This window comes from Phalacrocorax aristotelis, chromosome 3, assembly GCF_949628215.1.
Source record: "Phalacrocorax aristotelis chromosome 3, bGulAri2.1, whole genome shotgun sequence".
In the NCBI taxonomy this organism is placed as follows: Eukaryota; Metazoa; Chordata; class Aves; order Suliformes; family Phalacrocoracidae; genus Phalacrocorax; species Phalacrocorax aristotelis.
The window spans coordinates 63,482,466-63,588,369 of record NC_134278.1 but is presented as its reverse complement, the minus strand read 5'-3'; the positions used below and the strand labels follow the sequence as shown (position 1 = coordinate 63,588,369).

General features: G+C 38.9%; 2 protein-coding genes across 5 annotated transcripts in view; both read left to right on the top strand.

Annotated features, from left to right (window-relative positions):
• The first annotated feature begins 31,491 nt into the window (after window positions 1-31,491).
• Window positions 31,492-97,546, top strand: HBS1L (HBS1 like translational GTPase). Of its 4 annotated transcripts, XM_075087688.1 has the most exons (19): window positions 31,545-31,681; window positions 35,140-35,205; window positions 37,150-37,287; window positions 40,012-40,206; window positions 50,379-50,511; window positions 67,841-67,949; window positions 79,051-79,307; window positions 79,774-79,939; window positions 82,168-82,285; window positions 84,914-85,060; window positions 85,726-85,800; window positions 86,587-86,704; window positions 86,892-86,960; window positions 90,216-90,320; window positions 92,212-92,302; window positions 93,943-94,051; window positions 94,658-94,758; window positions 95,679-95,823; window positions 96,891-97,546. In XM_075087688.1, the coding sequence occupies exons 5-19, from the start codon at window positions 50,466-50,468 to the stop codon at window positions 96,900-96,902; spliced, it is 1,668 nt and encodes a 555-aa protein (XP_074943789.1). In that variant the 5' UTR covers window positions 31,545-31,681; window positions 35,140-35,205; window positions 37,150-37,287; window positions 40,012-40,206; window positions 50,379-50,465; the 3' UTR covers window positions 96,903-97,546. The 4 variants fall into 4 exon arrangements, with proteins under 4 accessions (XP_074943787.1, XP_074943788.1, XP_074943789.1 ...); XM_075087686.1 differs by lacking the exon at window positions 50,379-50,511 and having other exon boundaries at window positions 31,492-31,681; XM_075087689.1 differs by lacking the exons at window positions 31,545-31,681; window positions 35,140-35,205; window positions 37,150-37,287; ... (1 more) ...; window positions 50,379-50,511; window positions 67,841-67,949 and adding an exon at window positions 73,047-73,114.
• Window positions 97,547-101,560: 4,014 nt separating this feature from the next.
• ALDH8A1 (aldehyde dehydrogenase 8 family member A1) overlaps window positions 101,561-105,904 on the top strand; it is a 10,712-nt gene continuing 6,368 nt past the window's right edge. Inside the window, exons 1-2 of the mRNA XM_075087685.1 lie at window positions 101,561-101,776; window positions 105,849-105,904. The exon at window positions 105,849-105,904 is cut by the window's right edge and continues 92 nt beyond it. Coding sequence (XP_074943786.1) covers window positions 101,636-101,776; window positions 105,849-105,904 — 197 coding nt within the window. The 5' untranslated portion in view covers window positions 101,561-101,635. The remainder of the gene's footprint in view (window positions 101,777-105,848) is intronic.

Sequence of the window (105,904 nt, the reverse complement as noted above, 5' to 3'; positions counted from 1 at the left end):
TGTAACTAGAAAATGTGAACTGTTGAAGAGCTTATTATAAATGCAGAGAAAAGTATTCCATTAATTTTAACTTATTTTCATTATTATTGCTTTTCATTGTTTTTTACACCCTGTAAATAATTACAAGTGAATATTTGACTAAAGTGAGCTAAACAAGTTAGACAAGCCTTGAGAAAAAAAATCTGTTAATTATTTTTGATAAATTTCCATCTTTTTAGATTTTTACTGTGATGAAAGATATAATTAAAGATTTTTTACCAAAGGCCTGATCCAAAGCTTGTGAAAGGTAACAGGTTCTATCATAGTTTCATCAAAACTAATTAGCAAGGCTCCTGCATGAGAAGGAGCAATATTCTGAGCATGGTAACTTGCCTGAGTTTTGCAAATTCAAGCTTTATGTTTTGAAATTAAAATTCCTGTTCATGCAAGTACAGCCTGTAAAAAGTAATGAAAGGAAAGTTGGGTGGAAATCTTGAAATGCTGGTTCAATTAACTTAAAATTTTTTCACGTGAATGTACTGATTTTTGTAAAGATATTGCAAGAAATTACCAAAATGGTCTATCATTCCAATTTTCATATTCTATACATTGATGTAATAAATTTACAGGGCATTCTATGCTTAATACTTTAGCTTTTCCTATCGTGGCATTAGCCAAAACTCAAGGCCTCAAATAAATATTGTGACTGAATCAAAACAGATATTCACAGCATATTTCATTCTGAAAAAATAAATCTAATATTTAATCTTTCCTGCTGATTTGGGATGAAACAAAGTGTTGGCATCTTAGAGTCTCGCAGAGGGTGACAGCTGTAAGTTGCACATGGGTGGCCTACTTTCTTCAGCCATGCGCGTGGCTTGTCAGCCAGTTGTCTTGCTGAAGTTGCTAAGAACTTCATTTTCTTTTGAATAAATACATATCTTTTTTAGCTTTTCCTTTTACCTCACCACTTCCCACAGCCACCTCTCATTTCCTACTGCTGCAACCATCCCTGATAGACACTGTGGGCTCTGTGAAGGTTGTTACATACCATGTGGATTTTTCTTTTGTGAAAAAAGTGTCTCTTTTTCAGTAAGAAATGTCTCATGGCAATGCCCCTTAAGAGTCTATCTCTCTGTGATCAAAATACGTTCCTGTTATGTGAATTTAAGCTGATTCTGACCAGCCAGCAGGAAGGAGAAAAGAGGAAGGACGCTGGTGCGGTTATGGTGTTAGCCAGAGCCTCTGGGGATGAAGGTGCATTTCCCTGCTCTGCCACAAATGGCTGTGGTGGCCTCAGGCAAATTACTTAAAGTACTATACAGGTCCCTAAAATGTTACTTAGGCAGCAAAATAATACTTAAAAAAACACGGTCCTGAAACCACTGCTGGTCGTGGCCTGGAATTCATCAGTCCCCTAAGCTTTTGTTTCTCTCTGCCCAAGTGAGAAATGCTTTGGTGTGGACATGACTGAACAGCTCTGTGCCTGGCTCATGCCTGAGCTTGCCTGGCCAAAAAGCCTTGGAGCGTCTCCACCTACCTCCCACTGGGGACGGGGCCTGGCTGGCAGGCTCACCTGCTGCCAGCCCACCCGGCTGGCTCCCAGGTGAGGGCACAGTCAGTGTCTTCACTGTAGATTATGGTTGCACCTTTGAAGTGAATCTCCCGATCATCCTGCCCCACTTGCTCTGTGTCCGGGGAGCGCGCAGGCTGAATGTTCCCTCAGGTGGAAGTAAGCTGGGAGTGCATGGCAGGGGCGCACCTAGTGCACTCCAGTGCTCATCGGCTTTCAGTACCTGGTGCCAGACTACAGATATTTGCAATTAAAACCTCCCGAAACACTCAGCAGGTGGACATGGAGTCTGCAACATCAACCATGTCATGCAGTGAATCCATGCCTGTTGAGCTGCTTTACTTGCTAATGTAGACGCAGAGTGGGAATTAAGTTCAGCTGTGTCCCTTTTGTACCAAACCTTCAATTGCTCTGTAGTTCAGGTCCCCACCCAGGAATGAGGATGTCAGTGCCCTTCTACCCATCCTATGCGTAGATACTTGGTTTCACCCTGAGGTTGTAAGTCAGGTATTATCTTGCCTGAGTAAAGATTTCATGAAAAGAGAGAAAAAAAAATCTCTTACAAAGATAAATGGTAGGCCAAATTCTGTGTTTAGTTAAATAATGATGATCTTGGAATTTTCTTCCTCTACTTCAACATTTACAAAAAAAGTCAGAAAACCTGTTCATCTGCCTCAATTTCCTTTACTAAAAGGCAGGCAAATACTGTTCTGTGTTTTCCAACAAGATGGCTGGGGAAGGATGGGGGCTCAACAATCTGTTTTCAGTGTCTTATGGACTTCTACATTTCCCTGGTTTTTCTTAAGCGAACTCTTCTCTAGACCTGCTTTATCACAGATGTATTTAACTGATGTACATTTGACCTCCTTTCTCACCTCTGTTTGCACTCTGCCACTGTCAGGTGGTTAGTCTAACTTCTCCAAAACTGTTTTTCTGTCTATACTGTTAAAATCTTTTATTTTCATATCCTGACTCTCCTGGTGGTAACTTAAAAAAAAAAAAAGCAGCCTTTCTTTTATTAGGAAAAGGGATGCATTTCAAGCCATGCTAATTAATCCTCAATAAAATCTTGAGGAAGACAAGACAACTGGAGTTTCTAAGCCCTGTTAGCCGCTGAGGGGGAGCTAAGGATTTTGACAGAGCTGTAAATCTAAAAAAAAGGTTAAGATGTTTTGAGTTTTTATATCTTATGCAATAAGTCTTTGAGGGAGATGAAAACTGAGGTAAAAGTCTGGCGTCAGAATACGTGAATGGCTGGTATCCAAGTGACACTGATTTTCCAGATATGTTTTTAGCTCCAGAACGTCCAAAGAAACTCAAAAAAGCTAGGTACGCTTTCTAAATACCAGTCAAAATGATTATAGTAGGTTCCTCGGGCACTCCTTGACTAGCTGAGGGAGGTTAAAGATTTGTTTTTTTCCTTGGTTTCAGGATTCTAGTGTAGGCCATGAATGAACTGGATTAAAACCAGCCTTCACTTTTTTTCCTTCTCTTTTTTAGAGAAGACAAGGTCTGTATACCAAGTAGCTAGCCAGGTGCATAGAAAAGCAATATATAGTTTCAGTATGAAAATGACCACCTCTCTGCCTCAGAACCCTGTAGCATATGCATTATACTACACAATCTGGTATATGTTGTGATTGCCGCTTCCAGAGACGTGAGAGTCACGCAAGCTGACCATGTCCTTCAGTCAGTTTTGGAACCCTTGGTTGCCTTTTCTGAATTGAGCACTGGCTCACTCAAAATCCTTGAACAGGTCACTTGGGGAAATCTTTTCTAAAAAGTCCCCCACATTTTGGGTTCTTCTTTTTTTAGATAGCCTAATTTAGACACCTGCTGGTAAGTGTTTAAAGCCAGACAACCGTAAACAGAGGCATGCAAAGTCAGTGAATACTTTTGAGCCCTTTCAGCCTTACCTCTGTATGGCTGATTAACTTCTGGTGTGATTTGGGAGGCCCAGAAAAGTTACATCAGGGCTAAATTGTGAAATTTAAGTTTGTATATATACAATACATTGAGTTTTTTGTTTGTTTGTTTGTTTGTTTGTTTTTTCAGAAAAGCTGATCAAGATCTTCAAACTGTAAGGCCTAAAGGTAAGTCCTCAATCTACTTGTCTATTGGTCTATAAAATACGGCCTGCTTTGATGAGGTTTTGTGTCTCTTGACCAAAGATGAAAAAGATGTGTATTTGTTAGCTTCTGTAACTTTAGGCACTTAGGTTTAAGACTGACCTGAACCATTCACTTCAGACTGGTATTAGCAACAAGAGGTCCTGAACTGCAACTTAGTTCAAAAATACTAAGGAAGATAGGATGAGGAGAAAGCACATTTGGTGGTCACCTTTTTACTGCTAAGCTTATCTCTGCCACAGGGAATTAAAAGAAAAATCAAGAAACAAAACATTGAAAACAGAGAAATCCACAAGAAAAAAAGAATCTGACTCATGAAAGGGATGCCCTTACTTTCCCTGTTGGTAAAAATGAATCATTTCTGTGTGTGAGAGCTAAGTGAAAAAAAGATCAACTGTAAATATTGCTTTCTTTTTCCTCCCTTTTATCCTGTTCTTGCACCTACAGGCTGTGGTTGCTATGAAAAATAAATGACATTTTCTGAAGTGATATCCACAGAGGCAGAGTCCCCACAACACTCAGCCAGCTAACCTGGAAGTTAATCTGAGGTTCCCTTATTTCGTTCAGTTGTCCACGCTTTGGGCCAAACAGCGTGAGACTAATTTTTAAAGTTCAGCTGATCTGCCCTTGTACTTAAAGCCAGTATCCTGCTGTTCGGGAAACTCTTGTACTCAGCTAAGATGTAGAGGTGGTGTTTTGCCTGAGCAGGCTTTTGAGCCTTTGATACAGAAACTTTGTGCTTGCCATTTTAGTTCGCTATGTTTGATCACACCTTCTTGTGCCTTGGTGCCTGTGAATAAGCCTAGTCTTTTCTCTGTGCAGTCTGTGATAGTAAAATAAAGAGATGGAGAACTAAAGGTGATTTGACTCTGAAGTTAACAAAACGTATAGGTATGATTCAGTTACTGAAGGAAATCCTGCCCCTCAGTTTGAATTCAGTGGTTGTTGGCCTATGATATAAAGGCCTAAGTATGTGATATGTACCAATGTTCAGTAAAAACAGAAGCAAACCCAACTCTATTGATTAATAGATTTTTTTTAATAAAAGATGCCATATAAACTAGAAATTTTTATATATTTTTCTAAGAGACTGCTATAAAACTCAAAAATACTCCCAAATAAAATAGCACTAGTTCATTCACCTAATACAGACTGACATAATAACGTTTGAACAGTTGGGGCCAGATCCGCAACCCCTTATAAATCAGGCAAACTTACTTTTTCCAAGTGGACCTAGAGCCGCTTTTCCCTCACTGAGCATCTGGACTACTGTTTTAAAATTACCCAAGTGTAAATTAATGACAGAAGTGTGGAGCCATCCCCAAAAGACTTGCCACTAAAGTAAAAAAAAGTGTAATTGCCAGATTATTGTCCAACCTGCTCTTGAAATACTTCAGTCACTCTGCTAGGGAAGTGAGTAAAGTCTCCCAGAATCTGTCCAAAAGACTTGTATCACCCATCTGCATACCAATACTACTTGTATTAACTGAAGTGGTCTTTGAGTCAGATCCATAGATCCGTTTACCAACTTCACAATACAGTATGCCTTTTCAAAACTCCCCACCACAAGCAATAACCTTCAATCTCTTATTTAACAGGAGAAACAGCATAGCTCCCGGGGTTTGCAAGAGTGTTGAGAGCAGAATACATTTAGCATGAAATATGGATGTGACAAGGATACTTTTGGGGGCCCATGGTATCAGCACAGATAGGGAGGGCACCATCAGAAATCTACCCAGCACAGAAAATGACACTATTTGCTTTTTTTCCTACTCATGTGATATTGTTGTCTCTCATCCAGTTTGTGAGGCACTCCGGTTGTCGGCCTGCCACACTTCACAGCTAGATTCTCCTTCTGTGTTGTGTCATTCTGCTCCTGTGCAGTGTTGTGCAGGTTTCTGCTTTGACTTTCAGTGTGCTAAATTTTGACCATTCTTCCCATTTAAAATGGTGAGTGCAAATTGCGATACTTTTCACCAAAGTATTTGTGGCTGCCCACAAGTTTTGAAAGTATGATTTCTATTGTACTGTGGAAGTCATTATGGAAACATTAAATATAACTGGATTCAGAAGACCCAAGGCAGAACTGCACCCGCTTGAGATACTTCCTTTATTTGGTGGGGAATCACTGATAAGTAGATTTGAAACTAATTTTTTCAGCCAACCTTATCTACCTGATGGTGACTCTATCAGGATTCTGCTTCCGAGAACGCCACGTGGACAATAACAAAGCTTTACTGCAGTTGAAATACAGCCTATCTTCTGCTTCTTCCTTCTGTGCTGTTACCTATCAGATAAATAAACTAGTTTGGTTCTTGACATACCCTTGTTGCCTGTTTTTATCACTTTACTATCTTTAAGGCACTTGATATGGATTGTTCAGTAATTCATTCCAGAATTTTTATACACAGATTAGTTTATGATGTTCGGCATCTTCACATCTTCCTTTCTCCCTCTTTAGAAAGGTTCCTGCCCTTTCTTGTTTTCTGTAGCCTCCTTTGTCCTCCCCAGGTTCCCAGAGGCAATCACTATCATTTGGGAAAGTATCTTGGTTAGTTCCAAAATCAGCTAGGCAATAAAATCAGCTAGTTTGACTACTTCCAAGTTTTGCTAGTTTTGTCTAGAGTGATTTTCATTTAGCTCTTCCAGCTAGAACATAACTCACTTACCTAAATATGCTCTTTAACCTGATTTTTCTGTGCTCTGTCTGGTACTCTTCTGCCCTTGTTAAAAATATATTTTCTTCCAAGTGGCTGACTGTAATTTATCTTTCATGTTTGTGTGTGTGCCAAGCCATGCTTGCTTTCTTCCTACACTATGCAATGGATCCATACATTGTTTTCCTCTTCTTTCTAATACTTTCATAGCTACTTTTTTTCTTGCCTTTTACGCCTCATGATAATTTAAATCTGTTTTCCATCTGAGGTTTTCTGATTTTTCCCCACTTGATCATGCTTGGAAATAAGCTTATAAAATAATATGCCTTTCAAAAGTGTTTGCTCTAGCAGTGGAAATCCTAACCTGAAGGCCAGGAAATACAAGTTTAAGTACTACTTAACTTGCAAAATAAAGTTTCAAAAGCAATGAGAATTAAAGAGAATGGAAAACATACTGCAATCATTGTTAAAAAAAAAAGTGACCTCTTCATCTCACTGAAAGCTGAACGCCAGTAGTTGTTTGTTATATGGCATTACGAACTAACTCAAAGATATTGGATAAAATACTTCTATTTTTAGCCTTTGTCTTCTAAGATAAGGAAATAATAGAAAAAATAGTGACTGATGTTTTTAGGAAAATAGTGTTAAGATTACAATAGAAAAATACATACATTTTTTTCTATAGAAGATTATATTGTAGGATTGACATAGGAATACCATAGATGTATCATGAGATAGGTTGTGCTGATCATGTAACTGACCTACAATGTTTGAAAAGTATCATATGTGCTTCACAAATAGCTTCTATGAATACTTATTGTCCCTTGTATGTTCACACACCTTTCTCTCCTCTGTTTAGAAGCCTAGCCTTTTCTAAAGAGGCTGTGTTTTCTTTTAAAAGCTGCTGTGATATGCCTTTGAGCATGTTTCATTTGCTGTTTTGACTGGCTTGACTTCTCACTTCAACAATGCAGCTGAATTACAAGTCTTGCATTAATTTTAATTCATCCTTTTGATAACAGTGATAATAAAGAAGTCAGTCTTATCAGGGGTGAGGATCAAGGAGGATTAAGAAGCTGAAGCATGTGGGATAGAATAGAGCATGAATCAGGTCTGCCAGATGGAAAATGAAAAGATGAAGAGAGAGGAGTAGGGGGTGGCTCATAAAATAGAGGAGGAGGATGAAATTGGGCAGCAAAGTGTTACTGTGAAACTTCAGGCTTTGTGGAAATTCACAAGCTATCATCCTTGCCTTCAAACATCCCAGCCTTTTCTTGGAGGCACCATGAGTACAGGCACTGCAGTCCTAGTATTGATTACAATAGAAAAAGGTGGCTAACATCGTTACTGTACTGCGTGAAATTGGGAGCAGGTCACATATGAGATCATGCGATATGAGTCTGTGCTGGGGTTTGAATTGCTAAGTACTCCAGGATGCCTAGAGTAAAAAGGAGAGGAGGTTCAGACACTGGCTGCCTCATGACCTAGCTCCAAGCTGTTTCCCACCCATTCCACAGGGCAGCGGTGGGGCAGCTGAAGGAAAAGATGCTTCACCTCTCATCACCACATCCTCCCCCAGGATCCCTTTGCCTGTTCTCTGGAGATATGTTCTGAGCTTCTTGCCCATGGCCACATGTGGATTATTTTAAGCAGCCTGAAGGAGTAGGAGGATTTGCTGCAATAGATGGGTATCATAAAAGGGAGGTCAAAGACTAGCTATGAATTTCTGGATGCTGTTGTGGCCACATTAACCTGAAACAGAGAACTAAGTTATCAGTATGTTAAAATTCATATGGGAATTTTCAGAACTCTAAAGGGCAGTTAGTGCCTAGTTCCCAATGAGGGCTAGACACCTGACTCTCAGCTGTGTCTCCCTCCTGAATCACTTGTAGGGTTGACAGAAAATTAAATTAGGGAAGAGGTAGACTAAGGAGTGTTGCAGGGGTGAGTAGGAATAAAAAGGGGGAGGACAGGAACAGCAAAACTTACCCATGTCTTGGGCTTAAAGGAGTAGTACATTGACAGGGATCCGCAATCAGCAATGGGAAGTATGGGAGGCAGGAAAACACTTCCGCATGCATCTGTGGATAGAAGTAATTTTTTAAAACAAAAGAGTACTTCATGTAATTGCAGGTTTTATGCATTAAAATCCGTTGTTGTTTTATAGAGCATTTGCAGTGTGGCTGGTCAATTTTTGGATATATATAGATATCCTTTGGGGTCCAGACAGCTTTTCTCTGACTTCTAGTGTTGTGTTTAAAATAGCACGATGGCTGTTACTATAACACAGCTTTATCATGTGCACTATTTAAATGTGCCAAAATAAATGGGGATATAAAGGAAAGAGAGGGACGGTGGCTGACTGAGTAATGTTCAAACTGTCAAATTCCTTATGAACAAATTAGCTGATCCTAATCTAGTTGACATTGGGAATCCATCCAGGATTTTTTTTTATATAAGATGACTTTTTATTGGAACCGAAACAACTGTTTCCTTGGCTCTGACTACATCCTTCCTCACCACAGAGTGCTTGGTATGGCTAGCAGAGAGAAGTCTTATTACTTGTCTTACGCATCCTGCCTGTGCATCAATTCAAAGAGTTTGGGGAAGGGGATAAGGAAAACTCCTTCACTAAAGGCAGCCTGGAAAGGAAGGCCTACAGTAGGCTGATGTAGGTGTGAGAATGTTAAAGTGTTGCTAGAAGGCTCAGCCAGAGCTGGGCCATTCCCCCATACAACACCAGGCAGGATTTTGTCGTGATCTTTCTGAAATGGGGCCTTTCCATTCCTATCTTCGTGGAATAATTATGTGCTCATATTTTGTCCTCCTTGAACCTGTTAGAATTGAACCCCTGACAACAAATGCATAGAAGATAACTTCTGATGTGAAAGACTTCTGTTGTTGAGTTGTGTGGGTGAGCTGTGCCAGTTTTCAGTCGTAATGGGAAATCTCTCGGTGTGCATATGATGTGCTTAAATGTGGTGCTTGGGAGAGCTCTTCAGAAGTCTATTTTTCAACTTTTGTTCCAGTTCCAGCGGGCTGGTTCACCAGCTCAGCTTTCTGGTTGAAGAATGAACAATTTGTTCCTCCAAATACCTTTGGGTTATAGATTAAAAGCAAGGTTTGGCTAAGTATCAGTGGATGGTTGCTGGATGCTAGGGAACTAAAAGGCCACAACCAAAGGGAAGAAGGAATCTCACGTCTTCTGTTCAGAAACAAAGACAGAGAAAAAAGAAAACCCTTGAAAGGGGAAAATTAAGAGTTACAGCAACCACATATTAGAGCTAATTGCCCGGACAGTTTACGAAATTTGATTTCAGTGTGGGGGGAACTTAATTTGCTCTTGGCAACAGGGTAGAATGCTTAATTCAACTTAACAAAAATACGTTTTTTGAAAGAGGAAACAAGACTGACAGAATTTTGGCATGTCAACAAAAGGCAAGAATACAAAAAGAAAAGGATTAGTGAAAATGAAGATCAAGAAAGGATCAAAAATATATTGGCTAGAGTCCAGGAAACATTTGTTACATTTTATAAGCAACACTATTCTTCCCAAGTGTGTAGAACAGAGGAACTAGCTGATCTTTACCTAAAGCGATATTGGCCACCCTGTGTGCTAAGGAACAGATGTCCCCATAGGAATCAGAAAAGTGTTGATCTCCGTACTGTAACTGAAATGGCATAAACTGCCAGGTCCACATGCATTAAAAACAAATAGAAAATTCAGTCAGAGCTTGCACAACTATATCAATTTATAAGTAAACAATAATGCCTAATACATTAAATATGACACAATAAACCAGTTTTACGTTTAGTAAAAGCTTTTCTTTCTTCCTCTATTTCTTAAAAGACAAGGACTTGAGCCACTCCATAAAATGACCAGACAGCAGGCTTAAGAGAAGGAGAATATTTTTTCCATGTGATGCCCAAATGTATTGGGGCAAATCCAGTGCCATAAGATAGCAAGAAGGCCAAAATATATAATAATTAAAAGAGATCAGTCAAATCAGCATAGGATGGGTCCATCAGGAGGTTTCAGACTGAGAGACCCCTAAACTGCTGATTATTGACTGTTGATACATACCAGTATCACTCAATACTTGGCCTTGTTTCTTATATCCTCCTCTTAGCTTTTTTGCTAGTGGCCAACGTAGATGTTGAATACTGAGCTAGCTCAGTCTTAGGTCTGACCCAGTATGAATATTTTTACAGTCTACTCTTGCATTCCTATGACCTGATTGTATTTCTGCCATAATTTTCTAACAAACAACTTAGGAAAAGTTTACTCTTAGCTGTGATTCCCAGCTGAGACTTGGTAATTAAATATATAAGCATTGCTTTACGAAGTCAAACAGATGAGCTCAAACCAGGCTTAGAGTGGTTTAGTCAGCAGTTATCCTCTTTGATATTGCACTGAAGTGCACCAGGAGTGTTCTCATGGACAGCAATGATACAAGCAATAAATAACCCAAGACCAGTTTATTTTTTTACCATGTGGTTGCAAATCACTGATGTATGCCTTGGAGTAGAATAAAAATTCAGAGCAGAATTACTGTAAGAATTATCTGACTATTACTGTTTCCCATCCAAAATTTTCATATTAACTATGTGTAATAAGATGCAGAATGAACAGACTGAAGAAATTCTTCCTGCAGTCTAAATAATTTATTTTATTCAAATAATTTATCTGCAAAGCAGATTAAACCTGAATGTCTTTCCAAAACTATTCAAAGCTATTCCAAAACTGTATAATGTCAATTTTCAAAAGTGTTGCCTGCAAAATTTGCCTGGATATCTTGAGACTGCTGGACATTTTTTTTACCATGCCTAAATTCAGATCAAATGAGGAAAGAAAAGGTTCAGGACAGAATATGGTGGGAACTGTCAAGAGGACTAGTAATGAGAGCACCAAGGCTTTCACTGCTAAACTCTGTCCACATGGGCACTGCTGAATGTGTCAAATTACTTTGATTTAGCTAGACTCAAACAACCCACAACTGTCTCTTTCTGATATGGAAAAACATTTTTTTTTTCAGTTTATATTATGTCATTTGGAAAGGGATTCATGCTTGACTGGGACAAACATTCTCTACCTGACAGAACATCCACAGAGCTATTTTTATCTGAGCAATGATACTGATGTAAGCAAGTGATTAAATATTCCTGCATAAGTAAGGAACGAGTCACTACTCAGAGGCCATGTTAGTAACCAAGAGACATAATCTGGTGGTATTCCAGTGATTTACTAGCATGAGCTCTGTTCCCTTGTCCAGTTCCTGGGAGATGACCACCACCACCAGAATTACAAGAAATTTACAGTCTGTAATGGAGCAGTGAAGGTCTTGATGTCCCGCACTAGAAATGGCCTTCAAAGATACAGGGAGCGAGAAATGTAAGCAATCTTAACTTACTACAGCCCACTAATATGGCTGTTTAGAGGCTTAAAAAGAAGAAAACTAAATTGCAGTCTTTTGATATGAAAAGCTGCCCAGGCCATTTGTTTGCAAAAAGAAAATTTTTTGGAAACAGCTAGAGATTGTTATCAGAGTTTTAAAAAATGGCAGTGAATCATCAGAAGTCACTTGCAGTGACTCACACTGTGGTTGGAGTTTTCATATGTCAAGCAGGTATTTTTCTCAAAGAATACCTTCTGGTGTTTCTTATTTATTTTCTGTTATTCAGGATATTACTTTGTATTTAGTTTTCTACAGCAGTGCATACTATGAGAACATACGGTTCAGTCTGTCAGACTAGCTAATCATGCAACGCTATGTTCTGCACTCCTTTCAGTTCAGCTATTACAAGCTTTGAATAGTCGAAACAAAGAAAGCTGAACTCACCTTTGGATTACAGTGTTTTGAGAGAGAAATCTATGTGTAGGTACCCAAGGTACCTGAGGGCTATAGGATGGGTTGTGTGGGCTTCTTCCCTTCCCAGGCCCTGAGCACTGCTTCCCTGCTTCATGCAACCTGGACCTAATCCAATGCCCACTGAAGCCCACTTATGTTTGACTTCACTGAGCTTTGGATCTGGATTCTCATAGAGAGTGTAGCAGCAATATTGTTTGTTGACATTAACACCTATAACATTGCCAGGATGATTTTAGCTGTTTGCTGGAGCAATGCTAAAACTCTTAAGCGGAAGGATGCAGTTGCGCTCCAGACTTCCTTCTTAGCTCCTGCCTTATTAGCCACCTGTGTAATGGCAGTTCTTAGAGGTTCAACAGCAGTTAGGCGGGTAGGATTTCATTTTCCTGTAATGCATGATTTAGTGTGGTACCATGCTACTTCCTTCAGGATATAAGCCTAAAACCACTCCACCCCATTTTCAATAACACCTGTTAATTATTCAGTAGATTTTTAAAATTTTGACTGTACTCGGTCTCTGGGGAAGAGTCTTGCTGCTGATTTTAAAGATGATTTTCCATTTGGCTTGGTTTTTAATCTTCTTTTCTGTATTGTACATGACATGCTTATCTTTGAAACTTTTCATTATTTTAACTATTAGTGCAGAATTGTACTTAATACATGTGATCTATCAAGGTTATTCCTCATACCTGCAGTCACATCTGGAAGATGTGAACTTATATAATAAAAGGGCCAGAGAGTTACTCTAAACATTTCTTTAGAAATTAAAATATTTTAAAAGGCATTTTTTAAAAGTTGCTGTAGATATTTTTAAAGAAATTCATTACTGGTTAATTTTAAGGTAATGACTTCATTTTAGAGTACTTTGTTGCTCTTTGTTGATCTGTGGATAAAGATTCTTCACTAGTACAATACAGTCTTTTATGCAGAGGGCCTGATCCTTTATGCAGGTTCAATTTAAAATCAATTAGACTAAAGCTGTAATGCAGTTTTGCCAGTAGTTGCCCCCACACTTCTCCCTCCTGGCACTGTTGGAGTGAAATCCAAGGGTTTGCCATAGGTGGAATAAGTATGTCTTGGGGAAGAGCTCCCGGGGCACCACAGCGTCTCTGCTGGGTAGAGCGGCCAGGGGCTCCTGCTATTGTGCAGCAGTGACCAAGCTGATTTCCCACTGCCCTTGTTAATGCTAATCTTGTTTACAGACATTTTTGCCCTTTTGTCTGACTCACCAAGCCTTGCACAGGGTGGCACGTGGCTGGACTTGAGGAAGCAGTCATTTTGATTCTCCTCTTCTGGCATATTAGAATAAAGGAGGCATGTATGAAACTGTGTGGTCTATGGATGTGTTATCTCTTTTCTGTTGTTTGACAGACTTTTGATCCCCTGCAGACTCATATAAAAAAGAGTTGGCAGAGAAGCCACGATGGACCATGTGCCTCACCGGTGATAGCAATGAAAAAACAATGTCTTGGACTGAAAGTTTGTTTCAGCCTTTGTTTCAGAAGATACCTTTCATTATCAGTCTTTGCTTTGAAACATATATTCTTACAATTAATTCTGTTCAGTTTTGGTGTTGTACTAATTTTGAAAGTCTTACTTTGGTAAATATATATACACACAGTATATTAAAATACTTCTGGCACAGTTATTCTTTTTTAGTTGGACTTGAGATTTTTGTCAGTGGTCTGGAGAAAATTGATAATGCTACTCAAACTGAAATGAAAATAAAATTTTCTGGGTGCCTGTATTACAAGTGCTGTAATTGTACATTGTATTTGTATATGCAAGTAAGCATTTGAATGTTTAGAATTGATGCATAAACATATCAACATATTCCTTAGCTATTTTGTACACATATTTAATTGCACTTAAAGATGCATTTGGGATACTTCTTCATACATATGCATATTGAATAGCCTACTGCATGCAGAATATTTCTGATTGTAGAGAGGTTTTATATGTGTAATAAATGGTTCCATAAGCAAAGGAATTGCTGGCTTCCTACAGATTTGAATCCTTTGCCCCTTAACCATCTCCACCGCAACAGCCCCTGCTCAACAATAATTCCTTCAACACCTCCAGTGAGAAGGAGGTGTTGATATTGTGGCTGACCTGGAGATACTGATGATCCTGGTGGCCAGTTACTATGTGCAGGTTCATTGGCCAACGAGGCAAGTGTTTTTTGTAACTGCTGAGTTCTCCTTCCTTTTGCTCTACTGCAGTATTAATGTGGGGTGGTATTCCACCTAGGAGCTGAACTCCAAGAAACACTTAGGATTATAGTTATTGTTGAGATACCTGTCACACTTTGAAATTTCTGAAACTGGCCAGTGAAATCAGAAGGTATGGGGCAGGAGACATACAAAGGAAGAGCTAGAACCCTGGACAGATAGCACAATCAAATCCTCATTTCCTTAGGAAATGAAGCTAAAAAATAAAATTTATGACATTTGACTTACAGTATCTACACTAAATTTTCAACAACTCTAGGACTCAGTTTGCCCAGAAGCTTTGGTTGTCCTGGAACCTACGTCCTGAAACTAAATTTTCACTGAAAAGCAACAACTAACCCAACAAAGTGTTGCATGGCTTTACTGTTGCAAGCAAAACCTTCCAAATAAAATGCAGTAAATAAAGGTTTTTTCTTCTTAGTCCTCGAGAAAGTCTGATGTAATCGAGTAGGGAAATCTTATAATCACAAGAAGATATGGGCTATAAATACATTGTTCTTGCATAGTGTTTCATATGGTCTAGCTAGAATGACCTATAATTCTCTTGGCTTGCGTTCTTTTTACCTTCAAAATAATTTTCAAAACTTTTGGTGCTTTTGTATCTCCTTGGCCTAACTTTAGTCTTTCTTTTCTTTTTTTTTTCCTTGCTTCTAGTATTCAAGGTCTCTTAGCACCTGTTGACTGTCTCATTTCCCACACTTTGTGTCATCATGTGATAACACCAGCTGAAGGGCTTCTTCTAAAACAACAACCACAAATGCAGACTGTGGTTTTGAGAAAGGCACATCTTGCAGAGGGTGACATCCAACACTATCATGATGCCACCTGCATCTATGTTTGAAGTCGTCTCAAAAGTAACGTGAATCATGTCTGACTTTGTATGAGTATCAGAGGTCCAGTGTAAGACCTTGAAAAGAAAATTATCTGGCTTTAAAGAAGTTAGTTACTAGCTAGCAAAAAGGTACACATTTTCAGCATTGAAGTCGATTACCTCCATTAAGGTAATTTGAGGCCCTAGCCATACCCTTATATGCCATGACCCCTACTCCTTAGTTCTTTCCCAAAAACTACAGCCCCAAACTCTGTACCACATTCCCATCCTACCTTGGGACCCCAGTAGCAGATGTATCCACAGAAGGTGTTTTTGCTTGGAGCTGCCCCTCATTCAAGTACTGTGAACATCTTCTTTCCTAAGACTTCATTCCTTGCCTTCAGACATACTGAGGGAAGAATGAAATAACATCTGCCAACCTAAGAAGAAAAGTCACCACCATTGTGACAGAATTATGATTGGGCAGCAACAGTCAACAACTCCCTCCTTCCTCCCCAAACAGCCAGATAAATCTAGGATGGTATCGGTAGGTGTCTCTCAATTTCAAGTACCTCAGCTTGAAGGGTTGGGTCTTATCACAACATTACTTTTACTAGAGGATATGACACTTTTTTTGAAAGAAAGGTACTGCCAAAAAGACCCCCAAACCATGAGAAATACTGACAAAAACCAAAAGATGCTCAGATGACTGAATACAAACTTCAAATGTCTATTATTCCCCCTACATGAATGAGAACAAGGGATGGTCCCCTCTGCTCACCTGAACCTGTGGAGAAAATTCAATGCCAAAAAAATTAACACTATACTCAATTTCATACTGAAATGTCATCTACATAGTAAATCTTGCTTCCCTACCCCTACCCGCCCAGTCCAGAAATAAAGTTGATTTTAAGACAGCTTCAGAAGACAACCATATGGAGTTGTGACCAGTTCGTCTCCTTCAGAAACATGCATCTTCCTGTAAATGCTCAAGATTTTCAATTCTCAAAATGATACTTTGTCATGTTATTACATTTACCATGATCTCATGATTGTACGTACCAAAGCTGTGACTGTTCCGTCACACATTGTTTTCATCTGGAGTAAAACCAACCTATTATCAGTAAGGATGGACAACACCTGTCCATTTCCTCAGCACGTAGTCAGCTCAGCTAGCTGTTAGCCTGCTTTTAAGGATAGTTACCACATCACATATATACTTGGGGGAACAAAAAGGAAGGAAAATATGCAAGAACTGGGATGCAGGATGAAACTCTTAAAACACACATCTCAGAGATACTGAGGCCCCCAGACCATGGTAGGGTGTACTAGATAAGTTTATTAGATACACAGTAGTCAAGCCAAATAGAAGGGAGGAGTGAAGGGATTATGTACACAGGCAGTGTTGCATAAACGACAGAGAATTGCAGATGGAGAAACCTAGGAGAATGACTGCAAGCTTAGATAAAGGTCACTGAACTTTTCTTACACTTGCAAATCAAACAAGGTCAGGTCTCATAGTTATGCACCCTTCTGGAGTTGCTGATACTTTTACAGTTTTAGCACACTTTCAAGCACTACTACCCTGGAAAATGTGTGGGTGTCGCTAAGTGGACAGCCTGTTACATTAACTTTTGCCATTAGGAGGCCTGGATAAAATGAATCTGTTTGGGATGGGATGTTGGGGATTTTTGAACCTGGATTCAAGCCATGTCATACGTCTTCTGGGCAAAAGCACAATCTCCAATCTGTTTTACTTAGAAGTATAAATGTAGCCCGAAAGACCTGTTGTAGAAAGGGAGGCAAAGTGCACTTCTCTTCTTGATTTATAATCTGTAAAATGATCAGTATTCCTGGACAAGACAGAAAATAAAGTTTGTTGGAAAGGAACAATAAACTTGCAAAGAAACCATGTAGACGTAAGTTTAATTCATGTGAAGATGACAGCTGCCTCAAGGTTACAGGTAGTTCCATTATTACTGAATGTGAGAGACAAGTACAAAATCAGCAGAAGCCTGTGTGGGTTGTCAATGAATATAAAGTATTGTCTCCCAGCTCTCACTGGTGTTACCAGGAAAAGCCTCACAGTCTTCATCAGCTGTTGAATGTAGCATAATGAAGTGCAATATGTCTGGTTAAACAAATCAGACGTATTATTCTTGATAGATTACTTTTTGTGTTTTGCACACAGATGAGAGGTGTCATTCCTCTTTTTGTAAATGTTTTCTTGCTTTTGTGGAGAACACTGTTTCATTTTGTGATTTTTTTGAGGGGAGATGTTTTGATTTTTCAGAACCAGGTAGGTTGTGAGAGCAGAGATGGAAATACTGAAATCACCTCATTTTTGTTTCTTAGTGGGAGGCCCGCAGGGAAGAGCAAAAAACAAGTTTCCTCAGCCCAGACAAGTTTAGCAAGATAGTGTGAGGTGAGGGCTGAAACATATTCTCTGATCATCTGCAGGCCGTGTATTGGATGAGCATAGAGCCCTTATTGTTGATGGTGTACAAATTACCCAGGAACTGTCACACTAAAATTGCATAACCAACCACTCAGTGTTCAGTAGAACAACTTTACACTAATGAATGGGGACAGTCTTTGAGAAATATTGTTATGTGAATTCTCATGTCCATTAATCAAACAGAAAAAAAAAGTTTCTTGCATACAGCTGATTTTTTTTTTAATTGATGATGGTTTAGCTCTAATCCTTTATAAGAAGGGACTGTCTTAAATCATAGAATCATAGAATCATTAAGGTCAGAAAAGACCTCTAGGATCATCAAGTCCAACTGTCAACCCAACACCACCATGTCTCCTAAACCATGTCCTGAAGTGCCATGTCTACACCTTTTTTGAACACCTCCAGGGATGCTGACTCAATCACTTCCCTGGGCAGCCTGTTCCAATGCTTGACCACTCTTTCAGTAAAGAAATTTTCGCTAATATCCAATCTAAATCTCCCCTGGCGCAACCTGAGGCTATTTCCTCTTGTCCTATTGCTAGTTACTTGGGAGAAGAGACCAACACCCACCTCACTGCAATCTCCTTTCAGGTAGTTGTGGAGAGTGATAAGGTCTCCCCTCAGCCTCCTCTTCTCCAGCCTAAACAACCCCAGCTCCCTCAGCCTCTCTGCATAAGACTTGTTCTCCAAACCCTTCATCAGCTTTGTTGCCCTCCTCTGGACATGCTCCAGCACCTTGATGTCCTTGTACTGAGGGGCCCAAAACTGAATACATTATTCAAGGTGCGGCCTCACCAGTGCCGAGTACAGGGGCACGATCACTTCCCTCCTCCTGCTGGCCACACAATTCCTGATACAAGCCAGGATGCTGTTGGCCTTCTTGGCCACCTGGGCACACCGCTGGCTCATGTTCAGCTGGCTGTTGACCAACACCCCCAGGTCCTTTTCTGACAGGCACCTCTCTAGCCACTCTTCCCCAAGATTATAGCGGGGGTTGTTGTGACCCAAGTGCAGGACCCGGCACTTGGCCTTGTTGAATCTTATACAATTGGCCTCAGCCCACTGATCCAGCCTGTCCAGATCCCTCTGCAGAGCTTTCCTACCCTCGAGCAGATCAACACTCCCGCCCAACTTGGTGTCATCTGCAAACTTACTGAGGACGCACTCAATCACTTCGTCCAGATCATTGGTAAAGATATTAAACAAGACTGGCCCCAATACTGAGCCCTGGGGAACACCACTTGTGACCAGCTGCTAACTGGATTTGACTCCATTCACCACAACTCTCTGGCCATCCAGCCAGTTTTTTACCCAGCGAAGAGTACACCTAAGACAAGAGCCACCAGCTTCTCTAGGAGGATGCTGTAGGAGTCAGTATGAAAGGCTTTACTAAAGTTGAGGTAGACAACACCCACAGCCTTTCCCTCATCCACTAGGTGGGTCACCTTGTCATAGAAGGAGATCAGGTTGGTTATGCAGGACCTGCCTTTCATGAAGCCATGCTAACTGGGCCTGACCCCCTGGTTGTCCTGCACATACCTGGTGAGCTCATGCAAGATGAACCGCTCTATAACCTTCACTGGTACCGAGGTCAGTCTGACAGGCCTGTAGTTCCCCGGATCCTCCTTCCAGCCCTTCTTGTAGATGGGTGTTACACTGGCAAGCCTCCAGTTGTCTGGGACCTCCCCTGTTAACCAGGACTGCTGATAAATGATGGAGAGTGGCTTGGTGAGCTCCTCTGCCAGCTCCCTCAGTACTCTCAGGTGGTTCCCATCTGGCCCCATAGACTTGTGAGTGTCCAGATGACGCAGCAGGGCATAAACTGTTTCATCCTGGATTATGGGTGTTTATTCTGCTCTCTGTCCCTGCCTTCCAGCTCAGGTGGCTGAATATCCTGGGGATAACTGGTCTGACTATTAAAGACTGAGGCAAAAAAGGCATTAAGTACCTCAGCCTTTTCCTCATCCTCGGTGGCAACGTTCCTCACCGCATCCAATAAAGGATGGAGATTCTCTTTGGTTCTCTTTTTGTTGCTAATGTCTTTGTAAAAACATTTTTTGTTATCTCTTACAACAGTGGCCAGACTGAGTTCTAGCTGGGCATGATTGCAGCATTAAAGCTGTCTGCAGATCACCCATGTCCATCCCCCTGCTTTACAGACAGACAGACACCTGAAGGCCAGGGTCTGACCCTTGCTTCTTCCCATGATCCCATCTGACTCTCCTGCCAGTGAGTCACAGCAACATTGTTGTTCTACCTGCAACCTCCTCACCACAACCTCCTCACCACTTGAAAGGCTGGGTGCTGGCTTCATTTCCCGGTTTTCCGGGCTGTTTAGTTCACGAGAGGCTGCTGAACTACAAACAAGTAACATGGAACTGGGGCTCACCACAGTTGTTAGGGGTGAAGACAAGGTCACTGACAAGCAGCAGGAAATCACCAGCTGAAGGCACAGACTCTGTTAATATAAGAGCTCTGCAACATTTGGGAATGTACCGGTAGCTGGTTATACTCAAAGAGAATGGATAGGGGGGTGGATGGATGGATGGTGGATGATGGATGGATGGATGGTGGATGATGGATGATGGATGATGGATGATGGGTGGATGGATGATGGATGATGGATGGATGGATGGATGGACAACGCGTTCCCCAGCGCAAGCACAGCATTTCGGCTTCCATTGCCACTCATGCCTTCCCAGCCCTTGCAGAGGAACCCTAACTCCTACTGGCAGAAAGCCTAATAAAGACTAATTATAAACTAATATTTGCACACTGACAATTGAGAACTATATTTTGAAGCACACGCTTACTTTTCTCTACTCATCTGCTGAGCTGTGGTTATACAAGTCTTTCCGTACTTTGTTTTTTATAAGACATTTATCCCTCAGGTTAAGAAGAGAAGCAGAGTAAATAGTAAACAGCAGTGTACGCACTGCATACAATCGGTAGAAATGATTGATTTTTAGGTAATGAGTTAATCAGTTGCCTTTTAAAAGGTGATTATTTAAAGATTTGGAACCTTTATTATTACAAATGTCCTTTTCCTTGAAGATTCAGTCATGGGGAAAATGGGTACAGAAGAATCCATTATTCCCTCCTTCCCTGGGGCTGCAATTATAATGTTAGGCCAGATAGTACCTTTTACCTGCCTGCTTCCTGTTATTTTTGGAATGATCTTAAACAGGGTGAAAGTGCTTATTCAGGGTGTGGGCATAGGCAGGTTTTATTTCACCTCTCTGAATATGAACTCTATATTGAGCCAGTATTTTACATGACAAGCTAAGGACTGAAATAGATTGAATTCTATGTGAATCTTACAATAATGTCAAATAAATTTGGAAGAGACCCTGAAACAACAAGAATACACATCCTGTGGGGATCTGGAGGAGATGTTGCATTATCATTCTCAGCAATTGCTGTACACCATGTGGCAGTGCTTGCAAACAGCACTTTTTTTCACTTTCTTGCCCTCACAAAGTATTTACTGTTCACACAGTTAAGTGTGTTAAGTCTGTACTAGGCTCAGACTATAAATAACCACATTGCTTATAACTTGAACAGATTGTTTGTTTGAGCATTCTCATGGAATAAACGTACTACATCAAAGCAACACATTCATCCATTCACCAGCTAGAACAGCATAACTTTCTCCTCAATGTTGCTGATGTGAAGAGATAACTTTAAACTATATTGAAAGTCTCTCTGAGTTTTACTTTTTGCTACTGATATAAAGTGCTGAAAGAGACAACTTCAGCGTCCAATCAGACAGGATACCATAACGACTAGCAATCTGGGTAAAACTAAATGTAGACCTAGTTTTACAGATTTTGCCCTTACTGAACGAAATACATGCAACCATTTTGACTTCCCCCAATTATTTTCCTTTCTGCATGTATACACCTTTCTCATGGCTACATTTTTGCCCTTCATTCTCATTTCTTTCATTTTCCCCTGGTTATTTTCAACACGAAAACATCCCCAAAAGATTTCAAGAGCTCATTTTGTGCCTTGGAAACTCAGAACCAGTGTGACTAATTAAGGCTTCTTTAACTAACGTGGGTAAGTAGTAGTTTTCTGCTATTTCACACGTAGCTTGGGATCCTTCCCAGAATGAGCACTCGATGTAAAAGACAGGAAAATCGGATCCTCTGGGTCCATACCTGAACAGAATTTTCTTTGAAAAGATACAGTAATTGCTTCCAGGTTATGAAGTGGAAGTTTTAAATCCTGCAAATTTAATGTGCAGCCACATTAGAGGTGTCTACGGATTCAAGAAATTATTCTCATTTGAAAACTTTTAATTCATTTCAGGAACCTCCAGAAGTCATATAATTCCTTCAAATGCAAACCAGCTGTAAGATTACAACTGGACTTTCAATACATTGACAGTCTTTTGGTTGGTCATAAATACATATATGTTTATATCCATATTTGAGATACCAATGTTTTATTGCTATTACTTTTGTGTGCCAATCCTGGAGAAGAACAATGCTGTACTCAGTCAGGTAAAACTATAGAATAAATAAAGATGATCCTTTTCCCAAAGAGCTTATAACCCGAGACAAGCATTTTTTCTGGTTGGGGAATAGTTACATTTCAACATACAAGAAGTTTTTTTAAAAAATTCAAGTCAATGGATCATGAAAAAACTCTTCCTCTTCTTTTTAAGAGGTGATCATTTTTTCTTGATATGCACTCAAAGATAATGTGTCAGGTCTGCTTTAAAATACTGGAAAGCATTATGTCTTTATTCCAAGGTGAAGGAAGTTTCGTACAAGCACACAGTATTTGCTAAGTCCGTTATATTTTTGTAAACTGGCAGGCTCCCTCAGCAGCCAGGGAAAAAAATCCGGTACCCAAGCCTCTTTAAGGTCCTTCCCTCAGGCACAGTTTATTATCTAAAATGCAAACTTTACCAAGCAGCACAACACAAGGTTATTTCCCCTGACTAAAGCTACCCCCAAGGGCCGCTACAGCCAGGAGACAACAGATCCCGCTGAGTTTCTTGGTCCTTAGCAGGACTCACTTGATGCCTTCCCTTTTAGTCAAATAATGGCTCAGGACTGGCTGGTTCCAGTGCTCCTCTCCCACCTCCTCAGGTTCAAAGAGGCAGCCTTGGTTACTCGCCTCCTTTTTGCTATGTTTCACTTTTTTTTACTCAATCTTGTGTTTTCACAGATAACATCCATTGACATTTTCTCACTGCCTGAGAACATAGATAAGAAATTTTCTATACCTATTATTATCTTTTGCTGCTCAGCTCATGGTTTCTTTAGCAGTAATAGGGTGTCTCTAAAACAATGTACTCCTCTGGAACTCGATGTACAATTTTGCTGTTTTGTTCTACCAAAATCCTCTCCTCAATATGTTTTGTTGGTCTCGTTAGTGTCAAATTAATTAATGAAAGGAAATGCAATTATCTCTATTGACTTTCATGGGGTTTGGACCTGGCCCCAAATTAATTTCTATAAAAAGATGACCAGTACCTTTTCATTGGAGAGTATTAATAGAATTCTGCTGTAGCATTTATTGAGAATGAAATGTGGATTTCCACATGAGCACATCTGAATTAAAATGAAGTAGGAATATTTTTTGTTTCTGTTGCAAATAATGCTCTTACTGATCCTACTTGTAATATTTCCAATCATTCTAAACTTTAACAAAGGTAAGTTACCAATACAGAGTGCTGGCATTGCATTGTAGCTGTAAATTATGATCTCAAATTTATGAAATCCAGCAAAGCACTGATGCATCTGTCTAATGTTCTGCCAGAATAAGGTTTCTGAATGGCAAGTAGATACCAAAATTTATTGCTATGGGGTTAAATTCATTCCCGATTAAATTTCATTGAAGTCATTTTTACATGCCTTGCCAAAAAAATTATACTGACTTAATTCATCCACACTTACTACTGGTGAGTATCAATTATTGAACACTGAATAGAAGCCATTTTGTTAAATCCTGAATATCCTACCATCGACTTAATTAATGTGTATAGACTGTGACTATTCCTATTAAATACTCCAGACTCCAGGAACAGCTTCTGCCAAATAAAACAGGCTGCTCCACAAACAGCAAAGGGATGAAACCTGGATTCTTCTGCACTGTATCCGTTGTGCTCCAACTACCCTTCGCAGAAGCGACCAGAGCTGTCTATATCTCTGTGACACCATCATCGTGCCCATACTGTGGCTAATGTGAAACTCTGTATACACACAGAACATGTAACAGACCAATTTTAGATGTTTTTCTATCTAAGGGAGCACTAATTTGAATCCCTCTCTTGTATCTTGCCACTCAATTTTATGAAGATTGTAGGAAAACTGATTTTCCAAAAGCCTTGCTTCTGTAGATTTTTGCAAAACCCCCCACCCCGATTACTGACATAGAAGGAAAATTAACTTAATTCTTGATTTCCATGAGTGCAAAGCAAAGAGAGGCTTTGCTGCAGGGATCCACTCCACTGAAAGATGATGTACTTGTCACCCTAAGTCAGATGTGTTAGACTCTTCAGAGGTTGTCTGCAGGAATGATTGGTGCAAGGTACACCTGATTCAATATGAAGCCTTCTGGGAAATTACTTTATCCATAGCAGAGGGACAGAAAGAACCATTTCTTGCCATTGTGTCCATGCATGATTTGGGAAAAATGACTTAAATGCTAAATGAATGTGGCTTACACTGCAACATCATTGTGTCTTCCAGGGAATTCATTGCATGGTTACAAATATAAAAAATAGATGGACTTCAGTGCAAAGATGAAAGTTCACCACACCTCCAATCAGCAACAAAATCACATAAAGCAATTATAATTTTAAGCATGTTAAGCAAAATTTTATGTAGTTAACCTGTCCTCAGAGACAGCTTAGATAGCGAGACAATTCTCTCTTCAGAATGGGATACTTGGAGGTAGCATACTGTTTAAACAGAACAGCTACAGCGGTTAAGCTTTTGACACCAGTATTAAAATGTTGATTCATAAGGCCTGAGCCATGTTTGCTTTTATAAACAGTGCAGATACGAAAATTGGGGAGATGACTAAGATCTCTCCAGTTAAACTGAAATCCTGCCATCACCCACGAGGTAGCTACTGCAGCACCCTAAGACCAAAAGCTTACATGTTCCTTTTCGTAACATACGGTGTACAGACTAGGGAACTTTGAACTGGTACTGGTTTTTTTAATTGGTGTTTCTCCTTTACACTTTGTGGCTAAAGTTTTCCTATTATCAAGGTCTTGCATATTTTCAGCACCCACCCAACTCTGTGGTATTATATGTATTTTTTAAAGGTCTGAGTGACAAGTACATTGATATAAGTGAATCATCATTTTGCAGGCATAAAATTTTATCAGATTGGTTTTCAAGTAGATTTATGCATTTAAGACAGTGCATCTGCCATACAAGATTAGCTCATGGAAGATAGGACACTCTAATAGTGAGTGATAGAATTTTATACTTCAAACATGTGAAGCAAACTAGATAGTAAATGAGCATCTTGTTAAGTAGTTCCTGGTTATCAGATAAAGTAAACAAAACCGAACTAAAAGGATATTATTGTGCAAGATTAGGCCAAGTTTCCATTCCCTGCTAGTGTCACTGCTTTTTGCTCCAGGACTACATTTGACTCTAGGATACACAAAATATAACCAGATGACAAAGCCAGAAAGGCAAAATAAAAGAACATCTGAAGTGCATTATTTCCTGTGATTGCAGGATGAATTAGCAATACCTGCAGTACATGAGAACTGATTGAGAGATAAAGAGGGACTTGAAAATTTAATGAAGAATTACCCTTTTGAAGTTACATTTTTCTTGGGGAAGAAAACAAAGGCTTTAGTCAAAGACCAAAGCATAGTATCAATCTGAATGAAGCCACACTTCTTATTCATCCCATGACGCTCCCTGTCACACTTAATAATACCATATATCTCTTTTCAGCCTGACATATCCCGATTTTACAGATTCAGTTCTGAGTCTCATATGCAAAAGAATGTGATTCAGGAAAACCCTGCAGGCAGCAGATTTCCAAGAGAAGCGAGTACAGAGGGTTTCCCTGACTCAGGGGCCATGGTGTCCCTGCCATTAAGATGCCTGCAGTTTGCCCCTTCTGCATCACCTAAAGGTAACCAAACCTGGGGCTGCCTACGGACCGCAGACAGCTGGACAGTCCTGCACTACAGGCGTGTGGCAGTGCTCCGCGCTCCGTGTCACAGAGGGCAGGAGGCTGCGCACACCACCAGGAAGGCTGTACTCAAAATGAGCCTAAGGAACTCCTTGTAGCTGCGAATTCTCTTTCAGGCTACCCCACGACTTGCACTGACCCCAGGTGTGAGTCTGCACTTCAAAGAAAATGGATATGTGTCCACTGAGTTTGCCACAGCCTCATTTAATACATGAATATCAAATGGTAATTCTTCTGGATGTCTTCCGGAAGTCGGTATTCATTCTTCTGCTGGAAGTGTTTGTTGCGTTTTCCATGTGTCAGACAATTCTCCCCCTGCCCCCTGCTAGGACAGCTTTTTTTTTTTAATGTCAGTAACCAGAAAGGACAAAAAATAAGTCTCTGAGAGACTAGCACATGCAGTTTTCTTGACAACATGATCTGTTCTGCCCAGCATGTATAGTTGGGTTTGCCAAAGTCAGATCCCAAAAATTTAAAAGTGCGGAACACAGAAACCAAAATCAGAGTAATGTCTTCCCAACAACCCAACTATAATTATGCCTCCCCCAAGCATACATCTGCCAGCATGTCTTTTTAATTTAAGGTCTATACAAAGAGATCAGTAGTGGAATGTCCTGGTCAGATTTTATCACATATTACTTTATCTAGAAAAGCGAGGGACTTTTCAAACTGCATTTGCCCAGCTTTGATTTGCACCTGTGGACGCTTGTGTAACGTTTCTTTAAAGATATTTTCCAGTATCTCAATTCTTTATTTCTACTGAGGCAACAGAAAAAGATCCTGCTGGTGTTACTGGAAGCTTGACTGCATCCCTGTGTACAATAAATATACCTCACCACAGACATATTGGTGAAGACGCAGTACACGGTAGTAGCCAGGGCCCATGACAAGCTTTTCAAAGTGCTTGATGTGCACAACCATATACAACAGAATGCTGCCACTACGTATGCATGTGAGTCACTATAATATGCTTTAGCGCAGACACATGCATCACATTCAGCCCAGTCATAATGACAGCCTTCTGGTTTGGCTCTTCCTTATGTCTGTACCTCCCATTAATTTATCCTGTCAGCCACCTGTAACAAAAGTAGATTGAATCACTAACATAAAGATCTCCATGCCTTGCAGAACTTCTATATAGATTTTAAATATTTACTGCGATCATGTTTAAGTATTCTGGTCATCCACACAAGTATTTGGCCGTGATCATTTCTTCCAGCATTGAATTTTACAGCCTAATTCTGTACTGAATGAAAATTGTTTACTTTTATCACTTTAAAATTTGCCTTCTTTCAGTCTCAAGGAATTTCAGTTTTTAATACGAGGGAAAAAACAATGACTGTTTCTGAGCCATTCCCTAGTATATACTTTGGTCACATCCCATTTTATACATCTCCTCTGTAAGAAAAATTCTTTATCCTTTTAATCTTTCTTCATGTAAGAGATTTCCCATGTCCTGATGATTCTCATCACTTACCTCGCTCTGTATCAACAACATACCTCATAGACCAACCAGAAGGGAATGCCCCTCTCTGTTGTAATCATATCTTATTTTTTCATTTGCATGTAAAAACGATTGATCAGGGATTTTCAATGAGTGCTTCACAGTGACTATATCCACCATGCTCTTGGCAACTGTGCTTGAATTTGAGCTCCCCACAGCTGTGTGGTTCAAGGTGGTTCCCCTCCTTGCAGACAGAACTTCCCTTTCTGGGCCGATGTTGGGTCATTGTAGATGAGAAGCAGCCTGAGAGCCAGCAGGGAGGCAGCAGGATGACAGGGGAATTTGGGATTGAGCACAAAGTCTTTCAGGAAGTATAGATATAGCTAAAGTCACTGAAATATTTTATTCCTTATTGTAACAGTAAGTTTACATACGTGTGAGCAACACGAATGTGGTGGGTTTTAGGTGTGTTAGGTTTACGGTTGGACTCGAGAATCTTAAAGGTCCTTTCCAACCTAAATGATTCTGTGATTCTATGTTAAACCATCCAAATAGGCAACTTCTCCAGATCAAATTGCCATTACATTACCATTTGCCATCGGTTGCCATCTGACTTAGCTAGATCTTATTGAAATTGCATAAGGTCTTGACTGTCATAAATCAGTAACTCACATGTGAAACCTGTTGTTCTGCAGACTGATCCATTCTCAAAGAAATAATGAATATATTAACAAGCTCATTCATATTGTGGAAAATTGGAGACACTTGCTATTTACCATATGTACAAAATGATCATTTATTAATACTCTCTGCTTTCTGACTCCTAAATCAGCTTCTGCTCTAGATGGTGTAATTTTAAACAAAAAGACACGTGTATTTATTGGCTGCAGTTCTTTTGATCTAGTCACATAATTTATCAGCTGGAAAAGTGCTTAGTGACATTGTTAATATCTATACTTTAAAACTTAACACCCACACTGCATACTGTGGTATAACATCTGGAATTATGCTGGATTTTTCCCAGAGCAGGTCTTGCTTAACTTTGGTTTAAAAGGAAACAACATTGAAATAGACTGAATGTTTTTTAACTAAGAACTTTAAAGCTAGTAAAAAGCTGGATAACTTCACCTTAAGAAGAACTAACATAATTTGAAAGACTTTCTGCTTAGCTAAAAGAAATTATTAAATATTTCATTAATGGATTCTTACTGTTAAAAAAAAAATTAGTAGTGCTGGGGCTGGGAGTGCCCAGGAGACTGCTGAGAAAACCAGGATGACCAGTAGTGCTGCCACCTGGACTGAGACTGGTGGTCTTTGTTCACTTCTTAATGCACTTCTTAATTAAAGTAATATATAAACTCAGTGGGCAGGAAGGAAGTGAACACTCACAGCTTTTACCAGAAGTGACCTGGTTAGTCATTCCTCAGTCAGAGCTGCTGGAGCCAGGCTGACTAGGTTCTCTGATGGTGCTTTAATTGCTGCTAAAGGAATAATGTTTAGTTACAGGCTGCTTTGCTATCACATGAATACCTTTCACGAACCTTGCATTCACTTACAAATAGCACTAACTAAAGTATAGCTAGGGCATGAAGACTAAAGCTTATTATTTCTTGAACACCCTTTCCCCAAAACATTTACATACGTCTTAGAGTTAATGAAAGGCAAGGAATGATCACAGTGTATTTATGACTCTCTTAAGATACTGCTGTGATATGAAATGGTTGTGCCTCTGTAGGAAATTGTTGTTCCTGCTTTTTTTTTTTCCTCAGGTCTTCCTATGACATAACCTACTGCACTTTAAATGAAGAAAAATAGCAGCCTTCCAAGTTCACTCTTAATGTCATGGAAAGACTACATAGTGTATCACCTCCTACACCAGGCTTAGATCATCTTTATATTTTTACAACTATTTTTTTGTTCTTTTAAATACTAATTTTGAAATCTTGAAAACAATGTTACATTTGACTATGAAGCAAATGAAACGTGGGTCATATCTGTGAAGGCCACAGTCACTGAAAATCAAAAGCAATAACATAATAACTGTGAACATAAAATTCAAACATGAAAAAAATTATTATTTGATAAGCAGCCGGAGTAAAAAGCATGAATAGGGAGGATAAAAGAAACATCTTTGCAATAGGATGGTCAGGTGTGAAATGAGAAATGTCTGCTTGAAAGAAAAAAAAAGGCTACATTTACATTATTAATATTTACTAGAGCTTTTAGCATTTGAAAATGGGCTCTAAGTAATTTTGGAGGCTGGAAAGAGTCCCGTTGCCAAAGTAAACCTGTTGGAGGCAGACTGGCAGGATGCTGTGAGGGTTGTAGTGCTACAGTGTGTTGTTACTTCGCTAAGGGGTCAGATAACACATGCTTGAATCAGGTTTTAGAAGTGTATCACCCTGGCCATGTAATATTAAACCATAACGTAAAATAGCAGTTCTCACTTTTGTATATTTGACCCATATCAAAAGACTGGGAGAGGTAAGGATCAATATAGCTTCCATCAAACCTCTGCTCTGAAGAACAGTTGGGTCACTGAAGGTCAACAGGACACCAGCATTAATTAGAAATCTTTGTTTCCAATTCTATTTTAATGTTAGCACCATAAGAAAGATATTATATAGATCCTAAGTTTGTGCAGCTGCATGTGCTACTCTGTACGAATTAGTCAGAAATATGCAAATAAGAAAACAATCTGCACATTTGCATACAATTTGAATATGAATACAGGCTTTGGCTTATGTTTTACACACCCTGCCTCCGGCAGTGACCAGGAAGCATGTGGAGTCACAGATATTGAGAGATTTGGCATGTGGGCCAGGGTGAGACAATGGTTAGGTGGCAGTTACAAAACAAAGTTTGTAGGGATATTGTGGCTGCGCGGTGGGATATCAGAGGACACCTGGGGCATGCAGGTGGCTGGAGGAGGCTGGATTTCTGGTGTTGTCAAGACCAGATAAAAAGATGGTAAATAAAGTATTAAAAGGTCTTGAAGATGGCAACACCTGGCTTGAGAAATATTAATGGGATCATCTGAGCATGGAGATGAATGCAGGTATCTAGGGAACAGCTGGGCTGGAGGATGGAGAAGCAGCTGAGTCTGTCAGAGCTGGAGCTCAGCAGGGAGCACTGGTAGGGTCTGTGAACTGCGATGTCTTTTCCATCTCCCTCTGCCACTGAAGCTTATAGTCTTCTCTGCTTGCCCTTCACCCTCTGACCCAGCAAGAGGCATAGCTGTAGGGATGTTCCTTGATCATCTGATCCCTTGGCACCACAACAGCGCATGCAGGCTGAAACTCATTTTTAGCTAGTGCCTACAGTAGTGTGCCAAGGAAGTCAAATCAAGACCTCCATCGAGCCCAACGCTGTGACATTTTGCTGCTTAACACTGCCAATAGCAATGCTAGTTAATACAGTTTGTGTTTACCTACAGCCAGCTCGTTTAATCCTGGCCACTACTCAGTCACTAGGTCATAATGGCTACTGGTCACCAACAAGCCAGGCCAATTTCAGCTGTTTCAGATTCAGAATTGAAAAACTTGTAGTTAATTTCAAGGCCTTTCAAAGTCTGCTCCTGTGGTGGTACATGAACACAGAAATGGTATTTTGAGAGCATGTTTAAATGAGCATACCCTTCAGCAGAACTTAGGTTTGAAGTGTGACTAAAGATGTAGCAACGCGGGCTACACTTCGAATGCCAAGGCTGCACCCGACTGCAAGATCAGACTCATGGCAGCACCGGCAACGGGGTGGCCGGGTGCCGACACTCTCCGTGTCGGCTGCAGCACAGCAAGGACGGCGGCGTGCCCCTGCCGCGGGGCAGGCGAGGTGTCCCTCAATAACCGGGCGCTGCCCTGCCCTGCCCTGCCCTGCCCTGCGCGGGGCTGACACGCCGCCACCGGAGGCTGCGGGCAAAGAGCTCCCGCCGCACGCCGCCGCGACGGCCATCCCCTCACGCATACCGGTCCCCTCACGTCCCCTGAGGGAGGCGGGGGACGCGGGGCGGGGCGAGGGGCTGAGCCCGCCGCTGACGTAAGCAACGGCCCCGCGCAGGGGCGGGGCGCGAGGGTCTGAGGGCACCGCCCTCCTTCGCCCCGGGCCACCGGCTGATCGGGAAGCGGCCGGGCGAGGCGTAATACGCCGCGCATGCGTGATAGCGCGAGGAGGGCGGAAGGGAGCGCAGCGCGCCTGCGCGGGGGGATTCCGCCAGGCCCGCCGGACTCCAACATGGCGCCCTAGGTCCGCCGCGCTGTCGCTACCGCGGGCGAGGGAAGGAGCGGGGCGGCCGCCACCGCCGCCATCATGTCCCGGCACAGGAACGTCCGAGGCTATAACTACGACGAAGGTAGTGGCGAGCAGGAGCCGGCGGCAGAACTGCGGGGGCAGTCCCGGACGCCGCCTCAGCCACCGGTCCCTTCGCGCCTCCACCCCCCCCTTCCCCGTCCCCCCGGCGGGCCCTTCCGCCCCGCGGCAGTGTCGGCCGGCGTGAGGGTGTGCCCGGGCCCCTAGGGACGTAGGGGAGGGCGCGGGGGGCTGTCGGGGGCGGTGGGAGGGGAGGAGTAGCCCCCTCCCCCCGCGGGGGTTGGACGAGGCTCTGTGCGAGGCCTCGCCCCGCCCCCTTCTCCCCCCACCAGGCCCCGGCCGTTTCCCGCCGCTCGCACGTGGCCGCGCTGCCCTCCAGGGCCGCTGCTGCTGCTGTTGTTGTTGCCGCCGCCTCCTCCTCCTCCTCCTCCTCCTCCTCCTCCTCCTCCTCCTCCTCCTCCTCCTCCGCCGCCGCCGCCTCCTCCTCCTCCTCCTCCGCCGCCTCCTGGCTCTCCCGGCAGTTCTCACATGGGGAAAGCGCGGCTCTGGCGCGCAGGCCGAGCTGCAGCAGGGTTTTCCTGCGTTTCCTTAAGCGGCCGAGGCTGACCGCTTTTCAGGCGGGTGGGAGTGACTTGAAAACCAGCCTCAATACACTTGAACCGGCCGTTCTTTTGTTTAGTCTTGTAAAGCTTAAAAGTTTGCGTCCTAGCCTAACTCTAGTCTAACTCTAGCAAATTCGCTGGTGTTCAGCCCATAAGTGGCAACAACTGTTCCTCGTAAAAGAAATTTATTTCTTGAAGATGGAGTTGAATGTCTAATGAAGAACCTGTTTTCCTGACATCTTTCAGTCATATTTTATTTAAGTTTGTGTGGAATGAACAAGCTCTTGTGTAAGAACTTGGCTCGTGCCCACAGTACTGTAGCTTTCTTTGTGCCCTGTCCCATTAACTTAGGCAAACTGTAAATTGCACCCTTTTTTCTCAGAGGTTTTGTTTGCGTTGGCTTGGGCTGTGGAAAATGGACATGCTTCCAGTTGATAGTGGTATTTTAAAGAACCTTTTGGTATGGGAGCAGCTATTTTGTTGCCTCACTTTGTGAGATGATGTAAGAAAATTGCAAGAAATACTTATGCCTGCCTCTGGTCTTTTGCTGTTGAATGAACAGATGCAATGTGTGTATGTATTATAATAGCACAAATTGGTTTTTTCCACCATGATCATGGAATTTTGGGGGAAATCATGTAAATCCATGTGAGCCATGACATTTGTGTGGCGTACCTTGCAGGTTTTACTAGTGCACATTTACCTAATACAGGCAAAATCTTAGACTGGATTGGGGATTTTACTGCTCGATTCTTTCATCCTCTAGAGATTTTCTTAATCACAGATAGGTTGAAATGTTGATTTCAACTGAACCTCTGTCATCTGTGAAGTTGGGTGGCCAATCCGTAGAATTCATTTCAGTGTTTATACAGTCATTAGAATCTCTTTTAATGAGGTTGCTGAGATACATAGTAATTTGCCATAGGCATATGAGGGTTAAGTTGCTATTGCTGTTTGAAACTTCACTGTTGCATTGCACTTCAGGTCTGTTTAGAAGTGTGTATATATGTGATCTTTATACTTACACTGTATTCTGCTTTTGTAGTTGCATACAATCATTTCTGTCCCAGATGAAGCACACTTTTGTGTCTTTTTTTATTTAATATAATGCCATGTGTTCTTTTTATGTCACGAATCTCTGGCTCACTTATTTGTCTTTTTTCTAAACTAAATATTTGCAGCGTTCTTTGGTCTTATTTCACAGGAAGACTTCTGAGGCCTTAGATCTTGTGGCCTTTATTTGACCATATTCTCTTTCTGCTCTCTCCTTTTTGAAGTATTGTGATCAGAACTGAGTGTGATATTCCAGCTGAGAGTATATTGGTGATACGTCTGTTGATACTGTGGAATGCTTCTACTCTGTTCTCTGTAATTTCTGTCATTTTTTAATAGTTATTTGTATGGTCAATGCAAGTTGAGCCATTTTCACTGAGCTGTCTTTCTGAGTCTAGGAATTAAACCAGTATGGGATATACGAGCGATTCCGATAGTACACACTGATAAGGCTTACCTTGATTTCACTTACTACTAACTGTGAACGTTAACCATTCAGACAAGTCATCTTCGAGTTCTTGATGCTGTCCAAGTATTGGCCAAACTATAAAAAGTGTTCTTACTTTGAAAAAAAAAGTATAGTTCTTCTGTAGACTTCTTATAGCTTAATAGGTCCTAGCATGGAGCCACTAGACAGAGTGGTTTTTTCAACATGGTCAGAAAATAGATAACAACATGCTCTTTTTTTTTCAAGACAAACAATCAAAACAAGCCTATAATATGTTTTCTTTATCTCATGACACTTAATTTCCAAAGCAGATTCCTGGGTTTTTCACTAAACTTTTCATACACTTGTGCCAGCCATTTTAGGTACTGCTTTTGGTTGGCTTTTTTTTTTTAAATCACAGTGAATTATAGAGTTAAGTGTACTTGGAGATAAATGAACTTTTCATGGCCCAAATTCTGAGCCTTTCATAGATGGACACAGTGTTTGTAATGTTCTGGTTCTGTGGTCTGTAAGTTGATATCAGAGTGCAGTTTTTTTTTTTATTAGCTGTTAGCTACTTTTTTCTCTCACTCTTTTAAAACAACAAACTATACAGGGTATTTGTGAACCTGCCAAGTGTATGCAATAACAACTTAGAAGTAGTTCATTACTTTTTTTTCATGTATTTCATTATTACTTAGTGAAAATTACAAATTTATTTCCCGAATGTACATAATACTGGGATTTTTTTTGCAGAAGGGTATAATGTACTTTCTCTTTTTGTTTCCTGACAACTGATTTCTGATACCTTTTTTTTTTTAAAGGGCTATGTATATAGCTATATTTAAGTGACTGTATAAGATTCTTGCTTTTTTGGCTGAAACAATTTTGCATATTCAAAGGGAATTGTGAATTGTCTGTTTTGCCTTGCTGAACCTGAGTTCAAAGGTAGATGGCCATGAGGATAGACCAGAGAAAAAAGCTGAGAAGTAGATAGGTACGGAGTAGAAATGCTTATCCTGAGTTGTTGGAGTAGAGATTGTAATTGAACTGTCTGTGGTTAAGACTATTGAGAGGTGAAGAAGAAATGTCAAGAGAGGTGTCATGGGTAAAGATTTGTGGAACTGTAGAAAGTTGGGTTTGGACTGTGGGGACAGCCTTCCAAAAGAGATACTGAAGGAGGAGGTGTGAGGCATGGCAGCTGCTGAAAATTTTTAGCTTTCTTAGTGAATAGAGTATTAAGTGTTAAAGTTCTATTGTAACTTAGAATTTCTTACCTAGGTAAATAAACAGTACTTAACTGTACTTCTGGAATGCTGGAGATGCTAATTTCTTAAAACCTTGTGTACAAACTACCCTTTGAATTATAATAAGTATTTAGAAATTGTGCAGACTAATGTTACTGTTTCTGCTTCATAGATTTTGAAGATGATGATGTGTATGGCCAATCAGTAGAAGATGATTATTGCATTTCTCCTTCAACAGGTCAGTTCGGATAATTATATATAAGCATTGTCCTTTGATTCCTATTCTGATATTTATTTCTACAATAAAACAGTATTTAAAAGCTAGTCAAACTTTTGACAACTGCCATAATAGGTCATAGCCCTGTTAAAGTCAGTTAGGTAGCGTTAGGCATTGTTGTACTTTCGGACAGTAGACAACTGGGCACATCTCGGTGTACAAGTATATTTTCTGGGGTGGTCAGAATGTACTTGATAATGTGGAAATCTGATTTATGGGAATGTGTTGGTAGTCTTGAAACATTTGGTATCCTTTAAAATTGTTGGTAGGATCAAGCTGCGCTTAACAGTTGTGATTCCATACCTCGTAGTTGATGTCTTTTACACAACTTTAAGTAAATGTGGGGTGAAGAGTCTTATTGTGGGATGCAGCACTGGTCCTCACTGGCTTCTGTTCTCTTGCAAGATTATATAGAGCTAATAAACCTTTGGGCATTTGTAATGTTGCAAAGTAGGAACAAAAATAGCGATGCTGTGTGATCAGATAAGGCATAATTGGAGTGGCTCAGTCCAGCTGAATTCAACCGGACTGTAGAACCATTAGGTTGTGTTCTCCAGTCAAATCTCTGGCAAGATTATCAGTTCAGTGCTTCCTGGGATTTGCTGGCAGTGTTTCAAGCACTGAGTAAGCCCTGAAAAGAGTATGGCTGATGTTGATGGGAAGCTGTGCTACTGCAGGTAACTAGGCTGGATCTAAATCCCCTGTGACTTTGATGTAGTCTGTGACCTCTGGCCACAGGTACTTGAGCTAATTAGGTCTTTAAAAATCTGTTCCTCTGTCATCCTATTGATTTTAGATAAGCAAATCTAGGTGCATATTTTATTTGTAGTCACATGCCCTGATTTAAATTCAGATTGTCTTGCATTCAGTTTCTAAGTTTAATTGCTAGAATTTTTCAGACCTTTTCTAAGAATTAAAGTAGCCTTGTATTATGTGATGAAAATGTACAATGTGTGTAGTTTTTAATCAAGTATAAACTGTTAAATTGCAAAACTAATTCTCGTTTGTGCGCAGTAATTTTCCTAAGAATTCTTTTTACATAAGCTTCATTTATAAAATAATCTGATCTAGATTGTATAGCAAGTCTTAATAGTTGCTTCAGTTATGGTGATTGAATATGGAATGGTATGCATTTGCAAAACAGGTGCTAAGGCTATACTACTTAATTTCTGGATAGACATATAGTTTCAGTATGTATTTCAGAGCTAGGGAGAATATAATGTAAGAAAATTTGTTTACATTATACTTTGTACATTTCGGAGAGTATGTAATGACTGGGGCTCATGTTCAACAAGAATTTTTATCTGTGTGCCTTAACGTGTTGCTAAATCAGTAGAATTATGCATTTGCTTGAAGTTTTGTGTGAATGTACATTTCAACTTATGGGCTGTATTTCTAATGAAATTCCAAGGAGAGAAGAATGTGTTCAACTCCATTAAATGGTTACCAGTCGTTTGATGGTGCCGTACTGTAAAAGCAATGTTATTTTCATGCTAATTTTTTTTATTGATAACTGAGGTTAAAAAAAAAAACAGTAGAGTAAGGTTCTGTAGACATTGGGGCATAGATGGTAATTTGGTGTAGAAAATACTATTTTTCAAATATTCTAATATTCTTTTATTTGAATACTGGACTTTGCAGAATTATTGATTTACATGAATACAGGATTGCCCAGCCTGTTTTTTCACTGTGATGATGACGTATTTATAATCTAGCATGACCTGCTGTATGCTCTGTACAGTCTTTAGGTAGTAGTCATTATGGAGTAGCGTCCCATCCCTCCCTCCGAAACCACTGCAACAGGTCACCTTCCTAACTTTTTTCCCCTTTAGATATGTTTTGTTCTTAAAGGAGGAAAAAAGATTCAACTTTTTTCTTTAATACTTTGTTTTTTACCTAATGCAGCAGCTCAGTTTATCTACTCCAGACGAGACAAACCAGCAACATGTGCTGAGCCATTAGAAGAAGAATATGGCTATGAAGGTACAGATGATACTGCTGAATATTTTACATCCAATCATCAGTTGACTGAAGTTGATAGAGGTAATTATAGAAAATAAATATTTCTCAGGACAATCTCTTTTTATGAATTAAGGGCTTACTAAAATAGTCTTAAATTAATGTTGTTACTTGACTGACACTATTCACAATTTTGTAACCTTGTTATAGAACAACACCGTTCATGAGCGTAGCCTCAGTGGGGATTCTTCAAGTTTGTAACTATCTTTTGTGTACTACTTGTAACTTGGTTACATACATTCAAATGTGTTCCTAGTTTCTTGTTAGAAATAATGAGATTTGATACAAAATCCAGACACAAGAACAGCCGTACTGGCTCAGGCCAACCATCCATGTAGCTCAAGGTCTTGACTCCGCAAATAGACGCTTAGGGAAGAGTATTCGAAACAGAGTATTTGTAGAATGGTCTTTTGCTTGTATTGCATTCCAACTTAGCAGTATTTGAGAGATTTTCAGTGTCACACATTTCCTTGAGGCAGCAGCCAATATCTTTAGATACCTGTATCCTCTGTAATATTTTCTTACCCTGTTTTGAATTTATTAGACTTTGGTTTACGTTCAGTCCTGTAGTTGTGAATTCCACATTACAAGCTGAGTTCTGAGCTGGGTGGTTGGGGAAAAAATACTTGCTTTTGTTTTTTACACTTGCTGCCTGATAGTTTCATTATATGCTTTGTGGAAAAAAAAATCACAAGTCTCTTCCCTAACTATTATGAGTTAACTTAGTTTTTAATGTTTTGGAAATAATCAGGGTTATTTTTTAAAATGTTGATAAGCTCAGAGTAAAGTGCGGTGAATTAAATAGACAATAAAATGCACGAATGAAATTTGATATTTAAAGCAAGTTGCAGGAAATTCAGAAACAATAGGTAGTATAGAAACAGCTAGATTCCACATCAAGTAAATTGGTAGAAGCTATGGTAATGCATAGGCATATAGGTAAATATGATAAATTGGGGTGTAATATACATGATTTACAGCAGGAAATAGTGCTGTAGAGGGCACTTTGAAAGAATCAGCAGTATGTTGGTACAGGTGATAGAGACAGTACGGTACCCTGGCTTTTCAGAATGCTTTTGATGGACTCAATCAGTTAATACTGGAACAAGAAGGGAAGTCATATTCTGGACTAAAAAAAGATGGGAAAGAAACCTAGAAATAAACATTTCTACTGTGAAAACAGCAGTGATCCCATAGGCCCTATTATGTGTGGTATAGCGTGCAGTGTTGGCTCAAGGAGTTGGAACTCTTTGAGCAAGTCCAGCGGAGAGCTACGAAGATGATCAGGGGACTGGAGCATCTCCCATATGGGGAAAGGCTGAGAGACCTGGGTTTGTTCAGCCTGGGGAAGAGAAGAGATTTCATAAATAACGTGTAAATATCTAAAGGGTGGGTGTCAGGATGATGGGACTAGGATCTTTTCAGTAGTGCGCAATGACAGGACAGGGGGCAATGGGCACAAGTTGGAACATTGGAAGTTCCTCCTCAATATGAGTAAAAGCTGCTTTACTGTGAGGGTGACAGAGCAGTGGAACAGGCTGCCTAGGGAGGTTGTGGAGTCTCCTTCCCTGGAGACGTTAAAACCTGCCTGGATGTGTTTCTGTGCCCCCTGTTCTAGGTGTGCCTGCTCAAGCAGGGGGTTGGACAAGATGATCTCCAAAGGTCCCTTCCAACCCCTACCGTTCTGTGATTAATGCAAAATTATTGATTGTAATCAATCTGGTTGCAAAGAGTTTGGCAATATTGTCCTTGTTGAGCGTTGGATAATAAAATGGCCAGCGAGCACATTGTGCAGGGCTCTGTCAACATTTGTTTTGCAGCGCAAGTGTTTGGGGAACATTGGCTTGATCACAGATCAAGGGTGCTGATTTAAGTAACCTTGAGGAAATTAGAATTCTGTGTTGTTGAATTCCCTTAGCAAAGTTCTTTAAACATCAGTCTTTGAGGAGGTGTTCAAATAAGGAATCTGTAGTCATCTTCCTGTTGTTCAGTTCTTGTATTCTAAACGCTGAACTGGCAGAAACTGTGATATTTAGGAAGATTTTATTCTGTTCTCTTGTGTTTTTGTGTCTGATTACCACACTACTTGCAGTGCATGGCAGCCTGGTGAATTTTCAGCCTGTTGTTCTGAGCCAGGTGAAGACTTAAGAAACCTACCTTAGTCAAGGCTTATACTAGTTGCAGAAATATGCTCTAAAGAAAATTGATTTTATCAGCCAAAAAATGTATTGCAGTTTTAGGAAAGGTAAAGATCACAGGTAGTTTCAAACCTGGCATGTTGATCCAATTTTCAGTTGATAGGGCCTGAGGCCCCCGAAAATGCTGTTTTACTTTGGGTGTTAATTATAGCATCTGCAAAGACTTAAAATGTGCTGTTCAATGGGATTCTGTGTTGACTTACTAAATTACTTTGGATAGTTTTAAGGTGATTATTTGTATTTCTTCTCATCAGTGAAGATACTTAATTTTACAACATCGAAGTATTTCAATATTGAGACTTTATAAACTAATAAGTAGTAGTCAGTGATACGTTCCTTATAGAAATATCTGAAATTGGTCAAATACTTGCAGGGTCTAGGGACAAAGTTTATCATGGCAATAGCTGAGATTGAAATTAATTTCTAAAGGTTTTATCTCTTACTATGATTTTTTTCCCGTTTTTGTTAATCAGATGTGTGGTGCTAGTGGTCAGGCCGCTTAAGATATTTTTTTTTTGTGCAGCTTATAACAGTAATGTATCTCTTTTAGCCCGTCTTAATTCATGCCTTGATCAAATGAGAGAAGTTTTGGCAGAGTCTGTACCAGAGCAAACAATGGTGCAAGCAGTACTGGATAGTAAATTTGATGTACAGAAGGCTTTGGATCTTGTCCTTTCACAAGGCAGTAAGCAAAATGTGAAGACCAAGAATGAGGATGCTGTGATTGTAGGAAAGACGACAAAAGGTATACTTCTATTTAATTGTTTACATTCAAGATGATTCATTTCTATGCACAGTTTAATTTTGGCTTTACAAGCTGTGAAGATGCTTGTTATTTTATTAGTCATTTATTAGAAAAATAAAAAAGGCCAACTTACTCTTCTATTTCTGGGTTCTAAAAACATTTAAAGGAAACAGTAACTTTTCTTGAGCTAGAAGTCAAAATAAAACCGTAGCGTCAGCTTAAATTCAAACTGCAACCATCTGCAGTTCAAATTTCTGATTTCTAATATGTGACTTAGTTGAATGAATACATGTTCTAAAAGTTGGACAATCTTTAAGTTTTATGCACTTCCGTTATTTGTTTGGGGAACTGACATCATCTCTCTCCAATACCTCCCTTTTATTGGTAGTGCCTATACAGTAACTTCCTTATTTTATGCTTAAATCTTTGTAATCTTTATGGGCATTCTTTGCTGATTCTTAAAGTTTCTTAGGTATTTCAGTAGATACCCATAAATTAACTGTAGAACATTGCATGTCTTTGGATAACACTTAGTAATTAAATGCCTTTTCATGTTTCTTCTTGATTTTTTTTGTTGCTGCTGTCTACTCTAAAAAAAATCGGATATTCCGTTGTGACTGCACTTCCACCTGAAAATTACTGGCTATTGTAAGGTAAGGAGACTTACTTTGTTGTCCAGAAATGTGTATTGATACAGACAGTAGCTCTTGTGCAGTAGAAAATGTTGCTGACAACACCAACAAAGCTGGGTTTGGAAACTTGACAGCTAAAAGTGGTTCAGCTTGTTACTCTTTAATTACAAATGACAAAATGCTCCTTAATGCTGAAAAATCCAATAGACCTACATCTGAAAGGAAAGGATTGAAATCCTCTTCGCTTGTTCTGTCATCTTCTTTCAGTGATGATTTGGGTAAAGGATCGTTTTGTGAACCTGTCAATAAACAGGCAGAGAATCAACTACCAGAAGGTTCTAATGCAGTAAGTTCAATTCCTGGCAGTGAAGATGCTTACTTTAGCATAGGAAGTAACCCGTCTGGAAATTCTTCCTATAAGAAGTTGGAATGCAAAGAAATACAGGACTTGAAATCCTTGGTGATTCAGAATGTGGTTTGTGATTCTCTGAGTCCTGAAGACAGCATTCCTCTTGTTTCCTCAAATACTTCTGATTGTAAAAGTAATGCAAATTTTTACAGCCCTCCGTGTTTAACAAGTGCTTTAGGAAAACTAGCTCTTGATAACAAAGTCAGTCATACTGTAAGTAGAAAGAATGAACTTCTTGAAAACTTTTCTTCACTTCTGCAAAATAGAAAACAGCAAAGCCCCTCTTCAGACATGGCTGCTTTGCCAGTGTTAAGGTCTGGAAGTACATCGTTGGCTGACTTACTTCAGGAGCACCAGGAAAGCAGTGCTAGCCACTGTTATTCTCTGGCTGATCTTTATACCCAGTCAACAGCAAGTCTCACTAATAAGAAATTGGGAACCTCACCATTATCACAACTAGTAAGTCAACCCCAAACTTCCTGTGGAATGCCAGAACTAACAGGATCTTTGTCCTCTCTAGCCCTGTCTAAAGCTCCTCCACTAAAGGAAGTTGAGAATTTATCACTCTCGGATCTAATAGCAGAGACTATTGAAGTAGATAAAACTCAACAAACGACAGACTTCCCCATGCTCAATGTAGCTGAATTGAGGCCCCCTAAAAGAACCAACATTGATTTAAGTGTCCTTGTAAAAAATGCAGATGTATCTGCAGAACAAAATGTGGTAGGACAGTCAAATATCTTAAGTGCTGAAACTAAACTTTTAAAAGAAAAACAAGGAAAATGTTCTAGTTCTGCCAAAACAAATAAAAAACTCAAAAAAGGACTTACTCCTAAGAGGCAGGATTTGTCCCTTTCATGGATGAAGGCGCTGCGTGCAAGACCTTCAGCTTTTGCTTTAACTTTATGTCTCCGTTATCCTCCAAAAGGTTATAAGCGGCGCACAGTTGGTATGCATAAAGCTTTCCTATACAGTAGACAAGTACAAGATGTAAAACCCAAGGAAACTGGTCCGATAATAGCCATAACACCATTTGACTTCAAATCAGCATCTCCTGATGATATTGTGAAAGCTAACCAAAAAAGAGCTTTTACAAGAGAGTAGTGCAAAAAAAAAAAACCCCAGAAAAACAAACCTCCAACAACAATAAAACCTCGCAAAACTCAACCCAGTGTTTATATTTTGGTCTACTAAAAAAAAAACAACCCCAAACTAATTATACAGGTCCTATTTATAATCCAGAATTGATTTTTTTTTAAATTATTTTTTTAATTGACATATTACAGTTCTCACTGTTTGGTAACAAATTTGTATATGAACTTTCAAGCTGTTGCACTGAATATCTTTATTTTTGCCTCATTTTCACTGATTTAACATTCTTAACTTTTGCAAAGTCTTGAACTTTAGTATATAGATACCGCATGTACAGAATTCTATAAACAGCATTAGACTTCTTGAAACATCTCTCTAGGTGTTGAAGATACTATTGGGAAGAACACTGTTTATTTTGTAAAGTAATTTAGTTTTGCTATGTGGTGCATAGCTTGGGGAGCGGGAACCTCGGTTTATATTACGACTGTTTTATTAAATGTTTTTGAAGTTAGATTTTCTGATAAGATATGTTATTAAGGTGCCAGTCTTGTAATTGGTACTTCCAGTTAATGTTACTATTCTCTTCTATCTTTATACCTATTACAATATGACAACAGAAATACCTTTAGTTTTTGAAAGCCTCGCTAACCTCCGGTTTTGACAGTTTTAATTGACATGTATGTTTTTGATAGGACCAAATTTGTAGGGGAGCAAGCAATTAAAGTTGTGTGGCCTCCTGCTCACTCTTTAATCAGCTGTCATAATGTGATATTCAGAATTTTAAAACAGCTATTTTGTAGGTATATACATGTTGCACGTATTTCATGAGAAGTTCCATTAGGATTTTGTGGTTTATTTTAAAGTCTTTCAGAAAAGTATTGGAATAACAATTCTTTTAACTTCAGCATGAGAGTCTTTGCTCAATGGAAAAAATTTCAGGCAAAGCTTAAGTGCTGTTTCTGTCTGCCTCTCGTCTGTTTTGAAGAAAGCTTCCTTTAGTAATGGAAATATATTCTCTTCTACTGTTTGCACCAATTGCTGTTACTTTTGAATCTTTATATGGAAGATCAGAATCAGGACATTCTGGACTTATTTTTTTAGCCAATAATTACCAGATTCTGGTGCCCCTGTTAGTCAAATTAGTAACTGCTTGTATGTTTCAACTTTCCCTCTGGTACACATTGCTACTTTTAATATATTTCCAGTGTCAGTGTTTTAGATCCTGAAGAGCAATAAGTGCAATAAAGGTATTGTTGCAACTAGAAAAATACATTTGTTCATATAGTGCCATACACTTATTCATGCTAAACTTGGCAGCTAGTATGGAACAGTAGATATAATTTTCAGCTAGTTTTAATTTAATTTTTGTTGAGCATGTTGCATCAAAAAGATGACAAAAATTTAAGGTTTATTCCTGACTTCAGGTTGCACTACAATTTTGTTTCAAAATAAAAATAAAACATGTTCCAGTGCTCTCAGGTACAAATTTTATGTTCTGTATATTTTGCTTGTTTGTCTAGTTGATGCTGTTGTTATTTAGGTGATGAACAGTGTGACCTCTGATCTCTTGAATGAAATTAATGTTTCTTACCCTTACTATAATAAAAGTTTTATATAATGACAGTGCTGCAGTGTTTGTGTTCTAGCTGACATGCTAATCTAGCCATCTGTATCTGTACCTATTTTGAGTGCCTTAAAGCGTTGAAGTGTGAATAATACAATCCAGTGTACATACTGTGATCTGATAAGCTCATGAGCAGCAGCGCAATTGATTTATTTCCTCAGAAGACTTTCTATAGAAGTCTTGCTGATACTGCCTGTACAGTGGTTGTTTTATTATTTTATGTCTTAATAGCAAATTCTGCTTTTTGAACAATGTGAAATGCTCTTCAGTGATCAGTTCCTCTGTAGTTAGTCTAGATATTAACTTCCTACTGCTTAAAAGTCCAAGTCTGTTTTCCTACTGAGGCAAAATGTCCTATTTGGAGAGTATGTAATTAAAGTTCAGTTTTTCCAAAATCGTGTGTAGAGAAATTCTAGTTTTTAGAAGCAAAATATTGGTACAAAGTTTGGCATCATCATGCCTGGTGTATTGTTAGATGGTTTTGCTTTTTTAGGTACGAAATACTCTTGAGGCACTACTTAATGTAGGTAGAGATTTCCAATACGTACATTTTTAAAAAATTTTCATTGAACAGCTTTGTTTTCCCTCTAAATCTTTTCCTTTTTTTCTTGTTGAACTTCTCTTTGGTTTTGCTCTGTTTTCTCATTCCCCTGGCTGCTCTTCTTTGCATAAAACTTACTAGAATTTTAATATTTATAGAGCCTGAACTGGGCATACACTTAGATCTGTGTCCTGTGGATCCGTTGGAGAGTATGTACAAGTAGTAGGTGGCAATGTGTAGTAGCTGGAGCTCAGTTTTGCCATAGGCTTCATGCAGATTAACCTTTGAACAAGTGGCTGAAGCCAAAGCGCACCAGCATTACATGTTTGTCGCGAATCTTACTGTGGGATTGATACCTTAGGAAACAACTTTGCCTCTTGTGAGGTAGCTGGATTTTCATATATAAATACTTCTTCATTTGCATTTGTCTCTGTGTTGTTAGTGATATTGAAGCAATACATGCTGTTCAGCGTGTAGGGAGTAGGGGGATTTCTCTTCAGTTTGCAATCCTGAATCCTGAAGTGAGCCTTGAATTAGTACCAACCTGCAGGCTGAACACTGCAGAGGTGCTTCAGTGGTGGATAAACCTGAATTCAAATTAATTTTCAGCACAGATTATTTATTTCCATGCTTGGAAAAATTTACAGTTTTTATAAAGAAAAGGTAATGTGTTACTATATTTGATTTTTAAATGAAACAGGTATTTTAATTAGTTCCTTAATTATTCCTTAAGTTCCTCACTGAGAACCAGGTTTGTGTCATTAGTGACAGCTTTAATTGTCTTAGAATACTGCATGATATTATGATATAAGGTATTTTTTTGTGTAAGAATTCTGTGTTTGGCCTTTGCACTGAAGTGTTTCTCCCTAATGAATATTAGAATTCTTGTTAACTGAATCTATTTTATGCTTAACACAGTGAGCTTATTGATGCATGTATAAAACCTTTTCCCCCCATTTTGCAGCTAGTGTGTATTTTTGTCTAGTATGGGTTGTGTTACTTGTTTTGGAATTCACATATTAACATTGCAAAGTACTTGTGTCTGTGTTTGCATATGGAGATAAAAAAGAATATTACACTACATAGATATACAGTCTGAATACCAGAAGTAGTATACTCCTAAGGTTTTTTGTACATTAGATTTTTTTGTACATAATTTTTAAGTGGTTGATGAATATTTTTATTATAAAATTGCCTTGTGGATATTGCTTTATGTATCTAAATAAAATGCGTATTCTTAAAGCACTGACTTAATTACAATGTCTTGTTAACTTACCTGATAGAAAGAGAGTTGTGATTGAATGTCCTATAATGATTGTATCTCTTGTGGAAGCAGGCTCCAGTTATTGTCTAGGTTTGCGTGGGCATTCTTCTTTCCATGGAAGATTCCTCTGGAGAAAGTAAGGCAAAACCTGGCGTCTGCTAGTGTGTCTGCACATACCATATTGAGGCTCCCATTTGCTGTTGGTTGGAAAGGGGTTTGTATAGTTTCTTTTTAGATCATTTTGATGGCATTTTTAAACCTTATTTGGATCTTAACAAAGAAAGTATATCAGTGAAATAAAAAAAAAAAGCAATTGTCTATAGTTAGTTCTCAAGTTGTTACACTAGAAATTAGAGGTGCTACAGTTGATTTCTTAAAATGTCTCAATACCAGTTCCATTTTTCTCTTTTATGTTTCCTTTTTCTAGCTGATCTCTGTCTGACCTTGTTTTGGGAAACCAGGGCAAAGTGAAAGTCAAAGTATGAGAAGGGTTGGAAAATAACAACCCCCATTGGGATATCAGAAATGATTGATGCTTTGTACCCTTCGGGTTGTGATTTAATGTAATTATATTTAGCTGTTTTTTTAACTACAACAGAAAACACTTGTTTTGAGAAAAGTATAGCCTGTTAGGAGCATAAACTTCAGATTTAAAAAAAGCCATAGGATTAAAACCTCACATACCTGTTTTTTACTTCAGAAATAGCTGTATGAGTAATTACTCATCCAATTGTTCAGACAATTCTCAGGATCTTAAGCTTAGAGGCAGCAAGCTGCTTGAATTTCTGGAACTATTGCGCAGCAATATTTCAAAATCTTGCTTCTAAGAGACTAAGTGGTGCAGTGAGGTAGTCCTTGCAATTTTGTATTTTGTCCTATTTCCTCTAATTGTGCCATTCAAGTACATTTTTTCAGTAATCAATTTCTGCAAATCTACACTTACGCAAAAAGTTAAAGGGCAACTACTACTGCAGAAACGAGTAGCTATACAAAATATCTGTATGAAGATAGGATATAGGTTGTCTTTATAAAATGTATGTAGTTTATTACAGTACCTTTACACCAGGGCGGTAGTTTAGGGTTATACACACAATCATTCTTCACCCAGAGGATGGTGGAGCACTGGAACAGGCTCCTCAGGGAGGTAGTCATGGCGCCAAGCCTGACGCTATTCAAGAAGCATTTGGACAAATCCCTCAGACACATGGTGTGAATTTTGGGGTTGTCCTGTGCAGGGACGGGAGTTGGACTCAGTGATCCTTGTGGGTCCCTTCCAACTCAGGACATTCTATGATTCATATCTCTTTCAAATCTGAAATGCTCAACTCTTCAAAGATAATAAAGCATTTTTTTATTAAATGTTGATTATGAATTGTGGTTGGGAGGAAAAAAAAAGCAAACATTTCATCACACTGTAATTCCTGAAGTAAAAATAAACTTCTGAAAGTGCTGAACGGGGATGCTTTTCTGCTTTTTTGTTTCTTTGGAAACTGAGTTGAATTTTTAAGGATAATTTATGTCCTTTTGTTTGTGTGAAGTGTAGACAGCTGATAAACTCTTAAGTAGCTTTTATGTTCAGTTCACTATGTCTAAACGGCTTTTTAGATGATGAGGAAATGTCATTAGTATACACAGAAGCATAGATAACTTGGACTAATGATTTTGGCATACAGGATTTTCTGTGGGGGAAGTAAGAGAAACTTCTTTTGTGAAACTGGTGTGTTTAGTCTGCACTAGAAAACAATGTGCTGAAACAAAACTCAAAGCCAGTAGTGATTTATTTATTTATTTATTGAAGCAAGCTCTTTTGGTCTTCCCAAAATTGCTGTCTTAATGTAGTTCAGTGGGAATGGGTCTCTATTTTAGTTTTGCTCCTTTATGCAGACTGTTTGTTGAAGTATAGATCTTTAACAAAAGTAAAAGCTAATTTCAGTTTGTGATTTTTAGGTGATAGTTGAGATTAACCATCCTTATGAAATGGTTCATGGGTTTCTGGTGTCTGTGTCATCATGGAAGTGTTCTTTATCTGGTTTGTGGACACGTTACACTGCATGTCAGTGGTTTGTTGGTCAAATAATTGATTTGGATGCTTAGTGTTGGTAGGATTTCTTTAGAAAATGACCTCTCTACCACTTTCTGGTAATAAAATGACCAGAAGCTGACTGGAACCCATAAAATGGTTGTAGACTGCAGAGATTAAAAAGATACATTTGAAAGCACTCATGAACGATGTGTTAAGAATTACAGACTTTGAAGACAGTGAAAATTGTCTTACTCTTTCTATAATAAGAATATGGAGATTTTAGAGAAGAGTTGCCTGTGAAGTATTTACTCATTATCATGTCAATGTATGGAGGGTAATAGCTGATGACGATGGATTTTATTTTAATATTTCCATTGGCTGTTTTGAGTCTTTCTGTCCATAAAAATCAAAGAATGAAATCTTAATCTAAAGTTCTTTTTAATTGTTGACATATGTTCTTGACATATGTAGCGTTTCTCAAACGTCCTTTGCTTCATCTCAGCAGTGGGTATTAGCGATGTTCAGAGAGTGTAATTTGAAATGCACTATTTTAAGAAGTTTGCTTTCCCTATAGTCAAGAAAGAATTTTCATTTGATGAAATTTAACTGATATTTATGGGTTCTCTGAGAAACCTCTCTTAAAGTTCAAATTTCTAAAAAATGTTTATGTAAAAATGGTACCTGTTTAGTCAAAAGGATCTGCGTTCTGTGCATATTCATTTCATTTCTGCATGCTTTTTCTGGCTAAACTACATTTTCATTTCTTTTTGCCCATGTTGGTATTGCAGAACAAATACAGATACTGTTGAGCGAGCTAGATTCTGTTCAATTTCAGGCACCATTAACGGAATTGTTAACCACTTTATGACACGAAGATTTTTGGTTGTAGTGATGTATGAGCAAGAAGGAGGTTAGATGCCTGTAAATGTGCAGTCCTTGCAGGAAATTAAAACTACTGTGAACTGAGCATGTTTAGTTTGATTGTTGTTGCGGTAGCAAGGAATCTAGTCTTTTTTTAATGAAGCCATTCTCATAGTTGAGCTATCTTTGTGGGGGCACTGGCTATTTTGTTTATGGTAATTTCTCAGGAATAGCACCAAGAACAGGGCCTTTATAGAACTATATAAATATTTAATAAGAAACAAGCTTCACAGTAAATAGTCAAAATTGAAAGTAAGGCACAGGAAGTTGAAAAGCCTTACTCATGATATGCTGGATAATCTAGGAATGGAACACAGGTCTCCAGCTCAAGTCTAGTTTTCTAAATATTGGACTCTACTGCTTTGCTTGCAGCTGTTAATAGAGAAGCAGTCATTTCATCACTGGCATTTATTTTTGATTTATGATTTTTATTAATACTGCATGTATTCAGGTTTTTGACGTAGCTATTAAGACAGTGTGGGCAGTTTCAAGAATACAAGCCACAAGTAAAATTAGTAGGTGCTTAGCTTGCATTTTGTTAACGTTTGTATTTGTTTCATAGAACTCTTTTTTTGCCTCTCCAGAAATCTCACAAACATTAGCACAGTGTGACTTAATGTAAGCAGCTTTTTATTTTCACTCAGTTCAATGCAGCAAGGTTTGGTTTTGGTTCAGAATGATGGGTATTTCTGAGTCCATGGACAAATACTTATTTGTCTTCTGTCTTTTTATGCTACAGATGGACACTGTGATAGGAGTTGCTTCCTAGTGCAAAGTGTTGGAATGCAGATTGTGCTTTAACAGATAACCACAAAGCAGAAGTAATAAAAGTTAATTAAATGAAAGAACAAACTGATACTTTTGGATTTTATTTATAGGGAGATTTCCAATGAAATCCTGGAGGAGCAAACGTTCTGAATGGTGATGTACAGTATATTTTCATTAGCTTCGAGTCCCTCGGGTTTTACTTCCGTTTATCATACTAGCCTCTGATGCGTTGATTTTGCACATTTGAAAATCCATTATTTATACCCAGGTAGCTCAGAAGGAGTTTTTGTCCCCAACTTCAATTGGATGTGCTGCCTTTTCTGAAACATGGCAGTTCTCAAATGCCTGCTATAGTGATGAGAGCCCACTGCTCTTAATGATACTCGGGTACGGCATGTATTCAGTCTGTGACAAAGAGAATGTGTTCTTTACTGAATGGAAATGTTTGAAATCTGACATGGCTGATGGTATATCTTAAATCATGGAAAGTAATGAGAATTTAAGACTTCCGTGTTTTGTGTAAGAAAAATATATACACAGACTTCGAGAAGTTACTGAATCTTGACACTGTGTGGGTTTTAGAAAGGAAGTGGCTTATTTCAGGGAAAAATGTGTCACCAGCAATGAAAAGCTTTTTAAAATCCTTTGAGATACCTTTTTGAGATTCTCCTCATACATACTGTACACCTACACTGGAAAAAGTGACACTCCAGGCTTTTTCTGAGTTTTCTTTTATGGTCCTTGAACACTAGTTTGGTTTACTTTTTTTCAGACGAAGTGTAAACCAATACAAAGTCAATCACTTTCATAGTTGACTGTATCGTGTATGAAAGTTGGGTGTTCTGCTTGGAAGCTAAGAGAGCTTAGATAAAACTAAAAATGATTGTGTCCTTTTTAGAACTTTGGGATTCCAGAAGAACCAGAGATCCTGGAGAAACTGTAGCTCCACTTGTTCTTACAGTGGCCTTCTCAGTCCCTGCAGGTCATGGTAAAGATCAGTCATCAGTTGGTTTTCTCTGTGTCTTTAGAAGGTAAAGTGAAGAATTTACTAAGTTCTCAGATGTGATTGCTGGAGTGCCAAGAAAGTATGCTTGGAGTCACTTTTTTAAAAATCCTGTTAAGTTTTAAAGATGAATGAATGCTGCTGTAGTGCTATTGTATATCAATTTAAACATTGTTAAGTCCTACCTGAAGCTTCGTACGCTGGAGCACTCACACACTTGAGTGCTCAAAGCAAGGCTGTTGACAAGCCTGAGACAGTAGTATTTCACAGTTGTAAACCAATGCATTTCAGCTTTAGAAGCTAGTAAGACATTGAAACATTAGAAGTATAGGCATATCAAATCCAAAATTATGGGAGCAAAAGAAGAAGTTCAAAATATATCAGTTACTGATGAAAATGAGCTTGAATGCTAATAGGAAACACATGTAAAAATTCAGAAATTAAGCTAAAAGATAAAAGCCAGCAAGGTGTAAAAATGTAAGCTTAAAGCACAAAATTACTTTACAATGTCTGTTTATGTGTCTTTCACTACAAATACTGTTGTTCCTTAATCATAGAATGTCCTGAGTTGGAAAGGACCCACAAGGTTCATCAAGTCCAACTCCTGTCTCTGCGCAGGACAACCCCAAATTTACTCTTATGTGTCTAGTCCAACTCCTTCCCTGTAAAATTTGTGTTAACAATACCTACTTTATCTCTGTACTGTCTTCTGGATCTGTTTCTGCAGTATCATACTTTTTTAATTCTGTGTGATTCACTATTGTTGTAAAACGTATGAGTTGCATACTGTAGTGTATTATGCCACACATATGCCAACAGAAATGCCACCCACCCACTACTTGTGTGCCTCTATTTGCACCTGAACTGATTTGTTCTTGGGTGACAAAATATTACCTGCTTTTCATCGTCTCAACTTCTGTATTCTTTCCTAAAACTAGCATTTCGGTCTTCAGAGTAGACAGTTACAAATGCTTAAAGTCCCAGGTTCCTCTTTTCTGTTATACTTGTGACATTTGAAATGGCCATTAAACTGAGAACTCATTAGTTTACTGTCAGAATCCCTGGTAGAAATTCATGCTTAAAAAGCCCAAAGCTTAGAAAAGTAGGTAACTTTAATACAGGAAATACCCGTGTCTGCAGAAGCTGTGATGCCCAATTGGCAGAGACATGGAAGAGCTTTGGTTGTTGCTTCAGTTCTTCCATATTTTTACTGCATATAAAAGCTCAGCTGAAATGGAAATTTTATCTCTAATTAATTCCAAAATATGAGCTGAAGGTGTTTTGCGTAATCCTTGTTTGAGTCCTTGATACCACTTTTTGTGGTTTTAGAATCACATTTTCCTATTTTTAATGTTTTCCTCTTCCCTATTGCTGACCCACGTAAACAGGAAAATGACTAACTTTGCTTGTCAACTAGGCAAGGTGGTGAAACTGCATATACACCAAGTGCTATGCTTCAGTTGAAAAAAGGAAGAAAAGTGCCACTTCAAGATTTTAAGTAAACATTTTTCAAAGCAAAAATGTGATTTTAATTTTATGCCTTTAACACTTTTTCTGATAACGTAAATACATGAGCAAACTACTGTAAGGTTGTGGATGCTGTGTGTGTGCTTGCAGGTACTACTGTAAATGTGAAGAGTCTAACTGTTCTTTCACCGCATCAAGGAAGAGGAAAACATTAAGCAATGAACTTGAGTCCATGCAAGTTCCTCTTGAAAGTCACAATACAGTGAAATGCACTGCTTCGTACTGACAAATGAACTTTTCCTGGCATTCATCTGTATCTGATAAATCTTGCAAAGCCTATTTAAAACTGTAGGTTATATTTTACCATATTCAGTTTTTCTTCTACACTCAGATACGCAGTGTTGTATAAATAGGTTTGTGTCTCTGAATGATTTCAGCAATGAAGAACAGAGCCTTCAATGCTGTGTTTCACATCACATCTATACATAGGTTGTTCCAAATATAGGTCTCCCTTATTCAGACTATGGTGATGTTCAGTCTCCATTTTTTCTAGACTTAATTAAGCAAGTTCATCTTTGATTATTCTGGAATTCTGATATGTTTGGCTGGCGCCAGAGGAGTTTGTAGGAAAAAGTGGAATAGTTCAAGAAATTTTCTGAATAGTAATATACTTAAATAATGCTAGTGTAAATAAGTAATGCAGATACTGTAAAACATGCTGCAACTGAAAAGGGAAAACCTAACTGAGTACACTTCTGATTCTGAAGGGTAGGGCAATTTTAATAAACTTTTCCTAAATTTTAATGCAGAACAGATGTTTTTAAATGTATTTTGTGCTTCTCAAATGTATGTTGCTGTGTATGTCAAGTAGCTTGCTTTTACCTTGCTTACTTCAGCTTGACCAGTATGTTCACTTCTCCTTGCAATGGTTTCCCTGATAAATACAGTTAGAGCTTAGTACTAGAATTGTAGTTCAGTTAGCTACTGAAAGCCCTACTTCAGATGGAAAGCTGACGCTTAACCATCTAATTAATGTTGGATTCACTAAATCCCTAATAACGTCCATTGTTACTGGTAGCATCCGTGATGTGTTTCTTATGGAATGATGTCTTCCTTGTGTGTAATCTTTTGTACCTCAGTGCTTGCACAAACAGTGTGGTGTTCAGTGGTGATCCAGAAGAATTGCCTTTGTGGCTTTGATAAGATTTGTCTCTAAAATTGTAGTAATAGATGTGTGAAGTTGTTTGCCTTTTTTTTTCCTGCTAGAATGTTGTTTTTAATACTGCAGAAATTCTGGGCTGCAGATAAATTCCATATGCTTGATCAGCCTATTGCATTGATGCAGCTTGAGTTTGTTTTGCAAGTTAGATTCAGAGATCTTTAGCAGTTTCACACCTAGGTTTAGAAGACTCTGTCTGTAAATGTGTTGCCACTAACACATTTAAATAATAGAGAATGCTAAAGCTTTTCTCCATGTTCTTTGTATTTTTTAATAGCCATTGCTTCCTCTGCATGTTTGCCCTTCCTCAAATATACTCTATATATGACCTGGTCAATATAGCAGTGTGGCAAATTACTTCTGGTTATTTAGGAAGTGAACAGGATGCCTTCAATTAGAATTAAAGGAAGTGGCAAAAGTAGGTGTTGAAGCCTGTTGATATTACAGGGAAGACAAACAGAAAATTTGACAAAAACAAACTAGAAGAAAATTACATGGCAGTGAAGTATGCCTTAGTAGTTTTAAACTGCATTATCTAACAGCTTGCATCTCAAGCTGTGCTTTTGAGAATGTGGGCATCCTTTCCTGGGGTAGTATTTAGTTACTGTTTGTCTTTTGTTGAAGACAGCTGATCTTCAGTAGGTTTGTGTGTCATCTATTGAACTTTCATCTGTGTAGCACTGAGGACAAAACTGAGATTATACTCTTTTTTCCAGATAGCAGGAGTTGCTCAAGGTCAGGAGGTGCATATGTCAAAAAGTCCTTCACAGCACAGGACTATCTGGAGAGAGTACCAGCAGGAGCTGCTAGTGGTGATGTGGCTAGCTGTATCAGAAAAGCTGAGCTTTGAATCCCAGTAGTATGGTAGAATAAAATGCTGGTTTTCTAGAAAAATTGTGACCAGTTAAGGTCTCTTCCAGCAGAGAGCAGTCACATATTAAATAACACATCTTCATATACCCCGTTGTTATGGACGTAGTACCGAAAACTGGTTGATAAGAATGTGACCAGACTTCAAGCCTCATTTCCTTTTGTTTTTCTTCTGATGTTCCGCCATGAGTGGAAAATAACATTAAGGAGAAGAGTAAGACTCTGGATGTTGGTGGGAAGATGTTCTGATTTTAAGTGGTAACTAATATAAGAAATAGGGAAAGCACACTGATAAATAATAGCACGTCGTAAAATGTAACCTTTAGTACTGAATTGGTAGGTTGCGAGCATATTGTAGAAGTGTCTTGTTTGATGGTGTACCTACAGCCTTTGGTTTTGTGATGTAAGAACGCACTAAAAACAAAAATCAGCTACAAGGAAGAAGCCTTAAGTGTTTTATCCTGGTGTTACATTTTTAAAATTAATATTGTATGTCTACAGAATACCTTAAACTGTCCCATCTACATAGAAATAATCTGTAAATCTCATTTCTTTTTAACTGTCTTAAGCTAAATTGCATATAAGAAAAAGTGTTAAAACTTTAAGTAGCATCTCTGAAATTTCTATTGGAAGAATTGTGATCCTACAATTAATTTTTTTTTTTAAAAAAGCTACTTAATGTTTTGTAGCTGAGGAATAATGGAAAATTGATCTAGTGGCATAAAAAACCCACCCCTTAATCTGAGGTATTGGAATGGTTAAGGAGGGAAAGAGCAGGTACTTGATCAACATTAGTCTCTAATTTGGAGGAAAAAAAACAAGAAAAACAACACCTTGTTAATTACTTTGCTTGGTTTTGGTAAGTTTATGTGTTTTTCTTCATTATCTTACATTTAGTCCTAGTAAAATGACTACTGTAAAAGGTGTATGTTCACTCAGCAAATTTCCTTTGAACAGATTGTGTGAAATGTTTGACTTTACCTAATTTACATGTGCAAAGAACTGCATTTTTAATACCTTTTGTTTCCAACTTGCCCTTTCTTAACATTTATTCTTATAAATTAAAAATTATAAAAATCTGAACATATATATAATCTTAACATTTCTCTCTTCAAAGTAATTGGTGAGGTGGGTTTTAAATGTATGTATTAAACAGTTTAAGATTCACAGCTTTTTAAAAAATCTAATATATAATTTAACTTTTTACAAGGTTGTTCATTTTCAGTAGCTTCTTAAGTTTTGGATATTAAGAGACTGGTTGGAATAGCAAAAGAGGTAGGATTTTCACGTTATGGTACCTTTGAGCTATGCTGTTTTGTAAAACCCTGTAGAATAGAATATCTTCTACTCTATCCTCCATCTTTTAACACAGCTCTTTTGTAATCAGGGGCTAATCAGCTGCTAAGCCTGGAAGTTCTATAGTTTGGGCTTGTCAGCTCTCAGAGGTACCTTTTGCATCATTCCATTATTACTTCCTGTGAACAGAAATCTTGGCTTTTTTCATTTAAAATTTTATTATTTAAAACAGTTGGCTACTTAAGTAGAGGCATCCATGTGCACAGCTGCAAATACTTGCTCTGAAAAAATTCCCATTGTCTTGGGGGCACATGGGCAGACACTGTTCTGCTAGACTGCGTTAAAGAGTGAGAGCACCTATTATGTGTAACATGCTAGTTCCTATTTCACTGCTTAGTCTTGTTCCTTTGGAAGCTTTTTTCCATCCAGAGTAAAAGGTGTGACTTGAGCTGGAGACCTTGCATAGAACATGATCATTTCTGCAAAACAGGCAAGCTTGTAGAATGTCAGTCTTGTTTTTGACTGGTTTCATCTTCATTGGAGCCTGCCTTCCAGCATCATTATTTCGATTCTGGTGAATACTGTTAGCTTTTTCCGTGTCAGTTTCCTCAATTTATTACAATTGGTCATGGTCAAGAAAGCACTAAACACTGTTTTGTGACAGTTTGGGAAATGACTGTGTCTAGTTTCTTTGGTTAAAATAATACCTTTTAATTATTTTTATTTTGGGAGTAATAATAGCACAATAGTTCTCACCATACCACAGGTTTTTTGTCAGCAACGACTTTTTGTGTTCTTGTATCTGATTGCAGTTTTCAATATAGGGAGTTGCTGTACTCTTTGGTATGTTGGATTTGTGGTTTTTTTAAATTTATTTTTAGGAATGTTTATGGTTCATGTAGAAAAAGTTCTATAATGTTATTTGTCTTTGTACCTTAGTGTCTTTTTTCTTCAACTGCAATTTTCTATCTTAATGAAAGTGGAGCAGTGGCCTGAAGCAGTTCATGTTGAGTTCAGGTCTCCACTATGGTTATGGACTGTAGAATTTAACTAGCATTTAAGTATTTGTACCACAGACGGAAGAGAGGTTTGCTTTGAGTTATCTATATGAGCAAATACTGAACATCCCACACAAAGATGGTTCTCTTTCAACCAAGGCTTATGCCCAAAGCTGATTAGTAGTCTATACTTCCAATTTTAACTGGAAGATTGTAGTTTGCCAAAATGAAAAAAACCAAACCAAAAAAAACCCCAGTGCCCCCCCCCCGAACCAAACTATCAAGAGTCTGAACTTTTACTGTCCTGTGGATGATAAACACATCTACAGTTTCTGTTGGTTATAGTAAAGACTGTGTACCTAGTTTTACCAGATCCCAGAGAAGTGCCCAAACTGCTGGCTTGGGAAGATGTCTCCATCTCTATTGAGTAGGCAGTGGTGGGCATGGCGAGGATCAAAGAATCAATTTTGTCATGACGCAAAGTAAAAACCTTTCGAATATGAACTACTCTGCATAATGTGCTTCTACCTTTTCAGTCCCATTTCTGTTGGTAATCCCATAACTCCATTCCTACTGTCTTTACCTTTAATGAAATTCTAATACATACTGTCATTTCCTTTCATCTTCATTATAGGTAAAGCTTTCAAAATTGGAGTCTTTGGCTGACTTTTTGTAAAATACTTGAGTATGTCTACTTTTGTATTTTTTAAGGAAAAAACCACAAACTAAATGGGGACATCTCTGAGGATTTGCTATTTAATTAGCATAACCTCGCAAGCAGAAGTGTGAATGTCAGTGCCAGTGAGTTTGCCTCTTGTACTGATGAACAATTCCTATTTTTTGTTTATTAAATGCATTTGTGTTTCAATTTACAGAAGGGAGGTGTGTGTACACAGTGTTTTCAAGAATTGCTGTACTACTGGACCTTGATCATTTCCCCCCCTGCCCCCCAAACTGTACTCAAGCTGTTGAACATTTTTTGCTTCTTTGCAATCATGTCTGTCTTAAGTCCCTAAACTGCTTTTTTCAGTAACTGATAAATTCTTGATATATGATTAAGTTATTCTTTTGGTCCTCTGAAGTCACAAATCTTCCACTCTGAAATGCACCCTGTGCTGACATTGCAGTCTGTGCTGCTGTCCCTGAAATTATGGAGGGACATCAAGTAAATGTATTTTTCTTATACAGGGCTAACTTTGCAGAGAAATAAGAGTGAATGTGCAGACAAGTAAAAACTTGCAAATTTGGCCAACTTTCAAGAAAAAATGGATTAATTCTCCCACAGATACGTCAGCGTTCTGGCCCAGTCAGGGTCTAGTGTGGTTGTAATGTCACCAGCAGCAGAGTGGGAGAGTTGAGAATTCAGAGAACCTAAACTAAATTAAATAAGGTTTTAGCTAATCTTATGTTGAAAATTCTCACTATGTTAAAAATCTGCAAAATAAAATTTTCCAGAACTTATAAAAGCTGAAAATACTTGCAGCTTCAACATACTTAATTGTGCAGGACTAGTAAATAATTTTTTCCCCTGCAACTTCAAAAGGACACCTCATTAAGTTTCTGGAGAAAGTTTGCAGAATGGTTGTGGAAGAGTTGAAGTTTTAAGATGATTTTTATGTACTATCAGTTTGCTGGTATGCTTTTCTTTTTCACTATTGTTCTTATATTTAAACTTCTGTTTCATAGTGAAGTAATTTTGGTGCATAAATAGAAGTTGTGGATCAGGAAAGCTATCTTGTAAAATGCCTTGAATTCCTGTAATAGAAACAATGAGAATGTACTTGCATAGATAACGTCAACGTGTAAATGTATAATGTTGTTCCTGCATTACCTGGATGTTGTGCAGGCAAATAGCACCATCCTCTGGCACTATAATAATGAGTTGAGAATTAAACCTGAAATTGCTGTCTGTTATTTTTGGACCTTCAATATAATTGTGATAGAATGTACATATTGTACTTTCAGTTTTACATACTCATTTTGGGCCAGGGTTTTAACAGAAATTCTGGTAATTTGCATGGACTCGGTGTATTCTGTTCAATTAAGTGACTGGCTAAAGGGGATATCTTTTTAGGGTTATCCTGCCCATAATGCTGACTCTGCTCTTTACATGACCATTTATGGTAGGAAGTTGCACTTCAGAAATATCAGACCAAGTTTTTTCTAAATCTCAGTGAAAGACAATTCACAGTCATTTAAGAAAAATTCGTTGAATTAGAAAACACCACCAACGATTTACGGTTGTGTATGTGTGGGAGAGAAAAGGTGCTGTTACAGAAGAACTGCAAATGTCTAAGAAATTATTTTTACAGCAGATCGTAGCTTCAGTTACGGATTGAGAAGGGGCATTGTTGGCATTGCTAGAGTGCGAAGAAATACGTCTCCCACAAATAAGGTTTCAGTAGTTACAGGATGAGTTATACTGAGTTATGATTATGTGAAGGACTGGATTTTAGTCCATCTAACTCTAAGCAGTAGGCTTGAGAAATACCACAGGGACATTCTTTTCAAAAACTTGACGGATGAGAAAGTCACTGTTTTGATTGTTGTGAATTCCTATTGGACCTTTACATGTTTACGTATCAGAAATATCAAAAGGAGGCAGCTGATGTTTGTGTAATCTCTAGAAGAAAACAGACAACCCCCCAGTCTGCCTTTCTGCACAGATCTCTGTTCTTTTACACCGGAGGCGTTGGCTTAGTGAAACTGGAAATCTTGAGAGTTTTACTGCAGTGACGGTGCCTTTCTTTCCCCTAATGTATTAACTGTGAATGTGAATTAGACCAATTATCCGTGTTTGTGGAAAGACCATAACAATGATCTACATACAGAGTTGAACTTAGCAATGTACTTCAGCAAAGGAATGCATAAACATAACTTCTTAGAGATAGATGGTTATTTGAATGTCATATTAAGCATCCAGAAATTAAGATGTACAAATTTAATTTGCTAAAACACTGAATGCTCACAGTTGTAATAAAGGTCAGTAGGAAGTTTTATGTAAAAATACATACTATACCATTCTCTGAGACATTAGGTTTCTCTGGGACATCAGATATTCTAAATTAAATGAACACCAGTGAATGCAATAAAGGATCACAGAGAAAACATAGTTTTAATAGGTAACATTAATTTTGTGGTGATTAAGTATTTGAATGCACGTACTTTGCGTAAGTCCTGACAGCCAGAAAAGTTCCATGGGAAGGTGTTTGTTTCAGGTAAGCAGAACAAGAGAATGCAGCAGTAGCTGACTGCTGTATTCTGTATCATTTTGCTTCAGTCAGGGAGGAAGTGTTGATGGCAAGAGAAATGGTAAAACTCCAGAAATTTTGGCTGAATTCCAGGCAGGGAAAAAAATGTGTTATTGCCTCATTATAACACATTCCACCCTATGCACTTCAACCTGATCTAATGTCAGTGTCTGTGTCCTTCTCATCTAATTTGTTTAGTCATCTTAAGTTTTTTTTTTTTAATTCTTGTTTGTGCCCTAAACACAGTATTTCCTCATGTCATTCCAAGTTTTTCATTGCAGTTCCATTTTTTCCACTTTATCATTACAAACCCCTTATATAGCCATTCCCAGTTTCCTACATATTTTCCAGTCGATGGCAATGATTATTTTCCACATTCACTTTTTTCCACCCATAGTTTGCATTTGTTTTCAGTTCTGATCCTCTGCTTCCTTTGTTCATGTTTAGCTCTGCATGTAACTTGTCACTGACTATGTGGCCTCTTGCCTTCTGCCTTTCCTTGCATGCAGATTTTCCTCAAGTTAGGTTGTTAACTAATATTGTCAAATTTTTTGTGGCCACTCTAGCTTTCATTTTATCTTCTCTGCTTTATTGATTTTTGTTCTTGTAGTCCTTGTCTGTCCTTGATAATCTGCTTGTCTTGCTGCTTGCCAATGTTTACTATAGTATTGATTTCTTCTCTTGTCCCCCAGTTTTGTTTTATGATCAGCTGAGGCAGATTGACACTTCCAGTTTACTGATGTGGTAGGAAACTATGGAGACCACAGGAGAGGTAGGATTTGCTCTCAAGTGACACAACTGAGTCCAGCCTGGTCAAAAATAGCCACAGCAGCTACATAGTGAATGTTGATAAATTATTTTTGGGATTTAGTTGTTGAAACTTAAGCTGTAAGAGCATGTTCAAACTCTTTTCTAAGACCAAACTGAGTGGATTTTCAGAAGGTGAAAAGATCACCTGAAGGATTTAATTTATCCAAATAATATTTTCTTCAGGTGCCATTTTTGAAAATAAACTATTCTGTCTGATCTTTTCCAGTTGTCCTGTTTTCCCTCTCTGGAAGGAAAAAAAAAAAAAAGCCAGCCCCAGGCAGGTACTTCACCTGAACAAATTAAATTTTGGACTAAAGAGTTCAACTTGCTGAAAATTGCAAGCATTGAAAGCAAAGCCTGAGCAATGAGAAGTGCTAGCTAACTAACAGGCGAGGCTGCCAGCCCTTCTAACTGTGCCTACCACACATCCAGTTGTTGCAGCTGCATGTAGTGAAGCAAACTGTTTCTGGAACTTCAGTCTTGGGGTGGCAAGTTGCTGTGCTGTTTGTGTGTTGTGAGCCACAGAGTACTGGCCCATGGTGTAGGTACTTAGGAATCTCAGTAGCTTGCTGTATCCCTTCTCCCTCCTGCTGTATCAAACCTTAAAAACAAAAAAAAAAATTCTTGTAGTCAGGTGCAAGTAGACATTTTTATTTTCAGCATTTTTCAGTGAAAATGCCTACTCCCAGTTTCATGAAAAAAAAAAAGTCATATTCACCATCTGAAACTTTGCAGAGAAGGTAATAGTTGTAACAACAAGACAAAGTTACCTGGAAAACCCCTGGCTGTGGTTTCTATTAGGAAATAACCTTTCTTTTAAAAAGAAAAAGTTAAGTGTTCTTGTTTGGAGAATTGTTTTCAGTAGTATCTTTAGAATGGCTGTGTCTCAGCACTCGGAGGGTGACTTAGCAAGTTGCCTTTTCTATTATTTTGTACTGTTCCGTTATTTTCGTAAGTGCTGTGGATGTTCAGTAGCATCCATTTTACTGCGGTTCATAGTAGCATAAAGTAATGTGTTTTTCCTAAAAATGAACTGCTTTAATTTAAATTCTGAAGTAACATTTTGAAAATTTTTCATATGTGGCATTTTTTTATTAGAGTTAGGTGGTGTTTCTTTGCTATCAGGTATTCCTTGGCGGGCTGCTGCTGTTTCTAGGATCATAGAAGAGTGGCAGACACTTTTCTAAATAATTTAATTTTTCCTTTTCCAGTTATTCTGTACAGCTTTATATATTTGCATAAAAATGGATTTCTCTATGTTGTACTTACTTCTCACATGTGCAGCAGACTGTCACTGACCTGTTACATCCAAAAAAATGTAAATGATGGACTATAGGAATGAGTACACGGCAAATTGTATGCAGGCAGAAGGTTTTAAAGGTTAGCAAACTATAAATTTAGGAAATCTGGGATGTTCCAGGTTTAGTAATCGTTATGTACTGTAGGACATGGTTGAGGGTCCGAGACTTCTGATATTATTCCCAGCACTGTGATGTGTGGTATCGCTAATACTCAGTGCCACTGCTGATCCAGTGTGCTCTGAGGCAAACTTGAATAAACTGTGATGCAAGTTGCCACCATGTCCTACAGTGTTTTGCAGAATTTGAATGTCAGATAATTCAGTTGAATTATTAAAAAAAAAAAAAAACAACAAACCCAAACAACCCCAAAACCAACCCCCCCCGAAATTTCAGTAATCTCTTTTATTTGACAATTTTTTAATATTTCCTCATGTTCTTGTTTTTCCTATGTGCTGTAAAATTTGAAGGGAGAAAAATACAATTCTACTGGTTTTAAGGCAAATTAAAGGTTTTAATTAAAGGCTACGTGCTTGTGAGGTTTATGGCGTAAATAGAAGGGTATAAACAGTTTGAAATTTGTCAGCTTGGATATGTTACATTCAAAATTTTGAAATAGCTGAATGCAATGGTGGATAAATGTATTAGATGTTAATATAAACCCACCTGCATGTGGGCAAACAGGTAATAATATGCTTCTGAGCATGATGTTGTATGTAATTGGACCGGCATCTCTGCATCTGGTTGTCTCGTGTCTAGTCCATATTTGGAATGTTTTCACAACTGTAGGGCCTTAAAATTAGTTTTAAATCATAGCACAGCATATAGGAGGGGAACTGTTATATTGATAGAGGCCTCAGTTATTAAATCTGTTTTTCAGATAGAGCCGTGTCTTGTCTGTGCTTCTGTTGCTACCAATACATTCATTAGTTGCACTGCCAGTAGCGTATGCAGAATTTATTTTTTAATCAGTGAGTCATGAAACATGCTTGGAACAAGCTCATGACATGGTGCACAAAGTCAGCAGAAAACCAGTGCACTGTCTTTTTTCTTTTATGCAGTTGGTGGCTGTTCCTGTATAATCGGTAGAAAACAGTGTAAGTGTCTTGCTTGTGGTTATATAGAAAGTCTGTGGCAGGGTAGGGGATGCAAACCGTATCTTCTAGATCAGAAGGCATGGTGTTACATGTCTATTTTTCCATGGCAGTGCTGGTTTAGACAGTGCTAGGAGGAGCTGCTTAAGTAAATGAATTATATTTGAAGCATCAACAGCATCTAAGCTCCCCAGCCCTATTCAAAATTGAAATGGTATGAAGCATCCTTCTTTAAGTGCTCATACCACTTTTGAAAATAAAAGAATCAATATAATATAAGCCAAGTAAAAATGTGAAAAGCATGTAAATGACTTAAAGCTTTAAAGAAAAAGAAACTGCAATCTCTCCACGATTAATTTGCATGTAATTCCCTTGAAGATGCATTCCTTTGCCAGTGCCGATACATCACTAGTAGTTGTTTTGTGTGTAGACATGTATTTATTTAAATGGGACTGCTATCTGAAAAAGCACAGACTCAAGACATGCCTAACATAACAACATACTTCCATTCTTGTTTTTCAAGCTGAATGCAGGCGTGTTAAAAATTCTGGTTCATCTTAATAGATGTAGGCTTCTCTGTGCAATGGCATAGCTGAGCTTAAAGTTTCAGTGCCATTATACAATTCAATGAGGGGAAGACAAATCGTGAGGAGAAGCCTCTGTGTGTAGGAATCAAAAATGGTGGCATTTTGTTTCTGTTGTTGAAAAGGTAAGGCCATCTGAATGAAGCCAGTGTGGATTTAAATAGCCAGTGGTAGTATGCATTACTCCAAATATGCCAATATCCCTGCTTCCCTTGAGATGGTGGTTGCTTAACAGACTCCTGCTGTTTTTATGCGCCTCTAAACTACCTGGGAACAGATTAGACTGACAATCAACTGATCCAAATACTGAAACATAACTTCCCTACCTCCAACAGAATTAGTGAAAACACCAATTTTTATCTTCCTTTTACTTTCAATGTAAGTAAACGAACAAAAACTGAAACAAGAACTTTTCAGGCCTGTTATGTATGATAAAGAAGCCAAAATAATCTCTTGATTTGTTTGCTTAAATCTTTTACAGGTACTCCTTACAACCATTTTTACAAAGGAAATGAAAAATCTAGGGAGTTGCTTACAGTAAAGGAAGATGGTTGACGATATCCATATAGTTTTGCTATTCCAGCTTGAACACCCAGAGAGATTTTTCATTTTTAAAGACTGCCCCTGTGTTTTGCTTGCTTCCTGCATATATATGTCTGTCTCCTGTTTTCAGTCTGCAAATACTTTATTGTGCCATAAGATTTCGGGGTTGTACTTTTTAATAATTTTGAAGTTACAGCAGGTGTCATTAGTAATACTTCTTGACTAAATCAAAAGGCTTTTATGTCAGACATCCAACTGGCAGTCACAGGAAAAGTAAAAGCAAAGAGAAGAATAATAAAGGGAAGAAAGCTTTGACTGTCAATTTATCATACACTGCTGTAGTTGTGAGTAACGTCAGTGCAGGTCTAGTCTGTCTGTTCCCTTTGGTATTAGGCGCATCCCAATTTAATACTGAGACAAGGTGCATCAGTGCATGTTTTGTTTTGTAATAGTGTTTGACTCATAGCTACAGTACGCTTTAGTCTAGGTCTTCTCGTGTCACTGCAGTCTAAATACCAAATACCTGTCTGAAACATGCTTTGCTTCAAATAGACTAGAAGTTTTGGGTTTTAAACATTCTGAATTGGTGAGAACTATCATGCTGACAAGCCTTTACATTTTTATAATTTACGAATGTATACTTTCTGTTTTCATGAAAGGAAAATTTCTTTATTTTTCCTACTGTTAAGTTAGTGAATTGCCAGAGTTTTTACAGTGTCCTCTTCAGTAAAATCTCTTGCTCTGCAGTTTTACACCATTGGCCAATCAGTGCATTTACTTGCATGTGATCCACTCTTATTTTTGCTTTTTACAATGCTAGATTAAGTGAAATGTAGCAAGGAGGCATTAGGGCTTCTTTAGGAGTTTGTGTACCCTCTTGATTTAGGAAACCTATTATCATTGAAATACTTAGGTATATGTTTAAGAATGTCTAAATGGCAGTAGACATAAAGAACTTTATGAAGCCTTCCTTGGCAAAAACTTATATATCCTTTATATCCTTTCCCTTCAGAGGTTCGTTTTCCTCACAGCTGCTCTTGTCCTAATCAGATTGGGATTACTGCTCCTATACTTTTTCCAGGTTTGTAGTGCACTTCAGTTGCCATGGGATACTCTGCTTGTTGACTAAGAAGTGTTTTAAGAGTTGTATCAGCATTGTGCATTGACTTCCTTTTGGTTCCAAGGTGCAGTTTAAGGATTTGCATATGATCTGTTAAGTGCTGAATAGCTTTTGCTTTGCCTGCTAAAGCAGATAAGAATTTATCATGCAATTTTCTCCGGTGCCCTGTAGATTAGATAGTAAAATATACTCCCTTCCTGGCCTTGTGTCCTTTGTAATGAAGCCCATAATTATTACTCTTTAATGCTGGCTGCAGTGCACAAAAGACAGACTTGGTCCTTATCTCAAATGCGCTGCTTGATTTTTATAGCGCTAGGTTACAAAAACATTGAAGTCAGAAAATTATACTTGATGCTTCTGTCAGTAGTGTTACTAATAATTCTTGCACTGTCTTTGCATCTGTTTGACTTCCACCATTCCAGGATTATCTTCGGTGGTTTGGTTTGTCTTTATATGATCCTGGTCTGCTTCCTTGCTCCACCTATGCCGAAGTATTAGTGCTATATAAAAATAAATGAAGAAAAATACCTAAACTGTCAGTGCTGTTGATGGACAATGACTTTCTCTTGCTCTTTGTAATTTTATTTTATATAATCTTTCAACTTTTAGTGTTTCCTAATCTCTATTTTTAAATTTGTTTTCTGTGTCAAATACTTGATTCATTCAATGTATTTTGTCTCCTTGTACATTTAACTTTGGATCAGTGTCAGACACCCCAACAGTATTGGTACAGAGTGAAGCTTAATTTCTAAATTGATTAGAGAAGCTGTATTTTGTAAAACCTTTGATTTCTGATTTTGCATCATATATAGCAAATATTGTGAATAGACTGCAAGTTATTTCCTAGTTGTATGATATGAATTATTTTCTTGGTTTCTTTCAACTAACCTCATTTCAATTTCATTGTGCTTTTTTGTAATTATTAGTTCCTAGCAGCCAGATTTTAAACATGATATGTTCTGAGAATTAACTGTAATTCAGCTTTCAAATGACATGTAAAGTATTCATGTTTAACTGGCAGTTGAAAGTGATGGCTGCTTGAAAATTGTTAGAATTGAAGTGGAAAAAAAACATGCCAAGTTGGCAACAAAAGTAATGTAATTTTTACTGTAACTCAAGTGATTAGCTACTTATTAAGAAAAGCTGCAGCTGATCTATGTAGAAGCTTGAAGATGAAACAAAATCTTTGTGCTAAACTAGTAGTCCTTGTCCAGTGATCTGAGAATTTTATATTCTGAACCTTTATTATTTGTTTGTCAGTTACATAATTTGTTATTATTGTAAACCATTACTTGTGCTGTTGTCTTTATTTATCTTACTGTTTTTCCTCATATACAGTGTACTTGGTATGCAACTATTAATAATACACATACAGATTACTTCTTCCAGAGATCACCAGGTGGCATATAAATAAAATGAGTATCAGCAGATAAGACAAATGAGGGAGATGAAGAGCAAGTCATCAGTTAAATGAGACTGTCAATCTGTAGTGTGATTGTTCAGAAAAAGTTGCACAACAGCTTTTTTATGCTGTCTATTATAGACATGTCCGTGATAATCTGCTTCCCTACCTGAAATTTTCAGCATCCTTCACCACAACTTCATATTTATACATAACCTGCAAAGCAATATGATTCTGTGTTTTAAATGTGTAGCCATCATACTTTATAACACAATGAAGAGTTAACCTAGATGAGTAGGACCAAGTGACTCCAAGAGTTCACCTTACAGTAGTAATCTAAAATACTTAAAAGATTCACTTGTTATTCAAAATAAGTCTTCACTTGACTCTGACTATCTGAATGGGTCTATTACTGGAAGAGTAGTGGCATTTTTCTAGTTCTCAGATATATCTGTGATAAAAAACTTGCAGCTTAATTCTGAATTCAGGTTGTTTTGCTTTGCTGTGTGTATAACATCCTTAAGAACACAAGGTACGGCTGCTGTTGCTCACACTGTAAAGCTGGAAGTCTTTTTCCGTGAAGGGAGAAAAGATCCTAACATATTAAAGAGGGAATTGTGGAAAGAAAAGAGCTAGCTTACTTCTTTTATTTAAATTCCCCCTCCTCAGAGTAAATATTTTTTTTTTCTACAGCTTCACAAGAAACTAATAGCACTGTAGTGCTATTAGTTGTGAAACTGTAGTTTCACAGAATTAAGATTGAACCTTACTGTAATTGTTTTCATTTAAGTTATGGTAAAAATTGATACCTTTAAAGTAATAAAGTTACTCAACTATGGTAATTATTTCTAAATAACCTTTAAGTTAGCTAGCTTTTGGCTATTGCTTGGCTATTTCAGCGTAATTCAGTACGAGACGACTGTTTCCAGATTTCAGGGAAGGCCTGGTAGCCCACATATAGCTTGTGCTGCTGCTATCAGTACCTGAGGTAGACATATTTTTTTGCCTTACAATAGCCTTGAGGCTCAACAATGTTAAGGCAAAAGAAAAACTCTAAATAAGAATTAACCTAATGAGCTAGTGAACAGCTGCAAAGCGTTTCGTCATCCTCATATTGCATGAAATGCTTCTGGCATCCTGCAGAACTGCTGCAAGTAAAGCTCTTGAATGGTGTAGGTGTCATGTAAATGCTTGGAGACACAGATGAGATTTTCACAATAAATATAACTGTAGATTATTTTGAATAAATACATACTATATGCAAGTAAGACACTGAAGTGTGAGAATTTGTCATCACGGACTGGTGTCTTTGGGTTGAAGAGAAGTAATGTAACTTGTTAAACTTTGTATTTAACACCTGTTAGTCACAACCTTAAGTTCAAACTTACTTTTTGTCTATTACTAGGAAAAACAAGGGATTGCCAGTCAGCCAGAATGGAATCTGAAATTGTGCCAAAAGTTACCAAAATGACAGTGTCTGGAAAGAAACAATCTATGGGATTTGAAGTTCCATGGTAAGCCAAGCCCTCGTGTATCAAGGTACATCAGCAGCACTTCTTTCAGACTGATGCACCTGTAGCAAGTTTTCTTCTTCTTTTTTTCTATTTTTTACAGCAGTTTTAGTGTCACTCTCCAGAACTAACCATCTCAGCTTCTTGTTTGACTCAGAATTACTTTCAGAAGATGGTACCTCACGTTTTGAGATTAACAAATCCTTTCACTATGAATAGTGCAGAGAGATATCAGCTAGTCAGATTATTTAAACATCCGCTTCATAGAATACTGAACTTTCTTGGGGTTCGTTTATTTTAAATTTAGTTCTGTAAGTGGAATTATGAAATCAATAAATCTTAACTGTAATTGTTCTTCAAAGGCAGTAATACATTTAAGAATAACTTATGGGGGAAACAATCACTTATGGCTAAAGTTTGCCTTCCTCTGTAGCTTTTATTAACTTTAACAGGTGTCCGGGGTACAACTGTTGTAGAGAAGTAGTTGGTCCTCCTTATGCTTCAGCTACATTAGAGTGGTTGAACAGTAGTTCTAATTTTATCCTGACTTGGAACTGTTGGGGAGATGTCTCATGAGAGCATGAAAACAGACATCTAGATCAGAGTCTGTCCACAGCCAGTAGCCAGCAGTGAATACTTAAATATATAAGGACAGGGCATGCATGTTGGGAATACAGTCTGTGAAAGATCATTATGTGTAGCGTTCTGTGGCTCCCCACCTTTTTTTTTGACTTTCCTTTGCAGGGGGGTTAGGCTGTTTCTATTAAGAAAGGTTGATAGATTTTTTTTCTTTCTTTCTTGGATATGCTTATTCTGTTTTTGAACCCAATGTTATAATAGCCACCTAATTTGTGGGAGGAAATTCCATAGTTCATCCTCAGGAGAAAAATTTGCAAGTGTAAGTGGTGCCAACATCCCCACCTCATCCCGCAGTGTTTGTAGTTCTGATCTGGAAAGCATTTTTGGGAGTAAGAGGGCAGCATGGTCTTTATTTTACAGTATCTTGTGCGTGTTTGATAACTGAGCGGAAAGCAAGCAGTTGCATCTCCTTAGTCTCTTAGGACATTTAATACAGGGTGTGAAGCTGATGGCATTATTCCCTTTACACTGCTAAATGCCATTGCTAAGAGACGTCGTGTTCATTCAGCTACTTAGATGCAATAAGCTCCATATGAAAAATTTCTGGGCCTTTCAAAATCCTCTTTCTGTGCTGGTTGAGATTTGCAATATATAAAAGGGAACATATCTCTTTTTTTATCTTCTCCTTGCCTCTACTGATCAGTGACTCTAGGTGTGACAATAGGACTTGATCATGAAATTCCTGTCAACATTATGGCGCCTTCATCTCCAGTGTTTCTACTACACTTCTTATAAGTTGGAGTTTTTCATGGGGACTTTTGTGGATTAAATTAATTTGGATATAAGTTTATAAAAAGAAAGGAATCTTAAGTTGGTGAAAAATTTCTGCCAGCTAGTCCTGGATAGTAGCGATTGAATTTTTTAGCTGTAATAATGACTATTTAAAATCTTTGTTTGCAAAAAAGAGCAAATACAGAATTTTGTATCTCTGATACTTACTCTAGCAACTTCCACACCTTGTGTATGTGTGCCAGCTCCATAGGTAAGGAGGAGATAAGAAGAATGCTTCCTCATCTGTAGACTGGAGTAATTCCTGGATAGGCTAGTGATGACTCAGCCTCTGAGGAAAGATGGTTGGCTCTAACATGGTTCTCAGCCACTCTGCTTCTCTTCAGGGACCCTGAAATAGTTTGTATCATGCTTGCTACCAGTTTAGTGACATACTATATTTTTTTTGTGACAGAAAAATTTCAGCCTTCAGGACCTGCTGGTAATCCCTTTAGATAAATCCTCAATATTGTGAAGATGTCTTTTAAGTGACCTCACTTATTTAGTGGTACTGCTGAAATACTAATCGAGAACAAGCCTCTTTTGCTGTAGAAGTTGGACGCACATTTGGCATTTAGCTTTAAATGGGAGGAATAGGTAAGAAGTGGAGTGATTCGTAAAATACCATGAGATTTGGAGCACAGCCAGTGAATGAATATGGAAGAAAGCACAATTTAAATAGTAGTTATCTGCATGTCTGAATACCCCTGCTTCAAGGACTCTGTGATGGCCTCCTTTCTTCTTTTATCCTACAGGCCACTGTGGAGGCACTGCCAAGGCACTAGGACCTTGACAGGAAGAATGGGGAAGGAGGCCTTGACTGTATTTGCATCATATTTTTCCTTCTCTACTGTAGGACAGTGGCATTTGCTCTCCTGATTCTTTTCGTAACAGTTGGAGCTTGACTAGCTCCTTTCCGCAGTCTCTGCGTAAAGTCTGTGCTAAATATATTGTGGTTAGCTGAAGCACTAGCATTGTCTTGCAAGCTTCTAATGACTTTGTATGCATTTGTTTCTAAACTTGAAAAATGAAGCAAAACATGAACCCCTGCATCAACCCCATAAGTATCAGAGTTGGGTTTTTTCTTCTGCAGTTATCTTCTGGATTACTGACAGCATAGGATGAGTTGTCAAGAAACAGAATGAAACTGTATTTAACAACACCTAAGAAAAGCTTATTCTTTTGACTCTTTTCAGACATTTTGATGTTGCTATTGCATTGATAAATGTACTGTAAAGGGTATATAATAATACAGATTTCTAAGTACATAGTTTATATCACTGACCAGAAGCGCAGTGTTAGAAATTATTTATAGTTTGGATTCTAAGCCACCTGTAACTGTGCACCCTGCTCTCACCCCCAGACGTTGGTGTTATTGTATGGTGTTGGTGCAGACACCATTAGAAGGTGATTGTACAGTATGTATGAACTAGTTTTTGCTGTCACCTTTTATGGGATCTTAAAGGTAATTCATGGACCATGCTTTTAAAACCAGTGGCCTAGCATTAGCAAAAATAACCATTCTTTGACTAGCTATTCAGTCTTGATGATTCGATCTTGTTATGACGTATGATCTCATAATAATAAATAAGTCTTATTTAGAATGAATGGATTATTAGAAGCTGTGAATGGCTTTGAGCATTGATTGCCTTTGCTGGGTATTCTTAGTGGGATTGTCTACAGAAAATGGAGTTTACTCACTTCTGACAAACTGTTTTTCTGATGCTCTAGCAAAACTATTTACAGGGCTTTTTCCTCCTGTTAAATTATGACGGAAGCCAGAAGAAGTTGTGAGCAAAAACGAGTGATTATTTTAACCAGCCCGACCAATATTGTGAATTTAATAATTTTGAAAGGGGAAATAAATGTAGACATTCCTGTAATGACTGTAAGTACTCCGAAAGAGTCGGTTGCATAAAAATAATTCGCTAAGCGTCCAGACTAGAAGATTGAAAACAATGTTTAAAAGCTAACTTATGCAGAGTTAACCTTCAGCAGACAAGCTTTCAAGTTATTTGAATGCGTGGTAGCATGAACCTTTCAACAGCTATGTGGTATTGAATATCTTCTAACAAGTCTTACAACAACACAGGTTGTATTTCTTAATTTTCCCCAGAAAACAGTGTTGTAACCATAACATTTTACTCAGTTTACTCTTATGGTTCTTGTTGGCAAGCCAACATAGGAAGTTTCTGGCCTGGCAGTTTTAATTTTGACTAAAATGGTCTGTGTCAGGCTTTTGTATGTCTGCCAATTTCCTAACATAAAGCTATGGTAGGCTCTTTTGACTTCAGGCAGCTTTTGTGCCTGAATTGCTGGCAGTCAGGGTTTCTTGAGTACATGACCTCAGTGCACATACAAGGTACCTAGTGGTTCTGTCCTTTCAAAGAAGTCAAGAGTTGCTTAATCAATGGCTCCACGTTAGTGTCTAGCAGTGATATGGCAGACAAACACAGATGTTGGCAAACTGAGACTGCTTTTGATAGTTCCATCAAGTTCTCATACAAAGACACAAGCAATCGGTTAGGAAGTGCTCTTCCTCCAAATATAAATTTTTCTTGATATTGTGGTTTGACATAACTCGGACCAGGCTGGAACTTTCCTGCTGAAGATGATTGCTAATGCAGTTGACTTCTTTATACCGTCAACTGCCTGCACTAGTGACATACTAGGTATTAGGATGCAATCTTATATGCTCTGTCTTCTGACAGAAGTTTTTAATTCAATAATTTTGAAAAATCTCAGTGGAAAGGGCTTACTGAAAAGCATTTTGAACATCATTCATTTTCTCATTGACTGTTAGAGGTGAAGCTCCTTAGCATTTTTCTGAGCTGTTATCATGCTTTCGATAAACTACTCGTCTGCCAGGGTCTTATTGCTGCATCTCTCTTCATGTACTTCCATCAGACTGGAATTGTACGTTTCATCTGCCCATCTTCCCATTTAGGTACCTAGCAATAAACTCATTCTCCCTTTCCCTGACATTCATCAGCAAAAAGCTGGATTATCTCATCAGAAGTGCTCTGTAAGTAGATCATACACGCCATCCATTCTGATGTTTCTCCTCTGAAATGGCAAGTCTTGGTTTATCATGGCACAGGTTGTTTTCAGGTCTCTAAACATGGTAGTATCTGAAACCTGTAAAACTCTAAATGGAGCAGTGAACTAACTGTTCAAATATAGCACCCTTGAAAAAGTAGCAGGGCCAAATGTCACGATGGCTGGAGTCACGTTTCACTTGTTTCACTTGCATCTAGCACTTTTTCTGTGCACCAACATAAAAGCTATTTGGCAGCTTTAAGCAGTGTAGTTACATAAAAAGCTACTTAGAATTGAGAGTGGTTATTTTATTTGGCAATAACAATGATTCTTTCAGGTGCTGTAATTAGTTTGAATTCTACCACTCAGCATTCATTCTGGTTTTTGGAATCCTTACTGACATAGGCTTTGGCCTGCAAATAGATCTGAGCATCTGGGATTAGAAGAAAATCATTACTTATCTAAACAAAATAGAATTTAGAAGCTTACAGATAACCTGTCTTTCAAAATACATTTTTTTTTAATAGGTGTGATATAACAAGTCTTTGAATATTTTGGAAAGCTGTAGAAAAACATGAGTTATGTTTTTGGGTCACATTAATTGCAGCTTCATCTAAATATAATCCTTTTAAATTTTTTTCATTTTTTGAAAATTTTGTTTGGGAAGAAATGCAGACATTGAAAAGGAGAGGAAACTATTGCCAACTGCAAAGGCTTCTTTGGTATGGCTTCTTGTATAAATACTTCTCTCCAGAACTTAAAATATTAGAAATTCAAGGAAGAAAACTTGATACCAATGTAAAATACAATACTTGCATTACATCAAGTGTGATTTTTGCATATTGGCACTAGTCATAGTACTTCGGTGTGAAAGTGCTAGATGTTATGCTGACACTGAACTGAAGTTTATCTGAAAAAAGGAAAAAAAAAGATGGCAGTCTTAATCTTGATGACAAATGTCTAATGCAAATTAATTGTAACTATGTGAGTCTCTCTTAACACATGATTCAGGTAAAAGTGATCTGGTGTACTTTATAATTCAGGTGATTTTAAATAAGTTATTAAAATATGTAGAAAGCTTTGTCACCGCAATTCTCTGCATAATGGCCTTCTATCAGCTTGATTGTTTTCAGTTGATTTTTATGAAGTAAAATGTCACTGAAGAGGCATTGGAGGAAAATAATTGTTCTGCCATTCCAAAGTAGATTTTCAGCTTGGACTTAATGTACTGTTTAAGAAATTAAAAAAAAAAAAAAAAAATAGAACCTTCTGTTCAGCCTTATAGAAATGCACTGATTTTTTCCAGTAAAAGAAGTGATAAATAACTGTAGTGACTATTTTTCTGTGGAATAGTTCCTGTGTAATCACCTTTCTCCATAGCTACATCTAAAACAATGATGACCCAGTAATTCTTAGAATTTAGGGAATCAAGTGTATCTTCATATAAAGGGTATTCAGCCTGTCAAGATATGATGTTATATACTTACTGGAGCTTGTCTAAGGCTATACGTGGTGATACAATACAGCTGGTTTCGTAATGTCAAATCTAAAATGTCATGATTTTATCGCCCAAGGCATTAGTTTGATAGAAACTTGTCCTTCTCCTTCAAGTGGTTTAGAATATTTTGATAAGTTCTCGTTAATAGACTTTCTACAGAATTGTCTGTGTGTTTTGTGGAAGTGCAGGTATGATCTGTACCCTTGCAGCCAGCGTGACTGGCATAAACTAAGTTCTTTGCTTAGCTAATTTGAGAAACGTGCTCGTGTATGCAGTCTTGATGCAAGACCCTGGCCTTGGGTTGTAGAACTTTAGCCAAAAAAAAATCAAGTATGCACATTTCTGTTTTGAGGTCTCACAGTGAAGAGAAAAACTTGGCTTTGGGCCTTATGGAAAAGGTGTCAAAATCAATCAATCTGCTACAGTACTAATTACATAGGTGGGTTCTGAAAGGGAGGGGAAAAGGAAGACCTATAAAATGTCCTATGTTGCTTAGTGCTATAATAAGAGGCTAATTTTGCATCCAGTCTGAACATTTCCTAGGTTAAATTTTTAGATAATAACTGTTGAACTGCTTTGTTCAGTAGTCCAAGCATGTCAGTCTGTATTGTTTCCTGAGATATATGTAATAGAAAGGGACTAATACAATGCAAATACACCTATGCAGACAGAAAATAAGAAGTAAAGTCAAATAAAAGCAGAATAAATGCTGAAGTACCAGGTACACTGGAAGGCTGTGCTGTCATTCATTGAGACCTGGACAGGCTGGAGAGCTGGGTCAAGGGGAACCTCATGAAATTCAGCAGAAGCAAACGTAAGGTCCTGAACCTGGGGAGGAACAATCCCAGGCACCAGTACAGGGTGGGGGTTGGTCTGCTGGAAAGCAGCTCTGCTGAGAAGGACCTGGGAGTGCTGGTGGACAGCAAGGTGACCATGAGCCAGCAACACGCCCTTGTGGCCATGAAGGCACACGGTATCCTGGGCTGCATTAAAAGGAGTGTGGCCGGCAGGTCGAGGGAGGTTATCCTCCCCGTCTGCTCTGCCCTAGTGAGGCCACATCTGGAGTACTGCACCCAGTTCTGGGCTCCCCAGTTCAAGACAGACAGGAAACTATGGAGAGAGTGCAGCGGAGAGCTATGAAGATGATCAGAGGACTGGAGCATCTCTCTCATGAGGAAAGGCTGAGAGACCTGGGTTTGTTTAGCCTGGAGAAGCAAAGACTGAGGGGGGATCTTACCAATGCTTCTAAATACCTAAATGGTGGGTGTCAAGAGGATGGGGCCAGACTCTTTTAGGTAATAGACAGCCCTGCCTGTGGTTGGGCTCAGGTAATAGACAGCCCTACCCAAGGGGACGCAATACTAGACCTGATGATCACAATGCAAGTGAGATAATCAGTGACATCAAGATTGGATACAGCCTGGGGTGCAGTGATCATGCATTGGTGGAGTTCACACTCCTGAGGGATATGGGAAAAACAAGGAGTATAGTGGGGACCCTAAATTTTAGGAAAGCAGACTTGCAGCTCTTCAAGAAGTTAGTCAGCAGGACCCCTGGGAGATGGTCCTCAGGGACAAGAGAGCAGAACAGAGCTGGCAGATCTTTAAGGATGCATTCCATACAGCACAAGAGCTCTCAGTTCCCAGGTATAAGAAATCAGACAAGGAAGGCAAGAGTCCATCATGGCTGAGTCGAGAGATGCTGGTCAAACTAAGAGCAAGAGGGAACTGCACAGGCAATGGAAGCAGGGACAGGTATCCTGGGAAGAGTATAGGGATGCTGCCTTGTTGTGTAGGCATCGGGTCAGGAGGGCCAAGGCATGGCTGGAGCTGAATTTGGCAAGGGATGCAGAGGGTAACAAGAAAGACTTCTATAGGTACATCAGCCAGAAAAGAAAAGTCAAAGAAAGCGTACCCACCTGATGAACAAGAATGGAGGCCTGGTATCAACAGACAAGGAGAAGGCTGAGGTACTCAACAACTTTTACGCCTCAGTCTTCACTGGTAACCTCTCTCCTCACCCCTCCCAAGCCGATGGACTGCAGGATGGAGACCAGGGGAAAAAAGCCCCTCCCACTGTAAGAGGTCAGGTTTGTGACAGCCTGAGGAACCTGGATATACACAAGTCTATGGGATGTGATGAGATGCATCCCAGAGTCCTGAGGGAATTGGCTGACGGTAGTTGCTGAGCCACTCTCCATGTTATTTGAAAAGTCGTGGCAGTCAGGTGAAGTCCTCAGGGACTGGAAGAAGGGAAACGTTGTGCCCATCTTTAAAAAGGGTAGAAAGGAGGACCTGGAGAACTACTGACCTGTCAGCCTCACCTCTGTTCCCGGGAAGATCATGGAATGGATCTTTCCAGAAGCTATGCTAAGGCACATGAAAGACATGGAGGTGATTCAAGGCAGACAGCATGGCTTCAACAAGGGCAAGTCCTGCCTGACCAACCTAATGGCCTTCTATGAAGGATTGACTACATCAGTGGACAAGGGAAGAGCTACACATGTCATCTATCTGAACTTCTGTAAGGCCTTTGACACGGTCCTCACAAAATCCTTCTGTCTAAACATGAGATATACCTATTTGATGGGCGGACTGTTCAGTGGGTAAGGAAATGGCTGGATGGTCACATCCAGAGGGTAGTGGTCAATGGCTCGATGTCCAGATAGAGACAGGTGACGAGTGGTGTTCCTCAAGGGCCCGACCTGGGACCAGTACTGTTTAATATCTTCATTAATGGGACAGTGGGATAGAGTGCACCCTTAGCAAGTTTGCAGATGACACCAAGCTGAGTGCTGTAGTTGACACACCAGAAGTACGGGGTGTCATCCAAAGAGACCTAGACAAGCTTGAGAGGTGAGCCTGTGAGAAGCTCATGAAGTTCAACAAGGTGAAGTGTAAGGTCCTGCACCTGGGTCGGGGCAACCTCCAATATCAATACAGGCTGGGGGCTGAAGGGGTTGAGATCAGCCCTGCAGAGAACAACTTGGGCATACTGGTGGATGAAAAGCTGGACATGAGCCAACGATGTGCGCCTGCAGCCCAGAAGGCCAGCCGTATCCTGGGATGCACCAAAAGAAGTGTGGGCCAGCAGGTCAAGGGAGGTGATTCTACCCCTCTACTCCGCACTGGTGAGACCCCACCTGGAATACAGTATCCAGCTCTGGGGTCCCCTACGCAGAAAGGACAAGGACCTGTTGGAGCGGGTCCAGAGGAGGGCCACAAAAATGATCTGAGGGCTGGAGCACCCCTCCTATGAGGACAGGCTGAGAGAGTTGGGGTTGTTCAGCCTGGAGAAGAGAAGGCTTCAGGGAGATCTTATTGTGGCCTCTCAGCACTTAAATGGGGCTTATAAGAAAGGTGGGGACAAACTTTTTAGCAGGGTTTGCTGCAATAGGACAAAGGGTAATAGTTTTAAACTAAAGGATCATAGATTTAGACCAGACATAAGGAAGAATTTTTTTACACTGAAGGTGGTGAAACAGTGGCACAGGTTGCCCAGAGAGGTTGCAGCTGCCCCACCCCTACAAACATTCAAGTCAGGTAGGATGATGGGGCTCTGAGCAACCTGATCTAGTTGGAAATGTCCCTGCTCACTGCAGGGGGTTTGGACTAGGTGACCTCTAAATGTCCCTTCCAACCTAAACCATTCTGTTACTTTATTCTATGATTCATATCAGTGGTGCCCAACAACAGGACAAGGGCCAATGGGCACAAATTGGAACATGGGAAGTTCTGCCTGAATATGAGGAAAATGTCTTTATTTTGAGGGTGACAGAGCAGTGGAACAGGCTGCCCAGAGAGGTTGTGGAGTCTCCTTCTCTGGAAATATTCAAAACCTGCCTGGATGCAGTCTTGTGCACCCTGCTCTAGGTGTGCCTGCCCAGGCAGGGGGGTTGGATGAGGTGATCTCCAGAGCTTCCTTCCAACCCCTACCATTCTGTGATTCTGTGAAAATAAGTTGTTTCATTTATAGAAATTGAAAAGAGGAAAACTGTGAAGTTAGTTGTGGTAGTAAAGAGAAAGTGGAGAGTGAAAAATTCGCAGTGGATGTGGAGGCACTTGAGTCTTAGAGCCTGCTTGAACCCCTTCCATAGAAAGCATCCTGCAGCATGGTGGTACTGCATTGAGAAGTGTTTCCAGGGGAGGAAGCCTCTTCTTGTATAAAGTTTTACAGTATTTTGTAGGCATTTTCAATATACTGTAATGGTCAATGGCTTGTATATTGAAGTTTGCTGTGATATAACGTCATACCTGTAATAACTGTTTCTGTTCCTCTCTTGCTGCTTACATTAATGCCTCACCATGGAGCTATGCTAGGCAGTAGGAAAGCTTTTGCTCTCTTGAAGATTTTACTTTTCGTTTGTTTTTAGTGGGCATCTTTGCCGTAACAGGTGAAGAATTGTATTGTGTATTCTTAGAACATTTGCGTAAATTAGGAAAATACCCTCATTTACAAATCAGAGAGAAAAAAAGTAAGAGATTGTAAAAGAATAATATATTTAATATTATTTACTATTAAGATTAGTAGGGTGATCTGGGGGAGAACAGGGTGTTAGAGAAGGGGGGTTGCAGAATCCAAAGCTCCTTAGTACTAGGTGCCTTATGCATAAAACAAATTTTCTCAGTATTGATAAATGTAACTCATCTGTTATGGCTCTATAAAAGCAATGCACCTCAAATTGCAGCTCAGATATACTTAGTATCTACTCTTTATGATCTGTTGCTGTTCTCACAATAGAATGTTGCTGCATTCAGCTGCGATACTTGCAGTGTATGCAGAAGCTGTTTTAGGATCATTGCTTCAGAGTCGACTTGGGCTCTTACTTCAGAGATGACCAGCTCTCTAGCTGTTCTGCACAACTGTCCTTTCCCTCCCTGTTGAAAGAAGTACCTATGGGAAGCTTTTGTTTATCTGTTTCATGTATTTTACAAGATTATTTCTTATCTTGCTTTTGTACACAGTGCTTTTCAGACAAGATGTTCAGAGCTGGTATCTGTGCAGTTTGTATCCAGCTGCTTATCACTTCCACCTTAATGGGCTTATCACATACTCTTTGTCTGGGGCTTACATGATAGTGAAGGGAAAACTCAACTTCTCTCCTATATTTCTATGGCTTCTTTGTCATTTGCATTCCTTGTGTTTTCTTTTTTCCCCTAGTGTGATTGCTGAAGAAAATGGCCATGCTAACACACCTCAGAAAGGACTGTTAACTGAAGATGCCAGTGTAGCTTCTCGGGTACTTGAGGCCGTCTCAAAATCTACTCTTTCACCCCAGGTAGTGCAGGTTTCAGAAGAGCAAAATACGGTGCCTACTCCAGTAAAAAAGTCAAGCAAGACAAAACCACAAATAGATGTGAAAGCGGAGCTGGAGAAGAGGCAAGGAGGAAAGCAACTGCTTAATTTGGTGGTAATAGGTAATACTGTTAAGTTACATTTTTGACGGACAGATTAAAAGCTGTGTTTATTGAACCTGGAAGTGATAAAGAAGCAAAACTGTCCTCTCTCCAGGGAAGGGAAATCTCATAGTGTTTTCAGTTGCAACTGCTTGATTGTTATTCTTTGGAGGGAGTACATTCAGATGTTCTTGACTAGGACAGTGAGGTCGACTTAGCTTCCTTTTGACAGTATAGTAAAATACACTTTACTTTGATTTCATTTTGCACTGTGTTCTTTTTAATATGAATCTGGAGGTGCTATATGGCTGTTATGCTAACTGACTTTCAATAAACTATCTCTGTTTTACAGGATTCTGAAATTCTATGGATTGCATAAGCATTATTAGTGCATGTGATTTTCATATGTTTTAGGATATTTCTTCTTGTACTATATTTAAAATGTATAGATTAATAAAGTTGATATCATATTTATTTCCCTCCATAGGACATGTTGATGCAGGTAAAAGTACTCTAATGGGTCATCTGCTCTACCTTTTGGGAAACGTGAACAAAAGAACTATGCACAAATACGAACAGGAATCTAAGAAGGCTGGCAAAGCTTCGTTTGCCTATGCATGGGTTTTGGATGAAACTGGTGAAGAGAGAGAAAGGTAGAAATATCTTTTAACGGGGTTACCTTTTTTCCCTGAAAGAACAGCATTTGTTAGGAAATACCAGTCTACTAATAATGCTTGGTAGAAATATTATAAAAGTTTAAATATATTTACTCAATACTTATTAGCAAATATTTTTCTTTGTCTATATGAGTATGTTATCAAAAGAAAAAAATATCCTGTTTGTTTGTAAGAAATGTAAATGAGAACTTGAGTATCTCTTCACATATTTCTATGCTGTGGAGTGCAGCGTAGGACTACAGTGCAGAATGCTTCCAGTAGCCAAGTTCATTTAAAGCTGTGCTACTGGTTTATTGCTGCCCAATTTCTCTCATTTTGGTTACCGTTGTATGGGAAAGTTCTAGGTTAATTTGTTCTATGAAAGGGTATCAGAATTATAAACTATGCACTAAAATGTCAGTTCATCACATGGTTTACGTTGAATATAAAATCTATAAATTAAATTATATTTGTATTCTTTATAAACTGCCTTTAATTTATTAACTTGAAATATTAAATTTAAAATTAAATTTTATCATATTGAAATAGTATGTAATGGGGAAGCAGTGAAGCTCGTTTAAGAACACTATATAGGAAGCTGAAGTATTCTGTGTTCACAAAATAATAAAAAAGGCATTTTATTGTGCATTTGTATTTTTACAATTATTTGTCACCCATGGTTTCATAGCGTATAAGCTCTTCTTGTTGGAAAGATAACCTTCACAGTGTAAACTGACGCTAAAGAACATGGAGTAAGGCAGTCCCTATCGAGTGTGTAACTGCTGTTTTTGATGGTGGATACACTTTTGCAGTGTCCCTGCATGTAGCTAGACTTTTGCCTATGTGAGTGGGGGAGTGTGTGTTGGGGGGTGCAGGTACAGGGAAGGGGGGAACAATCCTGAAGCAATGAAACAACAAATCTAAAAAGTAGCCTTACATCAATTAAGGCTGATACTGTAGTGTTAGTGTTGTTGTGACATTATAGTCTAAGGGTGTAAAAGAGGAAAAGCAAATGGGGGGAAGTGGTGGTGGTGGTGGTGTGTTTTGGTTTGTTTTTTTTTTACCTTAATCCCTGTAGATGTGGCTGGGTGTAAAACAGACAAACACGGAAGATTAATTCCTTCCACAGATCTGTAACAGAAAAATTGAACACCATATTAATTATGTTATTTTATCAATGCAAGCTACCTTTGACAGGATGTAATTAACATGTGAAACCAGAAATAGAGACAAGTGTTTATTGCCTGCAAAGAGTAAAATGTTAAGAGAAAGTAAAGTTTGTGGAATAATTGTCATGAGCCTTAAGTTTGACATCCCTTTATCTCTGATTTTTTGGGGTTTTTTGTTGTTTGTTTTTTTTTTTTTTAAGTATCCAACAGTTGTGCATTTAGGTACCAGATTTCTCTTGAGAAGATAAATTGTAATTATTAAGGGAAAAGTTTTCTGAATTCGTACTTTTGATTGATTCTGTTTTCTTTTTACTTTGAGTATTGTATTTTTTTAAAAAAAAGTTTCTGAGGCCATCTGTAAATGGGGTTTGAAGGGGGAGGTGTTTTGTTTGGATTTTTTTGTCTAATGTGAGAAGTTCTGTCCCTTGAAAGTGCCTGTCTTTATTGTCTGTAAAGGAAGATGCAGATGACTAACCTACATACAGACATGTGCATGAGAGGTGTTTGCATTTGATCAGATGAGTCCTATCCTATGTGCCATGCAGAACATGCGGTTGTTAGTGAGATGTGGAATTGAGAGCACTGCGATCCCTCCTTGATAATCAGTAGTTCTGGATGTGGATCTCTGCAAATACATAACTATTCCTAAAGTCCCATTACTTCTTTTTTTTTTTTTTTTTTTACCCTTGGCTATGTTTCTGGTACTCTATGATGCCTTTTTCTGAAAAGTATTAAAAGTAGAATTAGTAATGATTTAAATACGCAGTACAATTTTCATGTTCTCACTGTGCTTGTTGGGACATAGTCTATGGATGCATGGAGTTAGTACTGTGAATTCTGGGTGTTTGTTTCTTCGTGACTAGAGTTAACTGAAGGGCAGCTCTAGAGGTCTGCTTTTCCAGCAAGCACACTTCTTTCAATTTTTTTTTGTGCAGGCTAAATCAAATGAAAGCTGTGAAGTGTATAATTTCACAATTGTGTTTTTAATAGCTCACTATATTTCTATAAAGCTTTCAAAGCAGTTTTGATGTTGCATTGTATGTATGCTTTTTTAAGGGGAGTGACAATGGATGTGGGCATGACCAAATTTGAGACAAAGACTAAGGTAATTACACTGATGGATGCTCCAGGCCACAAAGACTTCATTCCAAATATGATCACAGGAGCTGCACAGGTAGAGATGGTCTAAAACTCCTTTTTTTTTTTTTTTTAATAGCATTATTATTTCTAACTTTTTCTTAAATTGGTTTTCTTGTTTTAAAATTTAAGATGAAATGGAGTCATTGGTGCTAAGATACAGCTTTAAGGTTTTCATTAGTTTTCTAATCTTAAAAGTGTTCTTTTTGGAGGAGAGTTTTATTAGGGAAGTAACTTGAATATAAAGTTGCCATTTTATAAAACCATCGTTAAGCTTTGAAAGGTATTCAAATGTGGCATATGTCTACTCAGCAAGAAGTTCTGTGAAAGTGGTCTTGTAGCTAAAGATTTTAAGTGGTTTTGAGCTTAAGGAAAAAAGATATGGAGAGTTCAAACAATAGACATTCTTCTGTTTAACAATGTATTTTATATGGGATGAGAAAACATTCAATAGATAACAAAGTTTATGCAGAATGCACCTGTGTTGCCAATAGGAGATTTGCAGAGACTACGTGCCCCTTGTTTTAGGAACAGTTGGTAAAGTCAAAAGTATTGGGTGCTACCCATTGAATTCAGTAAGGCACTTACAATTCTCTTACAGGTTAGTTGTTTAATTTATGGAAATAATAAATCAGAAGGAGAGGGGAAGAATAAAATGTGGTTACATGACATAAAACGTGAATTTTTTTCCACTTAAAGGCACCCTTTTTTTAAATAGTAGACTTGTTTCTCCAAAGTAGGGGTGTAATCAAAGATTATTTGTTTTCTGAAGATAAGCTATTCTGTAGAGATTTTTGCTTTGTTCATGTCATCACAGTCTGAAATGTGAGTTTCATCTTAAGATGTCAATAAGGATGGGTACTGTTAGTATGATTTCACAGATAGAGGACTATACTGTAGGAAAACTGATTTGCCCCAAATTTTGCTCTGGCTCTGAAGCAGAGCCTGGGTAAGAAGTCAGGCTTTGTGACCCAGCGGTTAGGCTGCAGAATAGTCAGAAATTTGGAAATTATGGTGTAGAGCTTGTACAGTCATCTATGTTGTGGAGCATATGTTGTAGGAAGTTCAGGAGTTTTAAAATTAGAAATGGATCTTTAGTTTCAGAACAGTGGAAAAATGTTGATTCATCCACACCATTTTCTTTACAACTTTAATTTAAATTGGCTTGTCTTTTGTGGGGGAAAAAGTAATACAGGCAGAAGTGTTAAAAGAAGACTGGCAGGTCCACCAGCAGTTGTATCAGTTCAGCAGAAGATGGGGCTGGCTGAATAAGACTTGGTATCTCTGTGTTCCCTCCGCTCTCAGGATGGTGAGGGGCTGGTCTATTCTGAAGCATGTTAAGGAATCACTGAAACTTTGCAAGTTTCTGTTGCCTATTAGACTAGGCTCAGCACTGAAGCAATGGGTGGAAGAAAGCAAACGTGGAAATGGCTCTGATGCCTTTTCATTGTGGAGAATTCTGTTGGGAGGTGAATCCCCAACTGCTGTTATGCAAAATGCAAATTGGCCTTATCAGGGCCAGGATCTGGCCTTTGATACATATGGTTAATTCACGTAAGTTCCGAGGCATGGTTTTTATGATTTAGAAAATACAGGATGTCCTTTTTTTGAGGGAGAAGTTTACCGCAATGCACTTCTGAGGCTGAGAGCTATGGGAAAATTTATCCCTCATCCTTTTCCCGTTCTCACACTTGCACTGTCTCTGTATGAGCTGTGGGGATTTCACACCTAGGGCAGGGTGAGGGGAATTCAGAGCCAGGACAGTGTCCTGTCTCTGTTCCTTCTTCTGGCATCCTGAAGCATCAGCATGTAAGGGAAGGGAGAAAGTACCACTTTTTCTTCTCTCTTTCCATTTTGTCCATATTATGAATCCTACACCTGCCTCTTGACAGCAGTACCTTTATTGTTCACATCTGTTGCCAGTGCTTGGTACGTGATGATGGTCTAACCGGCTGTTACTTACCAAAGGAGGAAAAGTAGAAGAAATCTTAGCAGCATTTCAGGCTAACAGCAAAATCTGTGATTTTCCCCTGTGCTTACATGCTGACTTTTGTGCAGTGCTGTAGACTGTGTCATACCTATTTGCTCTTAATGCTGTGGCAGAGAGTTTGTCTAGATGGTAAAATACACTACTTCATCTCTTCCACCTTATGATTTTGGCATGCTCCAGTGCGAGCGACTGCGAAGCATCCACATCCAACATGCAGTCAACCAGTTGTCCATGTTGTATACTGAAGTGATTTATAGTTTTTGCAGCTTCTCACTACGACGGTGTCCAGACTGAAGCAGGGAGAACTGGACATTGTGTTCATACCTGTTCTTAAGCTTCTGGAGCACGGGCCGTTTTTGTTTAATTCAGGTCTGTGCAGCACATCTGTAGTGGGTAGTTTGAAGAGGACAGGTTCCCAAAACCAAGAGCTGGCTTGTGCTTAACAGTAAATAGTAGTTTATGACATGAGATGACATAATGCCATAATGCCTCACCGACATGGGTATTACGCAGATAGGACTGAGCAGTTTCAATTACATTTGAAGCACACCAGGATTCCTTCTGTGTAAAGTACACTTTGTATGAAAAGTTGCTGATTTGACATATTTACCCAGATTATTTCCACCTCTTAATCACTTTTGGTTTTTTGTTTGGTTGGTTTTTTCCTTAATCTAGGCTGATGTGGCTATTTTGGTTGTGGACGCTAGCAGAGGAGAGTTTGAAGCAGGTTTTGAGACAGGTGGACAAACTCGAGAACATGGATTATTAGTGCGCTCTCTTGGAGTGACACAGCTAGCTGTTGCAGTCAATAAAATGGACCAGGTACATGCTTAATTTTTTCACTTAGTTGAAAGCCTTCCATCTAGGATTGTGGACCCTAAGTTTAAGGATCAATATTGTGAAACTAACAATAAAGCATTGTTTCTTTGATTCTCAGCTCTGTCTCTTGTGTTTGGACTTTACCGTACTTTTATTTATATGGGTGTATTTTCAAAGCACACAGAAGGATAGTTTTGGTGCTAAAATGAGTAGGGGTCCCTCTTGTACTTGTGAAAATCTCACATAACCAGTTAACCCAGTGGCATCTGCAAGGGCACCTTGGTGGACATTCAGGTCAAGACCCCAAGAGCTTTATTTAAGCTTGTAAGGTGTGTTAAACATTACTGCTTGTGTTTTAGAATGTTACTGTGCTGTATATATTCTTCCTAAATCCGAATTTTGTTTAAAATTAAAAAAAAAAAAAAGTACTGTTCAAGGACAAATCAAACTAAAAGGGCTTGCAAGTTAAGTGGTGTATTTGCTTTCAGTAATTGTTAATGTCTACGCTCTTATGAATTCAACTATGAATCCACCTGGAAATCTCATATTTATAAATTGGGTGCTTTGTGGGAAGCACACCTATTGGTACTACAGAGTTGATGACATGCAGCTATATGTTTGAGTTGTGGTTAAACTACAATTTTATTATAATCTGTTTTCTATTTTAGGTCAATTGGCAACAGGAAAGATTTCAGGAAATTACGAGTAAACTCGGCCAATTTCTTAAACAAGCTGGCTTTAAGGTAATATAAATTTCTGAGGTCTTTGCTTTGTTCAGGTATTTGGGTAGGATGAGCTTTTCTTGCAGCGAGGTGGTTTTGTGTTACTTTCCTGCTACTACTATGTGCATGTAGGTTAGCAGGTTTCTTTTCTTACTGGTAGGGAGTACATTGAGCCCTGGGTAAAGTTAGTAAGTTCTTTAGTACTCTTTTTGTCATCATCTTTGTTTAGGTCTGCTGAATCTTTGGGGCACTCGCCTCATTTGTAGTTTCTTGGGATTTCTGTCTGCAAAGCAGAACAATCCGAGGATCGTCTGTGTTAATGTTCAGGATTACATGAATGACAGTAGAGAGTTTTGTACCAGAGCAGTGTCAGTGTGGATTGTGAACTCATAAGAACACTCTTCATTTGCCAGTTGTGTTCTTCTCATGTTTCATCAGTTCCAACTACTATCCATTTGGACTGGCTGTGGCCTTCCTGAAATCTGTACGCATAAACAAGCAATTCAAACCAAAGTTTTGCCTGTCAGATGTGGAATTGGAGTTTGTTACCTCAACTCAGTTTCCAGTTGTTTATGTTGCTATCATCGTGTTTAAATTTCTCCAACTCTTTGTTGGAGCACTGCGGTCCGGCTAGTAAACGGAATGGAAATGGATCAACAAAGTAATCGGCCTTTTCCAGGGGAAATAGGAATGTGCCAATTATTCTTTTATAGCTTGGATGCATAATATTGGAAAAAAAAGCACCCTTTGCTTCTGCTAGAAGATCCTGTCAATGTATGCTTAACTTCTGTTTGTTTTCTTAATTAGGAATCGGATGTGGCTTATATCCCAACAAGTGGTCTTGGTGGTGAAAATCTGGTCACAAGGGGTCAGTTAAGTGACCTCACACAGTGGTATAAAGGAAAGTGTTTGTTAGAGCAAATTGGTGAGTGCAGTTTTCCTCATTTAAAAACTGGTATATCTTAGTCCTCTGTATGTCAGAACTTTATTTTGGGGGAAATGTGGGACAAAGTTTTTGGAGTGCAGTATAGTTGATTTATCCTTAAGTGAGAAGTTGTTGAGATAACTATTGAATACAGAAATTCTAAAAGATCTTACCAATTTATTTGTAGATTCTTTCAAGCCACCACAGAGATCAGTGGATAAACCATTTAGGATGTGTGTTGCTGATGTTTTTAAAGGTTGGTTGCTTTTATAATATTTTCGCTATCATTTCACTGATGTTTAACACACGTGTTGAAAAATGATGTAAAAATAAGATTTAAAGTAGGAGCTCTATGTGTATCAGTGGCCTTGAACAGGGATATAAGTTTTCAAGCACTGTTCTTTGTTAATTTTAGATAGTACCCCTGAAGGAGAAACATACTGGAAAAGAAATTGTGGAAGAAAATCTGTGTGACCAGCTAATTGGCTATGTAATGAGTTGATGGTTCTGTAGCACAGAGTTTGGGAGTTTGTCTTTCCCAAACTGGATCTTGTTGCCTAAATGAATGTTTCTCAAAGTTTTTACAAGTGTGACTTTGGGCTCTTTCACCTTTCACTCCTAGATTTTAAAAAAATTTGAATGGTTCCTTTAATGCTCATTGTTGTAGCTGTAAGTAATGATAAATTCCTTCACTTTCGTATAAAAATTTGGGGGGGGTGAATTGGAAGAAAAGGGGGGTGGTGGTGAGACTGTTACAACCAGCCAAGGGTTTAATGAAATGCAGCTAGCTGCTATTCCCTAGCACTAATAGAGATACGGACAAGTAACTATAACCCTTTCTTATTCCCATTTTCTGGAGAAAATAGACTGCCTTGAGCCTTTGAGGTTTTCCATGGTAAACTTGCTATTTTTTTCAATTAAATCCATTTACATTTACAGGTAATTTAGAAGAAATAAGGTTTGTTACACTCATCCCATTTGAAACATTCCATAGGTCCCTTGAGAAATGTGAACTAAATGACAGCATAATTTGAAATGTTATAAATATTTGTAATCAAATATTATTGTTGAATTTAATATATTCAAAGAAATCTTGCTCTCTATATAGGGTGTTTATAGGGGAAATACAAATAAACCAGATCAAAATACTGATTGTAATTGGAAGAGTAAATTTTGTGCAATTTTCATGTGAGTCTTGGAGAAAACACTAGATGCTGTACATGCCCTGGGCTAGCGACTTAAGGTACTGAAGCCATAATGTTAAATATTGAAACCTTGCATGAGAACTTACCCTAGTTTGTTATCACTAGTTTCGTCATCTAGGCCGTCACTGTGTTGGGTTTTGGTTTGTTGTTTTTTTTTTTTTTTTTTTGATTTTGTGAGCTGTGGGAAAGTGTTAGGATTATTGATTGAGATCTTTCAAAATATTATCACAACTTTTTTGTTTCAGTAATCATTTTTGTATTGAGCTAAGTTTCACAAAAGGAGCAATTTTGACTAAATATGCTCTGTGGAAAAGTCTGACTTTTTGCTAAAGTGTGCAAAAAATAATGGCTTTGGAAAGGACAATTTACATATACAGGGTTTATTACTGAATGTGGCTTTTTAGGTGTTTTTTAGGCTTTTTTTTTTTTTACTTTGTGATCTCAAAACTTAATTAACTTGGATGTCACCAGAGGAAGTAGCTGCAGGTACAAGTACATGAAGCAACAGTTGTTCTCAGCTCTATTCCAGTGCCTGTGCATGCTCGGGAGGAGCTCTCCATAGAAGTGTGTAAAAAGTGAGAGTGCTGAGTGTACTCTTATGTAGTTTGGAAAACCCCTTTATTAAAGGTTACCCACACAAATGAGTCATCTACCTCAGCCTGATTTTAGCTTTTGTCCTCCATAGCCCTCCTCATATTCTTGCCAGACAAACTATCTGCTGATCCAAGAGGTCCCTGTAATTGCTTCACCACTGCATCAGTCCCCACTTACCCATCATATTACTGTCTAGGGTATGACTTGACCTGACTTTAGAAAAGCCTTGTCCAGCAGCCAAATCCTGAGGACAAGGAATGTCCTGACAGAACCTGATTACCCCGATACACAGAAATTGGGCCATTTTTATACCCTGATTCTGTCCCCCACTATCCATTTTGTGCTTGCATTGATTTCATGGGGAGCTGAAGGAAGTTGACATTTTGCAGGAAGCAATCAGCATGGGCGAGGGCAAAGCTTCAAACACCACACTGGTTTACCAAGCCAGAGCTGGTGATGGTGTGAAAAAAAGAGAAATGGTTCTTGATTGTGCTTGTGAGTGGTTGGGAACCTGGAACCAGTTCATGTTTCTGGTTGCCTGCAAGTGCTTGCAGAGCCAGCTTCAGGTTCTTTTGTGCATGATATTGAGGTGGTATTTTGTGCCGTGAGTTGGGATTCTTTTTCTAGCAAGTATCTGCTTCTCCAGTTTTCTGTTCCTTTGACATCTGATGTCACCTGTTAATTGACTTCATCTCATTTGCTGGAATGAATAGCGGAAAACTAGCTTGCAGGCATACTGGTAATACTTTTCCAGCTAGATAGATGGAAGCACTCATGAATAATGGTGATGAATGCAAAAGAGCAAACTGGTAGTGTGAGACCTCAAGATTTGAGGTCAACTTCTTTTGAATTCAACTTTAATTTCAGCTTTTAATCTAATGTGGCACACAAAATACTAAGATGCTTGCTTGTCACTGAATTCTAATGTTCAGCAAAAGATATATTTGTTGTTTGTATGGATACTGAAAATGTCATTGTAGAGTCACTTCAGAAGATTCTTTTTAAACACCTGCAAGAACATGCCAAGGAGATGAGGCATTTCTTAAGGTGTATGTGCATAAATGTGCACGTGTAGCACATCTATTCAAAATAACTCACATAATCAAATGGTGAACAGAGTATTAGGACACTGAAGAAGAAAAACTTTGTGAATCTCTTATTCAGAAATACTGAAGTCATCCACAATTATAATAGCTCCTCATATTAAATAGGACTGAATCAACCTTTGATTTGCCAGGAGTAAAAGTAATATGCAGACAGAGCATGTAGGATTCTGACTCAGTTAAACAGTAAATGGCACAGGAATTTGCACCTGTATGTGTGGGAATTTTTATGAAAGGCTTGTGGTATGTTTATCTGTAATTGTAGCGAGAAAGTGCTGAATTAAATAAAATCACTAGAAATTAAGGGTCTCAATCTAATATTGCAAAACTAAAAAATATGTCTTCATGTACCTACATTAGTGTAAAGAAGGATATTTCTCCCTTAGTTCTGAAAAAGAGAAGATCTAGAGGTTTTGAATTTAATGTTTCATTTTCATTATGATGCACAGCTGGCTAACTTGCAAGTACTTCAACACTCTACTGGGGGGGGGTGGAAACTCTGTCTTTGTTGTATGAAGAACTTACCTATGCACTGCTGAAGGGCTAACTTGTGATGGGAAACTGACCTTATTATGAAGTCTTTTGAAATTATTACTGTGTTTATTACAGACCAAGGATCGGGATTTTGTGTGACTGGTAAAATAGAAGCAGGCTATATTCAAGTTGGAGAACGACTTCTGGCAATGCCTCCCAATGAAACTTGCACTGCAAAAGGTACAGTCTTCAGAAGCGTGTTTACTTTCAGGTCAATACTGGGCTAGAAGCAGTTACTGAAATGGTAACAGACTGTCAAACTGATACTAACTGTCAAACATAAAATGTGAAAGCATAAAACGAATTTCTTTAGATGTGACTGTGTCTGTATAAATATGTCTATGAAGAAATCTTGCATGTGAAATCTTGCATGTTTTTTTTTTTACCTTTTTTTACCATATCAGATATTCCAAATGTTATAACCTCATGACTTTTGCCATTGCTTTATGAAGAGCCTGTAAAAACATCTGAGTTCCAACAATGTCTATAAAAATATGCAGTACAGGAATCATTAATATTCAGCTTTGCTGTGGAGTGTTACTGCTGTTAGGAAGTGTGAGGATGTTGAACAACTTTTAGAAATTAATCTTACGAATTAGATGGGGGAAAAGCTTGCAGATTGGATCTCTGCTGTTTGTTCGTGAGATTTGTCACTGATACTTTCATAATATACAAACTTTCAGGATATAATTGTCCTGAACAACTAGAAAAGCAAAGAAAATAGGATTTAAATTTCAATACAATAAAAAATTAAGCCCTCAAAATAAACTAATAGCTTTCTGTATCTAACTATTTAGCCTGAATTCAGCGACGTGCTGGTTTGACTGTCCTGTTCTGTTCCAGAACCAGCTCATTTAGTGCTAATTTGGGAAGCTCTTCAGTGTGCTAGTTTGTACAACTGTAAGCACCTTCTTTGCATGCACAGAAATGTTAAGATAATGTGGATGAATATGGGTTTCAGACCACTGTAGTCACTCCTCTGTTTGGGGAGTGTAAGAAGTAGCATGGAAAGAGATATGTTTCGTCTGAGTATCCCCAATGGTACAATTCTGTAGGGTGTTTTGGTTTTGTTTTTTTTTTTGGTGCTGCCTCTTGTATGGCTGAAATCCAGGTGAAGGTTGATGGTATTAGTTCATTAACAATGTATTATTTATATATAATGTAAAGAAGAGATAATATAATTTATCCTACAACACTTACTAAAGGTAGTGTGCGCATTATTTCATTTCAAGAGGCTGAGTTGCATTTATTCTGGGAGAATGACACCTATGTGTGAAATGATTATCAACACTGCTTAAAATACACTACTTAACATGCTTGTAGTTGCATGATGCTTTCTGGCACGTTTTTGACAGGTGGTTTTGGGAACAGATTTGCGAATCAATAAATACAGTCTGTAGTGAAATAGAACTAGATCCTACAAATTTATGCAGTATTCTTGAAAAAGTGGGTTTTTTTCTTTCTTGGTGTCTACCAGAAACCTCAGAATGTTAAGTCAGGAGCGATTAGTTTTGTCCTCACCCAGCAGCCAGGTTATCTTTTAAAGCAATTAAAATACATCAAAATCAGAATACAATTACTTTTAAAGGAGCTTTCTAGTAGACGCGATGTCGTGAACGAAAGGCATCAGTTATGCTTTTTTTATGAAAGAGTCAGCAAACCCACTTAAGGTAAATGAAAGTTGACATAGTACCATTAAAGTATATGAAAGATGCGGTCTAGGGCGTGCGTGTGCCTCAAAGGATGGGTGGGGCAGATACGGAGATATTAGTACTACGGCATTTTCAGGACTGCGTCATCTGCGCTGTGTGACAAGTGCCAGGTCCCCTCCTCTGTCTTAAATAAAGCCATGTTGTTGTGCAGGGTGGGGTGAGAGAATAGTGAGTCCTTACCAAGGGGGAAAAAAAGCTTCCTCAGTCTTCTCAGTTAAAAAGCTTTTACTCTCAACCCATTCATACTGAAAATTGATGAGTAATGGTTGATGAAGCACAAATGGCCCGAACAGAGCTGTTTGTTTGTAGCTCAGAACCTAGGTACTTCACTGTGAGGTTCTGTTCTTACTCATTTCCAGGAATCACACTGCACGATGAACCAGTTGATTGGGCTGCAGCAGGAGATCACGTTAGTCTCACTTTGACCGGCATGGATATCATCAAAATCAAGTGAGCAAAACTGGGTTTCAGTCTAAGTAACGGTTTGTTTTTAATGAAAAGCTTTATAACTATTACACTTAACAATCAGCGGTTTACTTGAAGAATGATGTGGCCACCAGGATATTTAAAACCAAAGTGATGCATATCACCTGGCTTGCATGTACAAACGTTGGAAACATCTGCTACACGTACAACGGCAACCTCAGAAGAATACTGTTAGTTTTCATACTTTGCCCTGGTGCTGACACTGGTATCCTTCAAAGCCCTTTTACTGAAGACTTTTCCTTGGACATTTGAATTGCTGAATTAAGGAAATCCTTATTGCTACATAAAACGGAAGATTTTTTTAAGAATGTATGGAATTGTAAATCATTATAACAAAACACATCCAAACAATTGCCATTGTGTACTAGTAAGTAAATCTGGGCAAGTGGAATTGATGGAAACTGTTCATTCAACACATTTAGCTGTTTGTAACATTTGTCCTGTAAAGGTTTTCCTGACCCTTTTTGTGGGGGGTCTGATGCATTCAGTGAGACACAGCAAAACTCTTCGTGCCTATTTCAGTCTGTAGGTTTCATGCGAAGCGTTAGCTTCAAGCTTTTAGGTAAGTGTCACTTGTTGTTCAGGCTAGAAAATTGGATCAATAATTTGTTCAGCTTTTTTACATTCCAGTTGGACTTCAGAGAAGCAAACTTCAAGCTACTGTTTAAAAAACTCCTTGCATTGATAGTTTTGCAAATTTATGCTCTGCTTTTAAGGGAAAAGTGGAGGCTTTTCTGTATTGCCATTTCGTAATGGGGTGTGATTCTCTGTGGTAAGTGGGGGGTGGGGGGGGGAGAAAGTTTTGCTCTACTTGTTGAATGAAGGCTTGAGTCAGTTCATTACCTTGATGTCATTCATCTTTTGGAGATATGTTAAATTTGTCAGAAAAGGTAGGAAGTTTTAAGTCGTCTTGATATTGATGAAGTTTGATTACATCTGATGTAGACATTTAATCATACTGTTTGTTCTTTTTGGTCATGTTTTTCTGGGTGGGATTAATTTTCCTTTAATTTTAGGTGGCTAAAGCTAGCCACTGTGAAGCAGCTGTGTCTAGTCTACCTTATTGACTTGTAACGAGCACCAGCTTTCTTGTGACTCTGTGTAGAGTTTTTTGGAAATGAGTACTGCTGAGAGCTTAAGTTTAGAGTGTCCTGATTATGGTGTTCCTTTATCTACAAAATAGTTGACTTACAGGCAGCAGTACTGCAATTTTGGGCACCCTGCAGTATTTTATGCTATTGATCTGGAACAATTAATCTCTGAATGAAAGTCTAATTCTTCAAAGTACCTACGCACAGGAAACGGTGACATTTTTAGAAACTGACTAGCAATGGACGTAATTGTTCACTGAACTAGACAGACCTCTTCATGCATACTGACAAAATACCGTAGACATTGTCTAGGAATTAATTTCGTTACAGGCTTTAATATGGTGTTGCTGATTTCCACCCCGTGTACACCCACCTCCCCCCCCCCCCCCACCCCCAAGTTATATTGAAGTGGTGTTGTCTTTGCTTTGCTTGTCTTAAATATTTTTCCAGTGCAGTGATTAACATTTGTACGTCACGATATATATCAGTTTCTTTCGTTCTCCTCTCTTGTAGTGTTGGCTGTGTATTTTGTGATCCCAAGGAACCCATCAAAGTTTGCACTCGTTTCAGAGCTCGGGTTCTCATTTTCAATATTGAGGTTCCAGTCACTAAAGGATTTCCTGTAAGTCTCTGTGAAAGTTCCTGTGTTCATTACAGGGTTGCTCAGGACTTTTCCTTTCCATGTTCGACGTCCCACAAATATGAGAGGCATTTAGCATTCAGAAGTTATTCTGTCTCTTCAGAGGAAATGGATTCTTCTGTAATTTGAAGAGTATGTAAGGGGCTATGGTGGCTGTTTGTGCATATTCTTGATGGATGTTAATACATAGCTGAGCCATTTCAGTGGACGTGAGTTCCACCACAGTCAGGCTAGGCTGTCCTTTAGAAAGCTCATGCCTTGTGGGAGTATAATGATGCATTTAGTTGTAAGATACCTTTCAAAATAAATATCAGTTCATGCTACGGAACTGCACTGAAGTGGCAGAAGCAAAGCACTTAAGAACGAAAGATGTATTTATGGTGAATTAATACATGACCTTTGACGTATCCATAGAGATCACAAAGTCTAGGAACTAGGAACAGTTACTGAATGTGAGGCAGACCCACGTGAGAGAAGTTTTATAAGCATTTGTTTAAAAAAATCAGTCTTAAGTTGATGTTTTCAAGTAGTAATATCTAGGATTTGTGATTATTGTAGAATATTTAATAAGTGAAAAAATATTTTTAGGTGCTTTTACACTATCAAACCGTAAGTGAACCTGCTACTATTAGAAGACTGTTGAGTGTCCTGCACAAAAGTACGGGTGAAGTGACAAAGAAAAAACCTAAGTAAGTGTTTTGCATAGGTAATAATTACTCAAGAAATGGACTGACTGTTGATTAATATACGCTATATCAAACAGCTTCTATTATGAAGCAATAATGTGTTTATAAGAACATGCTTTCGTTGTTTTAGTTGGTTTAATGTTTAGATTTCAAAGTGCTTTACAAAGTGAAATCCCTCCTGTCCACTTGATAAATGCTGAGCACCCGTGAAGAAAAATGACTTGCCTAAGGTCACTTGCAGAATTGGGAGTGAATCCTAGATCACCAGCCTCAAAGGATTGATTTTTTTTTTTTGGTTGTTTTCTTCCTGTAATAGCATGGAATCCTTGGAATAATTCTAGAGATGGGTTACTGTCTGAAATAAACTTGGCTAGACAGTGGGTCAGAGAAAAAGAGATTTAGGGAGTCTTCCCATAGAAGTCAAACTATGGGAACATCCCCCTAGTTATTTAAAGCTGTATTTGGGTGGAAATGCTGTTTGATACATACAATATTATCAGAATAATCCTTTTCCAGCAATTGTGTGGCTGAAACTGTTGCTGAAAGGTAATGGGAAGAAAATTCATTACTTGTACAGAGCAATGAATTGGCTCTTCAGTCGTTGGGTTTGAAACAAGACTTGAGTTCTACTAGGCATGAAAAAAGCAGGTATTAATGAGATAATTAACTTCAAAACAATTTGCTAAATGTGGTGGTGGATGCCCTTCTCTAGAAGTTTTTAAAGAAAACTCCAGATGCCTTTTTAAAAGGTGTGCTCCAGGCAAATGAGTTTTCAGTCTGGTGGCTTGGGTTATACTTGAAATCAAACTTGATCATTATACTTTTGGGTTTTTAAATTGTTTTTTTTCCATTTATTCACTGTACTCTTTTTCACTTATGCATGCAGATAGCTATAATAGAGTCTTCTGCTTATTTACCTACAGATTCTTGACTAAAGGACAGAATGCTCTAATAGAGCTACAAACTCAAAGACCTGTTGCTCTAGAGTTGTATAAAGATTTTAAAGAGCTTGGGAGGTTTATGTTACGCTACAGTGGTTCCACTATTGCTGCAGGAGTTGTCACAGAGGTATGGTATTTTTGTAACAGACTTTCTATACTGTAAAGGAACGGTGTTAACTTTCACATAGCATTTAGTTTTTATGGTTAAGACCTGTTTTACACCCTTTGTCCTAAAAAGTGAATTTATTCTGCTGGAGACAGTGCTTCAGCAAGTTGTGAGGAAATGTTGCCATGGTTCTGGTCAATTTATTAGGAGCAAAAATTACTCTATTTAGGATTTTTGAATGTTGGCTTTTTTCCCCCCTTTCTCAAGTGAAAGAATAACCCTTCATTATTTGAATATACATCAGTTTTTCTGAAATCTAATTACCTGTATAAATATACCAGAAGTAGTTTGTAAATAAGAAGCGTTGGCCATTTTTATGGTGGCTAGTTTGGGTCCCAGATCTTTTTTTGTTACCATTAAAGAAAATTGTATGTTTGATTCTTACTGATGCCTATAGACACTTTCTGATTCTCTGTGAGAGAAGCAAGGTCTCTGGGGCTAAATATAAATGTTTTGTCTTCTTTTACGAGCAAAAAGTACAAATGTAACTTCAAAAAATCTGCTATGATTCTTGGATTAGAACTTAAGTTCTAATTCTAGGCCTGAGGGAGAGAAATTTAGTCACATTAACCAGCTTCTGGTACTAAGACTTAAAGCGGAACATCATTTAATGTCAAAACTTGGAAATAGAGTGTGAGAGTTTGTGGCTTCTCCCTGTGTGCATAGGAATGATGTGCTAGGTGTGTCAGGGGCTCTGGGCCTTATGGAGCTTTAATGCTCTTAACAATCTATTTGGTCTTAAATAGGATCCAGAATTAGGGCTTTAATCTTGCACCCATTTTTCATTAAATTTAAGTTATTGGGGTCCTATTTAGATCTATGGTGCCCAATGTTTGTAGGACTGGGCACTAAATAACTCTTTGATTGTTATTTGGGAATTAGTGTTTTAGTACTTGTGGTCTTGTTCCAGAGAATTTCATAGCAAAAGGAATTATTTTTTCCACAGCTAACTATATCATGTTGAAAAAAGCTGTGATCATTTTAAATTTTTCACCATAGGGTTTTTTTCCATTTGCTTATATTTTTAGATTAAAGAATGACAGTGGTGCCAGAACCTCCTCCGGCCAACCAAAATGCAATCAGATATCCAAACCCTTAAACAGGAGTCCAGTTTACTTCACCTGAATGAACAAGTGCAATTAACTGGGGAGATGATGATGACAAAAGTTAAATCATATGAGACATCTCGGGAGCCCTTCATCAGTCTATCCCACTGCAGAACAGGATACCAACTGACAAGGAACTGCTAATGTTGCGCTTGTCAATCTCAAGAATCTCATGAGTTTCTCCACGTGGAACTTAGCCCTTAAAGAGCTTGATGGAAAAATCTTAGAAAGTTGAATTAGAGAAAAAGATGATGAGTCATCATGAAACAAACTCCTTACTTCCAGACATAAATTGTTTACATATTTTCTTTGATTTGCTTTTTTGCTGCACATTGATTCAGTAAAGTAACTTTATTGGTCTAACATATTTTTAGGTTTGAGCTGAACGTGTATTTGGGGAAAAAAGAACTATTACTCTGGTTTCAGGAGAATGGCATGTAGTATTATCCCAGGATTGTTTCCCCTGCCCCAAAATTTATTTAAAAGAAGTTTTCTTTTGCTGTGTAGTGGAAGCTGTGTCACCATTGGCTAATTTTATTTTTTAAACTGTAAGAATAATAAAATAAGTTTGAGCATAACTTTTGTCTCCTTCATCTTTTGTTATTTAAACACTTCCGAATTGTGTTAAATCATTCTTTACTTGCCATAACTCAGAAGTTTCAGAGTAAACTTATGAGTTAAAATGCGAAACTGGCATGCGGCTTGTCTTTCTGTGGAAATAATTTCAGTTTTTCTCCCATTACTCAGTGCAGCCACTATGCATACACATCTCTTTCATCCAGACTTAGTGCTCTTTTGAACAACAGCTGACAGATCAATGTTGGGATGTATGCTAAAGTCAGATTGTTGTGCTTACTCAAGCCTGTAACTCCTTTCTGCTTTTCAGTAATAGGGCAGGCAAAAGCTCCCAGCTGAAGAGAAAAGGGTCTTTCTGCTTCCTCCAGCATAAGCTCAGGACAGACACACTTTACTGCAACTTGGAAGATTTTTTTTTTTCAATAGGAAGTGTGAGAGAACCTCAAGTATTTCAGGACCTGTACACTAGTGCAGGGTGGAGACAACTCTACTTTGACCATAGTTAGTAGTGTGGGGAAGGAGCTGAAGTACTTGCTACAGAGTATCAGTCAATGGGGTTAACTGAAATAGAGCTGTGCCCTATGTAGTGAAGAACATAAAAAGCCAATATTCGTTGCTTAGTTCAAAGTCAGGTATGGTTCATACATATTTTTCCCACATGACTTTTTGGTAGGTAACTTTTTGGCACTTACATGCTTTAGCCCCAGTTTAGCAGACACCTGCACTTGCCTGCATAGATAAATTGTGCTGTTGACCACAGGCATATTTGTAGAAGTGTCAGCAACGCTTTCTGTGGAAATTACTTTTGTAAAATCTTATGAATCTGAAATATCTGAAAACTGCTATTGCCAAAACTGAAGCTTATGAATTATCACTATTTCTTATGTCTTTTTACAGTCCAGAAATGGCATTTAAGTACTTACCAGTTTCAACATGCCAGCTGCAAAGGTTTCAGTGCACCTGTTGGATTCCAGAGATTTGTACTGCCAAGCTCCTGTGTTGAACCTGTTCCACTTGAATGTGCGTTCAAACCTTAAATGTTTAGGTTGCTTTTAAGTCGGGACAGCTGAAGTGATACAGGCAAGAAGAATGTGTCTTCAGTTTTAAGACTTCAGTTACATTCCTTGCTGCTTGTGGACAAGGAAGTGTGATATGGGATGAGCCTCTGATAACCCTTCTCAGATGTTGCATTAAATTTTGAGACTCAGTATTCTGTTACAACAGAAAAGCAACTGCATGCCCTCCCAGTTTGTAGCTTGGGAGAGCCAGTGGTATTACCCAATCCAGTTTCAGCATGACTTCGCTACCATTCAGCACTGATCTGACCTCTGCCCATAAGTACCAGTTAGTTGATGCTAATGGTCTGTTGTTGTGCAAAGAAGTCATATCACCTTTATTCGATCAAAATATGTTCACATGTTGACCCATCAGACATTTGATGGCTTGGCAGTGGTCTAGGGTGCGAAAACTTTCTAAATTGCTGACTGAGGTATTCACAGTCTCCTAGCAACAACATACTATTCTCTAATACGGATGAGTTTTGGCTCTCTCTGGAGTGCAAGGAGGTGGCATGCAATCTTAGAGCATTTTGATAATCTAAGCATTCTCTCTTGGAGAAAAATCTCTTTTATGCAGCTCTTACTGGGCAGTTTGGGTTCTTGGGAAGTTAAAGAAAAATCTAATTATATGTAACATGCTTCCCTATAGTAAGGTGGCTTCCACTGGAATATCTGTGAAAGGGAAAGCATAAAAGCCAGCGTTTTGCTTCTTTTTTAAAAACTGGATTTCTGAAAACATACAACAGTGTACCAGGTAGGATTGTGCTTCTCAGGTATTTTGATTTGAAGGGCAACTCAGCTGCATACACTGGTTAATGTTCGGGGATATTGGTGGAAAAAAGAGTTTCTTATGTTGAAAGTCTTTTGTTTTGGCAGAACAATTGTTTTGGGGGTTACAAGGAAAAGTATTACAGAATCACAGAATGGTAGGAGTTGGAAGGGACCTCTGGAGATCACCTCATCCAATCCCCCTGCTTGAGCAGGGGGCACAGGACGTCCAGGCAGGTTTTGAATGTCTCCAGGGAAGGACACTTCACAACTTCTCTGAGCAGCCTGTGCCGCTGCTCTGTCACCCTCACATTAAAGAAGTTTTTCCTCATATTCAGGTGGAACTTCCTGTGTTCCAACTTGTGCCTGTTGCCCCTTGTCCTGTCGTTGGGCACCACTGTAAAAATGAGTCTGGCCCCATCCTCTTGACACCCACCATTTAGGTATTTAGAAGCATTGGTAAGATCCCCCCTCAGTCTTTGCTTCTCCAGGCTAAACAAACCCAGGTCTCTCAGCCTTTCCTCATGAGAGAGATGCTCCAGTCCTCTGATCATCTTCATAGCTCTCCGCTGGACTCTCTCCATAGTTTCCTGTCTGTCTTGAACTGGGGAGCCCAGAACTGGGTGCAGTACTCCAGATGTGGCCTCACTAGGGCAGAGCAGACGGGGAGGATAACCTCCCTCGACCTGCCGGCCACACTCCTTTTAATGCAGCCCAGGATACCGTGTGCCTTCATGGCCACAAGGGCGTGTTGCTGGCTCATGGTCACCTTGCTGTCCACCAGCAGTCCCAGGTCCTTCTCAGCAGAGCCACTTTCTAGCAGACCAACCCCCACCCTGTACTGGTGCCTGGGATTGTTCCTCCCCAGGTTCAGGACCTTACGTTTGCTTCTGCTGAATTTCATGAGGTTCCCCTCGACCCAGCTCTCCAGCCTGTCCAGGTCTCATTGGATGGCAGCACACCTTTCTGGTGTATCAGGCACTCCTCCCAGCTTGGTATCATCAGCAAAATTCCTGAGGGTACACTCTGTCCCTTCATCCAGGTCATTGATGAATATGTTGAACAGGACTGGACCCAGAACAGACCCCTTTGGGAACACTGCTAGTTACGGGCCTCCAACCAGACTGTGCTGTTGATCACGACCCTCTGAGCTCTGTCATTCTCCACCTCACTGCCCACTCATCTAACCCACACTTCCTAAGCTTACCTATGAGGGTGTTATGGGGGACAGTGGCATATTGATCATCATATTGATGATGACAAAGCAGTGAACATGAGCTGTAAATATGCTAGTCCAAGTGTCTTTTCTCTCTGTCTACTGGACAGAAAGCAGGTCCCTGGCTAGGTGTTTCAGTCTTGAATTATTTTGTATTGTTGCAAAATGTCTTCAGACTGTAGCTTGAAAAACTGGTATAAGGAGAAATTTCCCTGTCAAACCATTCTTTTCCTCCCCTTCTTCAGTACTTACCCTACCTGTAGCACTGCGTCCAGCTCTGGGGCCCTCAGCACAGGAGAGACATGGATCTGTTGGAGCGGGTCCAGAGGAGGGCCACAAAAATGATCCGAGGGCTGGAGCACCTCTTCTATGAGGACAGGCTGAGAGAGTTGGGGTTGTTCAGCCTGGAGAAGAGAAGGCTTCAGGGAGATCTTGTTGTGGCCTCTCAGCACTTAAATGGGGCTTATAAGAAAGGTGGGGACAAACTTTTTAGCAGGGTTTGCTGCAATAGGACATGGGGTAACGGTTTTAAACTGAAAGATGGTAGATTCAGACTAGATATAAGGAAGAATTTTTTTTGCAATGAGGGTGGTGAAACAGTGGCACAGGTTGCCCAGAGAGGTGGTAGATGCCCCATCCCTGGAAACATTTAAGGTCAGGTAGGACAGAGCTCTGAGCAACCTGATCTAGTTGAAGAAGTCCCTGCTCACTGCAGGGGGGCTGGACTAGATGGCCTCTAAAGGTCCCTTCCAACCCAAACCATTCTATGATTCTACAGGCAGAGGGGAGCTGTTTTTGAACAACTAAGATAATTCTGCCTCCCTGCTTCAACTCCTAGAAAGGAACCAAGTGTTACAGAAATGGTAGTTTTTTCCCCCTTCCCTCTTTTCTGCTGTTGTTTCCAGGGTTCATTCCCACTCATGAGCGAGTGGTGCAGGGAAGACGGAGAGAGGGGGAGGAGTTCAGAGTCTCTCTGCAAATACATACAAACCTACTAATCTAAACTGATGCCCTTGTAGAAAAAAAAACACAGATGAAGCAAGCAGCTAATGATGGCTCACTCAAAGGCTCTCTTAGTGCTGGAAAACTTCATAGGTGGCAAATTTGTTCCTTGTTCCTCCTACATAGACTCCTATAATCCATCTACTGGAGATGTCTACTGCAGGGTGCCAGACAGTGGCAAAGAAGAGGTGAGTACTATTCAAATGTATAAAGAAGTGTAAACATTAAATGCACGTAACATATTTTGAGTGGAGGAGGCTGAGGGTGAGAGAACAGAAAAATGCTGAAGACTAATGCTTAGATGAGTAGGTTCTTGATCGTATTCTAGCACTGTGTGATCTATTACTGCAGCAGCCAATACTGTCATTTTTTTACATTTTGCTGTTAGAAAGTTATAGGCTGTATCTTAGGCTGGTGTAAATCAACAAAGTAACTTCAGTGGAGCTCCTTCAGCTCACGTGGGAGATATCTTGTACATAAATTCACAATAACGCTCAGACTGGCTGTAAGTACAAACAATCTGTAAGAGAGAAAAGGGTTTATTGATCTCTTCTGTGAAAAAACTTAAAGGCAATGTATACAACTAAATGTGTTCTCCCTTCATGTCTTGATGGTTTGCAGTTGTCCTTTAAAAGGATTTTTGGTTTTCTGACTCTTCCCTGAAAATGGTAAAAAGCTTATAGACCTCTCTGGTATTAGCAGTCGGGTATTAAGTGGAGGTGATGAAGTGGCTGCAATGAGTGTGTGTTTCCTTATAACGTAGCCTGTCGGCTGCATCAGTGTAATGTTTCCTAGTCCTGTGGTCTCTAATGGGATGAATGTTTCCTGGTACCTTATACATGTTTACCTGTGGATGGGCAGTGTGACATTTATCTGGGGAGCTGCAGTTTCATTGATGCTACTTTATAAGGGACCTACAAGTGTGTATCCAACATAGTGTTTCAGATTTACGGCTGAAAAATATTGGGTAGTGCAAAGGGCTTGAAAAATATTGACAAGCAGTGTATAGTATTTTAAAAACATTTTTTAAAACAAAGTGTTACTGTGTGTAGTTGTTCCCTTCACTTGCATTTCAGTCCTACTGACGTCTTTTCACTTCTCTCAGCAGAAACCTTTGCACTGTAATTTCAACTAGGTAAATATTTGCTAGATGCTCATGACCAAGGGTTGAAGAGTAACAGGTTGGGTTTGCTAGAATACATCTGTGTAAGTTCATTCCAACCCTAATTATGCCTGAAAAGACTTCTCTTTGATGTGCAGGTGCAAATCTTCCTGTTGATTCATTTGCAAAATCATTAAAACAAGAGAGATGTGAGAATGCCGGAACAACCTAACAGAAGTAGGCTGCGGATCATTCTGGAGATGTAGTTCAAATATATTAAAGGCAATGGCTTTTCTCTTTCATCTTTCTGAGTTAGTGGTTGTGCGTAGCAGCGGGAACTGTAAAGTTGGAGACTGCCTTATTCCTGCTGTTTGACAACTATACAAGAAGGTCTGGCTCTGCAGAACTGGCATATCTGCTGGTGACTGATGGAATATGCTGCAGGGGAAAATGCAATCACATATTACTTAAAGGGTATCTAGAGATATCAAAATAAGTGTCTAGACCCAGGTTCAACAAAGAACTCGGGATGCTGGTTTCTAGCAAGGGTCAATGTCCAGTTGGATTTTTTTCTTGGTTAATTTTAGTAGAAGGTTAGAAGGCAGAACACAGACAGAGAGTGAATCTGTTGCTGACCCTGGAATTTAACACCAGGTCAGCTGCAGTGGCCATTTCAGCCAGTTTCCCTCAAAAACACTGCATGTTCTTTTCTTTTCAGAGGTTAATTTGTCCCCCAGCTAGATGTTTTAAATTCCAGATAGGTGCCCTGGATCTCCAAAAGACAGGCTGGTGAGGGCAAATTAGTCCTGGCAAATATTTCCTTAAAAAAAATCTCTCTTTAAAGAACCTTGCTTCTGTGCATCATCCCCTGGGAAAGCAAACATCATGTCCTGAGGGTAGTTTTCAGAATTTTGGTATCAACCTTTTACAATAGGCCTGGATTGTGTGTTCTTTCTCTGTGTGTGTCTTGTGCTGAAGCAGAAAGCAGAAGGAAGCGTTTCAGACACATGAGTTCATAGCTGAACTCTTATGCATGTTTTCTTCATGGCTCAACTTTCTTTGCTCCTTTTTGCTAGTCAAACTAAGTAACTGTTTAACCTTTGTATGCTCTCTTACTTTTGCTGTACAAATCTCTCCTTTTTTTCCTCTTGCCTTCTTTTTAGATTAATCTACTGCCACTTCATTCCTTCCTTTGCTAATTTTCTCTTCTGCTTTCTGTGAAAATGCAACATCTTCTTCCTTCTTCTAAACCCACTGGAGGGTTAAAAATGCAGATAGCCTTAACTTCACATCAGCACGCAGCACCTGCTGGAAAAGGCCACAGAGGAGAGGACAGATGAGAAGCTGCACCACAATGGCACCTAATGACGGGAGGGTGGAAGAACAAGTTAATTAGTAAAGGTGGTATGGTTTCAGAGGGTGAACCTTTTCAGGGTAGCATGTCGTCCACACCTGACTCACTCAAGAAGCTGCAGTTCCCCTTTCCCAGGCCTGCTTTGGCCCTGCTCCAGTTGTTCGGTGGCTGACAGCCTGCAGCCTCGGCACCTGAGCAGTAGGTTGTCGAACTACAGTTGCAAGAGTCTAGGTTTCTGACTTTGGCCAGTGATCCATGTGACCTTGTACGAGCTGGTTTATTTCCCATCTTGGCCTCCGTACCAGTATCGTTCTGGCTCTCAAACTCTGGTCCTTATTTTTAGGGAGACCATAAATTCCAATGTGCACGGGGAGGAAGGTTTTTCGCTTGTTTGAACTTTTGTGCCTAATTAGTAAAATATCACTGGAATGTCTATAAATTATTTTGCGATGTTTTTTATAACACCCGTCACAATCTGAAGGAACAAATTTGGATCTCGGGTTTGTGGAATTGGAGAAAAGGAGCCTTCAATGACTGCATGGGAACCAGCACTATGGCAACATTAGGAGAGGTCAGAATGATCTGATTAGTATTATATCAGCATCATCCTAGTTATTGAATTTGGCAGATTTCCAAAAGCTGAAGAAATTTATGAGCAAAAATTTTGGGAAACCATCTAAGACAGCTTTGGCTAAAAGCCCACCTTGATGCATATATATTAGACATTGGAAGCAATAAAGAAGAGGCTACGTAGGATGCAAAAATTGGGAAATAGGGTAGTTAATTAAAGTATGGAAGAATGTTGGTAACAGTCTTTAGTAATCCGAGAGACTGGTAAACATAAAGAAGGAACTCCTTATAAATCAATATATGCAGGTAACTTGCATTTAAGAGCCCAGAGGAAATGATTGATGGGAGAGGGAGCTTTCTGGTGAATTTTAATCCTTTGAAGCCTTGTCTGCTTTAGAAAAGTGCTGGTAATCTGCCACTATTCGAAAAGGTCAGGCTGAAGGACCATGCAGAGTTATGTACATCTCAGGCAAAATACTGACAAGACTGGTGTGCATCTATATAAATGCATGTAACGATCTTTCATCTCTGTAGACTTCATTACATGTTTGATGAGAGAAATGACTAAACCCGAAGAGTTTAGAAAGGAGCTTTTTTTCTGTGAGGGCATTACTGAGTTTCTAGCTGTAATCAGGTAAGATTAAAGAATTTCTCTGAGTGTCCATTCTGTAAATATGTTCTTAGTCCTTGCTTGAACCAGCCAGGGGAAAGGGAAGAGGAAGTAACAGGGTAGCAGGGCATACGGTCTGTTCCTTCCCCAGTCCCTTACCTTCATCATTGCTTGGTGTGCCTGAACCCCTGTGTTGCAAGGACGGTGGATATTTAGACTGAGGCTGCATTTGCTCTGTGAGATTCTTGCACTTTCCCCCATGAGAAACAAGATTCTGCATGGTTTCAGCCAGTGGCACTTGCTGGTGCCAGTTGACCAGTCTGGTGTTTCCTCTAGGCCTGGAGGCTTGCCCACAAGTTGCTGGATTTTAGAGAAAAGTAAAAGTTACAGTGACAGTTTCTTTTCTAGATACTCCATTTCAATAGTACTTGTTGAGTTATGGGATAGTGTCCTGAGGAGCTGAAAAACAGAGAAGCTATCAATAGTCACAACTCTGAAGAGATGGAGTCTTCCCAGAAATGTGGTCTGGATTATTAATCTCTCAAATATGAATTCATTTGCTGATTGTTTGATAATCTTTCTAAGGCTTTTCATTAACATTCACCATCCATCTCGGTTTTTTAGGTGGAAGCTGCTGTCAAAGCTGCCAAAAATGCCTTCCCAGTTTGGTCCTCAAAAAG

What these genes read in the sequence shown, in the direction of transcription:
- HBS1L (XM_075087686.1), top strand. Translation starts at nt 31,639, where the DNA reads ATGTCCCGGCACAGGAACGTCCGAGGCTATAACTACGACGAAG. An exon ending in TTAAACAAGCTGGCTTTAAG is followed by an intron (nt 85,801 to 86,586) that starts GTAATATAAATT and finishes TTTCTTAATTAG; the next exon opens with GAATCGGATGTGGCTTATAT. An exon ending in ATGGATATCATCAAAATCAA is followed by an intron (nt 92,303 to 93,942) that starts GTGAGCAAAACT and finishes CCTCTCTTGTAG; the next exon opens with TGTTGGCTGTGTATTTTGTG.